The sequence below is a fragment of the Phacochoerus africanus genome, chromosome 10 (assembly GCF_016906955.1).
Source record: "Phacochoerus africanus isolate WHEZ1 chromosome 10, ROS_Pafr_v1, whole genome shotgun sequence".
Classification (NCBI taxonomy): domain Eukaryota; kingdom Metazoa; phylum Chordata; class Mammalia; order Artiodactyla; family Suidae; genus Phacochoerus; species Phacochoerus africanus.
The window spans coordinates 73,319,159-73,463,337 of NC_062553.1; positions in this window are offsets into that span (position 1 = coordinate 73,319,159).

Below are 144,179 nucleotides of genomic sequence, written 5' to 3' on the forward strand. Positions count from 1 at the left end.
GATTTATAATTTCACTCAATATGGTAGTTGGAGAACATACTCAGTGTAATTTCAAACCTTTTCAGTTTATTGAGGTTTATTTTAGGGCCTAGCACATGGTCTGTCCTAGAGGAGGTTCTATATGCACTTGAGAATAATGAGAATTCTCTGGTTGTTGAGTAGAGTGTTCTGTCTTTTAGTTGTAGTTGGTTTAACATGTGCTTCCTTTTTGTACCTTTTGTGCAATATCTTTTTTCTTCTACTCCTTTTTCCCCTGCCCCTTTCCATCCTCTTCTTTTGTTTGTGTGTATGTGTTTGTGTGTATGTGTGTCTGTGAATGTGAATGACACAGTCTTCATTATTCTTCTAACTACATTTTTCTCCTGGGTCTCTGGGTTTTTTATTGAGAGGATTTGTATAGCACTAGGATTTTTAGGAATATTTGGGCTAAGTTACAGAAGAACCAACTGTACTTTTTAAAATATAAATTACACCTTAGTAAAGTTGATTTAAAAAGAAATTAATAACTCTGGGTAAAAGTTATTTAAGATTGTAAATTATAGTTTATTAGAGTAACAAATTATTATTGAATGGAGAGATTTTTGAAAACCTACTCCCTTAAAAGAGATTTTAAAAAATCTACCACAGCTACAGTCATCAAAACAGTATGGTACCAGCACAAAAACAGAAATATAGATCAATGAAACAGGATAGAAAGACCAGAAATAAACCCCTGCACCTGTGGTAAATCTATGACAAAGGAGGCAAGAATATACAATGGAGAAAAGACAGTGTCTTCAATCAGTGGTGCTGGGAAAACTGGACAGCTATATCCAAAGGAATGAAATTGGAACACTCTCTAATACAAAACACAAAAATAAACTCAAAATAGATTAAAGACCTAAATGTAAGACTGGATACTATAAAACTCTTAGAGGAAAACATAGGCCGAACACTCTCTGACATAAACCACAGCAGTATCTTCTCAGATACACCTCCTAGAGTAATAATAAATGCAAAAATAAACAAATGGGACCTAATTAAACTTAAAAGTTTTTGCACAGAAAAGGAATCCCTAAACAAAATGAAAAGACAGCCCACATAATGTGAGAATATATTTGCAAATGAAGCATCTGACAAGTGCTTAATCTTCAAAATATAAAACTTCTCCTGCAGCTCAATATCAAAAACCAAACAACCCAATAAAAAAAAATAGGCAGATGATTTAAATAGACATTTCTCCAAAGAAGACATACAGATGGCTAAAAAACACTGACAAGATACTCAACATCACTAATTACTGGAGAAACGCAAATCAAAACTACTATGAGGTACCACCTTACACCAGCCAGAATGGCCATCAACAGAAAGTCTATAAACAGTAAATGCTGGAGAGGGTATGGAGAAAAGGGAACCCTCTTAAACTGTTGGTGGAATGTAAATTGGTGCAACCGCTATGGAAAACAGTAAGGAGTTTCCTCAAAAAACTAAAAATAGAACTATCATTTGATCCAGCAGTCCCACTCCTGGGCATCTACCTAGAGAAAACCATAATTCGAAAAGATACATGTACCCCAGTGTTCATTGCAGCACTATTTACAGTAGCCAAGACATGGAAGAAACCTAAATGTCCATCAACAGAAGAATGGCTAGAGAAGATATGGTACATACATACAATGGAATATTACTGAGCCATAAAAAAAGTGAAATAATGCTATTTGCAGCAATATGGGTAGACCTAGAAACTCATACTATGTGAAGTTAGATAATGAAAACAAACATCATATGATATCCCTTATATGTGGAATCTAAAAAAAAAAGGATACAAATGAACTTATTTGCAGAACAGATACTGACTCACAGACTTTGAAAACTTTAACGGTTACCAAATAGAACAGATGAGGGTGTCAGAGGGATGGACTGGGGGTTTGGGATTGACATATGCACACTGAGGTTATGGAATGATTGGCCAATGGGGACCTGCTGTCTAATACAGAGAACTCTGCCCTATATTCTGTGATAATCCTTTTGGGAAAAGAATCTGAAAGAGAATGGATGTGTGTATATGTGTGACTGGGTCACTTTGTTGTACAGCAAAAATTATCACAGCCTTGTAAGTCAACTATATTTCAATAACTTTAAAAACAATCTACCATATCCTTTTCTAATGGTATTTAAATGCTATTTTTCTACTTCCAGTAGATTTGTCAGGTAAATCCAGTTTTTCCCCACAATGTATTATTTTTTCCTCTTAAGTTGTTTAGTAAAATGCTTCTGCCTTTATTATTATTTAAAGTTTTAAAAAGTTACCAGTGACTGACAATGTCTACCTTAAACTTCTAGCTGTCAACTGTGTCAGGCTAAGAGAGCATATTTATCAGCAATTGTTCTTTAATCCAAAATACAATGTTCCCTTTATGTTCATTTAAAAAGGAAGGATTGATTTTAACTGATCTCCTAATATTACCTGGAAAGTATAAAGCAATTTCGCATAGATTAAAAGCCTAAATTAACTGTCAAAAAAAGCAGGTGGACTTGTCAAGTCATCTCAATGGATTCATTGAGAATTCAAAGGAATAATACATCAGAGCCTTCATTCCATGTCTTTAGCTTGCAAAAAAAAAAAAAAAAACCCTTTATAAAAGAAAGCTAATCATTTAACGAATATATGTTCCCATGGGAAAATGATGGTTGAGTATAGCAATGATAACCCTCAACATTCTAAAAGAATAAAATGCAACACAGCAAAACCCTTACTTTGTAAGGTATAGCGTGAATTTGGTTAATGATGGTTTATCATTTTGAAAGTATGTTTTGAGACTTATAGTCAAGGTTTAATATTAAGGTCTATAGATATCATTGAGCTTCTAGTTATGAGAACTAATGGTAGAGGTGAATGAATAATGCTGTCATTGCTTTTCCTAATGTTTATTTTAATGCATATGTCTTAGATTGTTAATTCTAGATGATATTGATAAAATTCTCATTTGGTGCTAGCCTGAAATAGTGCTAATGTGTAAAAATGAACAAACATTTTCTAAAAATACACATCTTATCAAAAGAGTCACCTAGTTTTGTTAAAAAAATTTCGCTTAAGTATATAGTCTAGATGTATTCTAGGGAACCTTCACTCCCTGATGTTTTCTCATTAGATGCTGTGCTTACTATAATTTATTTGCATGTTCATTTATTTAATGTCTGTGTCCCATATGACTCTCATGTATATATTTACTACTATACACCCAATACCTACAACCAAGCCTGGAATGTAGTATACCCTCTAAAATCATTGTTGAATGGCCAGTAAATAAATAAAATGTCAAGAGACCTGCCTTGAAATCCAGTCTTAACTCAGTTTTGACTTAAGAAAATAACTTGAGCAAGTTACTTACCCTCTTTCTGCCTTTTTTCCCTTCTGTAGTTTAGTGATAACAATACCTTACATATAATGCATTATATCTCTATAATATTCAAAACATATTCACAACATTCACTGAATGGTTACTGTATGCGAGGTACACTTCCAGGTATTAAGGATATAGCAGTGAACTGAAAAAAGGCAAAAATATGCGCCTTCATTGAGCTCATGTTCTAGTGAAATTTGTTGTTTTGTTTTGGTCCTCACAACACTCCTGTGAAGTGAGTACAGCTTGATATTAATTTACTAATGTGGAAACAGAGACTCGAAGTTAAGTATTTACTCCATATCAATCAGCTAATGAGTCCAAGAACCCAATATTTAGGTCCAGTGCTTTTCCTTCCTTCCCTAACTCCTCATCTATCATGTAGGAATTTTTTGAGGAAAAGTAAGATTCAGTTTATACCACGTCTTCTGTAAATAGCCTGCATAAATACAAAGTGATGGCATGATTCAGGTTTTAAAGTGGCTGTAAAAACTGTGGCATTTCAAGATACCTTAAATCCAAAGTAAATTTAAAATTTAAGTCTGAACTCATTTGTTTAGATATGTCCTGGTGTTATTTATGTAATATTTGACTCTTACACCTCTACCTTGGCTGTAGGAGTTGGGGCTTCCTGTTGTTAAATGATCTAATAATGTACATTAGTGTAGAAATCTAGACAGTGCCTGTAGTGGGTAGCATATTAGTTGCTAAGCAAGGGAAATTATTACATCATCTGCTGCCTCTTATAAGGTGTGTTATTACCCAACTCATTCTCTGAATCAACACACCAAAGGCACCATAAGTAATGTAAATTGTAGTGGCTTGCACAATTTTTAAACTAAGTAAGCAGTTTTTAAGAAAAAATCCTCAACATTGTGCCTCTTCTCAATTTTAATGGATGCCATGGTAAATTATTTTTGTCCTCCAAACTTTGTTTTTATGGGATAATCTTTTGTTAGACCATCAGATATCCTATATTCAAACTTAAACAAGAATTTTTCTTTGTAATGAACTTACAACAGTTCTTTAGCACTGATAGTAAGCTACTCATGGAAAATCTAGTATTTATCTGAGCACTTTAAACTTTAAAAAGCATAAAATGCCCCCAAATATGCTTAGGTTTACATAGAGGAACCTGGAAATATATATCTATTTGAGAAGGGACAAAAAAATTTCTTTACAAATATGTCCTAAAAGCCATACATTTGATGTAATTCTATTTGATCTTTTATCCTACTAAAGGATTAGATTGCCATAGAAAAACACTTCTCAAAGTGTGTTCCTTGACTGTGTTTCTTAAGGTAGTAACAGATTTTATTGGGAGAGAAAGAAGGTTTCTGTAGTTAAATGTGATGAAAATACTAAGTTACAGAAAGAGGTTTCTTTACTCTCAGACTTCTCAGAGCCTTCAATATATTAATGTGTTAGTTTGTATTATAATCTCCAGTGGGCAGTGTTTTTCCCAATATTTTGCCACCTTTTTTTTTTCCTTGAGAATATCTTGTGGGACTAATGTTCTGCAAAACACAGTTTGGGAAATACTACCTTGCATAATCCTTATGAAGTCTGTATTTGTCACAGGTTACTGCTTAGTCCTTTTCTTTCTCTGGGCTCTCTCAATTATACCCACCATTTTAAATGCCACATGTAATCAGCGATCCTCAAATATGTAAATTCCCAGTCTGCTTCCTAAGCTCCACATCCATCCATATATCCATTTACCTAACCAACATTTCCAGCTAGGTATTGAGAGCTACACTATAACACATGGCAACGCTGGATCCCTAACCCACTGAGCGAGGCCAGGGATCGAATCTGCATCCTCATGGATACTAATTGGGTTCATAACCCACTGAGCCACAATGGGAACTCCCAGACCCTACTCTTTTTTAACAAAAGAAACTTATTGGAAGGATACTGGAGGTAGGCCTCAGAATAGAAGTACTGAACAATCAAACCTTAGGAAGCTTTGGGAAGGACAAGAACCAAGATAGCTTCAGATATTTCAGCCTTAGAAGTTCACAGATGTGGTTATCAAGTAGGTTTCCATCAGCTGACTCAGGTAGGTCCTGGGGGTCTCCTCAAGGGTCAGATTCTTAGAACAGAAAAACTGGCCCACAGGGGGAAAAAAAAGTTGTCCTCTGCCTTCAAGATCCATGATAATCTGTTACATCTCCAGCCCACTCTCCCTTAACCCCACTCTAAATTCCATTCATAATGATCTATTTGTGATTTTTTTCCGAAGATATCATCCTTTTTCTCCTCTAGCCTTTGCGCCTAACTCTTGTTTGGACTAATCCTTCCCAACCACTTTGCCAAGTAAACTCCTTTTTGGGTCTCAGCCTAGATTTTACTTCTTCCACGAAGCCTTCCTTAAATGCAGAAGTCTGGCCCAGGATCACATATATGCCTCTCTGGTCAAGATTAGGAAGTAATTTCAGAAGAAGGAGGGGTGGTATGAAGATAAAGACAATATGTGCTGTAGTTATGAAAATATCTCTCAGAGACAAAGGCTCTGGAGAAGGCATCTGAAGGCTTAGCTTCCTAATGGTTATTTTAATTACCTATCATGTAGAATATCCAGTAATCCACGTAAGATTTTAGTCTTTGCATCTGATTCATTCATTTATGATTTGCATTTATTAATTTATTTGAACATAGAGGACCTATCATGCCACTTACTGCTAGGAAACAGGGTTATAAGGTGAATTAAACATAGTCCCTGCCTTTAAAAACTTGGTCTTGTATGAAAATAGTCATATATGGATAATATGGAAAAAGTGGATTAAGAAAAGAACTTGGGCTAGGATGAACAATAATTTACCCATTGGACAAGCAGTGGAAAAGAGTTCTAGAATTCCAATAACGGGAAGAGCAGATGAGCTGCCACCAAAACAGAAGAGGGTACATATGTTTAAGAACTACATGTAATTCAGAATTTCAAGAATGTAATGTGTCCCCATGTGTGTGTTTTGGGAGAGAAGGTGCAGAAGGAATGGTTAGTGATGAGATTGGACAGGCAAGCAGGAGTGAGAGCATGATGGACTTTGCACACCAGGATCGAAGATTTGAATTCCATCTTGTGTACAGTGGGAATGCATGCAAAGAGTGCTGGGAAAGGGACCATAATGATCAGATTTCTGTGTTAAAATGGGTATCAATGGCTATGTAATCAACAGAGTGAATGGAAGAGAAATTAAATTCAAAGAAACTTGCCAAGTATTATACAGTAAAATTAAGGAGAAAAGTGATAAGGCTAAAATATCGGCAGTGACAATTAGGGAAGAAGAGAAGACAGTAGATAAAGAACCTATCTAGGTTGTACTATAAAATGCCTTATGAAATGGGGGTCTTCCTTTTAAATTTTTTTGGTGTCCAGTAACAGGAAAATGAATTCAAATAATAAAGGAGTTCATTGGCTCACAGAGCTAGAAAATTGAGAGAGCAGGTGTTAAGCTTAACAGTGTCATTTAAAAAGTTTATTATCAGAGTTCCTGTCGTGGCTAAGTGGAAACAAATCTGACTAGTATCCATGAGGACAAAGGTTTGATCCCTGGCCTTGCTCAGTGGGTTAAGGATCTGATGTTGCTGTGAGCTGTGGTGTAGGTCGTAGATTCCATTTGGATTCCATGTTGCTGTGGCTGTGGCGTAGGCCGGTGGCTACAGCTCAGATTTGACCCCTAGCCTGGGAATCTCCATATGCCACAGATGCAGCCCTAAAAAGACAAAAATAACTGAATAAATAAAAATTTTATTATCATCTTGTAATTCTGCTTTCCATTCTATATTATTTCAAGTGCGTTTTTCCTCCTGGTGACAAAATGACTGCAGCAATTTCAGGCCTCACCTCAGAAAAATACAAGATCCAAAAAGTCAAAGTGTGTGGGTGATCTTTTGGAGGCTTTTCTTAGAAGAGAAAGAAAGCCAGGTTATCTTGGTCCATTCATCACCTAATCCCCATGGCCAGGGAAATTTCAGATTTGTATAAACCATTTTATCTGAACCAATGACTATAGCAATGAGACTGAGTCCAGTCTGGGAATGGGGTTGTCATCCCACAAGCATAGGACTCTCAGGAATGGAGTGGATTCCAAACTGGAAGCTTAGGCCGGAAGAGGTGAGTGCTAGGTAAGTCTACCCAGGAGTCTACTCTGAAAAGTCTACTCTTTCTAGAATATTGATGGAGAGATGAGAAAGATATATATATGTGTGTATATATATATATATATATATATATATATGTGTATGTATGTATGTATGCAGGATGAAGGGAAGGATTTTTCTTTGTTCCGTTTTTTCTCTCTTCCTTTCTTTCCCTCATTGAAGATATTTAAGCATGTTTATTGGTTCACACTTTCATTTGGATCTTATTGGCCAGCATTGTGTCACATGGCCACACTCAGCTTTGAGGGAGGCTGAAAAAGTACTGGCCATATAGTAGAAGGCAACAAGGGAAAAGAAATGGGAACAGCTGGTGAGTGAGCAAAACATAAGAATTTGCTGTTAAGTACTTCTTGTGAAGCCTTTTTCTCCCCAACCCCCAATATTTTGTGAGTGCTTTTTTGTTTTGTGTGTTTGAAATATTAGAATTATATGATGATACTGTAGGTCTGTTATGAAGTCTGAGTTCAACAATGTAGGGAGAAAGGAAATGTGTTCCTTTCCTTTCTACTAAGATTGCAAAATGAATGAAGTGGGAGCTGTGAACATACACTCCAGATTTTACTTTGCAAGATAATGCTGAGGCAGAAATTTAGTTTTCTTGGATGGACCTCCAACTAACATGAAGTGAATGGTTCCATGGGATAGAGATGAACACTTGAGTCATAGTACATTAAGTCCTAGCAGTCAACATGTGAGACACAATAACTCATGCTTTGATTAAGCTCAGTAAGAACTATTCCCTTGAAGAAGTAAAGTATCAGCTTATGTATGAAACTCTCACACCAGTATTGTGACAGCTGATTCAGATGGGCTAGGTGATCCCAAATTGCTGAGCCTTGTTCCCTCAACCAGAGATAGCGTCAGAAATGAAGATGACTAAAGATTGATCCATAATGTAAAATAGATGATCCAGCCAGAGCAGACTGCCTTCTCACTGGCAGAAGTGCTGCTCTCACTATGGTTCTGCTTTGTAAGCCAGCCTTCTTGACAGCAGCCATCAAATATGATACAAAAGTATGGATGGATCCCGCCAGCGTCTATTGACCTAACACGAATCATTCTTCATCACTCACTTCCTGATACATAGAAACAAAGTCAGAATGATTGAGTTCCTTGAAAGGGTCTGTGTTTCTAGCTCTGAAAACACACACTGCTTTACTTCCCCATTTATTTCTCATCAGTGGATTTGCTTCAGCCATTATCCAGCAGCAGAGAGACCATTATTGCATGAAAGTGTTCCATGACAATGACTCAATTCACTCAATTTTGTAAAGCTTAGCATGGGCCCTGGACTTTCTGGGTCCCTCTCAAAATGTAAGACAAGCAGCTTACATTTGAATAGTGATTAGACACTTTAAAAATTTGCAAAACTGAAGCTTATTCATATTTAAGAACAGCACTAGCTTATTTTCCATTCTTCAGGTAAAAAGGCCTGGAAGTGACAAAGATAATTAAAATTTTCCGAGAAGTTCCAAACTTTTAAATACTGTTGTGTATACTTTAGTATTGTCTTCTATCAAACCCTTTCATTAGCACGCTGTGGAGCTGCAACCATGTTTGACCTCACCTTTTTGCTGCTCTACAAGCCCAGTTCTAAAGTAGTAAGTAGCAAATGGGAAAGGGCAAGCAGATAAGGGAGAGAACAGGGAAGAGGGGAAGAAAAGTGTCTAGATAATCTACAAACTCCAGTTTAGCCAGAGGTGACTTTTTCCCTGAGGCATTTGTATGTAGACCTGCCCATTTCAGTCTGTTCTTCTCAGACCAGCATCTTGTATGACAGCATTATCCTGTTGTATGAACAAAGGCACTGATTTTAATGACATGGAAATTGATGTTTACTGAGAGTTTTTATGAAGAGTAATTATTACATTGAAAGGGGATCCAAAGAGTAGTTATTCACCTTCACAGGCTTTGATTTGGGTGTAAAGGCATCTGATCTCCAGGGTTCAATAGTGAGAATAAATTTGTGTGTTAAATCCATATTTATATGCTATTTTTTCAGGTAGCACACTTGGAGCATTTGTAGTTTTTGCCTACCCACAAATACTGACATCAAGGCCTAGTTTGCCTACTTCCTTCTCAATATATTGCTGCTTCGGTTACTCCCTCAGTATGCTTCGACACATTATCAAGATTTTTGCTTCCATGACTAGCCTTTTCTTTCCTTAAGTTGGAGATCCCATCTTAGTCAGCTTTGCAAATCTCCCAACAAAGCCCAATGCCTGGCTTATAGGAGACGATCAAATAAAAGTTGAAGGAGGAGTTCCCTTTGTGGCTCAGTGAGTTAAGAATCCACCATAATACCTATGAGGATGGTTTGATCCCTGGCCTTGCTTAGTGGGTTAAGGATCTGGTGTTGCTGTGGCTGTTGCATAGGCCTGCAGCTGCAGCTCCGATTTGACCTCTAGTCCGGGAACTCCTGTGGGCCACAGATGTGACCATAAAAAGGAAAAAAAAAAACTTGAAGAAAATGTATCTGGCCCCTATAGATGATTTGGGACAAATAAAATAACCTGTTTGTCTGCATTGCCTTATTTTAAAAAAGGTAAATAATTTGATTGACATTGTAGGTGTATATATTTTGAGGATCAATATATGGTGGTAGCAGAGTAATCACTCAACATGATTTTTGTACCAAATTCAAGGGAAAAAACAATGAGCCTCTGGTTCTCTGCTATGATGTGTCTGCATAAAATCCTATTCTCCTTGTTTTGATGATGTTGCAAGTATCTGATCAATTCGCTGTTCACACCCATGCCTGGATCCATATCGTACTTATTAAGGCTTTGCAGGTTTCTCTTTTCAATTGAATAGCTGCTCTTCAGCATTAGTATAATCTCAGAATTTAATCAGGAATCAGAGCAAATGTCAATTGGTGTCTCACTTTGTGGGCTGAGAGAAGAGGGCCAAAGATGATTACCTTTTTGCCTAATTTCCTCATTTTAAAGAACTTGAAGCCAGCAATGGTGAGGCCATGTGTGTTTTTCCATCTGCTACCCCTGAAAACTGAAGCTTCTTTATCAACATTGATTAATATGCTCTAGCAGGTGCAGGGGCTTATAAATCAGTTTAAATAATTAAAAGCTTTATTTACCTGGGGATTCCTAGAGCACCCTCTCAACTTCACTTCTTGCCCATGGTCAGGGGATCCTCCGTGACTCTGGTCACTCCCATTCAAATCTGAAGTCTTCATTTAGAGAGTTGCAGCCTGCCTTAAATATGCTTCTGGTCCTTGACTCAGTAATTCTTCTTTTGGGAACTTAATAGCATGAGGTTATCAGAGACCCTTTCAGATATTTATATATAGCACACTTGTTTTAACATGTTTATAGTATCAAAAACTTGGAAACGATCAAAATGCTTAAGTAAGAAATCGACTAAAGATACCATTACACAGTGGAATCCAATGCAGCCAGTAAAAATTACTTCTTTAACAGGATGGGCAAATGCTCATTATGTAACATGAAGTGAGAAAAGCAGATTACAACTATGGATATACATAACATGTTGTAATTTTGTAAAACAAATTATACATATAAATACATGTATACTTTTGGAAAATGTGTTTTTATTTGGTTAGTGGGATTATAGGTGTTTGCAAATATTTTTCCCACTTAGGCACATCTGTATTTTCCAGATTTTCTACAATTTTATCAAAAAGAGTTAATTTTCAGTAATAAATTAGTTAAGCTATTTTTTCCTAAGTGATAACCAAAGGTAGTGATCACATGTATAGTAAGGGGTGGGCACATCTTCTGAAGCAGACTATAAAGGTGAGAAGCAGGGGTGACAAGCCCACCAGGGTCAAGGTGTGGGAGACAAACTGTTTACAGATATGGGTCACCTGGCCTGGGGGAGTTTCTGAGAAAAAGGTGAAAATTCCATGCCAAGTAAAACACATACAAAGCCCAGTACTGCTTTCAGATGAATAAACCATTACATTGTTGATAAACCATTATATTGTTGATGTATTCCAGATGCTAAACATATACAGAGCCCAATACTGCTTTCAGATGATAAACCAACAGGTCTGGCTCTGTTGCCTGCAGCAGAGCAGCCAAGATGAGAGAAATTAGAGTCAGCAGGTGGAGACCCACCTGGCCAAGGAAGCATCTGGAGGCAGAGATGGAGGGACAAAGCTTGCTGTAAGCGATAAGGGAGAGGGAGTGAGCCCAGCAGGCACAGCAAAAATAAGTTTTCCCACTAGATTCACAAAACACAGCAGTGGGAAATACAGGGCTGAGTAATATTTGGAGATCCAAACTCAGCGGAGGAAGTCTTAAAACGTTTAGTCTCCTTTACCACTCCTCTGCTCTAAACCGTCCAGTAGCAACTCAGGTGGCTCAGAGTAAAAGTCATCTTCATAAAAATTAAAAATTTAAAGACATGCCCTTAGAAATTGGCTTGAAGTTTTATGATGCCCTCTTCTCCACGATTCTGGACTGCATAAGAATCAGACTCTCCTGACCATGAAAGAGCCATGACTGCTTACCTGGAACCTTGGAACCTACAGCAGATTTAATCCAGGAGATGGCCCAGAAGGGGAAAACTTGATAAAGTGATGCAAATTGGCATTTAGATCTGGGCTGGGGGAGTGGGGCTATGGGGAGTGCAGTGAAAATGAGAATTTGAGTCTGGAGTATAAGGTATCCTTGTGCTTTGGGGATAATTACCTTTGTGCAGAGATCAAGTCCTCTGGTTCAAAGAAAGAATGTCAACAAGGTGCTCAGCTGCTTTGATCGAATTGAAGTAATGACTGTGTATTTGAGACTTACCTGCTTGAATTTTCATTAATTTATATCCCCAGGATCTGAAATTATTCCACAGTCATCCTTGCTAATAAAAGATTGGCTGAGTGGATATGTCATAAGCAACCACTGGAGGAAAGTAGGGTGTGGAGAGAAAGAGGTGTGGAAGAGAAGAGGGAAGGGTGAATCTCATGAGTAGTAATGTCAGAAAAGTGGTCCCTGGAAAGCCTAGGGAATGGGTCATGTACCCTGATATGTGGCTGTACCCTGTCCTGTTTCATCAAAGCAGAATCAAAAGTGCTGCTATTAGAGTTCTGAGTTAACATTCTTATGGGCATCCAGGAGCCCTTGATCTACATATACCCCAGCTCTTCTGAGGTCAGAAACCAAAGCAGTGAGAGAGCTGAGAATGGAGCCCTTAAGCACCTGCTGCCTGCTGTGACCTATGTGTTAACTACACAGAGCGAGATGTGTCTACAAAACATTTCTTGTTATTAGTGATGGGAAGTGGGGCCTGCCAAGTTTAGCAACATCTTTGAAATCAGGGGTTCAGTTTTTGCAACCTGAGCACCAACACCTACACAAAATACAGATACCTTTAGGAAAAAGGACTTTTTCAAATAATAAAGGATTCAGAGATGTTTTCTTTGACATGAATGGCTGTTTTAAGGCAGCACTTTTTCCTTATTTAAAATACTTAGGAATAAACCTACCTAAAGAGACAAAAGACCTGTACTCTGAAAACTACAAGCCACTGATGGAAGAAATCAAAGATGACACAAACAGATGAAAAGACATACCATGATCTTGGATTGGAAGAGTCAATATTATCAAAATGACTATACTACCCAAGGCAATCTACAGAGTCAATGCAATCCCTATCAAACTACCAAGGATATTTTTCACAGAATTCAAACAAAATATTTTAACGTTTGTTTGGAAGCACAAAAGACCCAGAATAGCCAAAGACATCCTGAGAAAGAAAAATGGAGCTGGAAGAATCAGTCTCCCTGATTTCAGACTATACTACAAAGCAACAATCATCAAAACCATATGGTACCGGCACAAAGACAGATGTAGAGATCAGCGGAACAGGATAGAAAGCCCAGAATTAAACCCACGCACCTACAGCCAACTGATCTATGACAAAGGAGGCAAGAATATACAATGGAGAAAAGACAGCTTGTTCAGGAAGTAGTGCTGGGAAAACTGGACAGCCACATGGAAAAGAATGAAATTAGAACACCCCCTAACACCAAACACAAAAATAAACTCAAAGTGGATTAAAGACCTAGATGTAAGGCCAGACCGTGTAAAACTCTTAGAGGAAAACATAGGCCAAACACTCTCTGACATAAACGACAGCACCATCTTCTCAGATCCACCTCTTAGAGTAATGACAGTAAAAACAAAAACAAACAAATGGGACTTAATTAAACTTAAAAGTTTCTGCCCAGCAAAGGAAACCCTAAACAAAACAAAAAGACAACCCACAGAATGGGAGAAAATCTTTGCAAATGAATCAACTGACAGGGGACTAATCTCCAAAATTTATAAACACCTCCTACAGCTCAATACCAAAAAAACCACACAACCCCATCAAAAAATGGGCAGAAGATCTAAACAGACAATTCTCCAAAGAAGACATACAGATGGCCACAAAACACATGAAAAGATGTTCACCATCACTCATTGCTAGATAAATGCAAGTCAAAACCACTCTGAGGTACCACCTTACACCAGCCAGAATGGCCATCATCAAAAAGTCTACAACCAGTAAGTGCTGCAGAGGGTGTGGAGAAAAGGGAACGCTATTGCACTGTTGGTGGCAATGTAAATTGGTGCAACCACTGTGGAAAACAGTATGGAGATGCCTCAGAAAACTAAACATAGAACTACCATTTGATCCAGCAATCCCACTCCTGAGCATCTATCCAGAGAAAACCATGACTCGCAAAGACACACGTACTCCAGTGTTCATTGCAGCACTATTTTCAATAGCCAAGACATGGCAACAGCCTAAATGTCCATCAACAGAGGAGCGGATCAAGAAGATCTGGTCCACATACACAATGGAATACTACTCAGCCTTTAAAAGGAAAGAAATACCGTCATTTTTAGCAACATGGATGGACCTAGAAATTATCATGCTACGTGAAGTCAGCCATACAACGAGACACCACCATCAGATGCTTTCACTGACATGTAGAATCTGAAAAAAGGACAGAATGAACTTCTTTGCAGAACAGATACTGACTCATAGACTTTGAAAGACTTACGGTCTCCAAAGAAGACAGGTTGGATGGTGAGGAGATGTGCTGGGGTTGTGGGATGGAAATCCTATAAAATTGGATTGTGATGATCATTGTGCAACTACAAATATAATAAATTCATTGAGTAATTTAAAAAAACAGGGGAAAAAAAAGAATGGTATGTAGCCTCACTTTCTGATGGTTTGTTATCATTGTTTCACTTCCCATCCTCCACACACCCTTTTTTTGAAAGAAGACTATCCAATACATACATATTTAGGACTCTCCTTACTTGCAGAAGGTATGGACATGTTCCAGGGAACTCCCTCTTCCACTGAATGCAGAGGTTGTGAATATGTCCTATTCTAAACCCATTTCTGTGTTCTTTTCTTGGTCACAATAATTGGTTCAAGGCAATCAATACCAACTACCCTCAATTCTGGGACCTCTCTTTGAGATTTTAGGGGGAGACTCTCCCTTCTGTTGGAAACCTGGAGATGCCAGGAGGCCACAATATGGAGCCTGAGGATGGAGCAAATACAGTAGAGAGTAGTGCTTAGACAGATGGAGACAGTTCCCATAGCACCGTCTGAATCCTAAATCCTGCCCTACTTAAAGCCCTTGGACTCTTCAGTTACACAGACCAATAAATTCCTCTTCTTTGTTAAACCAATTTAAGTTGGGTCCTCCTCCACTGGCAACACAAAGAGTCCAAACTCATACACATTTAATTTACACAAATGTCCCTGTGCAAACTATAAAATATAACTGCATTCATATTTCCAACCATTTCTATTGCGAGATGATTTGGAGAATAGACATTGCTGAATATATATCTAGGACAAATGGAAGCAATTACGTACTTTGTAAAATATGAAACTATGCAACATTACTTTTGCACCAGAGAGTTATTACAAACAGAACTCCTACACATGCCTGACCACCACTGGGACCACAAGTGAAGCTGACCAATCTGAGGTCAGCAATGCCCAGACTGTCACATGCAGAGAGTCGTTTATTTATTTATGGAAGCAATCAGAATTCAGTAATTAAACTGAGTAGTAGGTGATGTTTTACTTTATAATCAATGTAAATCAATTTAGAAGTGAATTGCCAATAACTAGAGACTAACAGCAAAATAATGTTATACAAAAAAAAGTTTGAATGGAAAAAGACCAGAACATTTGATTTGAGTCATGAAAAAAAGGTATAGTCTTTTAAAGGATTCATTTATAATTTTCTGTCTTAAGTCCTGATTAAAGATACTGCTGATGTTAAGGAAGGGAAAGGAATATTTATTTATAAGTTTCTGTTATCAGTTAGGAAGCTTTCTGCAGCACAAACACAATTCAAACTGGCTTAGAGCTTAAGGCAATCTACTGACTCATATAACCAGAAAAACTAGAGCGCAAACTTTAGGGTCAGTTTGAGCAAAAGGTTTGTAATACCATCAGAGACATTGCTTCCCATTTTTTGGCAATCCCCTTGACTGTGCCCCCCTTCTTGTACTGACTTTTTAATTAGGCTGGCGTTCTTTATGGCAGCAAGGTGACTTACCAGCAGCTCCCAGGACCAAATGCTCTCTCATGTACCCTGGAGGAAGAGGAGCTTTCCTTGCTTCCCACAATGAAGCCAAATTCACATGCTTCACACTAGGACTTTCCCACCTCTCAAAAAAATTATCACGGCCCGAGACATCAATTACCATGGTAATTTCAGACCTTGGAAATGAGCGTGGGCCTGAACCAGTAACATAGCCAGGGCTAGAGGATTGAGGACCCACCTTTAGAGCTGGGTAAGTTGATCCCACCAAGCACATGCTTCCCACCCAAGGCAAGAGGGTGAAATGGATGTTATGGAGGCAACCATTATGTTTTTAACTACCATGTGCCAGACTGAAGCTAGCCAGTAGGATGGGCACTCTGGGCAGTTGCCTTGGGTGCCAGTCTATAGGGAGCCTTCACAGGAAATGCATCCTGATGGAGAAAGTTGTTCAGAGCCATGCCATGTAAGGGTCACATAATGTCAGGTAAATTTTCCCAGAGTAAAACAGAAACTGGGGAGATATGAATTCTCACAGCACATCCATCTACCATGATTGTTGCCTATTTTTGCCCTATATTTCTCAAGGTTATCTCTAACAGTTCATAGCATGCTTTCTCCAAAAGTAACAGCACAGTGTGTTAGGGTGTCTGGCCTTATTTTAGCACATCCAACTTCTATTCCAAAGATACTGATTTTCAGACTCATTTTTTTTCCAGCATTATTATTTAATGGATCACATTCAAATGAATGCTTAGATTGCATGACTATCAGATACCAAAAATATTTTACATCATAATAACACTGAATGTTAAAATAAAGGCAAAATACTTACAGTTACCAGGTATTTGTAGCAGACATTTATGGTGTCATGAGTCACAACTCCTCAGCTCATTTTGATGGCCAGTGGCAAAGGACACTCTTACCTCAAATACCACCATGTCTATCTTCTAGCACAGGGCCTTCTTTGAAATCTCAAGCTACAGGCTCCTGCTTGGCCCATAGACAAGCAAAGCCGGGTAGTATAATAGGAGCTCAATAAATATTGATTGCATGATTAAAAGTTGAATGAGTATGATAAATTGCTATTAAACTGCCTTATCAGTAGACAGACTGTGGGGCTCTTGCTGTGCTGTGAGGGGCATAGATGTTTAGAACCTGAACTACTTGGGACATAAAGTTCTGCAATGATGGAAAGTTTCTACATCAGTGCCATCCAATCAACAGCCACTACCTACATGTGGCTACTGAGCACTTGAAATGTGGCCAGTGTGTGTAAATAATAAACTTTTAAATTTAACCTAATCTTATTTTAGTGAGGTTATAATTGTCATATAACATTATATTAGTTTCAGATATACAACATAATGATTCACTACTGGTATACACTGCAATGTGATTACCATGATAAGTCTAGTTACAATCCAGCACCATATATAGTTATAAAATTTTTTTCTTGTGATGAGGGCTTTTAATATTTACTCTATTAGCAACTTTCAGATATGCGATAACTAACCTTAGTTAATTTAATTTTAATGAATATGCATTTAAATTTAAATAGCCACATGTGTCTAAATGCTACCCTGATGGACAGTATAGGACAAGAAATGCCAAAGACTGCCACAAACGTCCTCTTACTCCTTGACACACTGAGCTGAAGAAGTATTTATTTAGTAACAGTTCATGGATTCACAAAGTTATTAGCCTCTTTGGAAAACCCACATGGCTTGGGTCAGCTCTATGCTAGGCACCGTACAAAGCTTTTTTTTCATTTGACTCAGTCAAAATCCAGCAAAAACAGGCAGGTGGAACCAAAGTCTTGTGTGGTTACTTTGGCCTGTGTTTATGATGAGCTCTGAGCACAGACCTTCACTGCTGGAGTTCCCTATGTTGGCTTAGATAAGGGAGAATGATTAAATTCAGTTTAAATTCAGCCCTTTCATGTGAATTTCCATTTTTAAATTAATTAATGAATTTTATTATATTTATAGGTGTACAACAATCATCACAATCCAATTTTATAGGATTTCCATCCCACAACCCCAGCACATCTCCTCACCATCCAACCTGTCTTCTTTGGAGACCGTAAGTCTTTCAAAGTCTATGAGTCAGTATCTGTTCTGCAAAGAAGTTCATTCTGTCCTTTTTTCAGATTCTACATGTCAGTGAAAGCATCTGATGGTGGTGTCTCGTTGTATGGCTGACTTCACGTAGCATGATAATTTCTAGGTCCATCCATGTTGCTAAAAATGACGGTATTTCTTTCCTTTTAAAGGCTGAGTAGTATTCCATTGTGTATGTGGACCAGATCTTCTTGATCCGCTCCTCTGTTGATGGACATTTAGGCTGTTGCCATGTCTTGGCTATTGAAAATAGTGCTGCAATGAACACTGGAGTACGTGTGTCTTTGCGAGTCATGGTTTTCTCTGGATAGATGCTCAGGAGTGGGATTGCTGGATCAAATGGTAGTTCTATGTTTAGTTTTCTGAGGCATCTCCATACTGTTTTCCACAGTGGTTGCACCAATTTACATTGCCACCAACAGTGCAATAGCGTTCCCTTTTCTCCACACCCTCTGCAGCACTTACTGGTTGTAGACTTTTTGATGATGGCCATTCTGGCTGGTGTAAGGTGGTACCTCAGAGTGGTTTTGACTTGCATTTATCTAGCAATGAGTGATGGTGAACATCTTTTCATGTGTTTTGTGGCCATCTGTATGTCTTCTTTGGAGAATTGTCTGTTTAGATCTTCTGCCCATTTTTTGATGGGGTTGTGTGGTTTTTTTGGTATTGAGCTGTAGGAGGTGTTTATAAATTTTGGAGATTAGTCCCCTGTCAGTTGATTCATTTGCAAAGATTTTCTCCCATTCTGTGGGTTGTCTTTTTGTTTTGTTTAGGGTTTCCTTTGCTGGGCAGAAACTTTTAAGTTTAATTAAGTCCCATTTGTTTGTTTTTGTTTTTACTGTCATTACTCTAAGAGGTGGATCTGAGAAGATGGTGCTGTCGTTTATGTCAGAGAGTGTTTGGCCTATGTTTTCCTCTAAGAGTTTTACACGGTCTGGCCTTACATCTAGGTCTTTAATCCATTTTGAGTTTATTTTTGTGTTTGGTGTTAGGGGGTGTTCTAATTTCATTCTTTTCCATGTGGCTGTCCAGTTTTCCCAGCACTACTTCTTGAACAAGCTGTCTTTTCTCCATTGTATATTCTTGCCTCCTTTGTCATAGATCAGTTGGCTGTAGGTGCGTGGGTTTAATTCTGGGCTTTCTATCCTGTTCCGCTGATCTCTACATCTGTCTTTGTGCCGGTACCATATGGTTTTGATGATTGTTGCTTTGTAGTATAGTCTGAAATCAGGGAGACTGATTCTTCCAGCTCCATTTTTCTTTCTCAGGATGTCTCTCTCTCTCTCTTTCTTTTTTTAAAAAAAAACAAAGATTTTATTTATTTACTCCAGGGAAAACCAAAATTTGGACAGGAAAGTCTTGGTAAATTATACAATATGCAATTTGGCTCATGAGTATATAATATTTACATAATCCTGAAATTGCTAAATATTGATGGGACCAAAAGTTATGGCATAACTACATAGGGAGAATGAAGGCAGTGGAAATGTGTTTGTGGATAAAAGTGTGTTGAGTTTAAGAGAATCAAATCTGTATTTTCTGTAGTCGTAAGTAAATGCTTAATTTCTAAAATGAAAAGAATCAATCAAAACAGCAGGATAGGGAACACTCCCCAATTCAATTTTTGTGTATGTGTGTGTCTTTTTTTAGGGCCACACCCTTGGCATATGGAAGTTCCCAGGCTAGGGGCCGAATCTGAGCTGTAGCTGCCAGCCTACACCACAGCCACAGCAACTCGGAATCCAACCTTTGTTCGTGACCTATACCACAGCTCATGGCAATGCCAGATACTTAACCCACTGAATGAAGCCAGGAATTGAACCTGAGTCCTCATGGATAATAGTTGGGTTCATTACCGCTGTTCATTACGAGAACACCTCTAAATCAGTTTGTGAGGCTATCAAACCTTGAACTAAAACTAGACGAGGGTAGTAGGTGATAGGAATGTATAGCTAGTTTGACTCATAAGCATAGATGTGAAAGGTTGTTTTTTTTTTTTTTTTTTTTTTGCTTTTTTGCTTTTTAGGGCTGCACCCTCAGTGTATGGAAGCTTCCAGGCTAGGGGCTGAATCAGAGCTACAGCTGCCGGCCAACACCATAGCCACAGCACATATACTACTCTTGTCCTGGGACTCCAGGAAACTTAGGATGGTTCAGCCCAACAAGGCCTTTTCACTTTCAGGTTCCTAGGAAGTAACCACATTCCTTTTGGTGGAGCTTTTTTGCCTTTGCTTCTGGCCATATTCAGGTCCCATCGGAACACTGATCTCTCTATTAGCTCAACGCTTATCTTGTCAGCCAAAGTTCATAGTTGTACAAGGAGCTATTAAATCTATTGGCTTTTTTCTTTTTTTTCTTTTTTTTTTTCAAAGCCAATTTCATTAGCCTCACAGTATTATTTGTGAACACCAACAATGGCTAGGAAGAGAACCTATTTGCTTGTTGGTTCTGAAGCAGCTGCCTGACTGATTTGATAAATAGAGGATGACTAACCTAAGAAAGCAGGGAGAATGCCCTGGAGCCATGCAATGTGCTGCAGAGACCACCCTGCCCCTCAAGGTTAAGTCGGTTCTGATATAGTTAGAGGTCTTAGGGATAATCTGTCTTGAGACCAGTGTCCTGAAAAGGGGTTAGTTTCTTTTTTAAAAGAGGGTAGTGAAAATGCAAGGTCATTTCCAATTCTGGAAAGTTAAAATTGCCCACTGAGAAATCTGCTGATCTTCTAATCTGGCTGTTAATCAAACAATCTAAAAATAAGAACTGCTTTAAATAAAAAACTAAAATAAATCACTCGAGAGAAAGTTGCATATCTGTTCCTGTCCAGCTGTCTAATCACTTATTTATTCCCCTTTAAGGCTAACATGGTCACACTTGTTTTTTTCACTTAACCAATATTAACCCCCTTTGTAAAGTTATATGAAGAAATGCATATTTTGGGGTTTTTTGTTATTGTTGTTTTTAGGGCCGCGCCTGCGGCTTATGGAAGTTCCCAGGCTAGGGATCAAATTGGAGCCACAGCCACAGCAACTTGGGATCCGAGCAGCATCTGTGACTTACACCACAGCTCACAGCAACACCGGGTCTTCAACCCACTGATCGAGGCCAGGGATCGAACCCCAGCCCTCACGGACCATCCTAGTTGGGTTCGTTAACCGCTGAGCCACAAAGGGAACTCCCGAGAGCATATTTTGTTAAAAGTTATTTTGCCAAGGGAGGTGTTACTTCCAGAGAATTCAAGGAGTCCTAAAAAAGAAGCTGAAATAATGTGAGACAACTAGGAATGTCAGGAAAAAGTGATGAACTTGGAGTAAAAGTAATGAGCATGGAGTAAAAAAACTGGAGTTTAAATTTAGTCCAGCCCTTACAGTGTTACCTTGACCAATTTGACTAACCTTCTCTGACCTGCAATTTCCTAAGAAAACAGAGAGACTCAAGTAAGAGGATCCAAAGTAACACAGTGATTTGACCCTCCTTGGAGCTGGGGCGGGGGGAGGGGTGTCTTTATGTGGCCTTTACATCTCTTCTCCAAATATCCGTACATGGATATTTACTCTCTTTGAAATTATAACAGTTAATACCTTTGATTTATGTAAACTTTGCCCTCAGAGAACTTTTCTGAAAAAGGAATAGCTTATTCTAAAATCTTTAGTATGACTAGAATAGATGACACTTATTTATATCTGCCAGTGTTTTTTTATCATAAAGTTATAATGATAAGGATTAAGTCCTGGGAACTGGAGAGAAGCCAGGTACCACCAAGATTATAGGTTCTCATAGGTACAAATCCAAATCTTATTTGGATTGTATCCAGGAACTGATGAACCTTCTACCCAGCCTTAAAATGAAGACAGAAAGGAATGTGATGGGCTTGGGAGGAGAAAGCCTTCAAATGCCAAGTTGAGACGTTTTGCATTTCAGCTCCCAAACTCAGCATTTTAAAATCAGTCTCTTTATTTTATTTTATTTTATTTTTTGTCTTTTTTGCTATTTCTTTGGGCCGCTCCCGTGGCATATGGAGGTTCCCAGGCTAGGGGTCGAATCGGAGCTGCAGCCCCCAACCTACGCCAGAGCCACAGCAACACGGGATCCGAGCGGCGTCTGCAACCTACACCACAGCTCACGGCAACGCCCGATTGGTAACCCACTGAGCAAGGGCAGGGACCGAACCCGCAACCTCATGGTTCCTAGTCGGATTCATTAACCACTGAGCCACAACGAGAACTCCTAAAATCAGTCTCTTTATTTTAAAGAAAGGCAGTGGTTTTTTTTTTTTTTTTTTTTCTGGCTCCATTCTATGGTTCTTGCCCCACCTATTTCTTGACATTTTACATATCATACACAAGTACTCACATAAAATAAGATAATATTTGATAAATAGTAAATGTCCCAAAGACAGTTTTTTTTTATCTAGTCAAATTTAACCTCAGCCAATCTAAGTTGCAAACCCAAACAGAGAAAAGGGAGAAAAGCAAGACAAAATAAAATGTGAAAAAATAAAATGTGAAAAGCTAGCATTTCTTTCATTAAAAAAGTAAGTTCTGACTTTACTGGAAACCTTTCCCTGTCACTTTTTTGTATATAGTCTTATCTTCTGCTGATCTGGATTAGAATAAGAGTTTCTAAAAGCCTTTTTGAGTGGCAGCAACCAATCATTGCAGCTCTTCCTTCATCTTTGTTTCCTTCCTTATTCTATACATTAAAGAAAAATCACCCATCACATACATAATATTATGTAACATTTTATTTTTAACATTAATACAATTTATAACTTTGTTGAGCTGTAGCTCACATATACAATTCACCCTTTTAAAGTGCACAGCTCTCGGTGGTTTTTCCTGTCTTCACAGAGTTGTGCCATCATCACCAGCATCTAATTCCAGAACATTTTTATCACTCCAAAAAGAAACCTTGTACCCATTAGCAGCCTCTCTCCATTTTGCCCTTTCCATAGGCCTGGCAATCACTAATCTATTGTTTCTATGGATTTGCTTATCCTAGCATATTATTACCGTTCCATATAAATGGAATTGTGTAATACATAGCTTTTTGCATCTGGCTTCTTTAATTTAGAACAAAGTTTTTAAGATTCATCTATGTTTTAACATATAACAAGTACTTTGTTTCATTCTGTTGCCTAATAATATTCTGTTATATGGGTATACCACATTTCATTTGTCCATTTATCAGCTTTTGGACACTTGGGTTGTTTCCATTATTAGGCCATTATGTTGCTATGGGTGTTCATGTGAATGTTTTTTTGAGGACATACCTTTTCAGTTCTCATGAGTTCCTAGAGTGGAATTGCTGGGTCACATGGTAACTCTAGGCTTAACTTTGTAAGGAACTGCCATTCTGTTTTCCAAAGTTTCCACATCATTTTACATGCTTACCAGCAGGGTATGAGAATCTGATTTCTCCACATCTTTGCCAAAAGTTGTTATTGTCTGTCTTTTTTAGTATAGCTATCATAGTAGGTCTAAAGTTGTACCTCATTATGATTTTGAGTTAAATGTATTTTGATTTGAAAGCATTTTTCAGAATTTTATGATATCCTTTATAACTAATAGCCATGATTGTTATTTATTGAATACTTTTCTAAACAATATCTTATCTTGTGGGTATAATTATAGCCAGTCCCCCGTATTCAAGGCATCCACGTCCATGGTTCAACTAACCATGGATCAAAAATATTCAGAAAAAAAATTCCAGAAAGTTTCAAAAAGGAAAATTAAATTTGCATGCTGGCAACTATTTACATAGCATTTACACTCTATTAGGTGTTATAATTAATCTAGAGATGATTTAAAGTATACAGGTGGCTGTGCATAAGTTATATGCACATGCTTCACCATTTTACATAGGGTACTTGAGAATTTGCACATTTTGGTATCTCTGGAGATCCTGGAACCAACCCCTACAGATACCAAGGGACTCACTGTATTCCTGTTCCACAAAGAGGCCGAGGTAAGGAAAGTCAAGTGCTGTTTATAGTTTTCATTAAAGGTAGGGTCAGTTTTTGCAATCAGGGCTGTCTGACACCCATGTCCTTACTGTTGTGTCAATTGATTGCATGCTATCAAGACACTGAATCTGGTAGTCCTCAAACTCACGTCCTTTGAATATCTAACTTAGCCCAAAGCCCAACCATCCTATTCATTTCAGTAGAGAGTCTAAAATCTTTGAGAACACTATGTTCAGGACCTGGACCTAAATCTTGGAGAAGTGTCAAAAGGAGCCTCACTTGAGCAATTTGTCTTACTTTTCTCCTCACCCAACCCAATCAACTGCATTCTGATTGAATATTTAGCTAGATAATGTAGTGCCGACTTCATCATGGATACTAAAATTTCTTGTGCCAATGTAGAAAATTTTCCTGCCTCAAATGAATAATTGCCTTTTTCTTTTTTTTTGTCTTTTGTCTGTTGTCATTTTAGGGCTGAACCTGAGGCATATGGAGGTTCGCAGGCTAGGATCAGAGCTGTTGCTGCCGGCCTAAGCCAGAGCCCCAGCAACGCCGGATCCAAACTGCGTCTGTGACCTACACCACAGCTCATAGCAATGCCGGAACCTTAACCTGCTGAGCGAGGCCAGGGATCTAACCCGAAACCTCAAGGTTCCTAGTCGGATTCATTTCTGTTGCACCATGGTGGGAACTCCGGAATAATTGCTTATATTATCTGGTTGACAGTCCTTTAAATCTAGAAAATCTTGCATCATGGAGAAATAAATTCAATACCTTTGTAAAGGAGAGCTGAGATCCTTGTAGCAAGTGCTTCCCTCAAGACACTAGTTTTGTTTCTATGACTCCATCTCTTTTCTTTTCTTTCTTTCTTTTTCTTTTTCTATTTCTTTTTTTTTTTTTTTTGTCTTTTTAGGGCCACACCCATAGCATATTGATTTCCCAGGCTAGGGGTTGAATCTGAGCTGCAGCTGCTGGCCTATGCTACAGCCACAGCAATGCCAGCCCAGAGCCGTATCTGTGACCTATGCCACAGCTCTTGGTAACACCAGATCCTTAACCCACTGAGAGAAGCCAGGGATCAAACCCTTGTCTTCATTGATACTAGTTGGGTTCATTCATGGAGCCACATTGGGAACTTTATGACTCCCTCTCTGTTTAATTAATCTTACAAACTCTGTGTTGCCTGACTATGCCTTTAAAAACAAAAAACAAAAATACACAAGTCCTGTCTGTTCGTCCTTCAATCTGTTATTCAACCTACCTATGTATAACGTTTATTCAAGTAAAATGGGCATATGATTAAGGGTACTAGTCCCTTGCCCTATTTATTTCACCTTTCCTCATTCTCAAGAGTCAACCTCTTATAACACATTTCTGGTATTACTTCCATGTATCTAAATATGCTTTTTCTATCATGCTTGATTGATCAATTGTAGACATTACCTAAACTTGCTTTCTCTAAAGTAAATGAGAAATGACATATTTATTCAGGAATACTACTCATCGCTTCCCTAGTAACTTAAGAGCTATTACCACACCTTAATTTTTTATTTCATCAACAGTAGGCATTGCTGTCCATTGCCTGTCTTGTCAGATGAGGATACCATTGCCTCTATCCTTTCATTTAGTTTTTCTCCACTTCTTCCCCCTCCTGACTTCTAACATCTATACTTCTCCACTTAGATTGTCAAAGTTCATAACATTTATGGTCTATTCTGTAACCAAAATTTAGTTTTTCATATGTTGCCTGTAGGATGAATCTAAATATTGAAAAGCAATACAATGTTATCATTATTTTCACTGTGTAATAATTGTGAATTGATGCATTATACTGTGATTACATTTTCCTTGTCTAGCTTTTCCCTTCATAATGTATCTAAAAGTCCTTTTCTTATACTTTTCCTTTATAATCATCTTGATTATTTCCATACTCTACATAAAATCAAGTATGCTGTTGAGTGCACCCTTTGCCTGGAGCCTTTGCCTGGAGCCTCTCCAGGCAAAGACTTTCCATCCCTTATATCCAATTCGAACTTCTTGCAAGTCATCTGGAAATTCCCTCTACTTTCTCATGTTTTACTGGAACACATCCTCAATAAATCAAAAATATTATTCCACTGTTTTTAGGCAACCCATATTATTGAGAAGCTGAGTGTAGTTTTAAGTAACATTGTTTTGTAGGTGAGCAGCTTTGTTTTGAGGGAAGACTTTAGGATCTTCTCTTTATTCTTGAAGTCCACAATTATATATCTGGATATAGATATTTTTTTGTTCATTGTACCGGGCAGTTGAGGACTTCCTTAATATGGAAACATATATCCTTCATCTCCAGAAAATGTCCTTATTTATTTGAAAATGTCCTTATTTCTGTTTTTTTGTTTTGTTTTGTTTTCTAGAACGCCTATTATTTGATGTTGGGTCTCTGTATCAACCTTATTTAATTTCTTTAGAAAAAACCCTCTCTCTCTATTTTTTAAGATAGACACTACAAATTATTCGAGAGAGCTGGAGAGGTGAATTTTTAGGAAAACACATTTTTAATTATTTCCCCTATTTTTAGCTCAGTGCTATCGTTTGTTGTACCTGATATATCTATGTCCTGTGCCTCTCTTATATTCTTCAGATTGTTTTTCTCCTTGGTTGTAATCCCTGCTTCATTCCCAGTACTTACCTGTATGCACACTGCTCCCCCACCACCCCACTTTGACTGAGGCTTCTTCCTTCATCAGTAAGCACTTCTCCATCAGCTCCCAGTTTTCCAGAAATTGATCTAATACATCATTCACCAATCAAACTCTTCTTCTTTTTCTTTGTATTTTGCTTCTGTTGTTTTAATACCATCTAAAGAGGAAGAGAAGATAAAATACATGATTGTTTCCCTCTCTGACCCTCTAACAAATCATGTTCTTTATCAGAAACCACCTGCCTGTCTCTGTGCAGATTCTTGTCACTCCTTATCCGTAACTCAGATCACTGACTTTGCTTCACGTGATCCGTTTTTTTTTACTTACCTGCCCAGCTTTGCCATTGTTCTTCTTAGTTTAGAGATATTCCTTGATATATTACAAAATAGGTCTTAGAATCACTGTCTAAGATTAAGGATTAGTGATTTTCATAATGTGAATTATAACCCAATTTTGTAGTAAGATTATTATTTTATTTATTTCCTCTCAGAGAAGTGAAAGTGGTGGAATAATTAGCTATGTGTTTGGGGCGGGGTCCAGAGGAGTGAGAAAAAAAGAGGAGAGCTAATTCGTAATTTCCTTTTTTTTTTTCCCTGTCTTTTTAGGGGTGTACCCATGGCATATGGAGGTTCTCAGCCTAGGGGTCCAATCGGAGCTGCAGCTGCCAGCCTGTACTACAGCCACAGCAATGCCAGATCAGAACTGCGTCTGTGACCTACACCACAGCTCATGGCAACGCTGGATCCTTAACCCACTGAGCCAGGCCAGGGATCGAACCTCATGGATACCAGTCAGGTTCATTAACCACTGAGGCACAGTGGGAACTCTGTAATTTCCTTTAAGTACAGTGTCTACAAGGTTGCTAAAAAGAGTGATCAACTGTTTTCCATTATCAGAATATAGAACCAAGAAGAAATAGGCTTATGTTGCAACGAGAGGTTTTTAGAAAAACTAGAAAACATTTTTGAGCAAGAAAGAATTCCTATAGGAAACCATGTACTTTCCTTTTTCTTAAGTACCTTTAAAAATAGGAGAGGGACTCATTTGGTTTTCTGTAAGTATTTAAATGTGATCCAAATTAGAAGCAGAAGGAAAGACTGGAAAACCTGTCGGGCTCTTTCTCCTGCTAAGATGATGATGAGAACTAACAACAATAGTGACAATGACTATCATTTATCAAATACTTATAATGTGCCAGCTTCTGGGCCAAGTACTTGACATGCCAATCTCATTTAATTTTTACAACAAGCCTGTCGGGTAAGAAATATTAACTATTCCATTTCACAGATGAAAAAACTCATTGTCCCAGATCCCTAAGTGACACAGATTGAGATCTGGGTCTGTTTGGCCGCAAGATCCATACTTAGAATCATCACATTCATTTGCCTCTTCTAGGATGCTATCCATGATTTATATTTTCAAAAACAATGCCTTTACCTAGGACTGCTATTCCAAGTAATATTTGCAGTCGTAGTTGTTTTTAAGTGATTTGTTTTTTGCTTTGCGTTTTATTGTCCAGTCAGAGTGAGGTGATGCCTCTATTTCTAGGACTAGTTTTCCAGTGTGATAAAACTACGCCACCTCCAAGCTGTCCTTCAAAATCCAATTGCTTTTCCTTTTTTTAAAAAAAAATTTTGTTGAAGTGTAGTTGATGTACAGTGTTGTATTAATTTCTGCTATACAGCAGAGTGATTCAGTTATACATATATACGTACATATATTCTTTTTCATATTCTTTTCCATCTTGGTTTATCATATGATATTGAATATAGTTCCCTGTGCTATGCACTAGGATCTTGTTGTATATCCACCCTATATATATGTGTATATATATATATATATATATATATATATATATATATATACTAGTTTGAACTTGCTAATCCCAAACTCCCAATCTTTCCCTCCCTACCCCTACCCCATTGGCAACCACAAGTCTGTCCTCTATGTCTGTGAGTCTTTTTTTTTTTGTCTTTTTGTTGTTGTTGTTGCTATTTCTTGGGCTGCTCCCTCGGCATATGGAGGTTCCCAGGCTAGGGGTCGAATCGGAGCCGTAGCCACCGGCCTACGCCAGAGCCACAGCAAAGCGGGATCCGAGCCTCGTCTGCAACCTACACCACAGCTCACGGCAACGCCGGACCATTAACCCACTGAGCAAGGGCAGGGACCGAACCCGCAACCTCATGGTTCCTAGTCGGATTCGTTAACCACTGCGCCACGACGGGAACTCCGTCTGTGAGTCTTTTTTGGTTTCATATATATGTTCATTTGTGTCATGTCTTAGAATCCACATATAAGTAATATCATATGGTATTTGTCTTTCTCTTTCTGATCTACATATGATGTTTCCCTATAAACACAGAGGACCCTTAAAACTCACCATCCAGTGTGGAGCTTAGCTATGGCCTTGAAGGAACTGGTTCAGCAAATGGCTTCCTAGTCCAACCCCACAGCAGCCTGACAGCTCTGACAGTCTTGCTGAGTGCTGGCAGATCCCTAACCAGGGCAGACAAAAATTTCTTCCTCATAAGGACTTGCTTCACAGTCACCCTTTCAAATTGTGGCTGCTTCATGAAGGGTGAAAAATTACTGGTTAAATAAAAGCCTTCATTTCATAGTATCTTCAGATGAATTCCGTTTCACTTTACAAGCCTCAGTGGCATGTTTATTCTTGGCTTTTGTTGGCTTTGTTGTTCATTACAGAGCTGTTTGCCCTTTTCCTGTTTATACATCTGAGTGAATTGGAAGGGGAATACTTGTTTTAAACCCACTTAAAAGGCACAAGATCAGTAGAAAGGAAGGAAGAAAGAAAAGGTCTTTTTCCCTCTTGCCATGTAGGTAAAGAGAAATCCAGTTACATCAGATCCCCATTGTGAGACAAAGAGTTCAGTATACTGCAAAGGAAATCCTCACAACTAAAACACGTTCACACAATTGCAGTTATTTGTCATTCTAGAGGAATTCCATAGTCCTTTCCAGTGTTTATACCTGTTGTTGTTTTCCTTGGTAGTATCCATCCTGGGGGTGACCAAGGGAGAACACCCCGCCCACTCACTCCCCGTCATTTCTTCTCCCTCCCTCCTTCGGAGCTCAATTTGACTAGGTATGTGGACCAGGTAGAGGCAACAGAAATGACTGAACAAGTCATGTCTGTGATTTCTCCCTTTGCATGTGCCTTTCCATCTGTCCAAAGTTATTGACCACCTCCTTCGGCCAAGAACAGATGGTGCTGTTGGTCACACAGTCACTGGATAAACACTTCTCCTTTCTTCATGCCCCTACAAAAACACACCACTGGTAGGTTCTGTGATGTCATTGTTACATTCTGGACCTTAGGCTCTTAGTTTGCTCTGTTCTAGAAAATAGGTTAATGCTGACTGGCTCCTACATAAGCTAAAGAGGGCATTCTAGTCACACTTGTTCCTTTTTATTTTTTTATTTTTTTTGCTTTTTAGGGCCGCACCCACGGCACATGGAAATTGCCAGGCTAGGGATCGAATTAAAGCTACAGCTGCCAGCCTACATCATAGCCACAGCAACGCAGCATCCGAGCCACATCTGCAGCCTACACCACATCTCATGGCAGTGCCGCATCCTTAACCGAGTGAGGCCAGGTGTTAATCCTGTATCCTCATGGATACTAGTTGGATTCGTTTCCACTGCATCATAATGGGAACTCCTTGTTCCATGTTTTAAACAACTCAGCTTCACGAGTTAGTTTTTCCTTCTTTATGTAGAGGCTTTATGAGAATTCTCTATATTATTACCATCATTACCAGCTTCAGCAATGATACACTTTCCAATATGGGGACAGAAGGAGAAAGAGAAAATGATCCTGACTAGGCCATAACTGCCCTTTGGAAAAAGTACAGAATCCTGAAAGTTTATTGATTGGGATTCAACATACAAGATATTAAAACAGATGATAAAACCACAGCAATTTAGCAAGTGTAGCATACAGAAAGAAGACAAACAAATTTATGTAACAGGAAAAGAATCCAGCACATATAAAATTTTAATAAATGATATTGGAAGACATGACAGATCAATCAGAAAGGTAAGACTGTTCATTAAATGGCCTGAGGAGACGTCAATTATAATCAGAGAAAAATTAATTTAGATTTTCACTTCATACCATATGTGAAAATGTATTACAGATGGACTAAATATAAACTATAAATAGAGACAAACTGTGAGTAACTTCTCTCTAGAAGGGAATCCACTCTCTTGGCCTTAGAGCAAAGATAAAAATTAAAAAGTAATTTATTATCATTTGACTACATAACAATGTTAGCTTCTGTACTCCAAATGCCTGTAATGGGGAGTTCCCATTGTGGCTCAATGGTAACACACCTGACTAGTATACATGAGGATGCAGGTTTGATCCCTGGCCTCACTCAGTGCATTAAGGATCTGGCATAGCCGTGAGCTGTGGTGTAGATTGCAGAAGAGGCTTGAATCTGGTGTTGCTGTGGCTGTGGTGTAGGCTGACAGCTGCAGCTCCGATTCGACCCCTAGCCTGGGAACCTCTGTATGTCTCAGGTGCGGCCCTTAAAAAAATGCAAAAAAAAAAAAAAGCCAATAATGACATAAAAGGCTAATATATATAAAGAACTTATACAAACAGACAAGAAAAACACTCTGATACAATAGGAAAAATGGGCAAAGAATATATGAACAATCATTTCACAAAAGAGGAAATTTTAGAGTCTAATAAAGATATTCAGTTGTGTCTGTAATCAAAGAAATGCAACTAAAATAATGAAATATCTTTTGTTTCTGCCATCAAATTAGCAAAGTTTCTGTATTGTTTGGGTCCCCTGGGCTGCTGACCCAGAGTTAGGAATAAGATAGATTCATTTGGGAGTAAGGTCTCAGAAAATGAGAGAGGGAGGAAGCAGGGTTTGACATTTGTGCAGTATGAACATTCTATTATAGCACATGATAATCTATCAGGAAAAATAGAGAAATAATTGGTGTGATAACTTCCCACTATAAACCCATGTAATTCTTACACCCCTATACGGCATGTACTTTCCTGATATTAGAGATGAGGAAACTAAGGCACAGAGAGGATAAGTAAAATGCCCAAGGCAGAATTATAACTTGACCCCAGGCAATCTGGATTCTTGGGTCTTTCCACTGTGCCTTTCCATCCGTCCAGAGTCATTGACAGATGGAACTGACAGAGTTATTGATAGTCTTTGGTTTTCAGTCTTGTATTGCACTACCTCTTAAGTATAGTGTCTAATTTAAGCAGTTTTTATTTCTGTATACTAACAATGAAATAATAGAAAAGGAATATAAAAATGCAATACCTTTTAAAATCACACCCCCAAAAATTAAATACCTAGAAATAAACTGGACCAAGGAGGTGAAAGACTTATATGCTGAGAACTGTAAAACATTAATCAAGGAAATTAACAAGGGTTCAAAGAAATGCAAAGATTTTCCAGGCTCCTGGGTTGGAAGAATTAATATCATAAAAATGGCTATACTCCCCAAAGCAATCTACAGATTCAATGCAATTCCTATCGAATTACCTATGACATTTTTCACAGAACTAGAACAAATAATCCAAAAATGTATATGGAACCATAAGGGACCCAGAATTGCCAAAGCAATCCTGAGGAACAAAAACCAAGCATAACTCCCCCAGACTTCAGACAATATTACAAAGCTATGGTAATTAAGACAGTGTGGTACTGGTACCAAAACAGTCATACAGACCAATGGAACAGAATAGAGAACCCAGAAATAAACCCAGACACCTACAGTCAGTTAATCTTTGACAAAGGAGGCAAGAACATAAAATGGGGAAAGACAGTCCTTCCAGCAAGTGGTGCTGGGAAAACTGGACAGCCACTTGTAAATCAATGAAACTGAAACACACCCTCACACCATGCACAAAAATAAACTCAAAATGACTCAAAGACTCAAGACACCATCAAACTCCTAGAAGAGAACATAGGCAAAGCATTCTCTGACATCAGCCTTACAAATGTTTCCTTAGATCAGACTCCCAAGGTAACAGAAATAAAAGCAAAAATAAACCAATGGGACCTAATCAAACTGATAAGCTTTTGCACAGCAAAGAAAACCAAAAAAAAAAAAAAAAAAAAGACAACCTACACAACGGGAGAAAATAGTTTCAAACAATGCAACTGACAAACTGACAAGGGCTTAATCTCTAAACTATACAAACACCTTATACAACTCAACAGCAAAAAAACCAACAACCCAATTGAAAAATGGGCAGAAGACCTGAATAGACAGTTCTCCAAAGAAGATATATAGCTGGCCAACAGGCACATGAAAAAATGCTCAACATTACTAATTATTAGAGAAATGCAAATCAAAACTACTATGAGGTACTGCCTCACACCATTCAGAATGGCCATCATTAACAAGTCCACAAAAAACAAATGCTGGAGGAGTTCCTGTCATGGCTCAGTGGCAATAAATCTAACATCCATGAGGACGCAGGTTTGATCCCTGGCCTTGTTCGGTGGGTTAAGGACCCAGCATTGCTGTGAGCTGTGGTGTAGGCTGGTGGTTACAGCTCTGATTCAACCCCTAGCCTGTGGACCTCCATGTGCCTTGGAGACAGGCCTGAAAAGCAAAAATAAATAAATAAATAAATAAATACATAAACAAATAAAAGAAAAAAATTTGTTTTTTTTTTTTTAAAAAAAAAACAGAGTTCCCTTTGTGCCTCAGTGGTTAACGAATCAAACTAGGAACCATGAGGTTTTGGGTTGGATCCCTGGCCTTGCACAGTGGGTTAAGGATCTGGCATTTCTGTGAGCTGTGGTATAGGTCAAAGACGCCTCAGATCCCGAGTTGCTGTGGCTGTGGTGTAGGCCTGTGGCTGCAGCTCTGCTTAGACCCCCTAGCCTGAGAACCTCCATGTGCCATGGGTGCAGCCCTAGAAAAGGCAAAAAGACAAACAAAACAAAGCAAAACAAAACAAATAAACAAAACAAAACCACAAATGCTGGAGAGGGCGTGGAGAAAAGGGAACCCTCCTATACTGTTGGTGGGAATATAAATTGGTATAACCACTATGGAAGACAGTACAGAGGTGCCTCAGAAAACCAAATATAGAACTACCATATGACCCCGCAATCCCACTCTTGGGCGTATATCTAGACATCACTTTCACTGAGAAAGATACATGCATCCATATGTTCATTGCAGCACTATTCACAATAGTGAAGACATGGAAACAACCTAAATGTCTACTGACAGATGAATGGATTAAGAAGAAGTGGTATATATACACAATGGAATACTACTCAGCCATAAAGAAGAACAAAACAATGCCATTTGCAGCAACATGGATGGAACGAGAGACTCTCATCCTGAGTGAAGTAAGTCAGAAAGAGAAAGACAAATACCATATGGTATCACTTGTATCAGGAATCTAATATATGGCACAAATGAACTTTTCCACAGAAAAGAGACTCATGGACTTGGAGATCAGATTTGTGGTTGCCAAGAGGGAGGGGGAGGGAATGGGATGGACTGGGAGTCTGGGGTTAATAGATACAAACTTTTTTTTTTTTTTTTTGCGTTTGGAGTGGATAAGCAGTGAGATCCTACTGTACAGCACAGGAAACTATATCTAGTCACTTATGATGGAAGATGATGGAGGTAATGTGAGAAAAAGAATGTGTGTGTGTATGTCTGTGTGTGTGTGTGTGAGAGAGAGAGAGATTGGGTCACTTTGCTGTACAGTAGAAATTGAGAGAACGCTGTAAACCAATTATAATGGAAAAAATAAAAATCATTAAAAAATAGTATTATCAGTTTTTTATTTCCCCAATACATTATTTTTTTTTCTACTGTACAGCATGGTGACCCAGTTACACATACATGTATACATTCTTTTTTCTCACATTATCATTCTCCATCGTAAGTGACTAGACATAGGTCCCAGTGCTGCACAGCAGGATCTCATTGCTAATCCTTCCTAAAGGCAATAGTTTGCATCCATTAACCCCAAGCTCCCAATCCAACCCACTCCCTCCTCCTCCCCCTTGGCAACCACAAGTCTATTCTCCAAGTCCATGATCTTCTTTTCTGTGGCAAGGTTCATTTGTGCCATATATTAGATTCCGGATACAAGTGATACCATATGGTATTTGTCTTTCTCTTTTTGACTTACTTCACTCAGGATGAGAGTCTCTCGTTCCATCCATGTTGCTGCAAATGGCATTGTTTTGTTCTTCTTTATGGCTGAGTAGTATTCCATTGTGTATATATACCACCTCTTCCGAATCCAATCATCTGTCGATGGACATTTAGGTTGTTTCCATGTCTTCACTATTGTGAATAGTCTGCAATGAAGACATGGGTGTGTGTGTCTTTTTTAAGGAAAGTGTTGTCCAGATATTTGCCCAAGAGTGGGATTACTGGGCCATATGGTTAAGCAGTTTTTTTTTGTTTTTGTCTTTTTTTTTTTTTTTTTTGTCTTTTCTAGGGCCGCTCCCACAGCATATGGAGGTTCCCAGGCTAGGGGTCAAATCGGAGCTGTAGCCACCAGCCTACACCAGAGCCACAGCAATGCAGGATCCGAGCCGCATCTGCAACCTACACCACAGCTCACGGCAACACGGGATCCTTTAACCCACTGAGCAAGGCCAGGGATTGAACCCTCAATCTCATGGTTCCTAGTCGCATTCGTTAACCACTGCACCACGACGGGAACTCCCGATTAAGCAGTTTTTAAAATGATGTTAAGAAAGAATTTCAACCATGTAGGGAAATGCTGATGGTATAAATTAATTGGAAAGAGCTGAATTCAAAATTATCTATATAATGAAATCCCAGAACTATAATATGCATAAAGTAATGGATGAAAATAGGGTAAATTATTAATAGTAACTACATAGTAAGAGGGGAGGTGGACTCCTCCTGGCTTGCCCTGAATGCTCCTGTTTTTTCCTATGTCCTAGGAATCCCCTCAGTTCTTGGACAAACTGGGGTGATTGGTCAGCTGTGTTGATTTTAATTACCTTTTTATATGACTTGGTTTCACCCCCAGATTTTCTAAAATGAGCATATATTAACTGGATAGTCAGGAAAGAACAATAAATTTTTGGAAGAAGAAATGGAAGCATATTGGTTGGGGCTGTATTTTGGTTGAGGAGAGATGGGACTAGAGGAGAGCATCCCAAATGATGACTCAGATCAAAGGGATTAATCAGGTAGCAGGAAATTTTTAGTTCATTTTCTCATTCATTCAACACTGAACTGTCAGGATACAGAAATGAAGAAGGTGACCATCCCTTGCTCCCAGGAGTTTATGTTCTAGTAGGTTAAGGCATTCAATAAACATGTGCTAGCACTTACATGTTGTGATGAATGCTGCGCAGGAAAGAAGTAGGGTGAGGTAATAGTAATGGCATGGGGGTGCTCTAGGGAGGAGGGTGAGGGAAAACTTCTGTGGGTTGGTGACATTTGATTTGGGACTGAATGAGAAGTGGCATTGTGAAGATTATTAATGCAAGTGCAAAACTGAACTGAGTGATTAAATTTCTAGCAACTCACTTCTTCTTGGACCTGGAGATCGGAGATAGAATTCCGAGAACTCGCTCATCTCTGGAGCTAGAATTCCTTGGCACCATGCTCCCAACTCAAATGAACGATAACTGAAAGAGTATGTTCACAGCTTTGAAGTCTGTGAGTAGCTGAGCCAGTTTGTAAAAATGGAGCTTTTTCAGGAGAAAATACATAAATATCAATTATTGGCAACTTTTTCCTAAATATACTTTGAAGCATAACAAAACACCTTGAATTTATAATTATTCATCAAAACAAGTGCTTTTAAATAGACCAATGCCTTTGTTTGAATGATCTCATTTTAGCATAAAACTGCTTAGAAGCAATACACATTTCAAAGGAGTAAATCATAGCATAAGGGACTCTGTGCCCTCCTTCTCTTCATCTAGCAAATGCAGGACTCCCCCAAATGAAGGCTGAGCATGCAGTTTACAGGGGAGAAAAACAAAGCAACCAGTCTTGCAAAAGTCAACAGAGCTTTTCTGGAGTCATCAAACTAGTAGAAATAATGTCTCCTCCAAAGCTCTTCTTAAACATCAAGAGCCTCTTTCATAAAAAGAGAAAATAGGTTCACAGGACTTCTTGGCTTTTCATCAAGATAGATAAGTGACAGAGGAAATTATTCAATAAAAGCAAGGAGGGATCACCTTGGAGCAGGGGACAAGATCTAGAAACAAGACGGTTTTTTTTTTTTTGGTTTTTCTTTCTTTTGTTTTGCTTTTATTTTTTTTTTGTCTTTTTTTTTTTTTTTTTTTTTTTTGCTATTTCTTTGGGCCACTCCCGCGGCATATGGAGGTTCCCAGGCTAGGGGTCGAATCAGAGCTGCAGCCCCTGGCCAACGCCAGAGCCACAGCAACGCGGGATCCGAGCCGCGTCTGCAACCTACACCACAGCTCACGGCAACGCCGGATCGTCAACCCACTGAGCAAGGGCAGGGACCGAACCCGCAACCTCATGGTTCCTAGTTGGATTCGTTAACCACTGCGCCACGACGGGAACTCCCTTTTGTTTTGCTTTTAAACTAGCAGAGCTTGATATATTCCTAAGGTCTAGCCCAGGCAGTAAATTAGGACCAGGGTGTCATAGTATGTTTTCGATTTTAGTGCTAAAAAGACTTTTGTACTTGTTCTTCCTCATTCCTCCTGTTTCTTTTTAAGAATACTCTTTAGGAAAAAAATTGTTAAAATGCTTATCAAACAATTTTCATGCTTTAAGCTGATTATGAACTTGGACTTTAAGAAAGGAAATAAGCAGTAGGATAGATTTTTTTAAATCCTCAGAAACATTTCTTTGGGGGAGATGCTGTTTTGGGTAGCAGTTCAGCTTGGGTGTCAGTGTCTGCTGGTAGGCTTATCGTAACTGAGAACACTGAGCTTTTCTTAAAAAAAAAAATTCCTTTGCTGGAATGAATAATTGAAAATGCTGAGCCATTAAAACTTCAAAGATTAATTTCTCCATTAATGGCATAAGGTGATAGAGAGAAACAATCAGGCTAAAGAAGAATAATCATGCTAACCCAACTGGGGCATTTCAGCTGATATTTAAAAGTACTAGGCCAAAACTTTGATCTCCTTCAGTTTTGTTTGAGGGATTTTTTAGTCATTTAAAACTGCAGAGACCTTCTGTCTTTGTGTGTTTGAACTGTGTTCTGATATATGATTTTCTTTTAATCCTTTCAGGTAATAGGATACAAAGTGCTATTTCAGGGGACTGTGAGCGGCAGGGTGGTTATTTCATGACCAGCGTCAGATATTCCCAGAAGGCTTTGGGTATATTTTTAATGTGCTTACTTGATAGCCGCAAGTCCATTCAGTTATATTAAACTTGGAGGCAGACCATCTCACTTTGCTAAAGAAAGAACAATGATGCAACAGGAAGTGAGATGGCAAAGACGGGACACCTGTGTTCCAAGATAAACCCAATAAGGCAGGGCCTGGGTTTCAGAAACAATTGGAGATAGGGTTGACTTAACCAAAAACTTACTTTTTAGTAGCCAACTCTGCCAGGACCAGATATATATTTTCCAGGTTTTTAGCTAAGAGTACAGAGGCTAGCTGATAATAACACCAGACAGATTGTTTTCTCTTTGTTAGTGAGATGTTTATACTGTGTAAGTCATGCATGCTTATTAGTTTTCTATGGTTGTAGGAACTTTCTCAGAGGCTGTAAATCAGATCATTATAACTATTGTTGTCATCAATATTACTGGCAAAATCAGTACCATATTAGTAAGAGATAAATATTATATAGGGTTTCTGCCTTTATTTATTTCCTGTTATGTCTGAGGCACTGTTTTTGGCCTATTCAAAACATCATCTTTATTCCTTATAACAGCCCTGCTTAGTAAGTATTATTCATGCCATTTAACATTTGAAGAAACAGAGTTTAAGTAACTTGTCCAAGGGTTATAAATGATTGAAGATTCTAGTAGGACTTCTTCAACTCTGAAAAACAAATTCCATCACAGTCGCTTTTTCCCATTTTTTATACTGCTTTTCTTTTAGAACTAGTGGATGGAGTGGTTTTCCTTGCCAATATCACTTACTCAGAAGAAATATCATCTTTCTTTCTTTCTTTGCAATCATATTGTATTTACTGAATATTCACAAGTTCTTCAGTTCCACAGCTGTCTAACTGGTGGGAGAAAAAAAGACAAATTGTGGTAGGGAACTCCGGTGCATCTTCATTGTAGAAAGAAAAGGAAGCGCATACCAAACTTTGGCCCTAGTACTTGGAATTCTGGTGGGATTGGTTACCTTTACATGTCCCATTTGAGTTTTTCACATCTTGGGCTATGGGAGAACTGTTCACATGGACTAGTGATCTGGGTAAGTTCAACAATAGCCAACTCTGAGTGCTTTCCAAGGTGTGAGGTACTCACACTGATTATCTTTTTAGTCAACACATCAACTCTATGAGTTCAGTACTGTTGTCACTCTCATTACAGATAAGGTCAAGGTCATTCATATACTTTTTGGTAGAAGAGGAATTAGAACTGATTAACTAATTAGACTCAATATCAAAATACGGTCATTATTAACATGATATTTGGTAATTTTTCAAGTTAGTGTTCTCAAGTGTCTTGAAATTGTGATGTACTATAATTTTCAAACATCCTAATTTGTAATTAAAATATATAAAATATTGAAGTTTGAAATGATCCACTTTTTGTAAACTAGAGAACTTTCAAGGATTTCTTTTAAATACCATTAGCTTCTACTGTTTGCATTCAAATATATTTTCTTTTGTATGAGATAAATGTTTGTAATAGCGGGCAGTATGCAGGAAACTGAACACAATGCTGTTATCTATTTTGCTACTTTATTTCCTATCTTGGATGTTCAAAAGCCATCTAAAGGGCCTGACAGCTTGTCTTTACATATAACGAGTGTGGTATGTTCTTGCTATAATCATGACAGTAAGGAACAGAGTGGTTAGAAGCACAGATTGTCGGGGTTGAAGCCAGCCTTCCAACATATACCAGCTCTGTAATTTTAGGCAGATTATATATCCTGCGCAAGACTTGATTTCCTCATGAAAGAAATAGGGGTAATAATAATAGTATGTAACTCAGAGAGTTATTGCGAAAAATAAGTAGATGCCTTTAGCACAGTGCTTGGTTTAGAGTAGGTGCTCAATAATATTAGCTGATATAATCTCCTATTCTACAAGGATTCTGTCTTCCCCTGACTCAATAAAGTCTAGTTATATGGTAATAACACAAAATAGGGAGCTATATGTTCATCTGTGGGGTGAGCTAAGGAAGTCTTGGTTTTAGTACTATACATTGATATGTACTATTTGACATTTCATTTTTAGTTCCATGTATTATGAGGGGAGGAGGGAACAGATAGACAATAAATAACTCTGAGAGGGTTAATAAAATACTTACTCTTTTCTATCTAATCTTGTAAACTAGTAAGCACTATTTTTGTCTTATTAATAGAAACACTGATGAAGAATTTGTATATGGGGAGGCCTTTAATCACTTCTCACTAGTTACTGATTTTTTAAGAAACTAATCATTAACAAAATGGAAATGAGTACATTTTGAATTCTTTTGGAATGTATTTTCTTCTTCTTGTGGCTTGAAAATAGCTTATGCTATCTGTGCAGAGAGTTAAAAAAAAAATCCACGTAAATGCAGACGGACTTGGTGTTAAGAGCCAGTAGAAGGAGCTGAGTGGGCTGGAGGACTGCACAGTAGGATGCGTCAGGACTGGGGCAAGGTCCTGATTCAGAAGGGAATGCCTACCAAGGTACTGTTAGACATCACCTGCTCTGATGCGGTGGCCAGCATTATTGCTAGCACTCATTTTCTTGGCAGGTTGTCTGTAGTGTGATAAAACATTGCTACCATAGCTCAGTGAGCTCTATTTTCAATAAGGGCCACACAGGTTTCTCATCTTCCATAATATTCTTCAAGCATCTTTTGACTCAGGATCTCACACCTTACACATGCTATAGGAGAACAGCAAAGATTTTTGGCTGTAGAGGTAAAGAGTAGAGTTTCCTTTTATGCTCTGAAAGTTTTCTATATGCAGATTTATCTTCCCAGTCTCTTTTGCACCTACCTCTCTGCCACCTGAGCATCTAGCACAACCTTCCTTCTCTGTCTGAATGCCTTCTTATTGTCTATAGTTGTGTACTCTTTCCACCAGGAGGAGTATGATGATTAAGCTGGCATAAGGCTTTCTTTGAGTTCTTAAACACAGAAAAGGACTTTAGCTACAAGAAAAAGATGTCAGAAGTTGTAAATGATGAAAAAAATTGGAAAAAGCAATTTTGTTTTTATTGGTATTAATTTTATTAACAAATGGAGTGAATGGGAAAGCCTGTTAAATTCCATTTCTGATGAGGAAGGGAGTGTGATGAAATAAAACAAACATACATACTTATCTATTTGATTTTGTCTAATTCCCTTCTTCCTGCCTCCCTTGGTTTCTATGCCCTGTGAATTACTTCTGACAGAATCTCGTTTTCACTTATCCACTGACCACCGTGGTCAGGGCAAGGCACTTACCCCTCATTATATCAAACTCAGCATCTCTAAAGTAGGAATGAAGCTTGCTGTTATGTTTGTGAGGTGACCTTCTGAAGGTGAACTTCTGATCTTGTATCATTTAGTGTTTTGCTGCTAAGCAGCAGGATACCAACTGTGAGAGGGGACACCAATATGGGAGAGGTTTAGTTACCATTGTTGGTGCTACCATGAGGAAAGAGGTTGTTGAGGTCTTTGTTAAGGTAACCCTGATCAGACTGCCACCAGAACAACTGAAGCATAATTCAGTTCATCCTCATTTGGTCTATGAATTCATCTTTTCCCCATTCCGCTAATGCATTTCATGGTTTTAAAATAGCTCCTAGCGATTTCACTCTAAGAGGATTCTGTATTGTCAATGTGAGGTATATCTTAAGTCCAGTGAATGGTATCACTTCTACAGGTCACATTTAACGAAGAAGCTCTTCTCCACAGCACGTATTGTACTGTGTATAAATCACATGATCCTGTGCATCCAGCAGGACAGCATGAATCTTGGTGGTATTGATACTCGTCATGGCAAGAGCATGACTGCTTTCATGATCAAGAAGTTTTATTCTACATTATTCCTATTTTTCCTGATTTGTATGACCCCACAACTAAGTCCTTTAGTCCTAGAAAATGTCTTGGCTCATATTTCTTCATTTAAAACAATATTTTTACTCAGAGATTAAAAATTTAAAAATAGATTTTAAAAGATATGCTCCTAGTTGAACTATAGTCATAAAATTTTTATATTGGTTCGTACTAGTTCATAAACTCTTTCTTAGATAGTCTTAGGTAGTCTTAGATAGAGTAGATGTATAAGAATAAAACAATTACTTGAGAATTGATTCTCAAAGCTCTATCTATCTTCCTTCCTTGGGCATACATATACATGTACTTCTTATAGCATTAGCTAAAATAAGTATCAAAGATCAAGAAAGAAGAATTAAAACTCCATGGATTCCTCTTTTATTTATACTTCTGTTTTCAAAGGTCATTATACATTTATACAACCCAGAAGTGGTTTTGTAGTTGAGGCTCTTTAAAAACAAACAAAAAATGAAAAATGTGTGAATTTTTGTTTTGAATTTCACATCAAAAATTCTAGAATAACGCACATTTTAGTTGGCTGTATCTTTATTAATAAATATATTCTATATCTTTTTTTCTCTACTTGCTCTAAAAGAGGTCTGTTGAAGTTATCCATTATGATGTGGTTTATATCAGTTACTCTTTTTATTATTCGCTTTTTTTTGCTATATACATTTTGATGTTATGTTATTTGATCCACAAAGTTGGATGGATGTAATAACTTCTTGGCGGTTTGTAACTTTTTATCAACATAAAGTATTCCTTTTATTTAGTTAACACTTTCTCCCTTTGAATTCTATGTTGTGCCTTTATTTATTTGTTTGTTTATTTATTTATTTATTTATTTATTTTAGGGCCATACCACAACATAGGAAGTTCCCAGGCTAGGGGTCAAATTGGAGGTATAGCTGCCAGCCTATGCCACAGCCACAAGCAACACAGCATCTGGGCTGCATCTGTGACCTACACGACAGTTCATGGCAACGCCAGGTCCTTAACGCATTGAGTGAGGCCAGGGATCAAACCCTCATAGATACTAGTCAGATTCATTTCTGCTGCACCAGAGCGGAACTCCCAATATTACCGCTCAACATTTTTTTCTTGTTAGAGTTCTCTTGATGTATCTGTTTTTTTATTTTCAATTTTTTCGTGTCATTTTGTACCAGATGTGTCTGTTATAAATAGGACATAGGTAACTTCCATTCCTTAAAAGGAGCCCTTATCCATTCATATTTATCATGATTACTAACATTTAAATTTTATTTTTACCGTCATCTTTTATGCTCTTGATTTAGCATGCTCATTGGGTTTTTTTTACAACACACTTGCTGATTTGATTTTTTCTTGTTTGTTTCTCTCTTTATTTTGCCTTTAGTGACTTGAGAAGTGTCATTTGCTGTGTCGAGGGTACTTAGGAATTTTCACTTCCTGATTCCCCTTCTTTCAGTTCTTTAGAAAACTTCTTCCCTCACTCCATGTGGGGCTCGCAGTCACCATGGTGGAGGTGTGGACATAGTGACTGAATCCCACATGACTCAGGCTGCCTGAGCAGAGCAATTCACATGTCTGGCCAGAAATGGAGTAAAGAATGAGCCAGTCCCTGATCAGAACCTTTCCTGGAATAAAAATTACTAACATTCTTTACAATAAGCCATAACCTTTAGCGTATTGCTACTTTCTTCTTTCTCTCTAAAGTCACCTATCTTGTTGAAATCATTTTCAATTTTAATTATATTTTTTAAGCTTTTATAATATAATTACTTTATTTTCATATTTAAATAATGCTTTATTAAGCTTTGCATCCATATTAACATTTCTTTATACTTATATTTAAGTTTACCAGTTTTTTTTTTGTTCAGTACCATTTCTTGTATCTCATGTCTTCCTATTTTGTAGATACTTTATTTGGAGGAATATGTCTAGGAGTTTTTTAGAAAGTTTGAGTGGGCAGTAAACTTTCTGAATACTCAGTTGAATAAAAATGTCTCATTTGTTTGTGCATTCAGTGATGATTTATTTGACTTTGCATACAATTTTGTATAAGACTTTAGATTCAAAATCCCTTTCTTTTAGAACTCTATAGAAATTATTACATTGTATTTTTGCATCCCATGAAGAAGATGAAAAGTGTAAATCCACCTGTGTCTTGATAATTTAAGACTATTTAAAAAATAATTTTATTTCTGGAGCTGCGAAATCTTACCTGAATGATTTTAAGTGTTTCCTTTTTCATTATTCCTGCTTGGGACTAAAACTAAAAATTTTGTTGTTCCTTGGCTCAAAGAAAATTCCTTTCATTATTATTAAAGAAACCATTTTAAAATAATTTTTAAATCATCCAAATTATATGTGAATAATAGTTACTGTGTTCAATTGTAGTAATGCACTGAGTAAAAGTTTGAGTCCCTCCACAGTCATTCCTTTAATTTCCCAGGTCATATGAAGCTGTAAATCTAGCCTGCATATACCTGTAGGAGCTGCTAGTATGAGGCTCTATCTGAGGGTGCTTGATCAAGGCACAGGGACATAAGATTGAACAGTGGAGAGTTTATTGATTTCAGAGCATGCACTTGACATACAGGATTTAATGCCCTGGCAAAGTCCTCAGGAGGTGGTATGGACTTGCTACTGGGATGGCTTCTAGAAGTATAGAAAAAAATGATGGTTCATAAACTATATGAACTTGAAATGCCAGAATTTGTGTGAGACAGTGGAGGAAGGGATCAAAAGGCCCAAGGAAATGAGCATGCTGAAGTTATTTTACTATGTGAAGGCAGAAGACCCATTAGAGCATTGTGTTCCAGAGCCACACCCAGAGGACATACCACCCACCAAGGCCATAGAGAACATGCTGGTGTGAGGGTACCAGCATCACTAAAAATGTTCAGTGGTGCCTGTCCTCTGTAAATCAGGACTAATGGGAGAAGAGACTGTTAGAGAACTAGGCTGATAAGAAGCCAAAACAATAGAGGCCAGGTGGCAGCACTTAAGTCTAGAGGCCAGGTGGATGCAATTATTATAATGAAGTTTCTGATCAGTTTAAACATGGAAGAGAGAGAAGAGAAAGGGTTTCAGAGCAATGCAGCATGAAAAAGTCTTGATCAGCTATTGTTGGCTTTGAAGATTGGTGGGGACCATGAGCCAGGGGAATATGGGCAACCTTTAGAAGCTGGAAAAGCCAAGTCAGTGGATTCCAAAAGGAACACTAACCTTGATTTAGCCTGGTGGGACCCTTTTTTTACTTTGACCTCCATAACTGTCAGATAGTAAATTTTTGTTGTTTAAGCCATGGATTGTGTGGCATTTGTGACAGAAGCAATAGGAAATAGAATGCATACACTAATACTCATCCATTTAATTTATAAGTCCGGCCACTAAAGGAGGCACATGAATCCTAGAGGATCCCACTGGACTACTGTAAACTCACTCAAGTCGTAGCCCATTTGCAGCTGCTGTGAAAAATGTAAATTTGGTAGCAGACTAATATGGCTTCGGGTACATGGAATGCAGCTCCAATGCTGGCAAATGCTTTTTTTTTTTCTATTCCAATCAGAAAAAAAAAAAAAAAAAAAACCACTCAGCATGGAATGGGTAAGATTACCATTCACGTGGAATGAGCAACAATATATATTTAAGATTTTTCCAAGGCCTATGTAAAATCTACTACCTTCTATCGTGATGTGGTCTGAGGAATTCTGGACCATGTGGCTACCCCCCAGAATAGCACACTGATTCGCTACATCAAATGTATTATTCTAATAGGCTAAGTGTACTGGGGGCCTTGGCAAGATGCTTATGCACCTAATGGTAGAAGATAAACCCTACAAAGATTTGAGGGTCTGTTACATTGGGGAAAAAACTCAGCAGTTCAGTAGTCATGAGTGTGCCAGGATTTCCCTTCAAAATGAAAGACATATTTTTGCATCTTGCAACTTCCACCATGAGAAAGAAAATAGAATGCTGGTAGGCTCTTTGGATTTAGAAGGCAGCGTATTTTGCACCTGGGAATACTGCTCCAACCCATATACTCAGCAATGCAGAAGCCTGCCACCACCGACTAGGGTGCACAGCAAGAAAGGCTTCTGCAGCAGGTCCCTGCTGCAGTGTCAGCAGCCCTGCTGCTTGGTCCAAATGACCCAGCAGACTCTATTATATTAGATGTATGGATGGTGAAAAATGATGCTGTGTGGGATTTATGGCAAACCACTCTGGTAGAATCATCAGGCTTCTGTAGCTAGTCTGTGCTCTCACAGCAGATAATTTTGTGCTTTTTGAAAAACAGCTCCTGCTGTGCCACTGGGCTCTGGTAGAGATGGAGCATCTGACCCAGAGACACCAAGTGAACATGCACTTGGAACCAGGTTCTATCAGGTCCACTAAACTAAACTAGGGTAGGTACAGTAGCAATCTATTGTAAGAGGAAAGTGGTCCATCTGGGATCAAGCATGCACAGGACTAAACATAAGCAATCTGATTGAGCAGGTAGCCCAGATCCCCTGGCCACCTACTACTATTGCATCCCCCAGTTCATCCTTATGGACATTGGGAAGATTGCTTATAACCAGACAACAGAGAGTCAAAGATGGGGCGACCTAGTATATGGGCACAAACTGAAAACGGGCAGCAGCCACACTGCACCATCATTCCTGAGAGGCATTAAAAGACAGTGAGAATAGGATTTCAGGCAGTGTACCTGGTTATCCAGTTTGTGTGGGAGAAGAAATAGCTCAAGGTTAGAATATATATAAACTCATGGTCAGTGGCCACAAAAGGATGTGGATAGACACATGGGAGTGGCATAAAAATGTGAAGATCTTTGTAGCACATGTCAACACCCATCAGAGAACATCTGTCATGGAAGAGGCATGGAAAAACCACATAAACAAAATTACCTGGTGTTTGATATTAGCTAGTCTTGGTCATTGGCTGCTCCAGTGTTTGCACATGGACATATGAGTGGAGTGGTTATGGTGGAAGAGATGAAGGCTATGCATGATTCCAGAGGCTTCCATTTACAGCTCTTTTGTATTCTCATGAGTTGGCTACTGCTGCCATTTAATGTCCAAACTTCCAGACAGACAGGCAAACACTAACTCCCCAAATATGACACTGTGACAATATGATAGCCAGTCATTTGGTGGCAAATTGACTACATTGAGCTCTCTATCCTCCAATTGCCAGAGATTTGTTCTAACAGAAAAATCCAAATGATCTGGGCTTGGGCTTGCCCTTCCTACCCACACCTTCAGCCAGTATGATTAGATGAGGGCTTACAAAGCATTAGATCCATCAGGATGTGGTCCCAAGAGGATAACATTACATCAGACCAGGGGATCCACTTGTTAGAAAAGGTGTGGAAGTAGGTCCTGGACCAAGAGATTTATTGATTGCATCAGAAATGGCACCATGCAGAAACTTCAGCCCAGTAGTGTGTTGGTATGGGATACTGAAGGTGCAGCTTAAGCTCCAACTTGGAGATGGTACTCTGCAAGGGTGAAGCACCATACTTTGTGATCCCAATAAAAAGAAAATATGAGTCTAAAAATAAAAGAGTGGAAGGAAGCAGGAGTGACCTCACTCACCATCATTCTCACTGACCCACTGGGGGGAACAGAAATCCCAGCCATTTCAGCCCAGCATGAGATGCCTCCGAACAGCCATATATGCTCTAGAGCTGCCCATTGGGTTGAGTGAGACTAGGCTGATGCTGCATTGCCCCTCAACTTCTTTCTTTGTGTAATCCTGCTTCTTCCCTCTCCCTTATACAAGTATGGATCCTAAATAAATATCCTACTTGCCAAATCTATCAGATTCTGCTTCCAGAGGACCCCGTCTTTGATAGCCCCCAATCCCACTTCCATTTCCAGCCTTAGGTACTAAGAAAATGTAGTGTATATTTTTCTAGGTCTCTCTCTCTATGTATGTATTTATCTATGTAAATACATAGATTTTAAATTATTAAACTTTTATTCACAGAAATGAAATCATAGTGCATATGTGGTTTTCTATGACTAGACTTATCTTTTAGCAGTTTTACTGAGGTATAATTCACATTTAATAAAATTCACACTTTTAAAGTATATTTCAGTGAGTTTTGATAGATAATTACGATATAGGATATTCATTATCACCAAACAAATTCCTTTATGCTCCTTTGCAATCAGTCCCTTTAGCCCAGCCCTAGCTCCTGACTGATTTCTGTCTCTGTAGATTTACTTTTCCATAATATCATGGAACCACACAGTATGTAGCATTTTGTGTCTGGACTCTTTCTTTTAGCATAATGAGTTTGAGATTTATTTACATTGTTAGATGTGTGAATAACATTCTTTTTTTTATTGTTGAGTAGTATTCCATTTATGAGTGTACCACATCTGTGTACAGGTTTTGTGTGGACATGGTTTTTTTTTCTTTTTCTTTTTGCTATTTCTTGGGCCGCTCCCGCAGCACATGGAGGTTCCCAGGCTAAGGGTCGAATCGGAGCCACAGCCACCGGCCTATGTCAGAGCCACAGCAACACGGGATCTGAGCCGCGTCTGCAACCTACACAATAGCTCACGGCGTTTTTGTTAACTCACTGAGCAAGGGCAGGGACCGAACCCGCAACCCCATGGTTCCTAGTCGGATTCGTCAACCACTGCGCCATGACGGGAACTCCCTGGACATGTTTTTAATTCTCTTTTGAGACTGGGAGTGGGATTGGTGAGTCATTCATTGAGTATATTTAAAGTTAAAAGAAACTGTTAAACATTTACAGAGTGACAGAAACACTTTACATTCCCACAAGAAGTACATGTGAGGGCTCCAGTGAACCCATGGGCTTTAATTTTAGTTGTTTTAGTAAGTGTGTAGTGGTATTTCATTGTGGTTTGTTTTGTATTTCCTTAATGAAAAATTATGTTGAGCATATTTTAATGTACTTATATCATTTTTGGTGAAGTGTTTATTCCAGTCATTTGTTCACTTTTTATTAGGATGTCTATTTGTTATTATTGAATTGTAATATTTCTGTATATATTATGGAGAACATTTATTAGTCAGATATATATTTACAAGTATTTTTTCTCCAGGCTGCCTTTTATTTTCTTAAAAAGGGTCTTTCCTAAAGCAGAAGTTTACATTTGATGATGTCAATTTATCACTTAAAAAATGGTTGGTTTTTTTGTGATCTATCTAAAAAATCTTTACCTAATCCAGTGATACAAATTTTTTTTCATATGGCTTCTCAAAATTTTATAATATTAACTTTATGTCTATAATTCATTTCAAGCTAATTTCTTCATATGGTGTAAGGTAAGTTCTAGGTTCATTATTTTTACCTAAGGAAGTCTAATTATTCTAGCATCATTTGCTAGAAAGGCAATTTCTTCTTCTCTGTGAAAAAACAAAAACAAAAAACACAAAAAAACCACAATTAACCGTTCATGTATAAGGTCTGTTTCTGAACTTTTTATGGTGTTCCAGTGATTTATACACATAACCCTACTTAAAAACTGTATTAGGGTTCTACAGAGAAACAGAATCAATAAGCTAAATATATCTTGCATGCATGGATGCGCACACGTGCATACACACACACACACACATGCAAAGAGAGATACTTAGAGAGATACATAGATACAGATTTATTATAGGAATTGGCTCACAGTTACAGAAGCCTACCATCTGTCATCTGTAAGCTGGAGAACCAGGAAATCTGGTGTCGTAATTCAGTCTGAGTCCAAAGGCCTAAGAACCAGGGTAGCCAGTGGTATAAGTTCCAGTCCAAGTCCAAAGGCCTAAGAACCAAAGCCAATGTCTGAGGGCATGAGAAGATGAAAGAAAGTACTACTTTCTTTCTTCCATCACTTAACTAGGTAATATTCACAATGTTTAACATCAAATAAAAAAAGGAATACCTGATGTGGTAAACTGAATAATGGCTCCCAAAGATATCCACATCCTAATCCTGGGAACCTGTGAATGTCACCTACTATGGCAACAGGGCCTTTGCAGATGTGACTAAGTTAAGGATTTTGAGATGGGGTGATTATCTTGAATTATCCAGTTGGGCTCTAAAGGTAATCCCAAATTTCCTTAAAGGAGAGAAGGCAGAAGGAGATTTTATTATAGAGGCAGAAGGCAATGTGATGACTGAAGGAAGATGCTACACGGCTGGCTCTGAATATGGCTGAGGACCCACGAGCCAAGATATGCAGGGAATACAGGTCTAGATGCCAGAAAAGAATTGGAAATGGAGTTACCCCTTGAGCCTCAAGAGTGAGTGTGACTTTTCAGACTCTAATTTTGGCTCAGTGAAGTAGATTTCAAACTTCTGACCTCCAGAACTATAAGAGGAAAAGTATGTGTTACTGAAAGCCACCACACAGTGGTAATTTATTACAGCAGCCATAAGAAACCGATACAGATTTGGTGCTGCAGTAACAGATACTTAGAAATGTGGAAGATTCTTTGGAATTAGGTAATAGAGGCTGAAAGAATTTTGATAGCATGATAGAAAAAGCATAGATTACTTTGAACAAACTATTGGTAGAAATACAGATATTAGAGACGGTCATTGTGGGCTCAGAAGAAGTGAGGATCATGGTAGAGAAAGCTTATATTAAAAAATACCCAAATTGTCATAAACCAACTATGTAAAAAGTGAACATTAAAGGCTCTGTTGGTGAAGGCTTAGACGGGAGTAGAGAATGCATTTTTGGAAACTGGAGGAAAGAGAAACCTTGTTATATGTTGGCAGAAGTTTGAATGAATCGTTTCCCATAGTTGTGTGGAAAGCAATGTGTGTAAGTAATGAACTTGGATATTAACTGTGGAGATTTCCAAGCAAAGCATTGAAGCCTGGTTTCTTCTTGCTGATTACAGTGAATGAGAAAAGAAAGATAAATTAAGGGAAGAATTGTTAAACAAAAAGAAACCAGGACTTGATGATTTAGAAAATTCTCAGCCTATCTAGATTGCAAAAAAAGCTAGTATTGGGAGATTTACTGCCAAAAAACCATGCTGTAAAGAGTAAGCCAAGGGTGTGGCTGGACATCTTTTGCTAGTGCTTTGGAAGAATCAAAAGATCAGTATATTCATTGATCCAGTGTGAATTTGAAGAGATTAAGCATGTGACTTAAGGATCTCAGCCATCTCAGCAGAAGTCAGAAAAAGAGACATAATTATCCCAGAAATATCTGTGGAGGAGCCTTTTGTTTAATGGCACACCTTCTCATGACAGACACAGGAGACTGACAAGTTTTTTTTTTTTTTTAAACCCAATGGATTCTATTATATTTGTGGTTATACAACCATCATCACAACAATTTTACAACATTTCCATCCTGAACCCCCCTAGCCCATCTCTCCCCTGAAATCTGTCTTCTTTGGTAACCATAAGTTTTTCAAAGTCTGTGAGTCAGTTTCTGTTTTGCAAATAAGTTCATTGTATCCTTTTTTTAGATTCCACATATAAGTGATAGCCCATATGTTTGTGTCTCACTGTCTTACCAACTGGACTTAGCATAATTATTTCTAGGTCCATCCATGTTGCTGCAAATGCCATTATTTCATTCCTTTTTATGGCTGAGTAATGTTCCATTCTGTATATGTACCACATCTTTATCCACTCCTCTGTCAATGGACATTTAGGTTGCTTTCATTTCTTAGCTGTTGTATATAGTATAGTGCTGCAGTGAACACTGGGGTACATATATCTTTTCAAGTCATGGTTTTCTCTGGATAGATGCCCAGGAGTGGGATTGCTAGATCAAATGGTAATTCTATTTTTGCTTTTTGAGGAATCTCCATACTGTTTCCATAGTAGTTGTACCGGTTTGCATTCCTACCAACATTGTAAGAGGGTTACCTTTTACCCTCTCCAGTGTTTATTGTTTGTAGACTTTTTGATGATGGCCATTATGGCTGGTGTGAGGTGGTACCTCATAGTAGTTTTGATTTTCACTTCTCTAATAATTAGTGATGTTAAATATCTTTTCATGTGTTTTGGGGCCATCTATATATCTTCTTTGAAGAACTGAGAAGTGTCCATTTAGATCTTCTGCCCATTTTTTGATGGGGTTGTTTGTTTGTTTTTTGGTATTTTGCTTCAGGAGGTGTTTATATACTTTGGAGATTAATCCCTTGTCAGTTGCTTCATTTGCAAATATTTTCTCCCATTCTGTGAGTTGTGTTTTCATTTTATTTATGGTTTATTTTGCTGTGCAAAAACTTTTGAGTTTAATTAGGTCCAATTTGTTTATTTTTTTTTTTTTATCGTCATTAGTCTAGGCAGTAGATCTGAGAAGATATTGCTGTGGGTTATGTCAGAGAGTGTTCAGGCTATATGATTTCCTCTAAGAGTTTTATAGTATCCGGTCTTATATTTAGATCTTAGTTTTAGTTTATTTTTGTGTATGGTATTAGGGAGTGTTCTAATTTCATTCTTTTACATGTAGCTGTCCATTTTCCCACCGCCACTTATTGAGGGGACTGTCTTTTCTCCATTGTATATTCTTGCCTCCTTTATCATAGGTTAGTTGACTGTAGGTACCTGGGTTTAATTCTGGGCTTTCTGTCCTGCTCCATTGATCTATATTTCTGTTTTTGTGCCAGTACCATATGGTTCTGAGGACTGTAGCTTTGTAGTATAGTCTGAAGTCAGAGAGTCTGATACCTCCAGCTCCATTTTTCTTTCTCAGGATGTCTTTGGCTATTCTGGGTCTTTTGCGCTTCCAAACAAACTTTAAAAATATTTTGTTCAAGTTCTGTGAAAAATGCTATCAGTAATTTGATAGGGATTGCATTGAACTGTAGATTGACTTGGGCAGTATAGTCATTTTGACAATATTGATTCTTCCAGTCCAAGAGCATGGCATATCTTTCCATCCGTTTGTGTTATCTTTGATTTCTTTCATCAGCATTTTGTAGTTTTCAGAGTGCCAGTCCTTTGTCTCTTTAGAAGCTTTATTCCTAGTTTGTTAGTTTGTGTGTGTGTGTGTGTGTGTGTGTGTGTGTTCATCTATAGGATTTTCTAGGTATAGTATCATGTCATCTGCAAACAGTGATAGTTTTCTTCTTCCTTTCCAATTTGGAGTCCTTTTTTTCTTTTCTTTTTCTTCTCTGATTGCCATGGCCAGGACTTCCAAAACTATGTTGAATAGAAGTGGCAAGAGCAGACGTCCTTGTCTTGTTTCTGATCTTAGCAGGGATTCTTTCAGCTTTTCACCATTGAGAATGATGTTACCTGTGGGTTTGTCATATGTGGCCTTTATTATGTTGAGGTAGGTTCCCTCTGTGCCCACTTTCTGAAGGATTTTTATCAGAAATAGGTGTTGGATTTTGTTAAAAAACCTTTGCTGAACATATTGTGCGGATCATATGGTTTTTATTCTTCAGTTTGTTAATGTGGTGTATCACACTGGTAGTTTTGTGGATATCGAAAAATCCTTGCATCCCTGGAATAAGTCCCACTGATCATGATGTACAATCCTTTTAATGTATTGCTGGGTTCAGTTTGCTATTTTGTTGAAGATTTTTGCGTCTCTGTTCATCAGTGATGTTGGTCTATAATTTCTTTTTTTTGTGGTATCTTTGTCTGGTTTTACTATTAGAGTGATGGTGGCCTCATAGAATGAATTTGGTAGTGTTGCTTCCTGTGCAATATTTTAGAATAGTTTCAGAAGGATAGGTATTAACTCTTCTCTAAATTTTTATTAGAATTCTCCTGTGAAGCTATCTGGTCCTGGACTTCTGTTTGTTAGAAGTTTTTAAATCACAATTTCAATTTCAGTGCTTGTGATTGGTCTGTTCATCTTTTATATTTTGTCTTGGCTTAGTTTTGGAAGATTGCAGTTTTCTAAGAATTTGTTTGTTTCTTCTAGGTTGTCCATTTTATTGGCATATAGTTGCTTGTAGTAGTCTCTTATGATCCTTTGTATTTCTGTGATGTCTGTTGTTACTTCTCCTTTTCCATTTCTAATTTTATTGATTTGAATTCTCTGTTTTTTTCTTGATAAGTCTGGCTGAGGGTTTATCAATTTTGTTGATCTTTTCGAAGAACAAGCTTTTTGTTTCATTGATCTTTTCTATGGTTTTCATTTCTGTTTCATTTATTTCTGCTCTGACCTTTATGATTTATTTCCTTCTGCTAACTTTGTTTTTTGTTTATTCTTCTTTCTCTAGTTGCTTTAGGTGTAAAGTTAGGTTGTTTATTTGAGCTTTTTCTTGTTTCCTGAGGTAGGCTTGTATTGCTATAAACTTCCCTCTTAGGACTGCTTTTGCTGCCTCCCATAGGTTTTGAGTTGTTTCTTTGTTGTCATTTGCTTCTAGGTATTTTTGAATTTCCTTCTGATTTTTCAGTGATCCATTGGTTGTTAAGTAGCATGTTGTTTAGTCTCTAAGTGTTTGTGCTTTTTGCATTTTTTTTTCTTGTTGATTTCTAGTCTTAAAGTATTGTGGTTGGAAAAGATGCTTGATATGATTTCAATTTTCTTAAATTTACTGAGGCTTGATTTCTGGACTAGAATGTGACCTATCCTAGGGAATGTTCCATGTGCCCTTGAGAAGTATGTATATTCTGCTGCTTTTGGATGTAATGTTCTATAAATAACTATCAAGTCCATCTGGTCTAGTGCATCATTTAAGGCCTGTGTCTTTTTGTTGATTTTCTGTCTGGATGATCTGTCCATTGCTGTAAGAGGGGTTTTAAAGTCCCCTGCTATTATTGTGTTATTGTCAATTTCTTCTTTTAAGATTGTTAGCAGTTGCCTCATATATTGTGGTGATCCTGTGTTGGGTACATATATATTTACATTGTTATATCTTCTTCTTGGATTGATCTTTTAATCATTCTGTAATGGCCTTATTTGTCTCATAACATCCTTTAAGGTCTGTTTTGTCTAATGTAAGGATTGCTACTCAGCTTTTTTTTCTTTTTCTTCTTTTTTGGTATTTTTAGGGCCACAACCACAGCATATGGAGGTTCCCAGGCTAGGGGTCTAATCGGAGCTGTAGCTGCCAGCCTGCACCAGAGCCACAATGCCAGATTTGAGCCACATCTATGAACTACACCACAGCTCATGGCAACACTGGATCCTTAACCCACTGAGCGAGGCCAGGGATTGAACCCGCAACCTCATGGTTCCTAGTCAGATTCATTTCTGCTGCACCAGGATGGGAACTCCCAGCTTTCTTTTGATTTCCATTTTCGTGAAATATTTTCTTCCATCCTCTCATTTTCAATTTGTATGTGTCCCTAGAACTGAAGTGGGTCTCTTGAAAACAGCATATATATGGGCCTTGTTTTTGTATCCATTCAGCCAGTCTATGTCTCTTGGTTGGGGCATTTAGTCCATTCACATCTAAGGTAATTATTGATATATATGTTCTTATTACCATTTTATTGACTGTTTTGGATTTGTTTTTCTTGTCCCCCCCCCCCTCTTCTTCTCTTCTCTTGTGGTTTGATGACTATCTTTAGAGTGTTTGGATTGCTTTTTCTTATTTGTGTGAATATCTGTTGTAGATTTTTGGTTTGCAGTTACCATGAAGTTTGAATATAGGAGTCTATATATACAAGGTTATTTTAAGTTGTTGGTCTTTTAATTGCAAGTGCATCTCCAGTCCCCAAATTTGTACCCTCCTCTTCTCATGATTTCTGATTTTGGTGGTATATTTGTGTGTGGATGATATCCTACCTTTACTGTAAGTATGACTTTACTGGTGAGTCTTGTCATCTGTAATGTTTTTGTTTCTAGTTGTGGCCTTTTCTTTTCCACCTAGACAAGTTCCTTCAGTATTTGTTGTAAAGCTGGTTTGGTGTTGCTAATTTCTCTTAGCTTTTGCTTATCTGTAAAGCGTTTGATTTCTCCTTCAAATCTGAATGGAGAGTAGAGTAATCTTGGTTGGAGGGTTTTTTCCTTTCATCACTTTAAGTATATTGTGCCACTCCCTTCTGGCCTGCTGTTTCTGCTGAAAAATCTGCCAATAACCTTATCAGGGTTCCCTTGTATGTTGTTTGTTTCTTTTCCCTAGCTGCTTTCACTATTTTCTTTTTGTCTTTAATTTTGGTCAGTTTGATTAACATGTGTTTCAGGGTGTTCCTCCTTGGGTTTATTTTATATGGTACTTGTGCTTCCTGGGTTTGAGTGAGTGATTCCTTTTACTGATAGAGAAGTTTTCAGCTATTATTTCTTCAAACATTTTCTGGCCCTTTCTCTCTCTCTTCTCCTTTGGCACCCCCCTAATACAGATGTTGGTGGATTTAATGTTGTCTTAGACTGTCTTCCCAGAGTTCTCTTAGACTGTCTTCATTTCTTTTCGATCTTTTTTCTCTTTTCTCTTTCATCAATGATTTCCACCAATCTCTCTTCCACCTTGTTTATTTGTTCTTCTTCCTCCTGCATTTTGCTGTTGGTTCCTTCTAGTGAATTTTTTAAAAAATTTCAGTTATTGTATTTTGCATCAGAGTTCCCGTCGTGGCACAGTGGTTAATGAATCCAACTAGGAACCATGAGGTTGCAGGTTCGATCCCTGGCCTTGCTCAATGGGTTAAGGATCCGGCATTGCTGTGAGCTGTGGTGTAGGTTGCAGATGCAGCTCGGATCCCGCATTGCTGTGGCTCTGGCGTAGGCTGGTGGCTACAGCTCCTATTTGACCCCTAGCCTGGGAACCTCCATATGCCTCGGAAGTGGCCCTAGAAAAAGGCAAAAAGACCAAAAAACAAAAAACCCCCCCAAAACTGTATTTTTCGTCTCTGCTTGCTTAATCTTTAAATCTGTTTCTTTGCTTAATGTTTCTTGTATTTTGTTAATCTTGGCCTCCAATTTATTTCCAAGATCTTGGTTTTTTTTTTTTTTTGTCTTTTTGCCATTTCTTGGGCCGCTCCTGCGGCATATGGAGGTTCCCAGACTAGGCGTCTAATCGGAGCCATAGCTGCCAGCCTACACCAGAGCCACGGCAACATGGGATCCGAGCCATGTTTGCGACCTACACCACAGCTCACCGCAATGCTGGATCCTTAACCCACTGAGCGAGGGCAGGGATCAAACCCGCAACCTCATGGTTCCTAGTCGGATTCGTTAACCACTGTGCCACGACAGGAACCCCTATTTCCAAGATCTTGAATCATCTTTGCTATCATTAGTCTAAAGTATTTTTCATGGAGGTTGGCAATCTCCAGATCACTTAGCTATTTTTCTGGGTTTTTTTCCTTGTTCCCTTATCTGAGTCATAAATCTCGGCCATGGGGAGTTCCTGTCGTGGCTCAGTGGCTAATGAATCTGACTAGGAACCATGAGGTCGTGGGTTCGATCCCTGGCCTCACTCAGTGGGTTAAGGATCCGGTGTTGCTGTGAGCTGTGGTGTAGGTTACAGACGCGGCTTGGATCCCGCGTTGCTGTGGTTCTGGCATAGGCTGGCGGCTACAGCTCCGATTAGACCCTTATCCTGGGAATCTTCATAAGCTGCAGGTGTGGCTCAAGAAATGGCAAAAAAAGACAAAAAAATAAAAAAATAAATCTCTCGGCCTTTTCATATTGTATAGATTTTTGGTGTGGTCTCCTTTTTCAGACAATAGAGTTGTAGCCTCTCTCTCTCTCTTTTTTTTTTTTGTCTTTCTTTGCCATTTTCTTGGGCCGCTCCCTCAGTATATGGAGGTTCCCAGGCTAGGGGTCGAATCAGAGCTGTAGCTGCCCGCCTACGCCAGAGCCACAGCAACGCGGGATCCGAGCCGCGTCTGCAACCTACACCACAGCTCACTGCAACGCCGGATCCTTAACCCACTGAGCAAGGGCAGGGATTGAACCCGCAACCTCATGGTTCCTAGTCGGATTCGTTAACCACTGTGCCACGACGGGAACTCCGTCTCTTGCTACTGATGTTTGCCCCTCTCCTGGCTAAAGTTGTAAAAGGTACTTGCTGCAGGTTTCCTGATGGGAGGGAGGGACTTGTGCCTGCCCACTGGTAGGTAGAGCTTATTCTTATACCTCATGTGGGTGGGGCTTCGTCTCTGGGTGTGATTAGAGGTGGGTGTGTGCCTGGGTGTCTTTAGGCAACCTGTTTGCTGATGGGTTTGGCTGTATTCCCACCAGATTTGTTTTTTGGCCTGGATGTCTCAGCCCTGGTGGGTGGGGCCAGATTTTTCCAAAATGGCCACCTCTAGAGGAGTTCACACTGATGATTCACACTGAGACCTTTGTCTCTAATGTCTTTCCCCCACAGTGAACCACAGTCACCCCTTGTTTTCTCAGGAGATCCTCCAAGAACTTCAGGCAGGTCTCACCCAGATTCCTTTGCAGTTTCTGCTTTGTGCTGGGACCCAGTGCACATGAAAGCCTATGTGTGCCTTTCAAGAGTGGAGTTCTGATTCCCCCAGTCCTGTGGATCTCCTGTGCGCTAGCCCCACTGTCCCTCAATGCCAAATGCTCCAGGGGTTCCTCTTCCCAATGCCAGATCCCAGGTGAGGGAACCTGATGTGGGGTTCAGAGCTCTTACTCATGTAGGTGAAACTCTGCAATACAGTTACTTTCCTGGCTGTGGGCTCCCTCCCAGCAGGCATGGGGTTGCTCATATTGTGTAATCACCCCTCCTACTGTCTTGATGTGGCCTCCTCTTTGTCTTCTGGAGTAGAATATCTTTTTTGATAGTTTTTAGTCTATTTTGTTGAAGGTTGTTCAGCAGTTATTTGTAATTTTGTTGCTTTTATGAAAGAAGGTGAGCTCTGGTCCTTCTGCTCTACCATCTTAATCCCATCCTGACAAGGTTTTGGGAATGTCATGTTAGCAGAAAAAACTGACATCTTGGACTGAAAAGGACAAGAAACAGGATGAAATGAAGGAAAGCTGTTGGTCTCCCAGAATTTTACAGGCAGGAAACATGATAAAAGTACTCATCTGCAGATATGTCCTACTCTTTGAGAAAAAAGAAAGATGAGTTTAAGGGTAAGGACTTGGGTCCACAGCGCAGAGCCATAAGCTACAGAGGATTATTCCAAAACTTTTAACCTAATGAAATTTGACCAGTTGGATTTTGAAATTGTTTGGGACCAATGACTCTTTTTCTCCTTCCATTTTCTCCCTTTTGGAATGGGAATGTCTGTAACTATTATCCTATGCCTTTCCCACCGTCATATTTTGTGAGAATATATCTTTGTCTATTAGTGTTTGCTATAATAAAATTCCATAGATTGGGTGGCTTATAAATAACAGAAATTGACTACTTATAGCTCTGGTGGCTGGGAATTTCAAGATCAAGATGTTGGCAGTTTTCATGTCTGCTTCCTAGTTCATAGACAGCAATTTCCAGCTGTGTTCCTACATGGTAGAAGGGGTCAAAGGAGCTTTCTGAGGCATCTTTTATAAGGTAATTAATCTCATTCATAAGGGCTCCACCCTCATGACCTAATCACCTCCTCAAAGCCCCATCTTCTAATGCTGTCACCTTAGGGGTTAGGATTAACATGTAAATTTTGGAGGATACAAGCATTCAAAGTATAGCATAATATAGGTAGTTTTACTAGTTTCACAGGTTCACAAATGGAAGGGAATTTTGCTCCAAGATGGATTATATCTGGAATGCCACCCATATTTGACTTGGGTAATGAGATTTGGGACTTTTGAGCACCTGTTATGGGTTGAGACTTTTGGAGATGTTCAGATGTAATGGAGCAACATTTCCCCTGACTGAAGTAATTAGTTTTCCTTTTCCTGAGAATCTGAAATGGCTCCTATGTGCTATTTAGATCTCCTTTAGGACCTACTTCTACTACCTCTCTTTGCTGCTAGACTTATAACCAGACTCAGGACTCATCACACCCCAGAGGGGGAGATACAGTGACCTATCAGGAGACACCATAAGCACCAAAAAAATCACAATATAAACCAGAGCAATATTCACAGAAATGGATTCTAAGGGTGCGGGATTAAGACATCCAGAAATTCTCAAATTCTGATTATTTTCCTTCCCCTAGGCACAGTCTCCCTGCTAAATGACACCAAATTTATTTGGTAGTCTAGAAGGAAGATTTACATGTACATTTTTGGTAGGTTAGCGAGGTCCTTTCTCAAGAGAACACCAGCCTCCCCTTCATTCAGGGAACTTTGAGCCTGGGAATCGTTTGAGGATCCATGATTCTCTGTTGTAGTGGTTTAAGCCAGACTTTTAAAACATAACATCTAGAGCTCTTTCACCTACATGAATCAGGAAAGACTTTCATTCACTACCTATCTATTTCAGCCCTAAGGGCACTGTGATCAGTTTGCCCACACAAAATCTCTAAGCATGTCTAAGCATTCTCATGACTACTTTGGCTCTGCTTTCATTACAGTAACCACAACTGCCTTGTCTTTGAGGATTAAGTGCCATCACTTGCTTCCTGCCACCCTGGCAGCCCATCATCCTCATTGAATTCATAGAGTACAATTAGATGACAGCTTTTCTCATGCTGGCTTATAAGAATCGTTACCACAGAGCTCTTCAAGACTATGACGGCTCACCTGATCAATGAACTTCTTCATGTCTTGGAGAAGGCAATTATACTTGTCTTCTCTCTTTTCCTCTAAGTTGCAGTATTTGGCCATTTTATTAGTTTTTCCAAAAAAACTATATGTTTTTGATTTTATTGATATGTATTTTATTTTGTACATAATTAATTTATGTTTTTGTGTTTATTAATAGTTTTTCTTTAATTTCTCTGGGCTTAATTCATCATTTTTTCTTGATTCTAGGGTTCAAATGTTAGCTTTTTAATTTTGATTTCAATCCTTCTTAGTTTTAATAAATTCTTTTAAGCTGTAACTCTTCATCTCTTACTTTGGATACCATATACCATATAAAACTGGCTCACATAAGCATTGATAAGAAATTTTGTCTTTAATTTTTCTATAGTTTGCAACTTTGGTTTTGATATCCTGTTTAAACCAAGAGTTATTTAAAGGAGTGCTTCTAAATCTCTAAATGCACATATTTGAAATAAAAATTTTTCTTCTTTTGTTAATGCCTACTTTTATCTTGGTTTTTAGAGAATATGTTATGTATTTTTTTCTTGAATTTATTAAGATTTTATTTGTGGCCTAAAAAATGGACAATGGTTATAACCATTCTATGGGTATTTGAAAAACAAATACATCCTCTACTTTAAGAAGGCATGATTCTGTTCTGCTTTTCCTACATCTACCATCTTATCTTTCTCACCTCTCACTCCCAGCAATAATTTCAAAATTCTGCTCTGGGTCTCTGTTTTACATTTCAAAATGAGTATAGATCAGTGATCTTTACCATTGTATCTTCCTACTCCTCTTCCCCCACCCCATCTTCTGATAAACTTTTATTTCGAATCATCTTTCTTTAACATTCATCCCTAGGTATTATTGGCATTTTAGTTCTAAACTGTCGTTTACTTTTCTTTGAATTATGCCTTTCTACTTTTATAATCCTCATTCAACATATATTTTATACTTCAAAAATTGCATTATAATCCTTTTAATTTTAATACCTTCTTCAGATTTTAAAAACTAGGGTTTTTTTTGCTCACCATTGTTTCTTATACACTCAATGTTTTACTAGTTTAAGATTATTTGTCATAAATTAATTTTCTTTCTGCTTCTTTGTTGCCTGAGAAGGATACATAGGTAGAATATTTTATAATCATGTAAAATTTATTCCCTTGCTCTTTCATGGGGATGAATGATGTCTAGGCGGGTAAGGAATTCTTGAACCTTGTGCTTCTTTTCTCTGGAAAGCCTGAAAATATTTTTCCCTATCTTCCAGCGGTGCAGGCAAAAAATCTATTGTGATGTTCTTTCCTAAGTTAATATGTATGTGTATATGTGTGTATTAATGTCTGAAAGTATCAGATTTTCTTTTTATTTTTGGGATTCATAGTTTTACTATATTTTGTCAAAATATGTGTCATTTAAAAAGTTAAATCATGCTTGGCATATTTAATCTGAAAAGCAGAATCTTTCTTCTGTTCCCTTTTAAACTTCTCCTTTGTATGTTTTCTGGTTATTTCTTGGACTGCTCATTGTTTTGTTTTTCAGCTCTTCTGGATCTGTCTTATACATCTTTTTACACAAAACGTCCAACCTTTATGTTTTGGGGCTTCATTGTGATATAGTTCCTCTCTTTGACCTTTCTTACTTTCAATTTTGTTTCCAGAAGTACCACTTTTTTCTGGTGTTCCTCTAATGAATTTTAAAATTCAAGTACTATGATTTAAAAAAATATTTTTCAAGTTACTATTTTTGGTTTCTTAATTCTTTGTATACCAATATCTTTTTTTTTTCTTTTGGCAGCACCTGTGGCACATGGAAGTGCCTGCAACCAGGGATTGAATCCTAGCCACCATAGCTGCAACCTACATCACAGTTGCGGCAACACCAGATCCTTAACCCACTGCACCACAGTGGGAACTCCATCAATAATTTTTGTATGCCATTGATTTATGTAATTTTTTTTCTTAAATTTTATTTTCTCTCTATATTATCTGCCTTGTGGGAGACATTTGTCCTGTCTTCCCCCTCCCCCTGCCCCATTCTTCCTCCTTTAAGCTGCTGAGGCCCTTAAGTAAATATGAGATCTTTCTTTGCTTTCCCATAACAGTGCATGTTTAAGTTAGCCTGTTGGGAACTGTCAGTCGGTGGTGGAGGGCAGGACATGAGAGTTAAGACAGAATCTTTTCTAGTGATGCAGCAGTGAGTGGGAACTTGTCAGACTGTTAGCATTCTTGAATGTGGCTGTGTGTAGTTGTGGGGGCTCTGGGGAAGGTGGTCCTTCTTCAGCCACAAAAAAGGGGGGAGCTTAGCCAAATGATCCCTTCCAAGATTGGCCTGCAGTAGTAGAACTAGAGTGTTTCCTTGTGTTGGAGGTGTCCAGTAGGCTCAAACCACTGGATGCTAAATCAATAAACTTCACTTTCCACCAGAGCTATAGGCCTTTTCCTTGGGTGTCTAGTCTTTGATCCTTCCAGCTTTTAAATGATGCTCTACAGAAGCTGCCTAATCAGGCCAAACAAACTGTCTCTGTAGGACACTAAATCCTAAGTAGGCCATGCTTTCTTCTTTTGCCTCCCCAGTCCCAAGGCCCTCCCCACATTAGCTGTTTATGTCAATGCTTGGATAGGAGAGAGAGGTTCTGTGCTCAGGCTCTGATTTTTGCAGCATGGATAACTATTGTTTCATTGACTGCTTCTTTCCTTCTATTTCCTCTGTTTCCTCCATTGAAAACCCCCATTAGACAGATACTGTGCTTTAGTTATATCATATTTTGTTGCTCTAACTTTTGAAAAAGTCCTTAATTTTATCTTCCAGGCTACTAATTAAAGTCTTCAGCCATATATGTTTTATTATTCAGAACTCCTATTACATTTTTCTTATTTTGGAAATTCCATCTTTATTTTCTAAAAACTCTTTTATGTTCTCAACTGCTCTTTTTTCATAAATGTCAGAACTTGTTTTACAAAAATACTGTACTTTGAAATAACTCTGAGGATATAAATTTAATCTTTTAAAAAGTGTTTTTGTGTTTGTTACATGATGTTTTCTGCTCTGGGATCAGTTATTTTGTTTTTTCATCTATATGTTGCTGTTTCAAGCTGTGGTTCTTTTTTCAAATGTGTTTTACTTTTTAAAAAAATTTCCTTTTTAGGGCCACACCCATGGCATATGGAGGTTCCTAGGCTAGGGGTCGAATTGGAGCTATAGCCACTGGCCTACACCACAGCCACAGCAACACCAGATCTGAGCTGCATCTGTGACCTACACCATAGCTCATGGCAACACCAGATCCTTAACCCACTGAGTGAGGCCAGGAACTGAACCTGCATCCTAATGGATGCTAGTCAGATTTGTTTCTGCTGAACCACAATGGGAATTCTTCAAATGTGTTTTGATTTTAGTTGACCACTTCTATTTATGACAGAACTATGTTGACTATACAGGCAGCTGGTGTGTATTTCTTGAGCAATAGTAAACTTTAGTTGCTTCTTCCCTGGATGGGTACATATGGGACGAGGTGGCCGAGTGGTTAAGGCAATGGACTGCTGACTGGGCACATATGTTTGGGGATGCCAGAGGTGGTTTAAAGGGGAGCTCTATGGATACGTGCTCATGGGTAGGATTCCTTCCAGTTCCATGAGCACTAGGCAGGCAGGCTGGTAGGGATCCTCTGTAACTACACAAATTAGAAGGGCACTACTCTGGGTGTAGTGCTTTATGCTGTGATTAACACTAATTAATGTGACTATTTATTAGAATGTTATTTTATATTTAACCCTTGTAGGTAGCCACTTATGAAATTCCCACATTTATACTGAAAATGAAAACAACTGAGGTTATTTGGTTGTGTATGTAAAGCTGTATCGTATAAACAACTTTTCAGTTCAGTTCAAAGATTTAAGTCTTTTAATATATTCAGACTAGAAGAAGATTTACAGATATAGTTGTAGATGAAAACAGTTGCCCTTTTCTTTTCAAATAAGTTTTAGAAAATCAAAGTAGAACACTTTTGGTTTTTTTGGTATTTTTTTTCTATGAGAGGTAAACAGGAAAATCGTGATATTTTAGCCATGATAGATTGTGTAGGTACACATATGCTTTTATAACTCTGTTCTGTCTTTGAATATTTATGAAATTAATTGCATTTTTATAGCACTTTTTTCCCTTTTACTTATTTGAATGGGCTCCCTTCCTTTCAAGTCTCTGACTACAACGTCATATGTAAATTTAGGCAGTTACATATCTTTGCATTTTATTAAAAGCTTTGGTCTTGCTTCATTGCAAGTTAAATTTTCTATATCAGTGCCATGTTTAATGCATCACTGGTTCAGATTCATGCTGACGTGCTTTGGTGAGAAGATGCATAATGGCTGATGCTAAGGAAGGATGCTAAGGTTGGTTAGAGCCAGCTCAAGGAGATACCAGTGTTGCTCCCATCTCAGAGGCACTTGCAAATTCCTCACACTTTTTGGTTCTAAACAAGATGTGAAGGGACACAGGGTCATGACTCTTCACTGTCTGTTTTCCCACCTTCTTTTTATCTCATGCCCACAGGGGAAACATTTCTCAACTCTATAACCTCCTAAAAATGACAGCAAGTTCAGGACTGCCTGTCTGCCAGGGCACTCCCATGAGAACCCATGGCCAGTTTCCCCCTGTCTTTTCAAAATCCACAATCATTTTAAGATTGAATCACTCCAGGAGCACTGAGGTCAGACTTAACTGCAATTCAGTTGCTACTAGATGCTTTTAGGATAAGAGATAAAAATGCAAAATTAAATGCTAACGGATTAGTATGAGCAAACATACCAGATGCACGTTGATAGTAAAAGTTGCAGCTCCAATGGTATCATCACTGGAAATCTTAAAAAAAAAAAGAAAGAAAGAAAGAAAGAAAAAAGACACTGAAAAGCATTAGTTTTCCATGGACCAAGGTATGAGATCATTACCTTTGCTTCCTGCTTCTTTTTCACTCTTAGAGACACACCATCATTGTCAACATCACCATCATCATCAGTTGTGACTTATCCGAATGGCCTCCTGAAACAGACCTCTGGGAGCATTCACAGATCCAGTTACTATAGATCCGGTTACCACTCATAGCCCTAAAACAGCCTCACACATAAAAATGCCTGACCCAGCTGAACGTTCTTAATAATAATACTTTACACTTCTCTAGTACTCTTAATATTTCAAAAGATTTTCATATCCATTTTCTTAATTTAAGCCTCTAAACCACCAGTTCGATAAGGAGATTCCAGGTATTATTATCTCCCTTTTACAGATGAGGACTTAGAAAATCTATTGATGACTTATCTGAAGTCAGTCAACCAGTTAGTCTGAGAACTTATACTGCATCCTAGGTATTATTTCCTGGGCTCGGTGAGATAACACAGTCTCTCTTTTCTTGGTTCTCAGAGGCCAGTACCTTTGGGTTGCAGTGAAAATAATCTCCAAGCCAAGAGTTTACTTCTGAGAATATGTTGTCTGTCATTTCTGCTTTGAGGTTGTTAAAAAGCCTTTTTGGTGGGGGGATGGGGAACCCAGGACACATCGGGAGGCTTGAATTCACTAACATTGATTCTTCTTTGTGTTACCTCGGGAAGAATACCTTAGAAACAAGCTTGCTTCAGGAGCAAGCTTGTGCTCTACTGAGTTTTCCCTCATAGAGAATATATTTGGTAATTACTCCCTCATGGACTCTTTATTTTCTTTGCATGTGCTACTTACTGAATATTTCTGTTCCATCCCCCACCCCCACTCCCAATTCATATGTTGAAACCTACTCCCCCCACCCCGCTTTTAGGAGGTGATTCAGTCTTGAGAGTGGAACCATCATGAATGGTGTAAGTGCTCTCATAAAAGAAGCTCCAGAGAGCTTCCTTCCCTTTCTGCCCTGTGAGGCTAGAGCCAGCAGACAGCCATCCATGAACCGGAAAGCCCTCACCAGACACTGAATCTGCAGCTTCACATCCTGCACTTCCCAGCCTCCAGAACTGTGAACAAACAATAAGTTTCTGTTGTTTCCAAAGTCCCCAGTCTATGGTATTTCATCATAGCCGCCTGAATGGACTAAGACAGGAGGTATGTAATTAAAAATATTTTTTAGGATGGTCATTGTGGTTGTCTCCCCAATATCTGTTCCACTTTCTCTTACTACTAACTTTTCATTCAGGCATCCATATCTTCCCCAGGAAGCCATGTATTTCTGGAGCCCTAGTTTGTGTCTGCTCTTCTGGAATAATTACTTTATTTATCACTCTCTAAAGTATCTTGGTTTGGACAACAAAATGAGTTACCTGATTGGGGAGATGTTAACTCAACTCCTGACTGCAAGGGTGGGGCATGTCTTATCACTCTGGTCTCAGCTAGGTCGTGAAATCCCATGTTCTGTTAAACATGCGGACTCATGGATGAGCATGGGAATGAAGGTGAACCAAGGAAATACAAGGGAATGTCTGCTGGGAGTTCACAAGAAGGTGGATTCCCTACCTTTTTTTAGCTGGTTCTGGATCAAACCTCTGTAAATTGAACTAAAAAGCACGTAGCTCTGAGAATTGCTGGCAGTTATTTTGTACCTAAAAGCAGGATCCAAGTAGCGGGTGAATTTGAGAGTGGAAGGTAGCATTCATCAGGATAGGCTAGGTTATACGGCAGTAACAGGCAACCCCCAAGTCTTCATTGGTTAATAAAATAAAGTTTCCTGGAGTTCCCGTCGTGGCGTGGTGGTTAACAAATCCGACTAGGAACCATGAGGTTGTGGGTTCGATCCCTGCGCTTGCTCAGTGGGTTGACGATCCGGCGTTGCCATGAGCTGTGGTGTAGGTTGCAGACGCGGCTCGGATCCTGCGTTGCTGTGGCTCTGGCGCAGGCCAGTGGCCACAGCTCCGATTCAACCCCTAGCCTGGGAACCTCCATATGCCTCGGGAGTGGCCCAAGAAATAGCAAAAAGACAAAAAAAAAAATAAAATAAAATAAAAAAGTTTCCTTCTTATACTACTTGTCCAGTGAGTGTTGGCAGGACCTTTGTTCCACAGAGTCATTCAGGGACTTGGGCTTCTGCACGCTCCACCATGTAGTGATGTTGCCATCATAGGTTTCAGACTTCACTGAGGCAGGAAAGGGAGCATTGCTATGTTGCTTCGGCCTGAAAGTGACACAGGCCATTGTCTAAAACAGTGCTGTCCAGTGGACACATAATGTGAGCCGCATGTGTAATTGTTTTGACTAACTTTATCATTATTGTTGTTATTACCAAATTTGGAGGTGATGTTTCTTTGCTAAGATTTCTTTGCCGTTTTCTGCTTTGAATTAGAATATAGTTTACACACAGTAAATTTACCCTTTGCAGTATACAGTTTGACAAACACATACAGTCTTGTACTTACTATTACAAGCAAGTTTTAGAACAGTTTTCTCTCTCTGCAGAATGACGCTATGCCCTTTGTAGTCAGTCCCTGCTTCTACCCTTAGCTTGCGACAACCATTGTCTGTTTTCTGACCATATGATTTTGCTTCTCTAGGATGTCACATAAATGCAATCAGAGTGTGTAGCTTTTTGAGTCTGGATTCTTTCACTTAGCACAATGCACCTGCGATTTCTCTAGGCCACGGCATGTATCAGCAGTTTGTTCCTTTTTGTTGTTCAATAGTATTCTTTTGTGGAATGGATGTACTACAGTTTGTTTATCCATTTCTCAGTTGAGGGACATTTGCGTTGTTTCCAGTTTTTGGTGACTAATAAAAAACCAATAAAAATGTTCATGTACAGGTTTTTATGTGAACGTGGGTTTTCATTTCCTTGGGTAAATATTTAGGAGTAGGATGAGTAGGTCATATGGAACTCCATGTTTAACTTTATAAGAAACTGCCAAAATGTTTTCCAAGTGTCTGCATCATTTTGCATTAACACTAGAAATATGTATGAGTCCCAGTTCCTCTACATCCTTGCCAGTTCTTGATATGATCAGTTTGTTTTTTTTTTCTTGGTCCTTGTAGGGCCACACTTGTGGCATATGGAAGTTCCCAGGCTAGGGGTTGTATTGGAGCTATAGCTGCCAGCCAATGCCACAACCATAGCAACTCAGTGTCCGAGCCACATCTGCAGCCTACACCACAGCTCACAGCAACACCAGATCCTTAACCCATTGAGCCATGAAGGAACTCTGACTATTTTTTTGATCTAACTATTTGAAGCAGAGAAATAAAAGCAACAAATATTGTCACATACCAAAACTCTCAAGCCAGAGCCAGTGCACTAACTAGCACTGCAGGAACACTTCCCAGGTAGGTGAAAGGAGAAGATGAGACAGAGGGAAAGAGACAAAGAGTTCGATAGAAGACGCAGCACGTTGAGTGGGGCTGTGCAGAAGGAAGACAGTGCACCTGAGGATGGGGGGCTGTGGGAGAAGGGGCAAACCCAGTAAGAGCAGGAGAGCTGAGTACAGACAAGTTGGAGAGCAGTTGAAGCAAAGGTAAGCCAAGCCTGAGGGAGCCTCGGAAAGGTTCAACCTGGGACCTTGCTGAGAGGCAAGATAGTGTGGCAAAGGGTAGTTAAGGTAGTTAAGAGAAGGGCTCTGGAGTGAAGCAGTACAGACAGTGCTTCCTGAATGTCCATGTGTTCCCCTGTGGGCCCCAGCTCCCCTCCAAAGTTAGGTTGGGGTCACATGACTCTTGCCACTGGACTCTAAGAGGAAGGGCTGAGGCCCTAGGGATTTCAAGTGCCTCCTTTATCACTCTCTGGCCCTGATGCAGAAGCAGTGAGTGGCTGGTATTCCACAATGGCCCAGCAACAAGAGCTGATCAATGCCCAGGGGCCATTAATGTCCAGGGGCCAGGATGTGATTGAGAAAGAAACTTGTGTTGTTTTCTGACACTGTGATTTAGGGGTTTGTCTGTCATTGCAGCTTGAGTTGCTTCCTCTAATATACTTTGTCATGTATTAGCTGACTTTGGACAGATTACTTAACTCTCTGAGCATCAGTTATTTTTCCTGTAAATGGAAATAATAAGAGTGCCTATCTCTCAAGGCTATTGGAGGATTAAATGGAAAAGTGTACAGTGTTAGGCACAAGTATTCAATATCTGCTAGCTATTATCACTGCTGTTATTGCTATCATTTACAGCAGGAATTGTTAAATCAGTCCCTTAAAATGGGCAGCAACAAGGCCGGAGAAATGCTAATAGATGATAGGACTGATCCAAGGAGATATTGTGGGACATGTTAAGAGAAGTCAAAACCAGACATTTGAATGTCTAAAGATACAGACCCAGCTTTCTCCAGCTAGTGAACTGCCAGCTTCTGTCCGTGGAAGCATTGGTTGTTGGAATGGAGAACTCATACCTAGAGGTTAACGTATGGACATAAGCTAATTGTGATTAGTTGCATATTCATAAAAATGCTTACTAAATTTCCATCATAATGAAATAGGTTATGCTAATATAATTATTTTTCCAACATTTTTATTTAAACAGCCATAAAAGACCTTGGATACACCTAATAATACTGAATTATTGGTTGACTCTCAACCATTTGGTCATCCAAGCATCTCCGTGCATAGTCTTTGGGCCTATCAGCTCTCTAGCAAATTAGGATGATGTGAGTGGGCCAGTGTGCCCCCTGGGGCTGGGCTGCTAGTACAGTGGGGATGTTTTCAGTAAATACAGTATGAGATGAATTCAGGATAACGAGGTAGTGCCATTCCCACTTCCCTCTTTTCCTTTCCTTTGAAAAAAAGTGGCATATTTGCATTTAGCACAAGAATAACAGATGTCTTATTGAGACCTCTTTAAGCGCCATGACTATGTGATTTTTAAAAAAATAAAATAAAATTGGAAAGAGAAATTTGTCTAAGTTATTCCCAGTCAATGGTGGCTACAAGATTTCTATAAGGAGGGCAGTAGGATGGTAATGTGGTTGACAGAGTGTGTTGGAAGCTGAGTGTTCACGGCACTTTACACGGGATTGAGAAAATGTGGTAACTTCCTAAATAAAAAAGGAGCAGGGTATCTTTTTGGGGGTAGTGGGGGTTAAGACACCCACCCCCACTTGATGTGGCCACAGCTCTCAGGCACATACTATTTCGCTTAGTCCAATCTTTCAACAAACGTTTAATGAGCACCTACTATGTGTTTCATATACAAAGGTGACAAACAATCTCTGTTCCTGAGACCACCACAGTCCAGGAGAGACTGAGGGTGAGTTGCACAACCCCTGGGACCTGTCGGTACTCAGAGATCAGTGCTAGGTTGTCAGACGGTCCTTTCTGCTTTGGTTAATTGTAAGAGGTACAGGGATCTGCCCTTATAAGTTATTGAGTTATTCTGAAAAGTGAATCTTTCCAAGTAGCGCCAGTGCGGAGTAGAACGTCCGCCGGATTTATGGTGGTGGTGAAGAGTGGAAATGAGTGAGGCTCGTTGTTCCACAGCTCAGCGTTCTGCTTGGACAAACTTCCCTTTGAAAGGCTCACCAATCTGAGGTCAAGTGAGAGACCTAGGATGTCTCTTCTCTGGGCCAATCAGAATCCAGCCAGCATCTCTCTGATGCAATTCTTCTCATAATTAATCCTGGACCTGCTGTTTTTATTTGGTCTTAAAAAAACAAAAACAAAAACAAAAACACGCTGCCATCACTCAGTCCTGACTGTTAAGACCTCCACTCTTCGAGCGCGCCCCAATCTGTCTTGCCCTGACATTTACTTCCCAGTCTTTGGCATTTGGGGGCGCAGCTGGAGCCGCCTTGCGGAGACCGCCTAGTGTTCCGCGGATAGCCTCTCTCTGGGAGAGGTAGAGGCGCTTTCGCGGTGGGAGGCCCCGCCTAGAACACACACACCAAGATACCTCCCAGGCTGCTGGTAAACCCACGATGCGTCGACCGGAGGGTTCCAGAGCGAGGAAGATGGATCAGGCTCGCTCCTTTAGTCCGCGGGAGCGGTGGGGTGTGGGGGCGGCAGTAACGCCGGGGCCCTTGAATGTGGGCATGCCCCCTCCCAAATGAGGGGTGTGGATCCGGTTCGCCGGTCCCTCAGCAGTGCAAGAGCCAGGACCACGCCATCTTCCCCTCTGCCCTGCTCTGGTGTGACCACTTTTGATCCCGCCCCAGACAAAGGCAATCCGAACTCCAGCAGAACGAATAAGGGGATCAGGTTGCTCTCTCGGCTTCCCCTCACTCCCCCACCTCCTCGCTTCTCCCTTTTCCACGTGACTCTGGAATCTTTTGCCAAAGCTCCCAGTCTCTGGGTCCATTTTCACACTAAGCTTGGGAGAGAGGGAGGAGGGGAGGAAGGCAGAGGAAGGCGGAGCGTGTGTCCTTTAAACGCGGGGATCCAGAGGGGGCCTTATTTTGTGCGTTTGCGGGCTCTCTGGTCCGAGTGGCTCTAATTCGAGGGTCCTTTCCAGGCTCTCTAGCTTTTTCCTCCCTGCGTTTAAAATGACGGCTCGTCCTCCATCCCGGTAATCACACCTCGACCTGCAGATGGGCTCGGGCGAACGGTGCGGAGGTGGCCGCCGGCGTGGAGCTAGCCGCTCCCGGCAGCCCCCCTCACCGCTGCGAGCGGCGGGGGCGGGAAAGTAGCTGCAGCGTTCCCCGCGCCGCCGGCCCCGGTTCTCCTCGGTAGCTTTCGCACAGTCTCGGCAGGGAGCGTAGCCCCAGGCGGCGCCGGGCAACTGCAGCGCGGCGAGTCCTGGGAGCTGCCCGCAGCGCGGCACAAAGTTTCCTGCGAGCAGCCTCGGGTGGCTGAGGTCCGCCGAGCCGGGTGGCCCAGCCCAGAAGGAGGAGTGGGAGGGTCTTTCCGGGCTCCTGGTAACCCCCTCCACCAACGCGGCGCCGACGTAGAGTGGCAAGCGAACTTTAAAAAGCTGCTGCGAGGGACCTGCGCCGGGATTTCCACGCTTAGGGACCCGGGAGCGGATGGCTCCGGCCTGAGAGAAATGCTGGGAGATCCGTCCCGCCGTTGACCGGCAACTTTCCTACGAGACCGCCGCGGGGAACTGCGCCCTGCCTCCTCTTTTATTCTCCGCAGCTCAGCCCGCCTTGGCGTCCTGCTCTGCTGGAGTGCTGGGCGCGCCCGCGGCCCGGCAGTGACAGAATTGAATCCCCCGCCCGACCCCTGGCGCCTCCGGGCTGATGTGAGGGTCGCTTTCGGCTGGTCCCATTGCCTCATTTCCCCGGAGGTGACCGCCCGTCGCCCTTTTCGGTGCGCGCAGCCTGAGGCGCCGAAGCCTGCGTTTTGGCTGAGAACTGGTTCTTGGATGCTGAAGGCTGGGCTCCTCCAGCGTGGGTGCCGAGGCGGCAATGAGTGTCTTCAAAGTGTGGCTCGGGGTGGCCCTAGCATTGGCGGAATTTGTGGTATTGCCTCATCATTCTGAAGGTGAGAGAGCGGTGGTGTGTGTGTGTGCGTGTGTGTGTGGGATCGTGCTCTTTAAAAAGCTCAGCGGGTTTATGGTATTGTGGATCGGATGGAAGTTTTTTGGGGATGGGTAGTTGGGTGGCCCTGGAACTGGAGTGGGGTTTTTCTGAGAAGATTCCAACTCCTGATTGTTTTGCATGCAGAACACAAGCCCAACTCCGGACTCCCTCTCTGTCTTAAGTGCTTTTGGGTGGGTGGGTGGCCGATTGAGGTGCCCTTTCTGAAATTGGATTCTCTTTCTTCCCATTCCCTGGTGACCCTGAATGGAGCAACTACATGGAGCGTAGGTGAGGAGTGAACAATTGCTCTTACCTGTGTAAAAATACTTCTGTTCCTATGAAACATAAAAATCCGGCACCTTAAAAATCCCCGTCTTTCTCCCGCCCTCCTCGTCCCAATGAGCCTCCCTGTCAAGTCCAGTTAAGATTCTATAAGCTGGTCAGAGTGTGTTCTGGAGGTGGACAACTCAATTGCACTAAAAGAAATCTCCCCAGTACACAGAGGCACGATCCTGCCTCTAACCCAGAAAAGAAGTGGTTAATAAGAGTTTAGCTCCATTCTCTGACTTCGCCCTCTGCCTCCCGATTTTCCTCCCGGAGCTCCAACCCACATGTAAAACCTTGGAGCTGGGGGAGAGAAAGGGGGAGGCTGTGGGAACTGTCGCCATGATAGCAAGAACAATCTGAGCCCAGGCAAATAAATGAATCGATAAAGAAATCAGGAGTTCGGGGGTCATGGGATGGCGGGCCCGGGGACGCCAGGGGCTGTGAGCTCCCACCTGCTCCGAGGCGCGGGGAAAGTCGCCTAGCTGGTACTTAGGGAGGGGGAAGGGAGCCGGCGGGCCGAGGAAGACGGCTTAATCTACCGCCTCAGGCTCTCGGCTTCCCCTCCTGGCTCCATTCATTATTCATCCAGCTGCGGGAAGAAGAGTTCACCTGCCCCGCAGCAAATCAGAGCCGCAGCCGCGGCCCGCGCGGGGCGGGGCGCCTTCTCCGCGCTGGTGCAGGTGGGCGGCTCGCTGGTGCATACTCCGGCGCCGGACTGAGGGCAGCAGCAGCCTCCGGGGCAGACAAAGCCCTACCTCGGGTCGACCTGCAGCCACCTAAGCTCCTAGCTTAGGGGCAGACAAAGCCCTACCTCGGGTCGACCTGCAGCCACCTAAGCTCCTAGCTAGTGGCATGGCTTTGGAAATGCAGAGCAATGGGGACTTTACTATGGGTGAAGGGTCAGCCTGCCCCCACCCAAGTGTGTACTGTCCCCCGGAAGAGCAGGTCTGGGGCTCCTTTCAGACTTTTTCAAACGGGGCGTAACCTGTAGAACTATGTCTTTCTTTGTGTGTGCGTGCGTACGCAAACTTAAAAAACAAAACACAACCTGAAACTTGTAGGGCTTTACTGTAATAAAGCAAATGGGAGCGTCAGCCCAGGCCACTCAAATCCTAACTTGCTGGTGGCAGTTTCTTGTTTAGGATTATATCACAGCAACGCGGACATCGGGCTAACTGTCCCTCATAGCTCATCAGGGGGCAGTTGGAATGATGTACCTTTCAGAAGCAAATCTGAAATTACAAAAGCCATTATTATTACGGGCCTGCAGGGTTCGCTCTCTGGAAGACTAGTTAATACAAAGGGCAAAGTTTAAGAATGTCCGAAGTATTTTATTGGGATGGGGGAGGAGGAGTGAATGCAGGGAGCTGGGGGCGCTATTCCTCCGGAGATTCTTTGGAAACGTCTTACTGTTTCATCCCACCTTTAGAGCATTCTAGAATCATTTCCCAACTTGGATTTATAGATATCTGAGAGTTTCCATCCAAGTCATAAAGGTGCTTACCTAATAACAAATGAATGAGTGGATGGATGAATGAATATGGACATTTACTGAGCACTGCGCTACTTGCTTAGCACCACACTAAGCACTTTACATACTCTATCTCATTAAATTAAATTAATTCAATGATAACAGTCCCACAGCCAAAGAATGAGCTGTCATTTGATGAGACCTTTGATTTGGTTCTGTCAGGGTTTTCTTTTTCCTTTAAAAATAAGACTATTGAGGTCAAGAATAGAGAGTTTAGGGATCTCAGAGGTTTCCTCAGGCTTATTGGTTTTTTGTCTTTTGTTTTGGCCAAGCCCTGGGTATGTGGAAGTTCCCTGGCCAGAGATCCAACCCCAGCCACAGCAGTGACAACACCAGATCCTTAACCCCTAGGCCACTAGAGAGCTCCTCCTAAAGTTTTTATTATTAGCCTTGGCAATGATTTTTTTTTTAATGTAAAAGAAGCATTCACATGTGTCTCTTTTATTAAATTTAAAAAATTTTTAAGAAACTCAATGAATTTTATTACAGTGATAGTTGTAGAATGATCATCACAACCCAATTTTACAGCGTTTCCATCCCAAACCCCCAGCCCACCTCCCAACCGCCAACCTGTCTCCTTTGGAAACCATAAGTTTTTCAAAGTCTGTGAGTCAGTATCTTATGCAAAGAAGTTCACTGGGTCCTTTTTTTAGATTCCACATGTAAGTGATAGGACATGACGTTGGCGTCTCACTGTCTGACTCCCTTCACTTAGCATGATATTTCCTAGGTCCATCCATGTTGCTACAAATGCCATTATTTCTTTCCTTTTAATGACTGAATAATATTCCATTGTGCATATGTACCACATCTTCCTTATCCACTCCTTTGCCTATAGGCATTTAGGTTGTTTCCATGTCTTTGCTATTGTATATAACATGTATGTGTCTCTTTATGTGACTTACTCTGTGATACTTTGCTGTCAAGGTCATGGGAGAATTTGCTGTTTTTTTCTCGGTACTCAGAGTGTGTTATGTGTGTTTCTAGTATACCAGTTAATAATTCTAAAATTATAATTGATAAAGATGCAATCTTCCTTACTTAACTGTGTGCTCACTGAGGGCTTAGAATGGCTTCTGGTTATTCTTGTATCTCCACCTTGGCTCCTGGTACACCATAGGTGCTAAGAAATAATTGATCAGGTGAACTAGTATTGCCAAATCACATTTCAAATTAAGCTTAAACTGCTGGTGTGTGACCTTGAATGAACCACCTAATGTCTGTGGACTGTGGTCTGTTATTTACCAAATGCGGAAGTTTGCTAGGTGATAGTTCTAAAATACTTCTACTAATCATGCAGCATAGGAAAAAAAATCAATATCTGCTGCTCATTTGTGGTCAGTAACAACTTTCTAGTTCTGAATTTTAATTATTAAAAGAAAAATCAAGTTTTGCAAACACATTATTGGCATCATTATTTTACATTTTCTTATATTGCCAAGCTGACAAACTACTAAGACTTGAGAACATAGTAAAATTAAGAGGTCACAGAGAAACTTCTAGCAAACATGGCTGCTTTCTGAATCATGCAGAAGTTCCTGGGCCAGGGATCAAACTGGCACCACAACAGCAACCTGAGCCACAGCAGTGACAACTGCCGGATCCTTAACCTGCTGAGCTACCAGGGGACTCCTGAAGAAACATATCTAGAGTTGTGTTGACCCATGGAAATCCTGTGAAGTTCTAGAGAGAGCATGTTGGTTTAGAGATAGTCAAAGATTCTTGAATTGGAGGTTAAGAGAACTGAGTTCTAGTCTGTGTGCATCACTTTTCATGTGATTTTAGACAGTCTCACAATCTTCCAGCGTTTTTCCTTTAAATGCCGTTAATAGAATACACTGAAAAGGAACATTTGATAGACAGTGTGTTTTATGTATAGGTGGATCAGCATATTTGGTTCCACTCTTGGCTAGAGTGTTCCATCTGTGCAAGATTCTTTGTTTAAAACTCTATATTAAGGGAGGAAAGATGTCAGCTGGGAAAAATAGCTTATCTCTTCATTCTTTCATTCCGCAAATCTTTATGGAGAGCTTATGTATCAGGTTATGTCTGGTAGGGGCATACAGACATCAAAAAAAAAATTTTTTTTCACAATACTTCTGTCCAGGAGTTTGCATACCTGGAAGTCATCAATATGGATGAGATGGCAGTAGGGATGTTTGAACATGGGTCCTTGATAGGTTTCCCAATATTGAATAATTGAAACTCCGCATTTTTCTAGCTTTTTCTACTACCTACTAGTGAAATAAAGAGATGTATTGTCATAGGCTCTTATTTCCATTCTATTACATTTTTGTTCTTCTCTGAGGATTGGATTCTGGGTGCTACCCTCTGCATATAAATCCTTCTGTATTTTCTGTTGTGGACTCGAGTGGCAATATCACTCAGTTTTACTCAGACATGAGTAGTCATATAATACTTCCCACCACTTGGCTCAGGAGAGAGGAGGGGACTACCACATGGCTCAGTTGGCGCCATGTGCCAGATCTTACAATAGTTCAAAAACAGTTGGTCCATTTTCATTTTAACGGCTCTATTAATTGATCTGACTCCTGGTTGACAGTAATCAGGACATGAGCTGTCCTGTCAGTCTAGAAAATGATTCTGTTTTAACTGTTCCACAGTGTACAAGCCATATGCTGAATTATAGCACAACATAAAGCTTGAACATTTAAATACCAACTTGTGGCTGCTTGTTCCTAACGAGTCATGTTTTTGTGATACCATGCTCTCCACGTTTCCTCTCATCTCATGGTCACATCTGCCACTAATTCATTGAACTAATGATCTGACATTTTGTGACTCTCAGATTTCACTTCTCTAATATGCTCATGTTATCAGGTACAGTTTCTGTGGTGAATGGTTTCAGGATGTGAGTACTGTGCAGATTATATGTCAAATTTTCTCTAAAAACTTCAGGTTTTACACAGGTGCCTGATAATAGAATACATTATAATGTGCCAAAGGGCCTACAGACAGACACTTACTCATTTAAATGAATATGAGGTGACGTTTTGCCTATGTGACCTGCAAGAAAGGCATCAACCACAGGAGAGGAAGCTCTTGGGATCTCAGCTTCCTTCATAAGCTTCAAGATCCTTTCACCCTGAAAAACTTGATGCACTTTCTCCCAGGTCTTAGAACTTAAATTACCTGCCATCTCAGCTGTGTTCCATGCCCCCAAACTGGCCAGGTTCTTGGTCAGGGAACTCTCCTTCCTCTTTTCTCTTATTTTTCCTGTTTTTGCCTGAAGAAGGCTTGTTTCTCCTTCCAGGTCTTCATTATCAGTCAGAATTCCCCTTAAGCCAGAGTTTCCTTAAGTTCAAATAAACCCCATATGGAACCTCAGATAGAGTTGCAGTCGTAACATCATTCCTCAAGAAAAAAAGTGATGAGTGAAAAGAGTCCCTTAGTTTTCTGGAGTATTTGAGTTGATCAATTAGAGAAAAGGCAGAGCCAGAAGCTGCACCCAGCACCCAGTGCCAGCAGACCTCCGGACGTCATCTGCTGTGGATGCGAAGCATGTGCCAGTGTGGGAGAAATATGCTTGCTTTGGAATACTGCGCCTGGCGTCAGGCGGTGATGGCTGCTTGATGGGACTGGAAATCACAGTGGAATGCTTTTTTTGCTCTATAGAGTCAAGCAGTGAGGTTTTGGAAGCTGTGTTAATGGAGACTCATTTCCATGGCTGCCTTTTGGGTAGAGCTATTATGTTTTAGGAAAGCCTTCAGAGGCCAAAGCTTATTTCTTTTAGAATTGTACATCCTATCAAGAAGGTATGGTACATATATACACAAAGGAATATTACCCAGCCATTAAAAAGAACAAAATACTGGCATTTTTAGCAACATGGATGGACCTAGAGACTATCATGCTATGTGAAGTCAGCCATACAATGAGACACCAACATCAAATGCTTTCACTGACATGTGGAATCTGAAAAAAGGACAGACTAAACTTCTTTGCAGAGCAGATGCTGACTCACAGACATTGAAAAACTTATGGTTTCCAAAGGAGACAGGTTGGGGGGTTGGGGGGATGTGCTTGGGCTGTGGGATGGAAATCCTGTGAAATCAGATTGTTATGATCATTGTACAACTGCAGATGTGATACAGTCATTTGAGTAATTGAAAAAAAGTCAGCAAAAAAAAAAAAAAAAAAGAATTGTACATCCTAGAGCAACCCAAACTGAGTTTATTTCCTTTTTCTAATGACAGAAATAATTTATCAGCAGTTACACATAGTTTTGACTTGAGTTTCTGGCAGATGTTTGGCTTAGCCAAGTGTGTGTATGTGGCGCCGTACTTGATGCCACTTTATTTTTTATATCACAATGAGTTTATAATGTCTGTCTACATTTCCAGAAGTGGGTTTTGATAAGAGTACTTAGATTCTCAAGATATCCAATTCCTAGGATTTCCCTGGTGGGTAGGGTTCTCATAGCATGTTCCCTGCTGTGGCCCAGGTTCAATCCCTAGTCTGGGAACTGAGATCCCACATCAAGTTGCTATGTGCCATAGCCATAAAAACAAACAAACAAGAAAAACCAAACCTGATTCCTTTTGGGGTTTTGAAAAGATACTGGCATTTGGAAGGTAGTGCTATGGAGGAGGGCAGTAAAATTAGTTTGGGATAGTCTTATTAAAGGTTAGATTTTGTTCTAAAGGTTAAATTTTGTTAAATTGTGTCTAAGTGATGATCTTTATGTTTAACTTTTAAATGTCATAGGTAATTAAATATATCCATTTAAATAATTTAGGAATTTAATTGTGTTACTATATTTACCTATATATGATTATTTTATATCCATATATCATATAATCATATATAATTATTATATGTCTATATCCATGTGAGACATATATATCTCCTTTCTTATGATATACCAGAGACTATGAAATACTATCATGCTGTCTTTTTTTTTTCTTTTTCTTTTTTTCTTTTAGGCCACACATACAGCATTTGGAAGTTCCTAGGCTAGGGGTCACATCGGAGCTATGGCTGCCAGCCTACACCACGGCCATAGCAATGTGGGGTCCAAGCTGCTTCTGTGACATCTGGCTCATGGCAACGCCGGATCCTTGACACACTGAGCAGGGCCAGAGATCGAAATCGTGACCTCATGGACACTAGTCAGATTCATTACCGCCGAGCCATAATAGGAACTCCTATTATGCTGTCTTTGAATGGATTTTTTTTTTGTCTTTTGTCTTTTTGTTGTTGTTGTTGTTGTTGCTATTTCTTGGGCTGCTCCCGCGGCATATGGAGGTTCCCAGGCTAGGGGTTGAATCAGAGCTGTAGCCACCAGCCTACACCAGAGCCACAGCAATGCGGGATCCGAGCCACGTCTGCAACCTACACCACAGCTCACGGCAACACTGGATCGTTAACCCACTGAGCAAGGGCAGGGACCGAACCCGCAACCTCATGGTTCCTAGTCAGACTCGTTAACCACTGCGCCATGACGGGAACTCCGGATTTTTAAAGAGAAATAAGTCAGTTGAGAAGAATTTCCTCCCAAGATTTTATCTCAAGTTATCCTTATTTGAATGTCAAGGTCACAAAAGTCATTTCAATAAGTTTGCCCATGAAGATCTTTGATTCAAACCCCAAGGGTAAATAAATAGCCATCTCATTTTCTTTGATGACTGTTCTTAATTCTCTGATTAGAGGATAAGGTTGATCAGCTCTTTCCTGGGAGGTTAATAGTATTGAGATTTTAGGAATGATCTGTTGTTGGCAAAGCACTGTAGTAAAATGTGTCCTTCCTTTTTTGGACCTCAGGTGCAGCACATTGTCAAGTGTGCGTCTGCCTTGGTGTGTGTTTGCTGTTACAATCTACTTTGCATCCTGTTTCTGAGGAAGTCGGTATTAGCACACTGCTCACATGTTTATAGGTTAAATTAGCACTTACTGTGCTGTTCAAAAGTTGATTGAAAAAGGCATAATCTTGTAGGCTGGAAGGCTTCATGAAGGAGATGAGATCAAGTTCAAGGACCTTGAATAGAGCAAATGCATCTCCTATGGGAAAAGAAAATGAACAAAAGCATTGAGATAAGAAAATATCATGGGACCCTAAGTCGGCCTCTTGGTTTGAACTGGGGAATTTGTGTAAGCAAAGAGTGGTAGAGAAGCCTGGATAAGTAAATTGGGACTAGACTGTGGACGTGTTACTGATTTGTCATGTGGGAAAATATACACTGTACTTACAGCATATCATTACAAATATATTTACTTTAAAATTCAAATAAGTTTTAAACAATGCTTTCCATCATGCATGTCCAAGAAATCTTGTTTCAGTGTATGGAGTTATTTCCCCAGGGGCAGAATTCTCAAGCTTTTAAGATTTTGGAAAAGCCCAGTTTGCTGATTTTGATGCATGTAGATGCAGTTTTAGTGTAAGCTGGCCAGGGCTGTGCCTGTTGGTCTGTTATGCATTCCTTTTAATTCTTGTTTTGTTTTTTCCCCACAGGTGCTTGTGTCTATCAGGGTTCCTTGTTGGCGGTAGGTCATTCTTCATGTATTTGGTTTATTTCTTTTGAATGTGAAATGCTTGGTTGAGGTTACTGAGAGAATGGAGTGACCCTGTCATTGTGAAATATGTTTATTTTCCTTCACAGTTTGAGGATTATCCTTCTTCTTGGCACAATCACGCTCAATTACTTAATACCTTTTCCAGAGTGAATTAGTTCCATTTGGATACTCAGGTATTGGAAGAGAAGTACAAACACCTAACACAGTTTGCATTCCATGGCTGTCCTGTGCGTTCTCTCAGTCAGAGAGAAAATTAGATCCCATTCTCTTGTCAGATATGAACTAGGACACAATTTGTTTATCTTCCTGTTGCATTTACTTCTTCCTTTAACCCCCCCTCCAAAAAATGTATGGTTATTGAGTTACAATATGGAGGATCCCGACTGTTGCTTTGAATCAATCGCTTAAGTTTTGGTAAACAACAAAAAAATTAACATTTTATCTATGAACCTTTGCCATGTAGAGTAGGATTGATTTTGAATTTAACGTCAGGATGACTTGGGCGAAAAGCTGATGCAAGACTCCTGCATTTCTTTTCATTAATAATGTACTATGGTGCATAACAGTGTGTTAAAGCCTTATTGAAAAGACCGTCTACACTCCATCAACTCCAATAAATGGTGTGACAAGTCATTCTTTACCACTTTTTTTTTTTACTTCAGCTTAATAAATGTTGTAATAAAGGCAGAAGTCAGATGGTTGGAAAGGGTTTGCTCATTTACATCCTGACCTGCTATTGACATGTGTGATGATGTATGTCATCTTGGATTATCTGTATGGTATTGAAATAGATGAGGGATATTTGAAACATCTAAAAGTCTAGATAATTGTAGATGTTCACAATAATATTCTTGACTCTGAACTTTATGTAATTTAGTTACTGCTCTGGAGATTTATGGGTTTCCCCCTTCCTTATATTTTTTCTATTAAAGAATCAGGCGAAAGCCATTTTCCACTCTCTTTTCCATTCCATGCCCTTAAAGGCCTACTTTCCCAACTGTTTATTCTTTAATACATTTTAGAAATCATTTTAAAATCAAAGTGCTATAAAGTGTATCATCAGTTTTAGGGAGCTGTAGTAGATATTATCGACACGTTAGTTGTGCATTTGAAAACAAAGTAAATTCCTTACTGTATAGAGTGTGTCATAGCTTTTTGATATATTTTCATAGCTATCAATCCACCTGACACACACAATAGGCCAGTGAAATAGGCAGGTCACGTATTATTTTATAACCCCCCCTTTTAAAATGAAGAAACAAGGATAAGAGAGAGAGATTTGCTGAAGGCAGCTGACAGTAGGGGTGGACCAAATTCTGTTGTTCTTCCTGAATCTGAAGAGAGGTTTGACTGTGAAAGCATCAGGTACATGGAGAGGTCATTCTGGTTGAATGAAGTTAAAGGATTGTGCACGAGCATATTCCCAGCCCCTCCTCTGGCTTCTTTGCTTCCCAAGATTCTGTTCCGTTTCTACCTACACCTCCTCCAGCTGATGTACTTGTGATTGTACAACTCAGTCAGAAAGACAATACATTTACTACAATAATAAAGTTCATTATATGTCACGTGACAGTTGTGGACCTGCTGTTCTAGGCACTGGGAATGCATCCGCGAATGAACAAATCCTTCCCCTCATGAAGCTCAAATTCTAATGAGTAAAATATTTAGAATGCCAGATTAGTGTGCCAGAGGAAAACAGTATGAGGTTGGGGAGATAGAAGAGGCTGAATAGGGGACAAGTGTGGCTACTTGAAATAGGGGGGTAGAGGAGGGCTCCCTAAGAAAGTGAGGTGACAGTTGAAGGGGTGAGTTAGTCACCTGGATGCCCAGGGGAAGAGAATCCCTGAGTGGGGGAACAGCAGGTGGAACAGCAAGCGTCAAGTCTGAAGGCAGGAGCTTGCTTGGCCATTTGAAGAAGTTCACGGAGGTCGGCATGGCCAGTGTACATGATCCAGGGGGAAGATGGCAGGAAACGAGGCCAGAGGGGTGAGCAGTGACGGGGCACATGGGGCCTCATATGGACTTTAGCTTATCCTTTCAGTCAGGTGCGTGAGCCATTGGAGGAGCTAGAGCAGCAGAATGACAGTATCTGACTTAGAGTTTAATTAAACTGCTGAAATGTGAATATGAAAAGAAATAGCATTTATGTTTCTAGGGAAACCATGCTGAATACTTTAAAAAAAGACTCCATAGAGGTGAGTCACTAAAACTTTGCTGTCAAATTAAGTGTGAGAGAACCAACCCTAAAAAATTGGGGGGGGAGGAACAAAAGTTCAGGGGGATTCTGCAGTTAGATTTATCTGTGATCACTGAAGGTTCTCTTTCCATTTTGAGGAACTTCAGACTGGGAGTGGGTATGATGCATTGTGGCCAGAGCTGATGGTCTGCATAATTCATTGCTGCTCTTTCTCCACGCAGTATGGCCTGGAAGAAAAAGCACTGCACCTGCATCAGTGAAATTGAATGAACATTCACTTATGTATTTAGAATTAAAATATGGAGTTTAATAACATTTAAATATTGTTCTAGGATTCTCTGATTAAGTAACCCCTTGGCTGAGAGAATTTCTAGGGTGAGAGGCTTCAGAGTTGGGAACTGCTTTGAGGGCAGTGGTGTGATGTACCAGCCCAAACCCTGTAAATCTGTGTGCAGTTTAGAGCTAGGCGTGACTTCAGAGATCATGTAGTCCAAACTCTATAGGTGGGAAATCTGGGGAAGGAGTGTGGAGTCATTGGGCTTCCTTCATTTCTCAAGTGAGTAACCAGAAGTGGAAAGTGGGTCTGGCTGACAATGGCAAAGCATCAGCCTTACCCAGAGTTCCATGAAACATACCAAGCAAATGAGAACACAGATTCAGGCACTGGCTGCTAGTTGTGAGGATTCCTCCACTGATACCTTCTCCACCTCATCACTTGTTGCCTGGGAAGCTGCCAGATAGAGTGTGACATTCATGGCCCTTGTGGTCCAACTGACCTTGTTTGTAGTCTTCCTTATCTGCTACAGACTAGCTCTGTGGCCAAGTAACAGGACCTTCCTGAATCTCCATTGCCTCCTATATGAACCGGAGGTATATAGAGCATCCCCGAAGAGTTTTTGTAGAGCAAAGAAGATAATGTGGGGGAAATGCCTGCTACGTGCTTTTATGCAATAAGAAAATTCCTCTTTACCAACCAAGAAGAAGAAGGGGAGGGACGGTTATTTAGCACTTGCTATGCATTTCATACTCTCAGCGATCCCAGGAAATAGGTATTGTCCTTACAGATAAGGAAATGGAGGCTCAGAAAGCCTAAGGCCCTTTTCCAAATCATACAGCTGGTCGGCACTAGAGGAAGAGGGTGTTCCTACCTGGTTCTGGCTCCAAAGCCTGCTGTTTCTCACAGCCAAGCCAGGCTGCCTGTTGTCTCCAAACACAACTAGCTTATTTTACCTTCAGCTCAGTGTGCCGCTCCCCACCCCCCACCCCGCACCTGCCACGCAGTTGTCTCTGCCAGTCTGTCCTGACCTCCCGCAAAAGCCAGCTGTCCCTGGCTAACCCTTCCTGTTTAGCTGAGGTTCTCCTGCGCTAGTGTGAGCCAGATTCACTACACAGAGCAAGGGAGGCTTAGGGGGTCATTCCGTCTTAGTATATAATCTACGCTATATCATATCTATGTAGCCACACGCATCCTCAGCAGTGCATTGTGTTTCCTACCCTTTGACAGCCCTATGGACTCAGGCTGACACCCTGGGGTAATTTGGTTCTAAGCTGCAAGTGCCATCTCTCCCGTTATGTTCTGACTTCAGCTGTCTCTCTTCTTTCTTTAATGCTGTCTTCCCTGCCTTTCTCTTCTTGCCATTCCTTGGGTCAGAAAATACCCAAGATGCTCCTCTACCTTTAGAAACCCCGCATATGGGAGTTCCCATTGTGGCACAGTGGTTAACGAATCCAACTAGGAACCATGAGGTTTCGGGTTCGATCCCTGGCCTTGCTCAGTGGGTGAAGGATCCGGCATTGCCGTGAGCTGTGGTGTAGGTTGCAGTTGCTGTGGCTCTGGCGTAGGCTGGCAACTACTGCTCCGATTAGACCTGTAGTCTGGGAACCTCCATATGCTGCGGAAGCGGTCCTAGAAAAGCCAAAAAAAAAAAAAAAAAGAAAGAAAGAAAAAAGAAGAAACCCTACATAATCTATTTTGGGGTGTGTTCTTTATCCCACAATTTCCCTGCACCCCCTGGGCCCTCAGGACTTTCTCTGAAATCAGCCCCCGTGGAAGAGAGAGTGTGACTGTGTTAAAGCAGGAATCCATCAGAGAAAAACTACCTACTTCATGTGTTTGTGATGGGGCAGCGGGTATGAGGAGGAAAAGAGTTTGTTTTTTTTTTTTTTTTTTTTTTTTGGTCTTTATGCCTTTTCTAGGGCCGCACCCACGGCATATGGAGGTTCCCAGTCTAGGGGTCGAATCGGAGCTGTAGCCGCGACCTACGACAGAGCCACAGCAATGCGGGATCCGAGCAGCGTCTGTGACCTACACCACAGCTCACAGCAACGCCGGATCCTTCACCCACTGAGCAAGGCCAGGGATCGAACACGCAATCTCATGGTTCCTAGTTGGATTCGTTAACCACTGCGCCACGACGGAACTCCAAAGAGATTTTTTTATGTCAAGGTTTTCACCTATCTCCTGTTATTTTCCATTTATATTGAGTAAAAAGAATTTCACTTTCTTTTGTTGTCACCAGAAGCAGTTTTCCTTTATAGGTTCTTGCTGTGGGTGGATGGTTGGACTTTCCAGTTTTTATAGCTGTCAAATGGAGATGAACGATTTTCTTCACAGGATTGTCGTGAAGGTTAAAGGAGGGCAGCATGAAGCACTTAGTCCGGTGCCTGGGACCTGCTGTAAAGGTTAGCGGCTGTTACCGTTGCTGTAAAGCAGTCACGCTTGGCAAAAAGGTGGACATAACTGCTCCTCTTCCCTAGATCAAAAGTGTGGAGTGTTGGGATTTTTCTACTTGGAACACTTTGGCTCACAAATGCTGTCAAAGTGAATCATGAGGCACTAACTTTTAGCACACTTGAAGGGAAGAGAAAGTTTTCAGGAAGAATTCAAAATGCGAGGTGTTTGCTATATATAGTATAACACAGTGGAAGGATCAGGCTTTGGAGTTTACATCTTGGTTCTGCTGCATACTTGCTGTGTGGCCTCAGACATGATATTTTGGACAGTGGAGTCTCAACTTCATGGTCTATATAATAATAGTCTTCACAAGGTGTTGGTGTGAGGATTACCTGAGAATGTGCTTGTGAGGGAATCCAGAACCGTGCTTGGCAAGGAATGGGAGCTCAGGTCACCTAGGTGGCAACAAGTTGTCAGCGTGGACGTGACTGCATGAAGGAAGCCAGGGTGTCCTGGTTCGGGTCCTGGCTCTGTAGTTACTAGCTGTGTAGTATTGAGCGAGGCACTTGAATGAAATGAGGCCTCAGTTTTTAAATCTGTAAAATGAGAGAGTTAGATGATGTCCTCGCCAAGATTCCTTAGTGCGGTACCATCCAGGGGAACTTTCTGTGCTGATGGAAATGTTCCAGAGCTGCGTTGTCCAGTATGGTGGCCATGAGCCACATGTGGCTACTGGGCACTTGAAATGTGGCCAGTGACATGAGGAACTGAATTTTAAATTTTGCTTAAGGTTGCTGAATTAAGATTAAAAATTTAAATAGCCACATAGGCTCATGGCTACTGTATTGGACTGTGCAGCTTTAGAGATTTAAAGTCTTTTTTTTTTTTTGGCTGTACCTGCGGCATGTGGAAGTTTGTGGGTCAGGGACTGAATCTGAGCCATAGCTGTGATGATCTATGCTACAACTGTGGCAACACAGGATCCTTAACCCACTACACCACAGTGGGAACTCCTAGAGATTTAACATTTTTAACTTATTCTAGTACTTAAGCTTGAATTTTAGTCTCATGGGTGGTTCTCACCTAGGCAATGGCTCACTGTTGTGTTGTTAGTGGTTTGAGGAAGGTCACAAGGAATTCGTTAGAATACCTGAGTTTTGTATTTGTTTATGTAATTGTTTCATTCATATATACATATATATATAATTATTACAACACTCTTCTCCCCATATTGCTCGAAATGTTTTCTTGAATAAAAGAAAAGGGGCGGAGTTATAGCTGAGCCCTCACTTGCAATCAGTCCTAATTATTAAAATTTTTCCAGCTTTATTGAGGTATTATGGATAAACAAAAATTATATCTTTTAAGATGTACAACTTGATGATTTGGGATACGTTATGAAATAATCACACACAAACTAACAAACATACCCATCACCTCACTTAGTTACCATATCCTTTCTTCCTTCCTTTCTTTCATAGTGAGAACACTTAAGATCTATCCTCTTAGCAACTTTCAAATATACAGTACAGTGTTGTTAATTATAGTCACATTGTCGTACATTAGATCTCCAGAGCTTGTTCATCTTGCATAAGTGAAGCCTTACACTCCTTGATCTCCCTCTTTTTTCCCCCTTTTCTGTCTTCCCCCTGCCAAGCATTCTACTGTCTGCTCTATGAGTGTAAATATTTTCAATTCCACATGTAAGTGAAATCGTGCTGTTTTTGTCTTTCTCCATCTGGCTTACTTCGCTGAGCATAATCTCCTTTAGGTCCACTTATGTTGCTGCAAGTGGCAGAATTTCTTTATTTTTAGGACTGAATAATATTCTATCATATATATCACATTTTCTTCATCAATTCTGTTAATGGGTATTTCAGTTGTTTCCATGTCTCGGTTGTTGAGAATAACTCAGAGTTGAATATAAGAGTGTAGATAACTTTTCAAGATCCTTATATCATTTTTTTGGGCGTATGCCCAGGAGTGGGATTGCTGGATAGTAAGGCCATTCTTTTAAATTTTTTGAGGAATATCCATACTGTTTTCCCATTGGTTACACCAATTTACTTTCTCACTGACAGTGTGTAAGACTTTCCATTTCTGCACATCCTTTCCAATGCTTGTTATCTTTTGTCATTTTGGAACAGCCATCTTAACAGGTTTGAGGTGATATTTCATTGCGGTTTGGATATGCTTCTATTACATTTCTTACAAAATATTTTTGGTGTTTGTCAAAGTCTGAAACATTTGTGGGAGTGTTATCTACTGTGTATTGTGATGGAAAAAAATTTGGAACTTCTGGTCTAATCTGTAAGCATTGTTGATTAAAAATTAAAGAGGATTAAAGAAGACAAGTAGAGCTTTTCGGTGCTAGTGTCTTTTTATTTTACTTTATTTTATTTTATTTTATTTTACTTTATTTTATTCTTTTGCTTTTTAGGGCTGCACTCACGGCATATGGTAGTTGTCAGGCTAGGGGTTGAATCAGAGCTATAGCTGCCAGCCTACACACAGCCACAGCAACGCTGGATCCGAGCCGTGTCTGCGACCTACACCACAGCTTATGGCAATGCCGGATCCTTAACCCACTGAGCAAGGCCAGGGATTGAACATGCATCGTTATGAATACTAGTTGGATTTGTTTCTGCTGTGCCACGATGGGGACTCCATAGTGTCTTTTTAAAAAATTGATGTTAGAGCATTATTTTCTTTTATTTAAAACTGTAAACACCAGAGAGGTAGCCCATAGAAATGAAAATGTCTCAGAGCTGTGTTTGTGCTGGCATTCATCAACAGCTCAAGAGATTTTATGGAGAATGAAGAGAATTTGGAAGCTTTCCATATGAAGTTCTCAGACCACCCCCCAACATTTAGTGACTCTTGTCAGTAGCTGCTCTCAAACACCTTAAACTTCTCAGCAGTGAGGTGAGTGGTGGTAGTACTTGGCATCTTGTGGATATACTCAGAGGGGAAGCAGTAACATCAGCCATTCCTTAATTTCCCTCAAGAGCACTGTTGGATGTGGTAGGATGTCACTGTTCATTATCGATTAACAAGAATTCATCATTTTTAAAGCCTCTTTTCATTTACTTTAGAATACTGAGTAATATGCTTTTAAGTGGGGAGGCTACTCTTTATTAAAATGTAATTATTCTGGGGTCAAAACTAATTTTTTTTCCCTGCAGAAAGTCAGTATTACATCATCACTGTGCTAGGTACTAGAATAAATTTTGAGAAGTAATGAGCTTTCTTTAGCCTGAGGTATTCAAGAGGAGAGTGGACAGCCATTATAATAAATGAGATAGTGGTGGCTTGGTCTAGATGACTTCCAAAAACCTTTCTAACTTGGGTTCTGATTTGTGTGGATTGTTTTTGCCTTAAGGAAGCCCTTAGAGAGGGTGAGAAAATCTCCTGACCCCAGAATGTGCAATGAAGAGTTTCCCCTCTGCATTGCTTCAGAGGGAACAGTTTTCTCCCCTTGGGTACCAGGTGGTGAGAATTGGGCTCTGAGTGCCTCAGATAATTCATTTTTCTTTGCTGGGCTTTTATAAATTGTCTGCCATAATCAGATGTTCTAGTTTCCTCTTTGGAAATTCATATATTTTGAGAATAATTGTGTGAAAAGAATAATATAAGAGATTTTGTGCTTTTATTGATGAATAACCCATATGCATTTTCATTCTTATTCATATTCTTGTGGTAGGAACAGATGTTTTAAGTTAACAAACACATTTCTTATGTTTTGTTTTGAATTTAGAAATAACAGCTGAGCTTGGCAGCCATATTAATTTGCTCAAAATATGGTATCATGATCATATATCTCAATTTTCTGGTCAGACCATACATTCTCCACACTATTTTTTTCCCTAAGTTTGTGCTGTTTTTGCTCCACTTTGCCTTACAACCTAGTACCTCATTTTGTTTTTTCCTTCATTTATCTGTCTATAACTACAAAGTATATACATATATGTTTATTTTATACATAGTACATTTATATATGCACATGTGTACTTTAGAAAAGAACTGTCACTCATTTATGACATCTTATGGTATTATCTTGTCATAGGTACTTACTTTTTAAAGCCCTCTGCTTACTAAGGGAAAAACCATGTAAATATCAAATGACAGTTATGAGTTAAGCCAGCTTATATTTTCTTGGAGTTTGAGTGGCAAAGGTCTAAGGAAAATTTGGCTTTGAAAGTCTAATATGGATGGCATTCTGCTTCTGTGACAGGAAGGTACACTTAAATATAAAATCTGCACGAAGTAATTTTAAAAAATCTGGGCATTTTGATATAAAATAAATACATAGCCTCTGGTATGCCAGCTAAGTTCTTTTTAGCAATGATTTCTTAGTTTTCCAGAGTTTATAAACTAAATGAAAGGAAGAAGGAAAGGGAAAAACTTTCACAGTAAGAAACAGTCTATTGTTAGTACCCAAGAAACGCTCGAGTTTGGGCCATGACCTGTGAGTTCTTTTCTGACAGCTCCCGAGATTGGTTATTTATTAAATTTATGTCATTCCTTTCTTCCAAAGGGAAATCCATTGGGTTTGGGAGGGGCTGGGAGAGGAAGGTGTCTACCTTAGAGGACAGATTTTTTAGTTCCTTGTTCCTTACATTCCTACAATGGCTTTATAATAGTGAATAGGAGAGAATTATTAACAGAGCGACTTATTCTTTGGTTGTGGACCTGCTGATAGAAGTAGCATAGGAACTTATCTTCCTGGGCAATTGTTTTATGAGCTAAGAAATTCCCTCGTTATTTAAGCCAGTATAACTAGGATTTTATGTAACTGTGGCTGAGAACATTCTAACCATGTAAGTACCCTATAGTCAGATCATGGCCTTAGTTGAAAGCACATTGGGATGGATAAGTGTCATTGTAGGGCACAGCAGGATAGTTACCCGTGCGAGGTCTAGATTCAGACTTCCTGAGTTTGAGTCTGAGCTCTTCACTGCTGTTCAACCTGGGGCTACTTACTTCATCTTTAAATGGTGGTAACAGTTGTGCATGTATTGTAAGACTGTTGTAGAGATAAATGAGATAATACACACAAGTACCCGGGATCTCATGTGTATAAGTATACACTAGTAAGTAGTAATAGTTAAGTATGTGCCAGCTATTGAGAATACTGTTGTTCATGGAGGAAATCACTTTTGATCTTGGCCTTAAAACATGGGTCAGTTTAGAATTGGAAGAGATGAGGGAAGGGCTCTTTAGGTGGAGGATCAGTGTAAGTGAAAGCATTAAGTGCAAAGGCAGTCCAGTTTGATTCAAGTATGAGAGGTGATGGGGTAAAACACTACGAAGGGATTTTGTAACTCCAGATCACACAGGGCCTGGAACAAGGCATTTGAATTATATTCTGTAGCCCCTGGGGACCCTTTGAAATGGAAATCCTTTTCTTTTGACTTCTAACTCTGTCACTACAAACCCATTAGTGTATTGTTGGAAGTGAGGAATCTTGACACCCACCGCTCCACATTCCTCCCTCTTCTCATTTGCATCAGAGTCCAGATGTAGTTGCTCTGCAGAGCTTTGGAGCTGGTGTGAGTGGCTCCAGGTAACTGATCATCATTGCTGGGAAAAAAAAGGTCCGTATGCAGACATATCTGACAATGAGTCATACTGTTATGTTCAGTATTAGTTCAGCAAAAACAGGTTTACCTGGCATTATGTCAAGTGAATCTCCTTATTCTGGTTCACAACTTGCAAAGATTATGTTCCAGATAGGATTAAGATCAACAATGTACATTTTATTGTATTAAATTTTTTTGAATGGAAACTTTATTTATCCTACCTCAGGTTTTGAAGAGTATAAATTTTCTCTTATGCTGGAAGCAGAACTGATTATCTTTTGTTTGCTGTTAGAATTTTATCGGACTTATCATTCCTACATTGAAAATGTGTTTATTGGAGGTCCCGTCGTGGCTCAGTGGTTAACGAATCTGACTAGGAGCCACTAGGTTTTGGGTTTGATCCCTGGTCTTGCTCACTGGGTTAAGGATCTGGCGTTGCTACGAGCTGTGGTGTAGGTTGCAGACGCGGCTTGGATCCCGCTTTGCTGTGGCTCTGGTGTAGGCCGGTGGCTACAGCTCCAATTCCACCCCTAGCCTGGCAACCTCCATGTGCCAGAAATGGAAAAAAGACAAAAAAAAAAAAGAAAATATGTTTATTAAAAGAAAGATCAACTGTAATAAGATACTTTAAGGAATAGTAGGACTGCTTGAAAAATATGAAGTGCTAGAAAAAATTCTTCACAGTTTGAAGACTTAGGAGAAGAGAGGGAGATTTTATGGGAATAAGATAAGTCAAGTGCTTATGAGAAGGAGAAAAATTCATGTTTCTTTAGTAGAATTTAAGCTGTTGAAGAAATAACATCTTTTTATGTTTCTTACTCTGTTTCTCTGATAACTTGGAGGAACAACTTCGGTAATAACGGGTGGGAGATAAATATAAAGCGTAATAAAAGAAACGCTGTGAGCATCAAGGCATGTGTATTCCTGCAAGGTGTTTTATGCAAAGTCACTAAGGTCAAGGGTACTTAATATGCAAGACTGCATCTTGAAAACTAAGAATTCCGTTTTTTTTATATTATAAATAAAATTACTGAGTTAAGACGAAAACAATTAAAAAAGAAAAATAATAGTTTTTTTGTTATTATTATTATTTTTAAAGCAGACTATGCTACCCAGAATATTACCTCAACTTTGAGAATGATAATTTTCTTTTTTGGTTTTGCTAAATGAGAATGGCCATATTGTTTTATTTATTACCTCAAAAGTAACTTATGTGTGTTCTAAAAGAAAGAAACCAGACAAACATATAATGTGAAAAGAAGGGAAAAGTCTATTAATTTCAATAATTCCATAAACAAAAATAATGACTGCTAAATATTAGGTGGATTTATTAAAGAACTTTTTTTTTATAAGTGTGTGTGTTTGTGTGTGCTTAACAGAAATGGGCATCACAGGGTGCATATTTTTGGTCACTTTTTTTAAATTTAATACTACATAATAAATATCTTTTTATGTCAATATACATCAGTCTATAACATAAATCAATCATGGATACCCTGTAAGCTATTTTAGCCATCCCTGTTGATTGGTGTTTGTGTTCCAGTGTATTAGTATTGTAAGCAACATTGTGTGATGAACATTCTTGTACACTTTTCGGTTTTTCCTAAGGGTAAATTTCAGTTATTTTCTGAGGGTAAATTCCTTAGAAATACAATTTTTGAGCTACATAATATACATTTTTAAAAGGCATATTCATATACATATAATTCATATTACCAAATTGCCCTTCAGGGAGGTTGTGCTGATTTTCATTCCTATTGGCTGGTATTGTAGAGAATTCTGATATAAGTTCTGATATAAGGATGAAACCAACACTTGAGTGTTGAATGATTGTTTTTTTTTGTTTTGTTTTTTTGCCTGCAGCCTTGGCATGTGGAAGTTCCAGAGCCAGGGGTTGAACCTGCGCCGTAGTTGAGATCTGTGCCACAGCTGTGGCAACACCAGATCCTTAACCTGCCGTGCCACAGGGGAGCTTCTGAATGATGATTTTTTAAAAATAGAAGTATAGGAGTTCCCGTCGTGGCTCAGTGGTTAACGAATCCGACTAGGGACCATGAGGTTGCGGGTTCGGTCCCTGCCCTGCTCAGTGGGTTAAGGATCCCCCGTTGCTGTGGCTCTGGCGTAGGCCGGCGGCTACAGCTCCGATTCGACCCCTAGCCTGGGAATCTCCATATGCCGAGGGAGCGGCCCAAAGAAATAGCAAAAAGACAAAAAGAAAAAAAAATTGAAGTATAATTGATTTGCAGTATTGTGTTAGTTTCAGGTATACAGCGAAGTGATTCAATTGCATGTATGTTATGTTTCATTTTTTTAAGATTATTTTCCCTTATAGGTTATTACAAGATATTTAATATTGTTTCCTGTGTTACACAGTAAATCCTTGTTGCTTATCTATTTTATATAATAGTGTGTATCTGTTAATCCCATACTCCTAATTCATCTCTCCTCTCCTTCCCTTTCCCCTTTGGTAACCACATTTGTTTTCAATGTCTGTGAGTCTGTTTCTGTTTCATAGGTAGCTTCATTTGTATTATTTTTTTAGATTCCACATATAAGTGATATATAATGTTTGTTTTTCTCTGACTTATATCACTTAGTATGCTAGTCTCTAGGTCTATCCATGTTTTTGCAAATGGGTATATGTTATTCTTTTTTATGACTGAGTAATATATATATATATCACATCTTCCTTTTATCTGTTGATGGACACTTAGATTGCTTCTTTGTTGTAGGTACTGTTGCTGTGAACATTGGGGTGCATGTATCTTTTTGAATTAGAGTTTTTGTCTTTTTTTGGATATATGCCCAGAAGTGGGATTGCTGGGTCATATGGTATTTCTAGTTTTAGTTTTTTAAGGGACCTCCATACTGTTTTCCATAATGGTTGCACCAATTTATATTCCCATCAACAGGGTAAGAGGTTTCCCTTTTATCCACACCCTCTCCAGCATTTATTATTTGTATACTTTTTGATGATAGTCTTGAATGATTGATTTTTAAAGACTGATGGAATAGAAAACAATTTAATAATTTAATAAGACTAAAAAAAATCTAGTCATGTAAAACTAAAAAAAACCCAAATAGAATATAGATTTTCAAAGAATTAGTTTTATAAAGAATTACCTAGTATTTATAAAGAATTCATGCAGATATTTAAGACTACCACCAAACTTTAGGAGTTAAACTGGCTAAGAACAAGAATAGAGAATTCACATAAAATGCAAGTAGAGAACAAATATATTAAGAAGAACCATTTTTAATAACCAGGTTAAAAACTAAACCAATAATGGGATATCACCTTATGCCTATTAGAAGAAAATTTAAATGATCAAATTCAGTTTTGATGAGCTTTCTGGGCATTTACCATAAGGAATTAATTTATAAGAAAGAAAAATTATACATAAAGATTTTTTTCCCAGCATTATTTATAACTAAGAAGTTATTTAAATGTCTGTTTTAGAGAAGTGGCTAAGTAAATCATCATAGATTAAGGTAACACGGGACATTATATAGCCATTAAAATAATAGATGTAAAGAGCATCTAGCCGTGTAGACACATTTATTAAGTCAAATATGGAGTACTCAATTCAAACTCTGTCATTAAAACTATTTAAGGAGAGTTCCTTGTTGGCCTCACTAGGATCCAGCATTGTCACTGCTATGGCATGAGTTTGATCCCTGGCTGGGGAATTTCCACATGTCCTCAGCATGCCATAGAAGATAATTAGGAAAGGAAAGCATAGATGGATGGAGTGGGATCAGACCTTAAGTGGCAGGAATCATCTGGACAAAGTTCTTTTTCAAAGATAGAAGCAAAGCAGTAGGAAGTATATGACAATTACATTTTTGGACTCTTAGTATAAGTGATGGCAACTCAATTCAAACTGGCATAAACAAAGCCTGTACTTTATTGTTAAGCCCAAGAGCTCAGCTTTAGGTGCAGCTGTGTCCCTGTGCTCACATGACACCTCGCTTGTCTATGCTCATTACTTTTGGTTGGCAAGTTGGCATTGTCACAGGTGGCAGCATTGGTTTACATAGTTGAAATAGCTTATATTCACAGAGAGCCCCCTTTTTGGGGTGTTATTGCCAGTCAAAATTCTAGGAAGATCTCTGCTTGGTCCAGCTTGAATCAAGGATTATACCTCCAGGTATAATCGTACCCTCATTGGAGAAGAGGAAACCTTATGATTTACTAACATTACCAAGAAGCGGAGGGCAGTTTTAACAATGAAAGCATGCTGGGCAAAAAGACAAAAACCAGATATTCTCTACAAGGATAAATAGATATTTAGAGGCTGTATGGCTTGTTTCCTGAGTCTAAAGTAGGAGCTAGCATCTGCATGATTGGCCTAATCAACAAAGCTAGAGGAAGCATCTTTGGAAGCAGGTCTTCTACCTCGTGACTCCCCCCATTATGGTCCGCCCTCGACCAACATCCATGTTTACTTTATCTGAAGTTGAGAAAGAATGTTAGTGGGACCCACTTCACTCTAGAATACACCTTTGCTTGTTTGAAAAGAACGCTCAGCAAACACATGGATGTAGTTGCCGAGTTAGGGCCATGTTGATGTCCTTTTTGGTTTGGATGGCTGTGGGGTAAATAAGTGGTGGGTTAGATGTTAATGCATTTTGAAATGGAATGTTTTATTGTTTTCTTGAAATGCTTGTTTGGAACATTTCTTGGGTACTTACTTCTTGGTTTCATTTATTTTCCTTTGATAAATGACTAGTCTTAAGAGAAAACAGTTTGTAGTGGAGACTGAAAATGTACTGACTAGAGAGATGGAGCTCAGTGCATATGGGGCCAAACATTTTTCCAATCCTCTGGAACGAGTCAATGATTCGATGTACAGGCTTCATGGCAGATTCGTTGTCCTCCTCTGAGGAATGACAGCTGAGTAAGGTAAACCAGGGCACTGCAGGTGGGACATTTTAGACTATTATCTGAAAGGGTTATCATTTCTAGGGTTTCAAAAGGGGAAAAAAAAAACCCTTTTCTTGATTCCCGAAAGTGGAAGAAAGCAGTTTTGTAATATTGGAAGTTAAGAAATTGGATCGTTTCGGTCTTCTTAATTTAGTGGCTGTAAATGAATGTTTCTTTTCCCCCGTGTGGGGAAGCTTTATTTGGGATATTTAACTTACTTACTTCTATTCATTGAGGCCCTCAAAGAATGTTTGTAGGAAAAGAAAATCAAAATTCAGCCCATTTAATCCTGGTGCGGATATTTCTCAGTGTGAGTTTTGTATAGTCGAGCAGAGTCTTCCAAGACTATAGATACCACTGACTTAAAATGAAGAGAAACTGGATGAGTTTTGGTGTTTAGGCAAAGAGGCATAGGTGGGGATTGGGCAGGGAAGAATAGGGTCTTGAGGATGCTCTGGGTGGAAGGACCCATGTAATTTTCCCTCAGTGTGAGTCCAACATATTTATGAGTGTTTGTATAGGAGAACTGTATGGAAACACTGGGGCATGTGCTGGAGAGAAAGAACAAAGAAACAGAAATGTGATTTAAAAGGGTCTTTTTTTTTTTTGTCTTTTCTAGGGCTGCACCTGCGGTGTATGGCGGTTCCCAGGCTAGGGGTATAATCGGAGCTGTAGCTGCTGGCCTACACCACAGCCATAGCAGCGCCAGATCCAAGCCACGTCTGTGACCTACACCACAGCTCACGGCAACGCCAGATCCTTAACCCACTGAGCAAGGCCAGGGATCGAACACGCAATCTCATGGTTCCTAGTCGGATTTGTTAACCACTGAGCTACGATGGGAACTCTAAAAGTGTCTTTCTGAAAAGAACTTTAGGGGCTGCTGACATCACATGGCTTTTATTTTATTTTATTTCTTTGCTTTTTAGGGCTGCATCTGAGGCATATGGAGGTTCCTAGGCTAGGGGTTGAATGGGAGCTACAGCTGCTGGCCTTCACCACAGCCAGATCCGAGCCACGTCTGTGACCTACACCACAGCTCATGGCAACGCCAGATCCTTAACCCACTGAGTGAGGCCAGGGGCCGAACCTTCAACCTCATGGTTCCTAGTCAGACTCATTTCCACTGTGCCACGACGGGAACTCCCACATGGCTTTTAGTGGCTAGAACTGTCCTTAGAAATCATGGCTTCCAAGCTTTGTTTTATTTGTTACTGTTGTTTTGTCTCTTTGTAAGGATTTTGTGTATAGATGTCAGAAGCAGTTTGAGTGTCAGTGTAGAGGTTGTTCTGCGTCTCTAATTTTTGTCATGGTCTCAAAATTCTCTCCTCCTCCTCTCGCTCCTTTTTCTTCTCCCCTTCCCTTCCCACCCCTCCCCCGCCCCGTCCCTTCGCCTTCCCCTCCCCCTTCCCTTCTTGTTCTTTATGTCCCATCTTTTCTTTTTTTTTGTCTTTTTTTGTCTTTTTGTCTTGTTGTTGTTGTTGTTGTTGTTGCTATTTCTTGGGCCACTTCCGTGGCATATGGAGGTTCCCAGGCTAGGGGTCCAATCTGAGCTGTAGCCACCGGCCCACGCCAGAGCCACAGCAACTCGGGATCCGAGCCGCGTCTGCAACCTATACCACAGCTCACAGCAACGCCGGATCGTTAACCCACTGAGCAAGGGCAGGGACCGAACCTGCAACCTCATGGTTCCTAGTCGGATTCGTTAACCACTGCGCCACCACGGGAACTCCCCATCTTTTCTTATCTACATCCGTATGTTCTAAATCTCAATTTTTACCCCAAACTGATGATGTAATAAAGCATGAAAATGAATTAGGAACCAGACCTAAGAGCTTTCATTTTTCAATATTTATAATCATCTCCTTGTTGTATTGGATGATTTTTGTATATCTGTAAACATTAAAACTATTCTGTCATTAGTCTTTGTCTTGAAAACTGCCATCTTCTCAGTCTCTGATTGGGCTCAAGCATTAAGAGGTGTGTTACTGTGTACAACTTAACACCACACAAATGGAATGACATCTCACCTTTGGTAACTCAGCTCTTTGGCAAACTTAACCTGTTTGGAACACAGCTAAGAAATAGGAACTAACAACAAAGGTCTGTGAAGAGCCAAAATTGCTGCCACGATATGTGTGCCTAGAAGGGCTTGGTTGATTTATTCCCCCAGGGCTGCAGGATGCATTCCTGTCCATACTGCTACTGTGGGTTAGAGGAGGAGGCATAATTGCAGTGTTCAGCAGTGTTGCCTAGAGAAGTGGCTGGTGCACTCAGGCGTTGAAGAGGAAGAGTAGATGCTTAGGTAAGCACTTTGGGAAAAGGTATATATATATATATCACATTATCATAAACAAGATGTCAATAAAAAAATCAAATCTTTTCTAAGTATAATAGGTTTTGTCTTAACATTCTATTGTCCAGAGTTTGTTCATGTGAATAGCTGGTGATACATCTGCTTTGGGAAATGCAGTGTGAAATACTCTTTTCTATGCTCAATTCCACCTTTGCCATGAATGTGTAGTTTAAACTGTACAAATTTGCTTTACAAGAAGATACATGTAAGCATTCTATGAGATGCATGTTGAGATGAATTCATTTTGGGCCCACTTTACCACCTGAAATTCTTTTACAGTTATGGAGTATTTATTTCCAGTTCACTTCTAATCTTCCATTTATGTGGCAAGACTATTCTTTTTTTTTTTTTCTTTTTTCTTTTTAAATTCTTTGTAATTACTTTTAAAATATGTCCTTGGATGTCTTGCTGAATCGATCTGAACTGGGATGTGCAGTTGGGCGGTATTATAACATGCTGCCCTAAAATCCTTCCCTGGACTTGAAAAACAAAACCTCCCCACTTGAAAGCTTGGGTATATTAAGCTGGTGTTTAGCTACACTCCCTGACTTGTCTGGGATCTGGTATCCCCCTGGGAAAGAGCTGCAACCCTGAAAACAATTGGAATTCAGACATCTGGTGTCATGTCTTAAAAACTATGAGGAGGGGATAGTGTGGGGTCAAGGATAAGAAAGCCAGGCTGTAAAGAGGGACAGCAGGCTTCCTGAGGGGAGGGTCCCCCACCTGAGGACAGTATTGGCATGGTGGAACCCTCCAGTAGTATTTTCTGAAGCAATGAAAATTCTGTATTTGTGCTGGTGGCCACTCTCTACATGTGGCAAATGAGCATTTGAAATGTGGCTAGTGTGAAAGAGGAAGAAATGGATTATAAACTTATTTATTTTTAATTATTATTATTATTATTTTTTGTCTATTTGCCTTTTCTAGGGCTGCTCCCGTGGCATATGGAAATTCTCAGGATAGGGGTCTAACCAGAGCTGTAGCCTCTGGCCTACGTCAGGGCCTCGGCAATGCGGGACTCGAACCGCATCTGCGACCTACACCACAGCTCATGGCAATGCCGTATCCTTGACCCACTGAGCAAGGGCAGGGATTGAACCCTCAACCTCATGGTTCCTAGTTGGATCCATTAACCACTGTGCTACGATGGGAACTCCTTTTTTTTTTTGGTCTTTTTGCCATTTCTTGGGCCGCTGGAGGTCCCCAGGCTAGGCGTTGAATCAGAGCTGTAGCCACCGGCCTATGCCAGAGCCACAGCAACACTGGATCCGAGTCATGTCTGCAACCTACACCACAGCTCACGGCAACGCCGGATCGTTAACCCACTGAGCAAGGCCAGGGATCGAACCCGTAACCTCATGGTCCCTAGTTGGATTCGTTAACCACTGAGCCACGATGAGAACTCCTATTTTTAATTAAATTTAAATATCCACTTGTGGCTAGTAGTAACCATCTTGGACAGCATTTGTATGAACTTTGTGCAAAACAAATGACCCAAAAAAATCAACGATTCTAGGTATAGTTTTGGGCAACACTCTACCCAGCCTGTCAGAGCTGTTTTGTACTTGGAAAGAGAGGCTGGGGGGTAAAACTGAAAGAATCGTATTTCTTGGGATTTAGATTGTCTGAGAAACCTGGGAGGTAAACTGGCAAGAACCTATCAGTACCTTTCTCAGTCCCATTGTGGTGGGACATCCCCCCAACCCCAATTCAGGTCAGCTAGAGCTGTGTGGGTGCCAGAATCTGGCAGTAGATGGCAAGGAACTTTAGGCCTTGGCCGCTGCCTTAGGGCCTCGTGGGTCAGGGACAGGTGGATAGAAATTCTACTTACGTAAGAAGCTTTCGTTCATCTTTACTTATTCCCTCCTTCCTCAAAGAACGTGATATCTTCAGGCATTTTTCTTTGTTCATGTCTTTTAGAAGAGGTGGAACCCCTCCTCAGGCTCAGCGATGAATTTTCTTTGGCCTCAGTCAGTGTTCTTCTTTTTCCTTTTTTCTACTCATATCCCTTCAAAACTAGTTTTGAAAACCGTATACCTCTTAACACCTTTACAGTTTTACATCTAAAATTTTTTATCATAAGATGCATGAGTTGCAATGGATGTAATGTTTTGCATATGGAAAACATTGACATTTTAGGACTGTTACCATTCTATCTTAAAATGTCAGTATACCCAACTGAATCTGAATACTGTAGCAATTTGATTCCAGCCATCATCCATAAAAAGTACAGAAACTCATCTTTGTAGGAAATGTACATTGTTTCCTTCTCAAACTTTCATTTCTGTTCCAGTTTTCCCACAGAATTTTCCTTATGTAATTTATTTTTAAGCTTGAATTTCCTTTATTGATTGCCCTATTATACTTCTCTGCAACAAAATATGTATATGCATTTGAATTTAAAACATTTGCAATGTTTCCTGTGAACATAAGGCTTTTAAGTGTTAAATAATTTCCTTTGGGTTGAGTTATTACAGTTGAGCAAAACAACATAAATACATTACAATTTTGATAAATACTTGTTAAACATTAGGAAGTACAGTTTTATTGGGAATGCATCCCTTAATGAGATGGATGGGGCTTTTTTTCCCTTCAATTAGTTCATGCAGAATGCATAGTATTTATTGCTAGATGAGAAACAGTTCAGCATCAATTCTATTCCCATTTTTCACTTTTCTGGATGTAAACTGTGAAATCCTGTTCACATAAGTACATGGTAAAGGAAGGAATTTGTTATAGCCTCTTTGAACTCCTTCTGACCTCCTAAGTTTTAGGCCAAAAATCAATTGTGATCTATCACCAAAAATTATTTTTAATGATCAGCTGACAACTTGATTAGGTCACTCTTCAATTTTATTAAAAGCAAAGGATTGCCAACTGCCTGATTTGCAGAAGGGTTAGTTGGCAGTTATCAGAGTAATTTGCTTTCTTAACACTTATATTGGTATTTCAAAATGCCCCTGTGTTTGGTGACCTGAGATTTTAACAGACCAGAGCATTACACTGTATAAAAATTCAGGATGAGTGAGAAGTATGCCTCTCTTTTATAGTGTGAAAAGACAGTGAAAGTCTTAGCCTATTCTTAGAAAAGGAAGCATATGGATATGAGGATCTGGAAACTGCTTTAAATGATCTCTTCTCACTATTCCCTTGAGGAGACTTCACATAGCCCCAAGGGCACAGCACTCTAGCACCCTCAGTTTGAATGCATTGCCACGGTTCCCTTCTCCTGGCTTGTGATTGGTCAAGGCATGGCATAAAATGTCATTCTAGACTCTGAGAAGCAAGGGAAAGTGTGTTGCAAGACTCTGGGAAATGTTTCCTTGTTCTCAAAAAGAGATCCAGGAAAGGGCCAGTCTCTTGTTCCTTTGGATGTGGATGTATCTGGTGTTGTGGAACAGCCGCAAGAAGACCTTGGTCATCAGGGGACCAGGCTTAAGGACAGAGTGCCACCTTAGCAGGTCAAAACAGAAAGAAAGAATGAAATTGGAGCCCCTATGTTGCTGCTGACCCACTGAACTAACCAAGCCTAGAAACATCCTGTCTTTGAACTTCTTAGTTGAGCAAACAAATTCCTTATTGTTGAAGCCATTGTTTTTGGCTTACTGGTTATTGGCTATTATTATTATTTTGACATTTATTATGATAGAATTCACATACCATATAATAAACTCATTTAAAGTATACAATTAGTGGGTTTTGGTACACCCGCAGAGTTGTGCAACCATTGCCGCAATCAGTTTTAGAACATTTTCATTACTCCAAAAAGAGAGCCCATACCCTTAGCAGTCACTATTTCCCCCCAGTATTTTCCCCCACTCCCCACCCACCCCAACCCTAGCCTACCACTGTTCTGCTCTCTGTCTGTATAGATTTGCCTATGTGGACATTTCATATAATTGAAATAATTCACTGTATGGTCTTTTATGACTGGCTTCTTTTACTTAGCGTAATCTTTTCAAAGTTCCTTCAGGTAGTAGTATGTATACACACTTCATTCCTTTTTATTGTCAAATAATATTCCATTGAGGGAATACTGCTTTTCACTTATCCTTTCACCAATTGATGCCATTGGGGCTGCTTCCGCTTTTGGCTATTAGGAATAATGCTTCTCTAAACAGTTGCGTACAAGTTTGTGTGTGAGCCTGTTTTCATTTCTCTTGTGTATATATCTAACAATGGATTGTGGTCAGATGGTCACTCAGTGTTTAATCATTTGAGGAAGTGCCAAACTGTTTACTGAAGTAACTGCACTATTTTACAATCCCACTTGCAGTGTTCCAATTTTTCCACATCCTTGACAACTCTGGTTATTTTCTGAGTCGTTGATGGTAGCCATCCTCATGGGTATAAATTGGAATATCATTGTGGTTTTGATTTGCCTTTGCCTGATGGCTAGTGATATTGAGCATTGTCTCATGTGCTTAACTGGCCATGTGTAGATCTTTGGATACTGCATTATCTAAATCTTTTTTTTTTCTACTTAAGAAAATTTTAAACATATACAAAAGAAAACCGGTATGATAAACCTTCACATTCCAATCACTCATTACTAGTAATTATCAGTTCATGACCAAACCTGTCTTATTTACTTTCCCTTCTTCTGTTCACTTGTTCATTGAATCACTTCATTAGGAAATATGTTAGTATATATATCACTAAGTGACAATGGCTTAAAAGATGCCAGAACCACATTACTATCATCAGACTTTAAAATTTGACCGTATTTCTTAATGTCATCAACTATCCTGCCAATGTTCAAATTTTTTTGATTTTCTCTTGGATTGTTGTTTATATTTGTTTGGATTGTTTGAAATCATAATACAAATACAGTCTACATATCTCTTTTAACCTTTAACCACATCCACCTTTTTTTCCTTGGAATTTATTTGTTGAAAATACATGTTCATCTGTCCTGTAGGGTTTCCTACATCACAGATTTTTCTGAATGCATTTATTTGGTGTCATTTAGTTTTGTTTCTGTCCTTGGTATTATCTGTAAATTTGTAGTTGGATTCTTTACTCATATAGGTTCTACTTTTTTGTTTTGGCAAGACTTTAATATAGATCATGAAATTACTTAGATCAAGAGGTACATTATTATCTATCCTTTTTTATGATGTTAAGAGTGATAAGTATGTTCAGGTGTTATCAGTCTGGCCATATGTTACAAAGTCATCTATTGGCTTTTCACCTTACTGTTAGCAGCTGCCAATGACTATAACTTGAATCTCTAATTTTATTAGGATTTAGCAAAATGCTGACATTCCAGTTCTATCACTCATTCCTCATTTCTGAGCTTGTCCCTGTATTACCTATCTGGTTAGCCTAAGGCATAGTTCAGAGAGCAAAAGCAGGTAAATTCTTGTTGTTTTTTTTTTTTTCTCTTTTACTTACCAGTTTTAAGAATAATGATTAGTTCTCTAGGATTCACCAAAGGGAACCAGTGAGGTTTTGCCTTTTTAACTTTTTAAAACCACATTATTATGGATTCATGGATGTTTAACATGTTTGAGGTGTAGCAATTCGTTGCTGTTAATATTCCTTCTGCTGCTTAGTTTGTCCCATCTTTGGGTGGTGAGAACCTCCTTGCGTTTGCTGTTTGCCGTTGATTCCTTTAGACAAGACCCCCATAAGGTACACTGTGACAGTTTCCTTGACTTCTAAGATAAAAGACATTCCATCCTCAGTGCATTTCCCGCCTCATTCTAGGAGCAACCGGTTTTCCAGTGAGCTCTGGTTCCTTTTATTGGGAAATGGTATTCGGGGGCCAAAATCTAGGTGATTAAAGCTACATGTTGTTTCTGATTGATTGTTGTTTCCTGGCCCTTTCAGTGGACGGGCTAAGAAGTAAGATATTTCCTGCTTTTTTGTTTTTTGTTTTTGTTTTTGTTTTGTCTTTTTGCCTTTTCTAGGGCTGCTTCCCGCGGCACATGGAGGTTCCCAGGCTAGGGGTCTAATCAGAGCTGTAGCCGCTGGCCTACACCACAGCCACAGCAATGCCAGATTGGAGCCGTGTCTGTGACCTACACCACAGCTCATGGATCCTTAACCCACTGAGCAAGGCCAGGGATCGAACCCACAACCTCATGGTTCCTAGTTGGATTCGTTAACCATGCGCCATGACGGGAACTCCCATATTTCCTGTTAAAGAGAAAATAAAGCATGGGTTTCTACTTAATTCCATTTCAAATTTAGGAATATTTTTATTTTTACGGTGTCTTTTATTTTGAAAAGCTTATTTCTGAACGACACTAATGTAATTACATATATATGCTGTGATGCTATGTATCTGTAATAATTTCAGATGAGAAAAACTGGTATTGAATTGATCACTATGATTTCTGAAAATAGTTTAAGATTTTTTTTTTTTTTTTTGGTCTTTAGAATGTATTCTACTAAGGATAGTCAGACTTCTATGTTTTAAGGTCAACACTAAGGATAGTCAAACGTCTGTGTTTTAAGACGTGCAATGATTCTTTTCTGTATGATTAAGTATGCTGTCAAATTTTGGATTTGATAGGTAAGAAATGGTAACTCAGCATAATTTTAATTGCATTTCTGTGTTCATGTTCATATATTTAAGGGCCATTTACATTTCTTTTACTCATTATCTGTTCACCCCTCCTGCCCAAGTGTTGGTCCTTTAATTCTCTATTTTTAGAGAAGTTTCAATCACTTGTACTTGGTCTTTTTGTGACTTACACCTGAAGATATCTTGAGAAATAAGTCAAAACTACCATACTGCTTCGATATCATGTGGATCCTTTATTTTGATTTCTAATTACTTTCCTTTTGCGAATTCCAAGTTTTTTTAATTTGTCTCTGACTATGGCATACAAACTCCAGGTCATTGGACTTATTTTGTCTGCCTGGAGAACACATTATGACATTAGCCAGGTGTTTGGGTTTCTTATAGAAGTAGATGGGAGGAAATACAAATTGGATCTAGCTCTTCAAACTTCATTTTTTCAAAGTCTGTTTGAAATCTGCCACATGGACAGCGTGTAACAAATGTCCATGAAGAGCCGTGGCATTGGAAACTTGTGATTTGGAACCAATTGATCCTAAATCTCTGCTTCCTCACTCTTCACATAATTGTGGATGCACACAGAATGGGCAGAGTTTATGTTGTACAAGAACTTACACTCCAGTTAAACACAAACTGTGCATTTATGACCATGCAGAAGGCAATAGCCTTAAGTTCCAAATTGGAAGGAAGCTAATTCTCTTGGTGTAAAGAACATTTTAAATGTACTGAACAGTTTTCAGTATTGAACTGTGTGCTTATGTAGAAAGTTCTGAACGCCTCTGGAATTTGTGAGCCAGTTGATTGTTCAAGACTATGGGAAGGTAAAAAATTCTTAAAATTATGCTAAGTTTGAAGCTATTTTTTCTGTTGAAAAAAAATTTCGCCCTTATTTTCAGAACTTGACTTAGAAACTACCAGGTAGATAGAGTGTAAAATTGGGCTCTGAGGGCCAATGAGGCCTTCTTAAATTCTGTCACTTTCATACTTCATGTTTGAGTTTGGCTAATGCTGTTTCCATGGCCCTCAAACCATTAACTCATCTGTGCTCAGGATCATTGAAGTTATAAATCCACGCTGTTCTTAAAGTGCATCTGTGTGTTACAAACTATGATTTTCCCATTGTCATTAAGAAAACAAATGCAATGGGAAATTTTTTTCTGCAAGTCGACAACTGAAGAAAGGCATTTTTCTTCTAGTTGATATAAAGGCTGTCATTGCTTAGGATGGTCTCTCTTATCCTTTTGTACATTAACTGAGCATAATTTTCAAATGTAAAACTTCCAAAAGGAGCATAATTCTGAAAATGGCAAGATTATAATTATGCAAAGCATAAAGGATAAATTTGTAGTTTATAAATCATGGGTATTAATATTCAGCAGGAGCCTAATTCACAGTAAAACTCAAAATAACTACATTGTTAAAAATAATTGAATTGGAGTGTTAGAAGAAATTTTAGCAGTTAAAGATTATTTTAGGGGAGAGGGTTTTGGCCATCTGGGGTTTAAATTTGCATTTAGGTGGGCTTTTTGCATTGCTTTTCAAAACAGTGGCATACATTTAAATTAGTTTAGACTTATTTTTCCCATTATTACTACCTGTCCCTTGGCCCTCTAATCTGTGGCAAACACTTGGTTATTTTCATATATTTCTGAATTTCTCTTTTCTGCTGTTTGTGCTTTCCTGCTGTTTAAAGGTTAATGGCACCATTAACCTGGAGCTTGATTCCTGCATTGGCCTCCAGCATGCGCCCCACCCCCTCCCCATCTTGTGCCCTTCAAATACACATCATGCAGCCTCAAGAGATACCTAGTCGACAGGTGAATCTCATGTCATTCTTCTGCTTAGAACTTCTTAGTACCATGCCAATATCTTCAGAGATGGAATGTACTGTACCTTCAAGAGCCCTGGTGGCTCCAGGTGGAGTGAATGGGTCAAAATATATTTCAGTCTTGAGTAATACTGGACCTTTCCAGTGGGCTTTGATTGTGGCTGCTTTTCAAAAGGGCATTGCTTTTCCAAACAGATCGATTTTTAAAAGTCATACATGCTTCAGTTTGGGGATCTGAGGCCTGGATGGCTCAGAGGGAAACGCTCCCCTGGCATGTGTTTCTGGAGCTTTCAGTTCTTCTCATTCTGGTGAGATGTGTAGAGTGGTAGATAAAGGGACTTTAGATGCACCTGAGTTCAAATCCTGCTCTGCTTTCTTGCAGAGTAATTTTACACATGTTATCTTTTGAACCTGTGCCAACCTCAGGTTCTGGTGCTGTGGGCGGGTTGTTATGAGGACCAGCATGCGGTGGGTGCTCCATCAATGGTGGTTGTCAGTGTTCCATCAATAGTGGTGGTCAGTGCCCTGTTAATGGTGGTGGTGCTCCACCTATGGTGGTGGTGCCGCATCAATGGTGGTGGTGCTTTGGGATCTTTGGTGGACCTGGTAGGAGTGGGTTTGGAGGATCTTCCAGTGTTATTCATTGCACTTCTGTCACCTTGGATGCATTCATAGATCATGGATTAAAAGGTATTGGAAGATTTCAGAGTAATTCCTGCAGTTCCACACAAAGCTGTATTGAATGTACGACCCGGGTGGTCTGTGTGCACAAGGGAAGCTGCAAACCATGGAGGGGTTGTTTATTGAGTGATAGTTTAGAAAGAGAAAAACTCGGCTAGCTTTAACCTTTGCTTTTTTGTGTAGCTGGGTATCCACGAAAGATCACAATGAGGTTTGTGTAATTTTCATTCAAAGTCACCCTTTGATTTTGACAACACTGGTTCACCCCAGGAAAATCCAGTCCCAAGCCTGTAGACATATTCCTGTCTTGACTCAGGAGCAGCCAAAAGCAGGGAGCCACTCTCAAAAGAAGAAAAAGAAGAAGAAGAAGAATTAGGTATGCATTGAGAAGCATTCAAGATATGATAAAGTTATTCCCAAATGGAAAAATACCACAAGTACCAACTTAAAACTCAAATGCCTATGCAGGAACCATGCAAAAATAAACATTGCAGTAATGGAAGGGAGTTAACCAGGGTTTCTAGAAGCTAAGATAGAAAGTGCTAAGTATAAATTGAAGTGAATCTCTGTTTTTGCAGCTGTTATGACTGGGGCATGTTGCTTATATTGAAAAAGAAAAACACTGTGTTCATACCACGGTGACAACTGATTATATTTAATATCTATTCCTATAAAAATCTTATTAAGATTTCAGAAGAGCAGAAGATTAAGTTACCAAGATTAAAATTATTTTCATTTGAATAAATTAAATCAGGAATAACAGGTATTTAAAAATGTGAACTACCCAATCTGATATATCTGGCCAGATGCTCTCCAACTTTATATTTTTATTTTTTTTAATAAGGAACCATCTGCTGTAAGTGGAGGTGCCTATTAACTTTTCTAGTAGAAAAAGAAATTAGAATCTGAAGACACAAAGCCAGTGAATTGTGAAAGAACACAGTTATGAAGTCAAAACTTAAAAAAATCCTCTGACACCCCAAGGACCAATTTAAAAGTGTTCTATTTAGAGAAATTCTGTTTGCAAAGCATATATTTTTAGTTATTTCTGCTGAGGTTACTACGAGCAGCAATCTCAGAAGTAGATTTTAACGGATGCCTCATGGTGTTGCAGGTAATGAGATGAGCTCTGTATCACAACTCATCTGTTAATGGAGCCCACTCCCCATCCTGACCCTACCCCCGGTCTTGATGACCAGCCTGAGATGTCAGAGGAGGCTACCTGGAAATCACCAGGCCGTTAGAAACATAACAGTGTGAAAGGAATAGATACAATTCTGCATGAATTATCAAGTGGATTTTTGCAGCTATAAAAGTGAAATTAGGAAAGCATGCAGTTCTCCATCTTTATATTATCCACATATTTTCAAAGAACTTTGAGTCACACAACATCTCTCACTTTAGGGAAAAGATGAAAAGTGAGGTCAGTGGATTTTGGATAATTCTCTCAAGATGAAAGCAATGGCAAGTGCTCTAATTTACATATTTGGGTTGTTTGAGGTAGCATAGATTTTTCCTGAGTTAAAGCCACAAGCAACATTCTTTTCTCCCCCTGTATTGTATTAAAGATATGTTTTAATCTTTAACTTAAAAAGTTTTAAAATTGGAATTTTCCTGACTTTCATCTATAATAGAATCTTAATAGTGTGGAGTGTTTTAATATGAACTATGCGAAAGGAACTCTCCTTTTTTGGTGGGAATTTTGCAGAGATGAGATTTGAACTTGTACTGAGAAAAAAAGTACAATTAATTATTGCATAGTCATTGCTTAATCTACTAAAACAGACTGTTTTCAGACCCATCAGCAGAATCTATTTATAACTGTCAATTCAATACTTGATTCATTATAAGGTACCACTTAGGAGTGTAAACTCTGGAGCCACATGATCTAAGCTCAGCTGCTGGGTCTTTTATTTAGCTGTTGGTCCTGGGGTAAGTTACAAAATTCCTATGCCTTCATTTCCTCATCTGTAAATTGGGGTAGTAATAGTATTTGATGCATGGGGCAGTTGTGGGGAATCTAATGAGTTAATGTATTTAATATAGCACTTGGTATAGAATAAGCACTCGATAAATTATTATTTTTGTAGTCTCCTTGGAATTAATAAACGGACCCAAAAGAAACAAAACTGAATGGAAAATATTCTATAATCCAGAATATTCACTAATTCTTTTTTAAGATATCATTTATTATTTAACTAAATGTTAATTATGTTTCTTACTCATCAATTAATATTAAATTGTAGACTTAAGATCAAGCAAAGATAGATATTATTCTTAATTTTCCTCATATATTAAAATTAGAACCTTTAGCTGTGACCAAATACTGTTTTCTGAAATCTTCCTGAAGTATTTTTGGAAGAACACATTGAACAACACCTTTATGTAATATTTACCTTTACTTGAACAATTTTTCCTCCCTGAAATTAGCAATGATTAATTTTTACAGTGAAAACAAACAGCAGCTAGTTTCTTTAATGGCCACACATATCAGAGTTCCCTGTACTGATTATTAGCAGATATCACTATAGTCTATAGTTGATATAAATAATTTATTTCTATGTCTATGTCAGTTAGCTTTTGAAAACAGATGAGAAAGTCTAGTGAAAATCACTAGGGGAGGGGCAGAAGTGTAGGTGTAGTGTAGTTCATCTTGGTTTAACATACATTGCAGGTTCTGGAGTTAGGGAATGTTCCTTATTGGTTGTTTGGGTTTAGGCAAGTGACAGCTTCTCCAAGTCTTAGTTTTTTCATTTTGAAAGTGGACGTGATAGTATGTCTTCACAGAGTTATGAAACCTGTGTACTACTACTGATAATTGTAACTGTAACCTACTATGTACTTCCATGCTAGACATTGTATTAAGTGCTTTATGTGCATCTATCATGTTTAATCTTCTCCAAAGCCTTATGAGTTCAACTACAGTCACCATTTCCATTTTATGGAAGAACAGGCATTGGGAAGGTAAGGAACTTTTTCAAGGCTTTACTAAAAGTAGTGAAGCCAAGATTAAGACACCATGGTCAGACTACTTTGCCTCTTATTAACCTTCAAGTGCCTGGGAAAGTTTAGTTGCTACCATTCAGCATTTAAAGCATTAGCTGCAGGTGGTAAAAAGAATGTATGAATTTCCATAGAGTGATTAAGCAATTCACTTGTAATCAAGAGCAACATTTTTAAAATAAAATAATTGAATTGTAAAGGAACTACAAAGAGGCTTCTAGATGATAAACTGGAATTTATCATTGGATAAATGGAATTGAAAAACTGGAATTACCCAGTTCGATTGAGGATAATACTTGCTGTCCCCTTGATGCCATTATCCGTTGCTGTCCCCTTGATGTCATTTACCATTTGAGAGGTAAAGCATCTGTGATGACTTGCCAGAATTTTCCAATAAATTTACTAGGTTTACTAAAATTTACTAGATTTACTAAATTTACTAGATATAGGAAGTTTGCTTTCTTTAGTTTTAAGTCACACATATGACAACTTGACCTGTGAATCCAGAAAGAATGAAGTTATCAACTAGCTGCTCAGCCTGTGTTCAACCAGGAACAATGCTCTTCCTGTGACTGGCCCCTTCACCAGGAAACATTAAAAAAAATCCAATCAGGATAAAAAAGCAAGAGCCTAAAATATGCTGTCTACAAGAGATGCACCTTAGGGCTGAGGACACATATAAATTGAAAGTGAGGGGATAGGAAAATATATTTCATGCCAGTGGACAAGATAGGAAAGCAGGAGTTGCACTACTCATATCAGACAAAATAGACTTTAAAATGAAGGCCATAAAGACACAATTGAGATGGGATTAAGATGGTGGAATAGAAGGACTGGAGCTCAACTTCTCTTCTAAAAACAACAAAATTTACAACCAAATGCTGAGCAATCTTCAACCAAATGGACTGGAAACTTTCAAAAAGATATCCCACTGCAAAAGACAAAGAGGAGGCCACATGAAGAGGTAGGAGGGGTGATTACACAGCATAAGCAACTTCATACCTCCTGGGTGGGAAGGCCCACAGACTAGAAAGTAACTGTTTCACAGAGACTCACCTACAGGAGTGAGAGTTCTGAGCCTCACATCAAACTCCCATGTGTGGGGATCTGGCACTGGGAGAAGGAGCCCCCAGAGCACCTGGCATTGAAGGCTGGTGGGGCTGGTGTGCAGGAGCTCCACAAAACTGGGGGAAATGGAGACCCCATTCTTAAAAGGCACACACAGACTTTCATGTGCACTGGTCACAGGGCAAAGCAAAGTCTCCATCGGAATCTGGATCAAACCTGACTGCACTTCTTGGAGGACATCCTGGGAAAACAGGGGTGATTGTGGCTTGTTGCGGGAGAGGGACATTGGAAGCAAAGCTCTTGGGAATATTCATCAGCATGCCTTTCTCTGGAGGTGGCCATTTTGGGAAAATCTGGCCCCACCCATGAGTGCTGAGAAGCCCCAGGGCAAACAACAATCCAGGTGGGATCACAGCCCTGCCCATCAGTAAACAGGCTGCCTAAAGACCCCCAGGCACACAGCCACCTTTAATCTCACCCAGAGACAAAGCCCCACCCACCAGAGGGATAGGAATTAGCTCCACCTACCAGTGAGTAGGCATCAGTCCCTCCCATCAAGAAGCCCACAGAAAGCCCCCATACCAACTTCAGCCTCAAGGGGGGCAGAAACCAGAAGTAAGAGAGGCCACAACTCTTTTATCTGTAAAAAGGTCATCACACCAAAAACCTATAAAACTGAAAAGACAGAGAACTATAACTCAGATGAGGGAGAAAAAAAAAAAAACCAGAAAAACAGCTAAGTCATCAGGAGATTCTCAGCCTTCAGGAAAAAGACTTTAGACTGTCGATGCTGAAGATGATGCAAGACATTGGAAATAAACTGGAGGCAAAGATGGATAACTTACAGGAAACACTCAGCAAAGAGATACAAGATATAAAACTTACACAAGAAGAGGTGCAAAATACAATAACTGAAATAAAAAATTCAGTAGAAGCAGCCAAATCAGAATACAGGAGGCAGAAGAATGAAGAAACGAGGTGGAGGGCAGATTAGAGGAAATCATGGATGCAAAACAGAAAAGAGAAAAAAGATTGAAAACAAATGAAGAGAGTCTGAGAGAACTCTGGGACACGTTAAACACACCAACATCTGTATCATGGGGTGCTAGAAGAAGAAGAGAGAGAGAAGGGGACAGAAAAAATATTCTGAAATAATATTTTCAGAAATAATAATAATAGCCGAAATAATAGCCGAAATATCCCCTAACATAGGAAAGGAACCCCTCACTCAAATCCAGGAAGTGCAATGAGGACCATATAAAATAAACCCAAGGAGGAACATCCTGAGACACACATTAATCAAACTGACCAAAATTAAAGACAAAGAGAAAATATTGAAAGCAGCTAGGGAGAAAGAAACAAATGACATACAAGGGAACCCTGATAAGGTTATCAGCAGATTTTTCAGCAGAAACTCTGCAGGCCAGAAGGGAGTGGCAGGATATACTTAACATGATGAAAGGAAAAAACTTCCAACCAAGATTTTACTTTACCCAGCAAGGCTCTCATTCAGATTTGAAGGAGAAATCAAAAGTTTTACAGATAAGCAAAACCTGAGAGAATTCAGCAACACCAAACCAGCTTTACAACAAATACTAAAGGAACTTCTCTAGGCAGAAGAAAAAAGGCCTCAACCAGAAACAAAAATACCTCAAATGACAAGGCTCACCAGTAAAGGAAGCTACATATACAGTAAAGACAGAAAATCATCCATGCACAATTATGCCACCAAAATCAGAAATCATGAGAAGAGGTGGGTACAAATGCAGGACACTGGAGATGCACTTGCAATTAAGAGACCAAGAACTTAAAACAATCTCGTATATATAGGCTCATATAAAAACTTCAGAATAACTGCAGAACAAAAATCTACAATTGATACACAAACAAATAAGAAAAGTCAACTCAAATACAACACTAAAGATAGTCATCAAACCAGAGAGGAGAGAACAAAAGAAGAAGGGAAGAAAAAAGAGCACCAAAAACAAATCCAAAGCAATTAATAAAATGGCAATAAGAACATACATATCGGAGTTCCCATCGTGGTGCAGTGGTTAACGAATCTGACTAGGAACCATGAGGTTTCAGGTTTGATCCCTGGCCTTGCTCAGTGGGTTAAGGATCTGGCATTGCCATGATCTGTGGTGTAGGTTGCAGACGAGGCTCGGATCCTGCGTTGCTGTGGCTCTGGTGTAGGCTGGCGGCTACAGCTCCGATTCGACCCCTAGCCTGGGAACCTCCATATGCCATGGGAGCGGCCCAAGAAATGGCAAAAAGACAAAAAAAAAAAAGAACATACATATCAATAATTACCTTAAATGTTAATGGATTAAACTCCCCAACCAAAAGACATAGACTGGCTGAAGGGATACAAAAAGAAGATCTGTATATATGCTGTCTTCAAGAGACCCACTTCACTTCTAGGGACACATTCAAATTGAATATGAAGGGATGGAAGAAAATATTCCATGCAAATGGGGATCAAAAGAAAGCTGGAGCAGCAATACTCATATCAGACAAAATAGACTTTAAAATGAAGAATATTTCAAGGGATAAGGAAGGTCACTACATAATGATCAAAAGATCAATCCAAGAAGAAAGTTTAACAATTTTAAATATCTGCACACCCAACACAGGTTCACCACAATATATAAGGCAACTGCTAACAACCTTAAAAGGAGAAATTGACAATAACACATTAATAGTGGTGGACTTTATCACCCCACTCACAGCAATGGACAGATCATCCAGACAAAATCAATAAGGAAACACAGGCCCTGAATGAAGCATTACACCAGATGGACTTAATAGATATTTATATGCCATGCCTTCCAAAAGCAACAGAATACACATTCTTCTCAAGTGCACATGGATCATTCTCTAAGATTGATCACATCCCGGGCTACAAAGCAAGCCTCAGTAACTTTAAGAAAATTGAAATCACATGAAGCATCTTTCCCGACTACAATGCTATACGACTGGAAATCAACAAGAAACTGCAAAAAAAACACAAACACTTGGAGACTAAGCAACATGCTACTAAGCAACCAATGGAACACTGAAGAAATCAAAGAGGAAATTAAAAAATACCTAGCAGCAAATGACAATGAAGATATGACACTCCAAAACCTATGGGATGCAGCAAAAGCCCTTCTAAGAGGAAAGTTTATAGCTATACAAGCCCACCTCAGGAAACAAGACAAAGCTCAAATAAACAACCTAACTTTACATCTAAAGCAGCCAGAGAGAGAACAGACAAGACCTAGTTAGCAGAAAGAAGGAAATCATAAAGGTCAGAGCAGAAATCAATGAAAGAAATGAAGAAAACCTTAGAAAAGATCAATGAAACGAAAAGCTGGTTCTTTGAAAAGATCAACAAAATTGATAAACTCCTAGCCAGACTTATCAAGCAAAAAAGAGAGGACTCAAATCAATAAAACTAGAAATGAAAACAGAAAAATAACAATGGACATCACGGAAATACAAAGGATCATAAGAGACTACTACTTGCAACTGTATGCCAATAAAACAGAAAACCTAGAAGAAATGGACAAATTCCTAGAAAAGTACAATCTTCCAAGACTAAACCAAGAAGAAATAGAAAAGATGAACAGACCAATCACAAATACTGAAATTGAAACTATGATTAAAAAACTTCCAACAAACAAATGTCCAGGACCAGATGGCTTCACGGGTGAATTCTATTAAACATTTATAGAAGAGCTAACACCTGTCTTTCTGAAATTATTCCAAAAACTTGCAGAGGAAGGGACATTCCCAGACTCATTCTATGAGGCCACCATCACCCTGATAGCAGAACCAGACAAAGATACCACAAAAAAAGAAAACTACAGGCCAATTTCACTGATGAACATAGATGCAAAAATCCTCAACAAAATACTAGGAAATCGCATCCAACAATACATTAAAAGGATTGTACATCATGATCAAGAGGGATTTATCCCAGGGATGCAATATCTGCAATATCCGCAAATCAATCAGTGTGATACACCACATTAACAAACTGAAGAGTAAAAACCATATGATACTCTCAATAGACGCAGAAAAAGCCTTTGACAAAATCCAACATCCATTTCTTTTTTTTTTCTTTCATTTTTTTTATTACTCAAATGAATTTATCACATCTGTAGCCAACACCCATTTCTGATAAAACCCTTCAGAATGTGGACATAGAGGGGACCTACCGCAACATAATAAAGGCCACATGTGGCAAACCCACAGCTAATATCATTCTCAATGGTGAAAAGCTGACAGAATTACCGCTGAGATCGTAATTCTGTCAGCTTTTCACCATTGTATGCCAATATGCCAATAAAACAGAAAACCTAGAAGAAATGGACAAGACAAGGAGTCCACTCTCGCCACTACTCTTCAACATAGTTTTGGAAGTCCTAGCCACAGCAATCAGAGAAGTAAAAGAGTTCAAAGGAATCCAAATTGGAAAGGAAGAAGTAAAACTATCACTATTTGCAGATGACATGATACTATACCTAGAAAATCCTAAAGATTCTACCAGAAAACTGTTAGAGCTCATCCATGAATTTGGCAAAGTCACAGGATACAAAATCAATACATAGAAATTGACAGCATTTCTATATACTAACAATGAAACATCACAAAGAGAAATTAGGGAAGCAATCCCATTTACCATCACATCCAAGAGAATAAAATACCTAGGAGTAAACCTACCTAAAGAGACAAAAGACCTGTACTCTGAAAACTACAAGCCACTGATGAAAGAAATAAAAGATGACACAAACAGATGAAAAGACATAACCATGCTCTTGGATTGGAAGAGTCAATATTATCAAAATGACTATACTACCTAAGGCAATCTACAGAGTCAATGCAATCCCTATCAAATTACCAAGGACATTTTTCACAGAACTCAAACAAAATATCTTAAAGTTTGTTTGGAAGCACAAAAGACCCAGAATAGCCAAAGACATCCTGAGAAAGAAAAATGGAGCTGGAGGAATCAGTCTCCCTGACTTCACACTATACTGCAAAGCAACAATCATCAAAACCATATGGTGCTGGCACAAAGACAGACATAGAGATCAGTGGAACAGGATAGAAAGCCCAGAAGTAAACCCACACACCTACAGTCAACTGATCTATGATAAAGGTGGCAAGAATATACAATGGAGAAAAGACAGCTTGTTCAATAAGTAGTGCTGGGAAATCTGGACAGCCACATGGAAAGGAATGAAATTAGAACACTCCCTAACACCATACACAAAAACTCAAAATGGATTAAAGACCTAGATGTAAGGCCAGACCGTATAAAACTCTTAGAGGAAAACATAGGGCAAATACTCTCTGATATTAATGACAGCCACATCTTCTCAGATCCACCTCTTAGAGTAATGACAGTAAAAGCAAAAACAAACAAATGGGACGTAATCAAACTTAAAAGTTTCTGCACAGCAAATGAAACCCTAAACAAAACGAAAAGACAACCCACAGAATGGGAGGATATATTTGCAAATGAATTGACTGACAGGGGACTAATCTCCAAAATTTATAAACACCTCCTACCACTCAATAACAAAATAACCACACAACCCCATCAAAAAGTGGGCAGAAGATCTAAACAGACAATTCTCCAAAGACATATGGATGCCCAAAAAGCACATGAAAAGACATTCAAATCACTAATTATTAGAGAAATGCAAATCAAAACTACTATGAGGTACTGCCTCTCACCAGTCAGAATGGTCATCATTAACAAGTCCACAAATAGCAAATGCTGGATAGGGTGTGAAGAAAAGGGATCCCTCTTAAATTGTTGGTGAGAATGTAAATTGGTATAACTACTATGGAAAATGGTGTGGAGGTATCTTAGAAAACTAAATATAGAACTATCGTATGATCCTGCAATCCTACTCTTGGGCATATATCCGGACAAAACTGTCCTTGAAAAAGATACACGCACCCATATGTTGATTTTAGCACTATTCACAATAGCCAAGACATGGAAACAACCTAAATGTCTACCGAAAGATTAATGGATTAAGAAGTGTCATATATACACAGTGAAATACTAGTCAGCCATAAAAAAGAACAAATTAGTGACATTTTCAACAACATGGATCGAACTAAAGACTCTCATACTAAGTGAAATAAGTCAGGAAGAGAAAGACAAATACCATATGATATCACTTACATCTGGAATCTAATATATGGCACAAAGGAACCTTTTCATGGGAAAGAAACTCATGGACTTGGAGAACAGACTTGTGATTGCCAAGGGGGAGGAGGAGGGAATGAGATGTACTGGGAGTCTGGGGTTAATAGATACAAACTATTGCATTTGGAGTAGATAAACAGTGAAATCCTGCTGTATGGCATAGGGAACTATATCTAGTCACTTGTGATGGAACACGATGAAGGATAATGTGAGAAAAAGATGCATATATATTCATATATATATGTGTGTACATACATATATATGTATTTATACCAGGTCACTTTTCTGTACAGTAGAAAATTGACAGTGCACTGTAAATCAACCATAATGGAAAAAATAAAAATTATCAAACAAAAAAATCCAATCATAAAAAGAATGGAATATCCGTAAATAAATAAATGCTTAAAACCTGTCTAATTTACCAGGAAGATCTTTATTTTGAATGTTAAATTGTCAAAACTATTTCAAGTGAAGAAATTCTATCTTCAGATGGTTAGATCGTGCTTGGTTAGGTTTCATTCAAACAATGAAAGTCTTATTGTAGGTGGATAAAATAGACTATTTCCAATTGTTCTGCTCAATTGATAGCTCTAAGAGTTTATTTTTAATTTACTTATTTGGAAGTTGGAGCATATTTTCCCCACAAATAGTTCATAAAATCTGGTTGGATTTGTTTAATGCTTGGTGAAGTCTCACAATTATATTATTTTGATTTTGATCTTAAGAGCAGAGAGAGGATTATTTTGGGTGAATTGTGTCTTCCCTAAATTCATATGTTGAAATTCGAACTCTCAGTACCTTAGAATGTGACTGCATTTAGATAGAGGGCCTTTCAAGAGGTAATTAAGGTAAAATAAGGCCATTAGAGTGGACCCTAGTCCAAACTGATTGTGTCTTTATAAGAAGAAGAGATTAGGACAGAGACCCACACAGTGGGAAGACATGTGAGGACACTGGAAGAAGAAGACCATCTAAAAGCCAAGGAGAGAGGCCTTAGAAGAATCCAGCCCTGCTAGCACCATGACCTCTGACTTCTAATCTCTAGAAACCTATTAAGACACACAGCCTGTGATGCTCTGCCGGCAGCCCTAGCATACTAAGGCGGGGACCACATGGTGTGGGCAAAGCCCCCTTGACTTGAGGCTAAAAACGCAATGCCAGAAGTCAGTCTTTAGTCCTCTTTTACCTTTGGTCTATTTCTCTTCTTTCCCCACGGTCTTCTTGCCACTCTGCATCCCACTGCAGTCCTCTTCTTCTGAGTACTGGGGCAGGACAGGCAGGATTCTCTCCAGAATGCTCCCTGCTCCTTATGTTCCAGACACAGTTAGGAATAAAGAGATATGTAGTGTCAGTGGCTTTAACTACGCATGCTAAAATGTGAGTGCCCGATGGCCCCTTAATTCCCTAAATATGAGTTCCATGGGGCATGGAGTCTCTTTAGTGGCCAGCATATTCCCAGAGCCAAGAATAACATCTGACACGTGACAGTTACTTCAGTTTGTATTGTTGAATTATTCATAGAGTTGAACTCAAGTGAATCTTTTAATGTAGGAAGTGTAGACTGTTTAGAAGCAAGTAGAGTAAAACATGTTCAGCATTTTGGAATGCGTTATCTTTTTTCTGTGGTAGCTGTAGGTGAGGGGACAGTAATAGTAGCCCCCAAACTGAGTGCTTACTCCTGGGATCGGTCTGTTCTTTTTATAGTTTCCTCTCTTTCTAATTCTGCACTCACAGAATTAAAAAAAAAAATCTCCTCATTACTTTTGTTCAAAAGTGCTCCCTGGCATTGCAAGCCAGGTGTCAGCTTTCGGGACAGGGAAGAACATGGGGCAATCAAGGAGGAGACAGGTGAACTTGGTGTGTCGGGGTCATTTGTAGATCGAGGCCTCAGCAACTTATTTTTATTTCCACACGTATATGTGGTACTTGAAAGGCGCAGTGTGAAATGTGGGAGTGAAGACAAGTAAATTTGGAATGCTTCTATAATTGACCCTTCCAGACAGAAATATGGCCGTGATGAGAGGTGTGTTCTTAGCAAATGACAACAGGCTCTGAGCACTCCTCCTGTCCTTATTCCTTATTCTAGCCCTCCCCTCCACTTGCGAAGTCATTTGGGTCCTCCTTTTGAAAGCGGTGAAGAGTCACGTGAGGTAGGAGGTAAATAAAAAATTTATGTATTCGGTAAATACTTGTATAGCATTTAGTATGTTCCAGGCACTGTTCCAAGTGTTTTCTACATAGCCATTTTTAATCTTTATATTAACCCTATGAGAAAATTCTGGCCAGAGAGGTTCTAGCTCCAGGTTACGTGGTAGAGGGGATTCCGACCTGGGCTGTGTGGTTCCATAGCGTGAGCTCTTACAAGAAAGAACTGATAGCAATCAGGTACTTTGTGGAGCAGGATTGAGGAAAGGGAATTCCAGTTTGGGGAGAGAGATGTTGGATATAAATGTGAGGGAAATAGCTTATTGTTGTATTGCATTGACCTCTGATTCATCCAATTTTGTAGTGCTCGTCCCTCATCTGCTGTGGTTACCTAAACACTGAAGTCACCTCTGAGGGAGCTAGGTTTCTTGGGGAACTGGAAAGGAGATATCCTAAAAGAAAATGGGTTCTGGGTGCTGGAGGGGAGAAAGGCGGTTCAGGAAAGAAACGGGTGTTGAGATGGGGAGGACGACAGGGTTTGGCTAATGATACAACCCTAGATATGATGTTGACTCTCTATGTCTTTTAATAAATGCAAGTGGTGAGTGGTGTAATCTCTCCTTCAACTTTAAGGTTGTTGTGAAGATATAACAAGAAATTAAGCATAGAGCTTAAATTAGAAAGACTGCAAGCTCAACAAATCCAGTTGTTTTCATTTATTTTCATGTAACTCATTTTTTTTTTTTAAGTGAAGGTAACAAAGTCCAGCATAGTCATTCTGTTTCAAGTAAGAGTGACCTCCTTGGCTTTCCTCCTCTTCACCTGCCCTTTCTGTCCTTGAGGGCACTCCAAGGATTCTTCAGAGCATCGCTTCAAAGCGTAGTTTGAAAACCACTTCTCTGAATCAGTCTTTATTTTAAATATGAGGAAATTTAGGTCAAGCGATACTCAGTGTCCAATGACCTTTCCATGCTCTGAATGTTCCGTCTCATTGGGAAAAAAACATCTCTCTGTGAAAACACTCTGAGACATTAAAAGTAAGCACTTAAATAATACCTCTCATTTATTGAATACTTGTGTTACTCTTGGGCAAGGACAGACTTCCAAGTGTGTGACCTGTGAAGTCCCATGGCTGGAAGAGCCGCGCTTTTGGTTTTACACTCTCCTGTTGCCATCTTGAAGTTTTTAGTAGTTTTTGAACGAGGTGCCCTGTGTCTTCATTTTGCACTGGACCCCACAGATTATGTAGCTGATCCTGGGTTCCTGGTGTTTATATATCTCATCTCATCTAATACTCCAAACATCTTCAAAGTACGGATGTTATTTTCACTACTGTACAATTAAGGACATCGAGCCTAAGAGAATTTGCTGACGATCACATGTGTTGTGATGCTGCAGAATGGGGACGTGTCGGTCAGAGCCCCCTGTCTTTCCACCTTAGGCTGTTGCTAGTCTAAGGCAAGACTGTGCTGTAGAAGGGAAAAGTAACTGCTGGTAAATCTTTGGGGGAAATGTAAAAGCTGCTGAAGTGCGCTCTTGGGGCCATTTAATATGGATAAACATTTATATTAATTTTTAAATATAGTTAGCTTGATTTTTTAAGAAGATAGTTATAAGACTGATTTATATAGGACCTTTACTCCATAGATCTGTTGGCTTACCCAACAAGTGTGATTTTGTTTCTTTGCGAAAAATGAAGCTGGAAAACATTTGTGAGAGAACATATTTTATTTTATTTTATTTTGTCTTTTTGCCATTTCTTGGGCCGCTGCTGAGGCATATGGAGGTTCCCAGGCCAGGGGTCCAATCAGAGCTGTAGCCGTCGGCCCACACCAGGGCCACAGCAATTTGGGATCTGAGCCTCTGAGCCGCGTCTGTGACCTACACCATAGCTCACGTCAACACCGGATCCTTAACCCACTGAGCAAGGCCAGGGATCGAACCCACAGCCTCATGGTTCCTAGTCGGATTTATTAACCACTGCGCCACAACGGGAACTCCAAGAGAATGTATTTTATTTTAGGCCTATGAATTGGAGGCAAGTTGAAGATTAGAACTCTCTGGTGCTTGCTTTTGCTTCAACATTCATTTCATGTGGTTTTTTTTTTCACATAGAGGCATAAGACAACATAGTGGTTTTGGAATTGCTTCAATTGATAAAAGCAGGATTAAAAATGCATTGCTTGGTATTGCTGTGTTCACATTTGTAAGAACCTAAAACTTTATGCTCGGTCTCCTTTTCCTTCATAATTTCAAAGCAAGAGTATAATTTTTAACATTTTTCATCCAAAGTGTTAGTGAATTTTTTTTTTATAGTTGCCTGGGCTGGAAAATCGGAATTTTCTATCTAGGTAAAATTCTTAACTGAGAATTTCCGGTCCTAGTAGGTTTGGATGACATGGCTGAAATTGTAATAACATATTTATATAGTGCTTTTAGTTTGTAATATGTTTTCGTATTTGTTATAGGAAAAAGGATAAGATGGTAGAATGGGGAAAGAAAGATGTTGACCTGATATTCTGACAGAACACAAAAAACACAAAATGAGGGTTGTAGAACAAGAGCAAAGCAAGCGAACCCAAAGCCAAGGCCCTGAACGGGATTCAGGAGAGCATTTGTTCATTCTGCTAGTGCCCACTGGTCTGCTTCACTCAATCAGCAGATAGTCACTGAATCTCCAAAAATACCAAATAAAACCCATTCCCCTTTAGTATCCCAAATTAGACTACAGTGGCCCTATCAAGTCCTCAAACTGCAGATTTATTTCAACACTATTTTTAAATTTGGTGTATTTTCAAAATGTTCTAGCCAAGTGAACTTTGCTTAAAAGTGAATATAGTGATTTTCAAAAGAAAAAAATACCCCCCCCCCCAGTTGGAATAATTTTATTCTTTTTTTCTGAACTGTTGAACATACTTTCTTTAAAGACTTTTCAGAAAAGAAGCCACTTCCAAGGGACCTCCAGAAGCACTTTTCCGGAAGAAACAGAGCATGGCATGTATCCCCATCTCTAATCCTCACCTAAGTCCTTGAAAACTCAATTAGTCAAGTTCATGCCCAGAATCTGTCAGACAGGTTGTAACCAAAGAGTGTTAATGGCTCAATTCTTTAGTTATCAAAATGTCAGTTCATATTAAATGAATGAACTCTAAGTACCCATATGCTAATTGGATTTATTCCGTACATGTTGGCTGTGCTCATTATCACCCTGAGTCTGAATTTTACTGAATGACTCTCCAAATTCCCCTTAATTTTCCAAGTTAGGATGGCATTGGGTACCACTTTCACAAAGGTATTTTAACTTCGAGCTAAAGAATGTAGTTAAAGTAAAGGCTGAAAGTTGGAGAAGAGGCTGAAAGACTTGGAAAAAGGTAAACAAAACAAAACAAATAAAAACTAGAAAAACCCTCATGGCGACAAGCTGTGTAAACCAAATAGATAAAGTAGTGAGGACTGTTATGAAGATTTTATTACCTTGAGATCCTAGTTACCACATTACTATAGATTTCTCTCAGTCAGACATATCTAAATTTATGGCCACAATGTGAATTCTGTTTACACTTGAGGGAAGGAGACAAAAGAGTAAAATAGTCTCATTTTAGAAGAAACAAGCACAGACTATTGAACATTGATTAACTCTCCTATTGTTTAAACCAAAGTGGATTTGTATCCTGTTAGTAGAATAACAAAACTCTTTCTGGAGGAGGTGGTGGTGGTGGTGGTGGTTGTGTATGTGTGTGTGTCTTTATCTTCTACATCTGGAATATGCCAGTACCCACCTCTGCTTATTCTGGAGCACAAAGAGAGGCAGGGGAAGCGGCTTTCTACTTCCTCATGAATGGCTTTTTACGCACTCTCTCAAAGACACAGAAAGGCAAATAAGAGTATCTTGGGTTGAGGGCCTGTGAAGCTCAGAGGAAAGCCACGAAAGTCAGCCTGAAAACCACAAAGGGGCCAGTATTTAGACTTTTTATATTATCTCCAGTAGCCACTAACTAAATAGAGATAGTACTAGAAGAAGACATTCATCAAATAATTTCTAGTGTTAAATAAAACATTTGACATTGTTAGTCCCTTTTTTTTTTTCAGTATTTTAATATTCCTGGAGTCTCAAAAACTGCAATTTTTCAGTTCTCTCTTGCCTTTTGAGAGGCCAGATTTGGCAGCTGGCATTCTAGGTCTTTGTGTGTAGATTACATACAACTGTTTCTCATAGGCCTTTTCCTTCTAGGATAGGGGGATGGAGTGGATGTGGGGGGTGTGGGGGCAGAGTAGAGAGATGGGCTTGGTAAGGGATGTCCACTTATGAAGAGTACAGTTCTTGGAGTTCCTGTTGTGGCTCAGTGGGTTAAGAACCCATGCAGTCTCCATGAGGGTGAAGGTTCCATCCCTGGCCCCGCTCAGTGGGTTAAAGAGGTAGGTCACAGATGCGGCTTGGATACTGCATTGCAGTGGCTGTGGCTGTGACGTAGGCTGGCAGATACAGCTCTGATTTGACCCCTAGCCTGGGAACTTACATATGCTGCAGATTTGGCCCTAAAAAGAAAAGTGATCAAACAAAAGAGCACAGTTCTTCACCTTAGCTTTGCAGATCATAATGCTGATGGGACGGGCCAAACCGTGCGCTCAACAGGCTGGATAGCAGCCCCTGTACCTTCCTGTCCCCAGCACTTGACGGGATCAGCTAGAGAGGAACACCCACTTGTAGGAAGCAGCCTCCTCTATGCTCTGAGCTCATTTAGCTCAGTGCCATCAGCTAGAACCTCCTGGATTGCTGTGGAACTGTGACAATGCTTCTTTCTCTTTTTTTCTTTTTTGGGCCACTCTTGTGGCGTATGGACATTCCCAGACCAGGGGTTGTACGCCTAAGCCACACAAGGTGGGATCTGAGCCGTGTCTGAGACCTACACCACAGCTCATGGCAACGCCTGAGTCTTAACCCACTAGAGAGGCCAGGGATCGAACTCACATTCTCATGGATACTAGTCGGGTTCATAACCCACTGAGCCACAGTGGGAATTCCTGTGACAGTGTTTCTGTTCAATACTTTACTCCAGTTTCTTCCAAGGGTGGTTGTGACAACTTTGATATTAAATAAGGTGAAAATCAGATGTTGAGGAGTAAATAAGAGCAGAAGCCCCTTGAGGTGCTACTGCATTGCACATGAGCCAAGCTAGCACCAGACTCACCCCTTTGGTCTTGGCCACTGTAATCTTAATATGTTTGCTCCTTAAAATGATTTAAAGAATATTTAGTATAAATCTATCAAGGGCAAGAGATAGTGAGAAGTCTGGGAACACACTCTTGGCAGAAAAGGGAGGTCTGGTGCCACCTACCAGATTTTCTTCTTTTGAACTGTTTAGGGTGTGCACACAGTTGGTCTTTTCTGTATACAATGCAGACTGCTGTCTTTTCTTTAACTTTTTTCTTTTGAGGTAAGTCGACTTACAATGTATTAGTTTTAGGTAAACAACATAGTGATTCAAAATGTTTATAGATTTTACTCCATTTAAAGTTATTATAAAATATTGACTATATTCCCTGTGCTACACAGTATGTCCTTGTGTAGACCAGTGCCTTTATTCAATTAAATAAATAGGTCTAGTCTTGCTCAGAAGATTAAATGATTCACCATATGCTTTTTTTTTCCCGCTTGCTTTCATGCTGTTTGTTAAGTAATTCATCTCAGAAAAAGAGAAAGTGATATATAAATTTGTACATTAATTCAGTCGATTCAGCAGAAATTCATTGTAGAACTGCACGCCTGCCATATTAGCGCTGGTGGTGTAGCTATGAAGGCCAAATGCTTGTTTTTCAGGAACTTACACTTGTATCAGAGGACCTTTTAACTAAAAGTTTAAAAATTTAAAAACAAAGCAAATAATTAATTCATCCATAATAATATGTTCAAGAAAATAAACCTTATTTTGGAATCATACCTTTATCCTGTATTTCATGTCCTGCAATGATTTTCTACTAAGATTATAGCACCCTTTATATTGTTATATTTTGTAATAAAGTTGAACTAATCTTGAGGTTCAGACAAGGTGTTCAGCCTAACCTTGCGTCATGTTGCCTTCTCCTATTCATTGTTCTTCTGATTTAGATTGATTGAATTTATTTGTTTTCTCTGCAGTGGGTTGATGTCCTTTCCAGTGTTCCTTTACTTTAGATTCAAATTCTGTAGGAAATCTACCATTCACCAGTCTCTCCTCCTGGCATCAGGTGCTCCATGTGGATAGCTCCCACTGGTCTGAAAGAGTCTTTATCTTGTTCTGAAGCCAAAATTCAGGCTCGGCTTGGCAGAATCTTCGGAAGAGTAAAGGTTTAATGGGAGTAGTTGCCTTCCCCATCTGCTTTGGATTGTTGGGTTTACCTGACACAGTATGTTTTTGTATGAGTATGTAACCTTCAATCCTAATCCTTATTTTGGAAGAGGGGAAAGAGAGTGGGAGTAGTTGACAGGCATCATACGGTTCTAGAAATTTCGTTATTTAAAGCACCCTGGGTGTGCTTTTCTGTTCCCTCTCTCAGTGTAATGAAAGACTCAGTGATGGGAGAGATTCTTATGTTCTGAACCAGGACCTCTTGCTGTTCTTCCCAGAGGGTGGGGAGGAAATGAGGAGAGGTAATGGGACAGGAGACTCCTTGGTACTTATGAAGACCCAAATGAGTTCCCTCTTTGTTTCATCTGACTAGAGATGGTGGGGAAGAGGATGGATGCTCCTCACCATTATCTTCAAACATAGAGATCTTCACATCACAGAGGGAAAGTGCAACTGTTGGAAAGAGGCTAAAATATGAAACATGGCCAAACTTGAAATCGGTACATAAATTGTGAAACGTACGATGAGGTTCTGTTTTCCCACAATGCGAAAATCATGACGCATTAATTAGGATGGAAACTAGACACATTGGAAAGCTAAGAGAGTAATGCCAGGGGACAGGCCTGTTGCTGCCACGTTTACATCCCAGATGGGGTGCTCTCAAGTGATAGGAAAGGATTCTGAATCGGGGGAAAACATGTTTTTGAAATGCATGTTTTGAAAACACAATATTTGAAACATATAATAAAAAGCAATTCTCGGAATATTTGACATTCCAATTTTTTTTTTACTATATTGAAAATTTCTTTGATAATATCCTTCACTTTAATGAGTATTATTGCCCTGCTTTCTATGTTTTTTCATAATAAATCTAAATTTTAGTTGAATTAAGAATTCTTTAATGTAACAAGGGAAAATGTCTGATTGCATGTGATTAGCATGTTTTTGATTCTTGATTAAAAACTGTAATAATATCACCTTATAATAACGGGTAGAGAAGCAATATAGAAAGTGAACTGAATAAGTGAAACTAATGAATAATCCACAAATATGTATGAAGAAACTGGCTTTTGCTATTGCTTCAGAGGAATCATACAGTCATTTCATGTGCATATTTATAAATACAACTTATCCTCTGGGATCCATAAATCTGGAAATCATGAATCTATAATTTATTTTATTATACTTTATACCTCAGCCATGTGTGAGCTTTTCCATTAGGTGATTCTCTTTCCTGATAGCTCTTTCTTGAGGCCTCTGGCTTGTGAATGGGCCTTGGAAAACATTAATATGCTATACGGATAATTAAGATTCAAATCATTAACATTTTGGCCTCCACAAATGGCTTGTGAAAGTAATTCAAGAGTAGTCATATGTAATTGTCTTTGCAAAATGGATTCTGTATGTGCTACTTTTTTCTTAGTTAATGCAGTTATGAAATGGCCAAACCAAAACCATCAAATGGCTATACTCAATCAATATTTTTCTTTTAATACCTTTGTTGTATTTCTTATAGTTCCTCAAAAATCTATGTTGCAAATTCAAGTCAGACGTTTTAGAATAGTGGTTCCTAAATCTAACTTTGGACTATAGTCAGTTAGGGTATTTATTAAAAACCCAGACATCTAAGTCATTTCTCAGGATGCTGATTCAGCAGGACAAGGGTGTAGTCCCGAAACTTTACTTTTAATAAGTTTCCCAGGTGATTTGATGACTGGTTCTTGGACCAGTGCATGGGAAACTCTGATCTCAAGATCATCACCATCAGGTAATGGAAACAAACAAAACCTCTTGACTGATAGTTGGAACTGTAGTTCGGTGGTTCAGATTACGTTCGCCAGAAGCAGCTAATATTACTACCTTGAGAAAAGGGGAAGAGCATCTCTTTTCTGTTTTCCCTGCTTGTCTACTGAAGCAAAACAATTGTAAAATAAACCCTGTTTTCCTGTTTACTCCTTGTCCTTTTGCTTTGATCAGACTGATGGGGAGAATTTTTTTAAAGTTATAAATGGATGTATCTCAGACTCTTAACTGTTTGCTGCTTGGAACATATTTGAACAAAATATAAGTATATTGATTAATTCCTTATATTCTGCTCATTTGGGAGTTGACAGAAAGTTTGATTTATTTAAAATGTACACTAGTTTCTTATAACCAATATATATTCCACATTTTTTGCATCTGAACAAGTAGTTTTCCTTATAAATAATAAAAAAAAAACCCAATAATGAACCTTGTTTATGTGATTTCAAACAACAAAATAATTCTCTCCTCTGGAATGGTGGCAACAAAGCAAGAATCAGCTTTGTCTTCATCAGCATTCAGGACTATTCCATATATGGATTTATCTCCAAGGCTTAATTTAGAGTTTTTCAAGAGGCACTACATATTCTCAATGAATCTTATTTCTGAGATTATCAAAACATCTTTCATGTTTTTCCCATTCTTCTCATTCTCTGGGTAGGAGTGTTGGTCCTGGGTGAGATGGTGTAACAGGGAGAAGCCCCCATTAACTCTGATTTGTTCTTCACTGGGGTCCAGACCAGCCGGGTTGCAGGGGCACAGGTTCAGAACTGCGGCCTCAGCCAATCTTGCTGAGGAAGAGGCCACTTAGTACCATGCCTGGCCTCAAGGATTATTTTTGTGCAAGATTGAGCATGCTCTTAGGGGTTGCTGACTTTAGGGGTCTATTCCAGAATTACTCAAGGCCTTTCAGTCTTTGAATCTTAAGGCAGGCCCAGTTCCTAGGCTTTCTTGGACATGGTCTCAACTGAATTAAAATCTTGCTATAAATAGTGTCTGAACCTAGGTTTGGACCAAATCTGGATACAGATGAGATGGATGGAATGATGTTGGTTCTGGTGTTGTCTTTATTTTTTTTCTCGCTTTTTATTAATATTTTTATTTTTTAATAGTTATTTTCCCAATACAGTTTTTTTTTTCTACTGTACAGCATAGTGACCCAGTTACACATACATGTATACATTCTTTTTTCTCACATTATCATGCTCCATCATAAGTTGACTAGACATAGTTCCCAGTGCTACACAGTAGGATCTCATTGCTAATCCATTCCAAAGGCAATAGTTTGTATCTATTAACCCCAAGCTCCCCAACCACCCCACTCCCTCCCCTCCCTCTTGGCAACCACAAGTCTATTCTGCAAGTCCATGATTTTCTTTTCTGTGGAAAGGTTCATTTGTGCCTTATATTAGATTCCGGATATAAGTGATATCATATGGTATTTGTCTTTCTCTTTCTGCCTTACTTCACTCAGTATGAGAGTCTCTAGTTCCATCCATGTTGCTTCAAATGGCATTATTTCATTCTTTTTATGGCTGAATAGTATTCCATTGTGTATATATACACCACATCTTCCTAATCCAATCATCTGTCGATGGACATTTGGGTTGTTTCCATGTCTTGGCTATTGTGAATAGTGCTGCAATGAACATGCAGGTGCATGTGTCTTTTTTAAGGAAAGTTTTGTCTGGGTATTTGCCCAATAGCGGGATTGCTGGGCCAAAGGGTAGTTCTATGTATAGATTTCTAAGGTACCTCCATACTGACCTCCATAGTGATTGTACCAGCATACATTCCTACCAACAGTGCAGGAGGGTTCCCTTTTCTCTACACCCCCCCCAGCATTTGTTATTTGTGGACTTATTAATGGTGGCCATTCTGACTGGTGTGAGGTGATACTTCATAGTAGTTTGGATTTGCATTTCTCTAATAATCAGTGATGTTGAGCATTTTTTCATGTGCTTGTTGGCCATTTGCACATCTTCCTTGGAAAAATGTCTATTCAGGTCTTTTGCCCATTTTTCAATTGGGTTGTTGGCTTTTTTGCTGTTGAGTTGTATAAATTGCTTGTATATTCTAGAGATTAAGCCCTTGTCGGTTGCATCATTGGAAACTATTTTCTCCCATTCTGGAAACTGTCTTTTTTTTTTTTCTTTTTGGTTTCCTTTGCTGTGCAAAAGCTTGTCAGTTTGATTAGGTCCCATTGGTTTATTTTTGCTCTTATTTCTGTTGCTTTGGGAGACTGATCTGAGATAATATTAATAAGGTTGATGTCAGAGAATGTTTTGCCTATGTTCTCTTCCAGGAGTTTGATGGTGTCTTGTCTTATATTTAAGTCTTTCAGCCGTTTTGAGTTTATTTTTGTGCATGGCATGAGGGTGTGTTCTAGTTTCATTGATTTGCATGCAGCTGTCAAGGTTTCCCATCAATACTTGCTGAAAAGACTGTCTTTTTCCCATTTTATGTTCTTGCCTCCTTTGTCAAAGATTAATTGATCGTAGGTGTCTGGGTTTATTTCTGGGTTCTCTGTTCTGTTCCATTGGTCTGTCTGTCTGTTTTGGTACCAGTACCACAGTGTCTTGATGACTATGGCTTTTAATATTGCCTGAAGTCTGGGAGAGTTATGCTTTCTGCTTCGTTTTTGTTCCTCAGAATTGCTTTGGCTAGTCTGGGTCTTTTGTGATTTCATATAAATTTTTGGATTGATGTTCTAGTTCTGTGAAGAATGTCATGGGTAATTTGATAGGGGTTGCATTGAATCTGTAGATTGTTTTGGGTCGTATAGCCATTTTTACAATATTAATTTTTCTAACCCAGGAGCATGGAATATCTTTCCATTTCCTTACATATTCTTTAATTTCCTTGATTAATATTTTATAGTTCTCAGCATATAAGTCCTTTACCTCCTTAGGTGTATTCCCACGTATTTGATTTTTGGGGGTATAATTATTAAAGATATTGTATTTTTGTATTCCTTTTCTAATATTTCATTGTTAGTATACAGAAATGTAACTGATTTCTGAATGTTAATCTTATATCCTGCTACTTTGCTGAATTTGTTGATCAGTTCAAGTAGTTTTTGGGTTGAGTCCTTAGGGTTTTCTATATATAGTATCATGTCATCTGCATACTGTGTCTCTTCCTATTTGGATGCCTTTTATTTCTTTTGTTTGTCTAATTGCTGTGGCTAGGACTTCCAAAACGATGTTGAAGAGCAGTGGTGAGAGTGGGCATCCCTGTCTTGTTCCCGATTTGAGGGAGAAGGCTTTCAGTTTTTCCCCATTGAGGATTATATTTGCTGTGGGTTTGTCATAAATGGCTTTGATTATGTTAAGATATGTTCCCTCCATGCCCACTTTGGTAAGAGATTTGATCATGAATTGATGTTGGACTTTGTCAAATGCTTTTTCTGCATCTATTGAGATGATTATGTGGTTTTTGACTTTTCATTTGTTAATGTGGTGTATGACATTGATTGATTTGCGAATGTTGAACCATCCTTGTGTACCTGGGATGAATCCCACCTGGTCATGGTGTATGATCTTTTTTATATGTTGTTGGATTCAGATGGCTAAAATTTTGTTGAGAATTTTTGTGTCTATATTCATGAAAGATATTGGCCTATATATAGTTTGGCCTATATATAGTTTTCTTTCTTGGTAGTATCTTTGTTTGGTTTTGGAATTAGGGTGATGGTGGTGTCATAGAATGTCTTTGAGAGTGTTCCTTCTTCTTCAACCTTTTGAAAAAGTTTAAGGAGAATGGGTATAAGTTCCTCTTTGTATGTTTGGTAGAATTCACCTGTGAAACCATTGATGTTGTCTTTAGGGCCTTTGCTACTTGTGGGAAATTGAAATGTGGCTTCTTAAGTCCAAGACAAGCCAAGGAAACATCTAGGATGACAGCCAAGGAACTTCAGATAGTATAGCCCCTAGATGCTCGGGTGCTTTACTCTTCCGGGACACCAGTTTTTTTTGGGGGAATGCAGTGAAAATTCAGAAACCTCTCTACCAGTCTTGTGACCAAATTGGCCTTCTCTGGAATCTGAGTGACATAGTGGTGCAGCCTGGTCTGATCTTCCTCCTTGGAGCCATAGCCATGTGTACAAATTTTCATATAATTTTTGGGGTTGGAAGAGGTCTGGTTAGGATTCCTGCTCATTGGGATAGGCTAAAATAAAACAAGTTCCTTTGGACAGTTTGGTCCAATGCCTCTGATTATAGCTGCTTACCCTTCACTGAGGTTTAAGTGTCTTAAAGTAAGTCCCCCAACACCACCCCCTCCAACATCTTGGGAGCACTCTGGGGCCTCTGTAATGGAGTGGGAACCCTGGTTAGGGTTTGGTGCAGCGCTGGCCTGCATTCCTTCCCTTGGTGAGTCTGCAGGACCCTAGTCAACAAGCAGTGTCATCAAGCATACTCACCCTTCTGGGCCTCCTGGCACACCGTGCGATAGCACTTAATGTAGTGCGGGAATTAGCCAGTCTGGCCTGGGAGATTTAGCTCCCTGCTAAATAGTAGGCAAGGGGTGTTTATCAGACTCTCTGCAACCCTGCAGATTTAGTGTATAAACAAAGACTTCTTGGGTTATGCTTGAGGTCTGCTTCAGATTAGACCATGTAATGCTTTGCAGTGAAGCATTGGTGTACCCATCTAAAGCTGCACAGAAGACTTGGCTGGATCTTTTTGTCTCATTGCATGTGTGGTGGACTTCATTGAGAATAGCCACCTATGGCAGCTAGAATGGGAATAGCTCTGGGATGATGAGCCTTGTGATGCTGCAAGTTAAGGATTATGATGTGACCTAGACATATGCCGTCTATCTTAGGTTCTAGAATCTAGAGCCTAAGAACTTTATCTCTTCATAGCACCTGCTCAGCATCATAATAGGTGTATGATGCAGGAAATCCTAGATACTCTTTGTGTTGAAAATTCTTAAAAAAATTTTTTTTGATTTAAAAAATTAAAAAAAATTTATATTTTGCTTTTTAGGGCCGCATGCACGGCATGTGGAAGTTCCCAGGCTAGGGGTCGAAGTGGAGCTACAGCTGCCGGCCTATACCACAGCCACAGCAACGCAGGATCCAAGCCACCTCTGCAACCTATACGAGAGCTCATGGCAGTGCCTGATCCCCGATCCACTGAGTGAAGCCAGGGATCTAATTTGCCTTCTCATGGATACTAGTTGGATTCGTTTCTGCTGCACCATGATGGGAACTCCCTATGTTAAAAATTCTTGATTTACTCTATCTGACCAGAGCTAGACCAACCCATCTTCCCTTCCTCAAATCTCATTCTATCCATTGCTTTACTTTTCAATGTAGCATATTGTGCACTTTAAGTATTATTTCATATTTTAATCACATCACACAGTTTCAATCATAGATCATGAAACAATGAATGAGTAAGAGGGTAAAGGGGGACAGCATTACTGACGTAGTGCACCATTCTCCAAACTTCCTTAGTGTGTGGAGACATCTAGAATGTATTTATTTTATATGAGTCAAAGCTCTTGTTCCAATTACAAGCAAATTAATGGAACCTTGGAATTATTGCCTGAGGATAATTAAAAGTCACTTAGAATGAACCCCAGTGTTCATCAATTCAGAAAATATTTTTTAAGCTCCTAATATATGCCCAGCATTTTACTAGGCACTTGGTTATAGTCCATCAGGCAGATGCAGTTCTGTATTCATGAAACCAAGAGTCTTGATGGAGACATGATTAAAATAACACAACCTAAAGAATGGGTAAGTGATTGGCTAGTGTTTCAAGCAGGGGGAATTGTATACCTGAAGGCACCGAGAAAGAGAGAGAGGCAGAGAGGAGGCGGCGGAGGGGATGGGAAAGAAGGAGAAGGGGAAGAAGGAAAAAAGAAAGAAAAAGAAATATTGAAGGAACTAAAAGCATTTCAGAATGGATTGAGTATGGAGTGGGGGGAGGGGAGTGGTGAGACATGAGGTTAAAGAGAGAATCCTGGGCTCGCTAATGAAGAGTTGGAAGCCCTTCTTGGGAAATTCCATTGTGGCTTAGTGTGGGTTAAGAACACGACTAGTATCCATGAGGATGTGGGTTCGATCCCTGGCCTTGCTCAGTGGGTTAAGGATCTGGCATTGCCATGGCTGTGGCTATGGTGCAGGGTAGCAGCTGCAGCTCTGATTTGACTCCTGGCCTGGAACTTCTATATGCTGCAGGTGCGGCCCTAAAAAGAAAAAAAAAAAAAAAGAGTTGGAAGCCCTTCCAAGGGGTTTGGATTTATGGTAAGGTTTTGAGGTAGAAAGAGATGTGATCAGTTCTGCGTTTTCATAAAGACATCTGTGCTCTGGCCTGGAGAACAGATTGGGGCAAGAGGAAATGATGGTGGGCTGACGGCAGCCCTGGGGTGGAGAGGAGTAGGATTTAGGAGATATTAAGGGAGTAAGGCCAGTAAGACTTGGTAATTAAAGACTAATCAAGGATGACTTCCAGGTTTCTGGGCTCAGGCCAACCGGGTGAATATAGTGATACCATTCACTGAGAGAGAGAACAAAGGAGGAGGAACTGGTTTAGAGGAAGGATGATGAAATAAGTTTGGGAGAAACTCACTCTGAGAAGCTGTGAGAAAGCCAAGGGAAGATGGTGATGTGGCAATTGCATTTTAGGTTCTGGAGTTGAGGAGGAGAGAGGCCTTGGATGCAGATACTGAGATGAGAATATTGTGATAAATCCGTGGGAAAAAAGGAATCTGAGAAATGGTCCAGGGCCTCCTGGGAGGTGAAGTTAAATGAGGAATTAAAACTGGCGTAGACAAAATAAGAGTGAGAGGACAGATGGCTTTGTGACAACTTGAGTGATGCAATAAATACTCCCAGAATCTGGAAAAGGAAAGTTCTGTGGCCTGAGGTAACCAAGGATGTTTTCAAGCCAGTGTAATCTTTCCAAAATGTACCTCACATTCCTTGCCTAAAACCCTCAGTGGGCCCTCATTGATTTTAGGATGAGGTCCAAATTTTTTAGCTTGGTTGCCAAGGGTCATCTTAATCTTGATTACTCCCCAACTCTCAACTCTTCATCTTCTATACTTTTTTCTCACTCATTTGCTGGTTTGCACCTGCTTATTCATTTCCCCAAATATGAAGCTGCTTCTCACTTCTGGGTCTCTGCCCACGAGGCTCCCTTCCTGGATTCCTGACCTGCTCTTCCATACCTTGTCTGATTGGCAACTCCAGTTTCTCTTTCAAAGAGAAAGAGAAATTGCCCAGGTTGTTCTCTCTTAATGTTGCTTTCCCTCACCCCTAAAGATGGCATTCATCCGTACTGGCTCTACTTCTCTCCCTCGTGCATATTTCTGTTATTTCATATAGTGCCTTTTTTTGACTTGTTTTTTGTTTTGTTTATATATATATATATATATATATATATATATATATATATATATTTCTTTTTTCTTTTTTTTTTCTTTTTCTGGCTGCACCTGTGGCATATGGAAGTTCCCAGGCTAGGGGTCCCAAGCTAGGGAGCTGCAACTGCCAGCCTACGCCACAGCCACAGCAACAGTGACCTACACTGCAGCTTGCAACCATGCTGGATCCTTAACCCACTGAGCAAGTCCGGGAATTGAACCCACATTCTCATGGAGACTATGTTAGGTTCTTAACTCTCTGAGCCACAGTGGGAACTCCCTTGTTTATGTTTTTATCACCCCTTCCAGACTTTTAAGCTCCTTATTGCCAGTTACCTATTTTTTAAAAATACATTCTCGGAGTTCCCATCGTGGCTCAGTGGTTAACGAACCCGACTAGGAACCATGAGGTTGCAGGTTTGATCCCTGGCCTTGCTCAGTGGGTTAAGGATCCAACGTTGCCATGAGCTGTGGTGTGGGTTGCCAACTTGGCTCAGATCCCGCGTTGCTGTGGCTCTGGCATAGGCCGGCAGCTACAGCTCCAATTGGACCCCTAGCCTGGGAACCTCCATGTGCCGTGGGAGCGGCCCAAGAAATGGCAAAAAGACAGTAAATAAAAAAATAAATAAAATTACATTCCCCATACCTAGCATATAATTGTTTGACATGTACAATAAATCTTGAGCCGGCATGATTCCATTAAGCTTCAGGTATATGTAGATTACAGGGTAGATTATACAGGAAGATAGGAACTGTATGTGGGAGTGTATCAACTAGATTTTTATGTGTTTAGTAGTTTTAATAGCACTGATTACGAACTCAGTGCTGCATGCTTATTGCTAGCAATGATGGTGTTAATTGAGTGCAGCCAAATCAGAATCATTTCGTTTCACATCTTAGCTTTACTTCCCAATCTTCTGTCTCAAAAAGTTAAAATTATGGACGTTGTAACAAACCTTCAAAGCCTGTTCATCTGAGCATCCAGTCATTCATTAACCATTTTCATTCACAGACAGTTATTGCATATCCACCCGAGTCCAGGCACTGAGCATCTGGACAGATGTGGCTCTACCCTCAGGCAGCTCATACCTTCAGGAGAGAGTGTGGGCTTTAGTGCTAATAGCCATTATTTCCACTGCCGTTAAGCTATTACACTACATAAACCGAATTGTTGGTTCTGATTGTTGTTTCTGCCTTTTTCCCCCAGTATTATTAACGCTTGGAGTAAAAATTACATTTTTTAAGTTTTTGAAGATTTGCTGCATTCTCCTGTGCTTTCATTGTGCCTTGGGTGAAAGTGTTTTTCAGAGGAATCATTCTTTTCAGTATTAAAATTCTGTGAGTGATATATAATCACATAGGATTTGATACAGAGGTGTCAATTTATAGAATCCTTCTCGACTAGGTCTGTGTGATCAAGGTGGGCACAAACCACAGCAGACTTTTCCTTTCAGCTCAGGTTTTCTTGAGGCTCCACCCAATCCAGACTATTTTTCTTTTTTCCTCTCCCACCATTCCGCCCATACCTATAGCGTTATTCTACTATATTTCTTTTGATGTAAAGTGAGGAAGGTGTTTGCGTCTTTACAATTATAGAGGAATTATGTAGTCTGGTGAGAGGAACATTAAAAATGTCTAGGCTAAGTCTTCAAAATAAAAGCAGCGTAGGCAGAAGCTGAAACTGCTCAACATTCCTGACACCTCAGTTTGTGCCACTTGGAGAAGAAGATGATATGTTGGCATTAGGAAGGCGTGTTTACCTCTGAGCTGCTTTTCAGGGCTGAAATCTGTGCGGTATGAAGAACACTGGAGCCTTTTGAGTATCGTGCCAGGGAGCCCAGCAGTATTCAGTGACTAGTAGTACAGATTCAAGTGGGAAAAGAAAAAGTTAACTATTCATTACTTATTCAGGCATGAACCTGCAAGAATAGGAAATGTGAAGTTATTTTGCCGGCATTAACTGGAGTAAATAAAAGACTATGTAATAGCTTCAGCATGGATTTAAGTGGTTGCTGATAAATAGGTACCCAGGACCATCTCCACGGAGATAGTTTGTTTTATTAAGTGAACTCACTAACAAGGCAATTAAGCACTGTGCTATTTCAGCGTCGTCCCAGACTTCACCTGCAAAATTCCTTTGTTCTTTCTTATGGTGTACGGTTTAGGTCTGCAAGGCTGGTGCCCTATCGGTGCCGGCTGGTGTTTCTTGGTGGTTTCTCACCAGGTCTCCTTGTGCAGACCAGGCCCCCTGAAGAGGATGAAGGTACTCAGGAGGGGCGGCCAATTGCTATTGACTTTTACTTCAGGTTTGGCTGGGAAATCAACCCCATTCCTATTTCATGTGCTCATTGGTTCAGTGTTTATACACGAAGTGAGGTCTTTGTTTGATGGTTCATTATATGCTCCTTCTTAAAACAAAACCAAACCCCAAAAAGTATCTCTGACAATATAAGCATCAGCCACTTTCTGAATTTGGATTGTTCAGAGCTTTCAGTCCAGCCACAGGACTCTCAGTAGGCTCATAGCTAATGTTTGTGGAAAGAAGGCAACAATGACGATCTCAGTTTAAATACTGCAGGATTGTAAGCACTTTTCTTTTTTTGGCCAAGGTAAGGAGACAGCTAGAGAAAAAGGCGTATCTGGATATGCAGGAACGAGGAGCAATTATAGATTCCTTAAGGTAATTCAGGAGACAGAAAGTGATAGAGGGTAGATGAAAAGAGATTTTTGCCTGGGACAGAAGGAGGGATGTTTTTTTCCACTGAGAAGGTAAAAAGAAGAAAGGATGGCAGTTGATTCCAGTGCATTTGTGGAGGTGGGTGCAAGTGTGGTTTGGTTGCATTGGGTGGTTTGCACATGAGAACAAAGGGTTTGTCAAGAGCAGTTGACGTTGGGAAGAGCAGCTGAGTGGAATGGGAGGTCCTCTGGCCTGATTGGCGCTACCGGGGCAGGTGCTTGGAGCTTGCATGGAAGGAATGGTTGTGCCAGATGGTCAGATGTTTGCAAGTTGAGATGCAGAGCTATTTGCTGGCCTTAAATCTCATTTTGTTCTCTTTAGTGTCTTGATTTCTGACCACTCAGCCCTAACTTCCATTTATAAGTCAACCTAAACCCCTCCAATTAGACATGTAATCAGCTTCTCTGCCTCTTTAACTTGACCTCCACTTTCTAACTTTAGCCTTTGTCTTTCCATGGCTTAGCAGTTTTGCAAATGGATTTCTGGGTAAGAAATCCATGGCATGACCCAGTCCTCAAAATCTTCTTCTCCTTCCCAGCTTTAACAGGCAGCCCTCACTGTTCTAGCTTGTGGGTTGGTCTCAGACAAAGGGAGCAGACCAAGGACAAATAAGAGGATTAGTGACCTGGTCAAGGGTCCAGCTGTGCTGTGAAGTGGAGTCTGTTGTAGGGGTATGTGAGGTTTGTCTAATCATGCGCAGAGGTCCTGAAAGGTCAGATTTGGGGTTTGAGCCATAGTTAGTGGCTTATAGGAGGTTATGTGAGAAGATACATGGATGAGGAAGATAAGGGTGTTGGCAGGAAAGTTACTGAAGTAACAGTCTGTGGGGTCCAGAGTGGGGTGGCTGATGGACTGACAGGAGAGGACGTGTTAGTTGACCAAGATCCTGGTAAGGCCCAATGTAGTGGAGGAACTGACACTGGGATCTCACAGGCTTCTGTTTTTGTGGACAACTCTCATAGCCGGTCTCAACTCTCTCACCTTTATTACAACCGTAAGTATGTATTAAGGATTCACAGGCATGTTAGAAGGCTGCATTAGATGACCCAAAACATCCTTTGAAGGCCCATGATGCCATTACATTCTAAACAGAAAAAGAGCAAAACTAAGTGATTTACTTTATCCAAATTAAGTGATGTACTTTACAGAAACACAGTATGTTTTTAGACCTTTAGCCCTATGTTGGCCTCTCTTCTTTGTTTCTTTGTTTCTTTCTCTTTTTTCTTAAAGCCTTATTTATCTTGCACATGTGTTTTTAATACTTGACCTGGAAGATTCCTGAACTGTGTCTCTGGAGGACATGAAATTCTATGATATGCTGATGCCAGTATTTTTCTTTCTTTTTTTTAAATGATGTATTTTATGATTCCTTTCCTTAGAATAATTATTTCAATGTCAGGATTCCATTATAGGTGTTCATGCAGTGAGAGCACTTGGACAGGCTCATAGAACATAACCAATCAGACTTTTTACCATTTTCATGGGCAAGTGTCATGAGGTGTGTTTGGAAGTCTTAAGAGATGCTGGACACATGTGAGTAGCAGCCCCTTCTTTGGACCCCAGAATTCTTTATTTCTCCTCCCTGAATTGCTCATGGTGGAGACTTTGGCCCTAAAGGTTTTTTCTTTCATCTGCTATCCATTTCCTCAAGTTGGTTTTCCTGTCATTTGTCCCTCCTCTTCATCCAGTGGGACAGCACGGTGGCTTCCACGAGCTGTGCAGTAATCACATCATTTTTATTTGTAGGATTAATTTTGGTGTCTGGTAAATCATTGATACATTACTTAGAAATGAGAGAAAAAAAGTGGAAAGCCTGAGAAACTCAAAAGAAAATTGCTCTTCTCTCTTCTTTTTCCTGCCGGAATTACTCTTTTCATGATAGATAACTCCAAAGATGTTTTTGGGAGATGTGTTCAATGCAGTGGTTTTACCTACTGATTTAAAGCCCACATGGGACCTAGATCTGTATGTGAGTTATCAATTATAGTATTATATTAACAAATGACATTTTTCATATCCTAGATATTGTAATAGGTGCTTTAAATGCATCATATTTCATTTGTTTCAAAACAGCCTTATGTGGTAGATGCTGTTATTTTCCCCACATTATAAATGAGGTATCTGAGGTTTAAAAGCTAGAGCAATTACTGACAGCCACTTAACTAAGTGGTGTGGGTGGGATTTGAGCCCCCATGGCTGATTTTAGAGACTAAGAAGATTGACCTTGTTTTTTTCCATCCTAATTTTGACAGCCTCGTAGGACAGTTGCATGCTGCCAGGGTTTAATTGTATGAATTTCTTATCCCATGAGTGATGGGTTTGGACTAAGTGGTATGATTGGGCTGACTGTTTATTTGAGACACCCAGTAACAAACCATATTGTAAAAGAAAAACCAAGCCAAAAGCTCCTCCCCACACTCACAGATAGAAGCAAATTTTGATCCACAGTGCTGATGCCTTTCTCAAGTGGCATTTATTTCTAAAACTCTTGCTATTATACTCAGTCTTTCTCTTTCAATCTGCTTCTTTCCAATTTTTTTCTTTTCATTTTCCCTTTTTCCTGCCTTTGTGTTCCCTCTCCTTTCAAAAACCCTCCTGGTATATCTTCTTGGTAGAAGTTTCAGGTGATGCATGAATTATTTACTGTTACTGCCCTGTGTTTCTGCAGTGGATTTGTGGAGAACTTTCTCACAGGGGCACCACCTGCAATTATTAATGATAGTTACAAACTGATCTGAGGCAGAAGCTTAGAAACACTTGGGCTATTTCTTGCAAAGTTCATAAAGCTGATGTAAGCATAAGAGTGATGGAGGAAAGGCATTCCAGGAGACATTCAGCTTCGCAGATGGGCATACCCATGTCAGGGAGCCCAGGTCATATGTCGTTTCATCGTGAGCACAGACTAATTCTAGAAGAGTTTTTTATTTGGGGTATGTTAAATGTAGGTGTTTCCATTTTAGTTTTTGTCGGTAGTAGCCCTTCTAACTAGATCTTATCACAAGGGCAGTGCTGCTGCATATGGCTGGGCAGGCAGTGCACTGAGCAGCTCTAGGGGATACAGCTTATATTTCTACACAACTGTATATGGACGTCTGGTCTGAGAGTATGCAGTCAATTCTCATTATTTGTAATAAAGTCACCACAAAGCACCTACTGAACCATTGCTTTTAGGGGAAATACAGGGTAGGGCTTCTGTGAGCCTCTGATCACAACATTTTCATCAACTGACCAATACGTAAACTTGTTTTATGTGTGCTTTCCTTTAGAGACACCTTATTTAATATTTTTTTGTTGATCCGTTAACAGTGAACTCATGATTATGAGCATTGTAACTCATGCCTTAACATGGCTTATCTAACACATGTATTTTTTCCATAAGAACCATCACAACATTCTTGAACTTAGGAACACCAGTGCTACACTTGGGGACCATTTTAAACAGCAAAATCACCAATGAAAAGTGCAAAAATGTGAAAAACAGGTACCAAATAGACTGCAAAAAAGGACCTTTGTTTGTAGTATGGGAGCTGAGACAAGAAAGCAGAGAGTCACTGTAGTTGACTTCAGATGGAAATGTCTGTGACAGGTGACTCAGATTTTTCACTGCTCTGTCCATGTCCTCAAATGACCAGGAGAGCACAGTAAATATTGATTTGGGGAGTTACAAATAAATTTTAGCCAGTAGATGAATTTGCCAGCAGGTAATGAGGATCAAGAACTGTATAGTCTTTTAACTAAGAACCGGAGGATCCCAAGGTGGGGAGGTGTTGTGCTGAGACTGATTTTTTGGGAAGTAGGATTCCAGCATTTAGAGCTGAAAACAGCTTTAGACGGCACCCAGCCTAATCACATCAGTTCTTGGATGAGGAAGAGGATCAAAGACAATATGTGACCTGTTGAAGGCCATGCAGCTAGTCACTAGTGGGTAGACACTTATGCTGGAGCAGTCATTGATGGGGACAGACGACTTGATGCATCACAGTGATGCCCTGCCCCCTCTCTCTGTGCCGTGGTGAGAGCCCTCACAGGACTTCCTGGAGCTGTTACATTGAAAGAGAAGGGCAAGAGGGATGTGTCACTAAATATAGCTCTTCCATGTGTGGGCTTCTGTCAGTCTCTTCAGGCCACTCTTACAGAATACCTTAGAACCTGAGACCAGGTGACTTATAAACAACAGGGATTATTTCTCATGGTTTTAGAGGTTGGAAGTCCAAGATCAAGGTGCCAACAGACTCAGTGTCTGGTGAGACTGCTGGTTCAGAGATGAACATATCTCTGTGTCCTCATGTGGTGCAAGGGCCATGACTATCTCTTGGGCCTAACTCTGTTCTTCAGGGCTCTGTCTTCATGACCTAATCACCTCCCAAAGACCTTACTTCCAAATACCATCACTTTGGGATTAGATTTTAACAGATGAATTTTGAGGGGACACAGACATTCAGTCTAGAGCTGCTTCTCACCTTGTTTGTTTAATTCTTTGTTCAAGACCTGTTTTTTTGCATGCTTACTGTGCGCCAGCACTATATTGGGTGCTGGGGTACTGGGGTGAAAGGAACCCCATGAGAAACTAACAGTCCAGTCGAAGGCCTTCCCTGGAGTGGGCACCAGCACACGCAAGGCTGGAGGCCACTAGCACTGTGCCATTTGGAAGGAAAATTCCTTTCCCAGCAAGAAAAACCCTCCAAAGGAACTAGACAATGTCATGACTCAAAATCCTACACTAAGGAGCCTCTCATGTCACCTACCTGGCAGTGGTTTTTCTGGACTTAGACAGGGCTGGACTATACTTATATGGCTTTTATAGTCCTTTGGTTCATTTTCTTTATTCTTTTTTTTTTTTTGTCTTTTTTGCCTTTTCTTGAGCTGTTCCCGTGGCATATGGAGGTTCCCAGGCTAGGGGCCTAACCAGAGCTGTAGCCACCGGCCTACGCCAGAGCCACAGCAACACGTGATCCAAGCCGTGTCTGTGACCTACACCACAGCTCATGGCAACGCCGGATCCTTAACCCACTGAGCAAGGCCAGGGATCGAGCCCGTAACCTTATGGTTCCTAGTTGGATTTGTTAACCACTGCGCCACGACGGGAACTCCTTATTTTCTTTACTCAGATAAAGAAAAGATTTGAAGCCTATGACAGCACCTAATTCCATAGTAAAGTGTCCGAAGGCCCTACTTGTTGGAGGGAATTTGAATCAGTAATTGTTATTTATTCAATGCTAAGAGAAATAATTTATTTAATTATATATGTGTATCTGAAACTGTGTATATATAATATATATATGCATTTTTTTATGGAAAAGAAAAATGTTTATTAAGAGTATCAAGTTTGGAGTTCCCACTATGAAGCAATGAGATTGTTGGTGTCTCTGGAGGTTTGATCCCTGGGTTAAAGGATCTGGCATTGCTGCAG